Source organism: Mustela lutreola, chromosome 4, assembly GCF_030435805.1.
Source record: "Mustela lutreola isolate mMusLut2 chromosome 4, mMusLut2.pri, whole genome shotgun sequence".
Classification (NCBI taxonomy): Eukaryota; Metazoa; Chordata; class Mammalia; order Carnivora; family Mustelidae; genus Mustela; species Mustela lutreola.
This window is the reverse complement of record NC_081293.1, coordinates 100,540,138-100,684,316: the sequence shown is the minus strand read 5'-3', so window position 1 is coordinate 100,684,316 and position 144,179 is coordinate 100,540,138. Positions and strand designations below refer to the sequence as shown.

The 144,179-nt window shown below is 43.5% G+C and overlaps 1 protein-coding gene across 2 annotated transcripts; it reads right to left on the bottom strand.

Annotated features, from left to right (window-relative positions):
* Window positions 1-29,350: 29,350 nt before the first annotated feature.
* On the bottom strand, window positions 29,351-139,146 carry VOPP1 (VOPP1 WW domain binding protein). Of its 2 annotated transcripts, XM_059170600.1 has the most exons (5): window positions 138,886-139,146; window positions 87,011-87,069; window positions 63,741-63,818; window positions 57,901-58,037; window positions 29,351-31,930 (listed from the first exon to the last, which is right to left on the bottom strand). In XM_059170600.1, exons 1-5 carry the CDS (start codon window positions 138,937-138,939, stop codon window positions 31,740-31,742), a joined length of 519 nt encoding a protein of 172 aa, XP_059026583.1. In that variant the 5' UTR covers window positions 138,940-139,146; the 3' UTR covers window positions 29,351-31,739. The 2 variants fall into 2 exon arrangements, with proteins under 2 accessions (XP_059026583.1, XP_059026584.1); XM_059170601.1 differs by lacking the exons at window positions 87,011-87,069; window positions 138,886-139,146 and adding an exon at window positions 71,587-71,714.
* Window positions 139,147-144,179: the final 5,033 nt, after the last annotated feature.

Here is a 144,179-nt window from a genome sequence, read left to right as displayed (position 1 = left end):
AGAGTTTCAACCTCTATCATTTTCCTGGGACTCTTCCTAAGCTACACTAAGCACTGCCCAGCCACCATAATCATCACAGATTGAGCAGACTTGAAACACCCTTTTACTCAGTTGTCAGCATCACTATCGTGTGTTCAAACAGACTAGTGAAGGATGGGCATCGCCTTCCACACTGCACACCCCAGGCCACTCTGGTTTTCTGAATTTTTCTTATATTGAATTGTTTTTGCTAACATCTTAATTTTGTGATTTTTGTCCCCTGGGGAAAGCCTGTTATTTTTGTCAAATGGGAAAACTCATAAATGAATTTTGAAGAACTTCATAAATGAAGAAGTCAAGTGTTTGCAAAACACCATCGTTTCTCAACCATTTTACCATCACAAATAGCCATTTCTGAAAGAACAGACCTTGAAGGTCAATAAGGTGGCTAGGGTAGGTGGGAAGGGAAAGGACATGGGAGCTGCCATGGGCATGCAGGACAGCTGAAAGCACTCCCCGTCTACCTCCCCTGCTTTGAAAAGTATTCAGCCTTACAGACGAATGCTGATATTCCTGTACTCCCCATCTGGAGAGAAGTCGTAAAACTAAAGTACCTTGGGGAGATGGAGGTACATTTTATTCAGTATCTCATCAACATTTACAGATACTAAGATTGGTCTCTAACGTCAGACTCTCTGGGTTCCTCTCTGGGCTCTGCCACGTTTAGTACTTTACAGTGTTGTTTGGGGGACTGAATAAAATAATCCGAGAAAAGTGGCTAACACAGTACAAATATTCACAAAATCAATGTCACCTTTTCAGTTAAATCAGGAATGATTCTCTAAGGGAAGAAGTTTTTAATAATGCAACTGAGGTAGCACCACCCCAGAAGTAAGCCAGGTGAGGCAGCTTTTACCACCCTTTTCCCATTCCAGCACCACTTCCCTGCTGCATGTGGCGAGCACCAGACCTCTTCTCAGCGAGCTGCCTGCTTCTCCCACTGAGGTTCTGCAGCCTCAGCACACACACACCCCCCACATATGGCGAGCTCTGCCAGAAAGATGTGGTATTTAATTTAGAACTAGCACATTCTGAGTCACTGGTAACGTTCCCAGTGGCCCACTCAAGGGATATAGCAATTGGGATTCTTCACATTCTTTCTTCTAGGCTCTCATATCTTTTAATGGGTTTAATCACTTGAGTGCTTTTCATTTCTAACATACCATAATAGTATCGATCACTTATTGAGCTGGGCACTGTGTGGAGCACTTGGCAAGCATCACTATATGCAGTTATCCCATTCAGGCCTTCCAAAAGTCTGTGCAGAGGCTTCCGAGCCCCATTCTACTAGCTGGGAGGCAACTCAGGATCGGGAGAGCTGCCCAGTGTCACGGAGTTGTAAGGCAGAGAGTCAACCAGACCCAAATTTATGGGAGTAGCATCAGATGTTTCAAGGTCAAGGATAAAAATGGAACTGATTTCCATTCTTGCTGAAGGGTGAAGGCAGTAAAGGAAGATAAGCTAAGTAAGCTTAGTAAGCTCAGTGGACAGAGACAGCAAAGCAGCAGCTGAAAGATGTGCTCAAAATTAAAGCATTAAAATCAATCACATGAGCTCCATATTCTTGTTTTATATCCTACTCAAAGAAGCACGATTCTCACTGGTTCACCCTATTATACACCGGAGGGAACAACAGAATGTAAATGTTACTGCTTTGCCCTTAATTAATGAGTCTAGGCAATGATCATCAGTGGCTATCTGGAGACAAAGCAGACCTTCCATACCTTCTGATAGAGATATACACCACCACCTCTCAAGCAGACCTTCACAACACAACAAAAAAGAATCTGAATCTTTTCAAGTTTCTGTATTTACTAGTTTATAGGAAATACAAGTATCATGGAGATGCTTTTAGCAAATTCCAGACTGTGGATAGAGCTGCAGGATAAACAACCTGGTTTGTTTTACAAAAAGATAAAGAGATGGAAGAGAAAACTGTACATTCAAAGAGGTTTAGAAATCCATTTCATGGTATGACTTTATTTGGATCCTGATACAAATAAATTATTTGTAAGAAACTGCAACACAAGACTAGAGCTAAGGTATTTTGTTATGGCAGCCCAAGTGTATGAAGTCGACAATCTCAGGTATTTTATTTAAAACTACAGAGGTGGGGCACCTGGGTAGCTCAGTGGGTTGAGCCTGTGCCTTCAGCTCAGGTCATGATCCTGGGGTCCTGGGATCGAGCCCCGCATCCGGCTCTCTGCTCAGCGAGGAGCCTATTCCGCCCCACCCCCGCCTGCCTCTCTGCCTACTTATGATCTCTGTCTGTCAAATAAATAAATAAAATCTTTATTAAAAAAAACTACAGAGGTGATGATTAGAAATAAGTTAGACTGACAATAAAAATGCCTAAATAATAAGAGAAGTGAAAGTTGAAATTTTTTTTAAAAATCCAAATATTTCATTGCAGCCTATAAATGGATAATGTCTGTAGCTGGTAAATCAAAACAGCACTGTGACCATAATATTTGGATAGAGAGTTAAGCATTGGAAGAATAAAATATATAAATAATTGAAAATGATTGTCTCTGAAGACTACTCCATGGAAAGAAGGAGCAGTCCCAATGGTGGCTGCTTTCAGCTGAAGGTCAAGAATGAAGACATTATGGGAAAACACACTTCAGTAAATCGGAGAGGCACATGGTGCATGAATGAGAAGGAAATACCTCGCTTCAAAGGCGCATGGAAAATGTTGCAGTCTGCACTCAGCTTAAACAGCCACCATTATGGGGGAAAAGCGAAAATAAATATTGGGACACAAGTAGCAAACTGCACTACAGATGGAAGAATACAATCCCCTTAAATATGAAGAAGTGAGAAAGCAAATGCGTAACTCCGATGTGAGCACCTCTGGTGGTGATGGAGAGAAGAAGGAACAGAATGAGTAATAGCATGCTGCAAGTACAAGAAGGGAAAAGGGGATGAGGGAAAGGAAACCTGGAGGCTGTTCTCAAAAAGGAGAACAGTGGGAGAACACAATAGTTGGTCAGACCACCAGCTACAAATCAGAGGAGTGAATGAAAAAGAAATCCACATTTGGACTTTCTAAATATGAGAAGCTCTGACCCACCAAAGGGTGCCTTCTCAATGCCAGAGACTGGTAAAACCTTGAAAGATTAAAGTCCAAGAGAATCCTCTGTATTTCCTTTTCCTTTGATGTTACAGGTTTTTTGAATACATTTTTATATAGAATAACTATAGGTACATAGCTTGGGATCAATCTTGAGAAAGTGCTGGGAGTCGATTTGTGATGTTTTTTCTTTGGTTAAAGTTCAGCAGCTTACTTCAACATTATATAGAAATACCATGTGATAGCAGCAGCTGGGTGACCTAGTTAAGTGTCTGACTCTTGATTTTGACTCAGGTCATGACCTCGGGGTCATGAGATGGTGCCCCATGTTGGGCTTCATGCTCAGCAGGGAGTCTGCTTGAGATTCAGTCTCTCCCTCTCCCTCTTGCCTGTCCCGTCTCATGTGTGCATTCTCTCCCTCTCTCTCTCAAATCTTTAAAAAAATATATGTCATGTGACAGAGAAAACAAAAGGCAATTCTACTAGGGGGTAGGTGTAGATGGGATTTTATCATTTACCTTTTGCTACATTCCTACATAAGGAAATAGACAATCCAAATAAACATGTATCTTTTAAGGAAGTGGAATGAGTAATTAATCATCTTGCAAAAGAGAAAGCACCAGGCCCAGATGGGTTCACTAGTGAATTCTACCAAATATTTAAGGAAGAAAATAAACTATTTCTCTATAATCTCTTTCAGAAAATAGAAATAGGTAATACTCCCTAACTCTTTTCTTTAGGTCAGTATTGCCCTATTACCAAAACTGAACAAAGACATTTCAGGAAAACTACAAACCAGTATCTCTCATGGACATAGATAAAAAAATATTTAATAAAATATTAGCAAATCAAATCCAACAATGTATAAAAATAATAACTATACACTCTGACCAAGTGGGATTTATCATAAGTACAAAGCTTGGTTCAATATTACTGAGTCAATTAATGTAATTAATCACATCAACCGGCTAAAGAAGAAAAATCACATGAGCATACCAATAGATGCAGAGAAGCATTTGACAACATCCAACATCCAATCATGCTAAAAACTCTCAGCCACTGGGGATAGGGGAGAATTCCCTTAAGTTGATAAAAAAAATATGCACAATAAACCTATATCTTACATAATGTATAATGGTAATAAACTCAAAGCTTTCCTACTAATGTCATCACTGCCCTTCAACATAGTCTTGGAAACACCAACTAATGCAATAAAGGAAAGGAAAAAACGTGTACAAGTTAGGAAAGAAGAAATTAAACCATCTTCCTTCACAGATGATACAATAATCAGTGTTGAAAATCTGAAAAAATCAATAAAAATCAAATAAACCTCCCAGAATTATTATTATTATAAAGTTGTAAGATAAAAGGTTAATATACAAAAGTCATTAGCTTTTGTATATACCAGCAATGAACAAGTCAAATTTGAAATTAAAAACACAGTATCATTTAATTTAGCATCCCCTAAAATTAAAAGCTTAGATATAGATCTAACAAAACATGAAATTTTGGGGAAAAATTATAAAAACCAATACAAATTTAATTAAATGGATAGTTCATATTCATGGATAAGACTGAATATTGTCAAGATGTTAGTTCTTGCCAACTTGGTTGGTAAGAAATTTCAGCAAGTTATTTATAGATATTGACAAAATGATTGTGAAGTTTGTAGGGAGAGTCAAAAGACCCAGAAAAGCCAACACAATATTGAAGGAAAAGAAGAAGGTCAGAGGACTGATACTACCTGACTTCAATTTGCTATGAAGCTACAGTAATGAAGACAGTATACTGGTGAACAATTAGACAAAAGATCAATGAAATAAAATAGCCCAGAAGTAGATCCCCACAAATAAATACATCAACGGATTTTTTACAAAGAAGCAAAGGCAATACAATGGAGCAAAGACTGTGTTTTCAACAAATCATACTGGAACAACTCTACCCACAAAAATAGTGAATCTAGAATCTAGCACTTCCAGCCTTCAAAAACAGTGAATCCAGAATCTAGGTTTTATAGACTTCAAAAATAGTAAATCTAGAATCTAGCCCTTATAACCTTCAAAAAGGTGAACTCAAAATAGATCATAGACCTAAATGCAGAATGCAAAAACCAGAAAAACTATAAGAGTTTTTATAATGACTTTTACATGCAACTCCAAAGGCACAAGACATGAAAGAAAGAATTGAACAGTTAGACTGCAATAAAATTAAAATAAAAAACTACTGCTCCATGAAAGATGCTATCAGGAGAATGAAAAGATAGCACACACTATGAGAAAATATTTATAAAAGACATGTGATAAAGGACTATAATCTAAAATATAGAGAGAACTCTGAAAAACCAACAATAGGAAAATACACAACCCAATTACAAAGTGGGCCAAAGACCCTAAATGGACACCTCACCAAACAAGATAAACAGTTGGCAAATAAGCATATGAAAAGTGATTCTACATCATATGTCATCAGGGAATTACAAATTAAAACAACACTGGGACACCACTGTGCACCTATCAGGATGGCCAAAATCCAGAACAATGGATGCTGATAATGGGAAAGTCTATGTATATGTGGGGGTGGAAATATTGGGAAATATCTGTACCTTCCTCCTAATTTGGTTATGAACCCAAACTGTTTTTAAAAGTATAATCTTGGTTTCACTTACTTGTGGAGCATAAGGAATAACATGGAGGACCCTGGGAGATGGAGAGGAGAAGTGAGTTGGGGGAAATTAGAAGGGGGAGACAAAGATGCAGAGCAAAAGGAAGTCTTAACGAGAATTATAAAATGACACAGCCACTTTGGAAGGCAGTATGGAGATTACTTAAAAACTAAACCTACTTGTACCATATGATCCAGCAACTGTACTCCTTGGTATTTACCCAAAGGAACTGAAAACCTATGTCTACACAAAAGCGTGTATGTGAATATTTATGGAAGCTCCGGATATTTACAGAAGCTCTATTTGTAATTGCCAAAACTTGGAAATAACCAAGATGTCTGCCAGTAGATAAAATGATAAGTAAACGAGTATATTCAGGCAAGGGAACATTATTTAGCACTAAAAAGACATGAGCTGTCAGGCCATGAAAACATATGGAAGAAACTTAAATGCATATTACAAAGTAAAAGAAAGCAATATGTAAAAGCTTCATACTGTATGATTCCAACTGTATGACATTCTGAAAAAGGTAAAAATCTGGAAACAGTAAAATGGTAAGTGACTGCCCAGGGTAGGGACTTGAGAGATGAATGGAGCATGGAACGATTTGTTAGAACAGTGAACTGTTTGATGCTATAATGCCAGACACGTGTCAATATTAATTTGTCCGAACCCACAGAATGTACAAACCATGAATGAACCCTAATGTAAACTATGAACTTGAATGATAATGGTGTGTCAAAGTCAACCGTTATAAAAAAATGGACCACTCTGATGGGGGATGCTGATAATGGGAAAGGCTACGTATATGTGGGGGTGGGAATATTTTAGGGAATATCTGTACCTTCCTCCTAATTTGGTTATGAACCTAAACTGTTTTAAAAAGTATAATCTTGGTTTCACTTACTTGTGGAGCATAAGGAATAACACAGAGGACACTGGGAGATGGAGAGGAGAAGTGAATTGGGGGAAATCGGAGAGGGAGACAAACCACGAGAGACTGTGGACTCTGAGAAACAAACTGAGGGTTTTGGAGGGGCAGAGGGTAGGGGAGGTTGGGTGAGCCTGGTGGTGGGTATTAAGGAGGGCACGTATTGCATGGAGCACTGGGTGTGGTGCATAAACAATGAATTCTGGAACACTGAAAAGAAAAAAAGAGAATAGGAAAAAAAATTTTTTAAAGTATCTTTTTAAAAAGAAGTAGAGGAGATACAGACATATGTATACAGATACATATATGTAATTACTGAAAACTGAAAAGAAGAAAATTGGAATAAGACTATGAAACTACATGCAAAACTGAATGATGTACTATAGAGCAGTACAATTAGAACTCAGTTCTTTTTTTTTTCTCACACTGAAACCATTTGCACCATTGCAGAACAAAATTCACTTATGTGGCTCTCAGACAAAAATCCGTTAGATTGTCACCTATTTTCAACAAGTTAACCTCTATCCTTACAGAGGTATAAAATGTAGTAATCAATAATCAATAATAAATGAAAAAAAGAAACTGCAAGACAATCAGGAACAATGTAAATATTGATTGGATCTTTAAAGATATTAAAGAATGATTGCTGAGTTTAAGATGATAATGCTACATGCTTAAATAATTATAGACAAAATGTCTGATATTTGCTTCAAAATAATCTAGGGAAGGGCCACAAGTAATACAGATGGGTGACACAAGATTAGTCATGAATTTATAATTGCTGATGGTTTGTGATGTGTACCTAAGAGTTCATTATTCTAATCCTTCTTTTGATGTCTTTTTAAAAAAATTTCCTCTAATTGGGATCTGAGATTGGGACCATGGAGATACAATGATTTGGAGAAGGATGGTGGGAAACTAAGTCTCTGACACAGAAGATTAGTGGTTGGACAAGAAGGGATAAGATAAGGCAGAAAAGAAGAGACATGTCTCTTGGAAAGAACTTGAAGAAAAGCAGTGTTCAGAGGAAAGCCTATGGAATGGAATTACAGTCTTTCAACCATGCTTAAGGCCATGCCATTTTTCCAAACTGCTGTTTCTGATCATCTTTAGTTTCAGTTGATTACTTAGAACAAGCATCCAACTATCATCAAAGCTCCAGACCAGAGTACCTAATTTATCAAATACATAAGTGAACTTGCTCATTTATTCATTCAATGGTATGGCCTTCCCCCAAGATCCTTATGGTATTACCAATCTATTGCTGTGTAACAAGTTACCCCAAAGTTTAGTGGGTTAAAATAACAGTAAACATATTTGTGTCCATGGGACAGAAATTAAAAATCAACTGAGCTGTGAAATTCTGGCTCAGGGTTTCTCATGAAGTTGCAATTAGATGTCACCTGGAGGGGGAGGAACTCTTCCAAGATGGCTCGCCCACTTGGCTGTCAGTTTGGTGCTGCTGCTGTCAGGAGGCCTGTTACTCTCTGTATTCATTTCCAGAAGCTTCCACAATCTGGGTGACTTCAAACAATATATTTGTCTTCTCACAGTTCTAGAGGCTAGAAATCAGAAGTCACAGAGTCTTCAGGGCCGTGCTTCCTCTGAAAGATCTAGAGGAGCTGGTCCATGCCTTTCTCCTGGCTTCTGCTGTTGCCATCCATCCTTGGCACTCCTGACCTTAGATACACATCACTACAATTTCTGCTTCTGTTTTCACATGTGTTCTGCCCTGTGTGCAGTTTCTGTGCCTTTTTTTTTTTTTTAACAGAGAGATAACGTGTAGGCGTGTGAGTGGGAGGAAGGGGCAGAGGGAGAGGGAGGAAGAGAGAATCTTTAAAAAAAAATTTTTAATGTTGGGGTGCCTGGGTGACTCACCTGCTTTCAGTTCAGGTCATGATCTTGGGGTCCTGGGACTGAGCCCCACATCAGGCTCTCTGCTCAGCGGGGAGCCTGCTTCCCCCTCTCTTTCTCTGCCTACTTCTCTGCCTACTTGTGTTCTCTTTCTCTGTCAAATAAATAAATAAAATCTTTTAAAAAATTTTTTAAATGTTCTTTCTTTTTTTTTTTTTAAGATTTTTATTTATTTATTGAGAGAGAGGCAGTGAGAGAGAGCATGAATGAGGAAAAGGTCAGAGGGAGAAGCAGACTCCCCATGGAGCTGGGAGCCTGATGCGGGACTCAATCCCAGGACTCCAGGATTATGACCGGGGCCGAAGGCAGTCATCCAACCAACTGAGCCACCCAGGCATCACTCTTTTAAAAATTTGTGATGTAAATTCAGTTTAACATATTCCATTTTATTAGTTTCAGAGTTAGAACTCAGTGATTCATCAATTGCATACAACGTCTGTTGCTCATTATTTTAAGTGCCTTTTTTTTTTTTTTTTTTTTTTTGTGCAGAAACAACTGAATCAGAACATTTATTTTTCAAAAGGGTTTGGACATCTAGGTTCTTTCCATAGTTTGGCTATTGTGGACATTGCTGCTATAAACATTCGGGTGCACATGCCCCTTTGGATCACTACATTTGTATCTTTAGGGTAAATACCCAATAGTGCAATTGCTGGGTCATAGGGCAGTTCTATTTTCAACATTTTGAGGAACCTCCATGCTGTTTTCCAGAGTGGCTGCACCAGCTTGCATTCCCACCAACAGTGTAGGAGGGTTCCCCTTTCTCCGCATCCTCGCCAGCATCTGTCATTTCCTGACTTGTTGATTTTAGCCATTCTGACTGGTGTGAGGTGATATCTCATTGCGGTTTTGATTTGTATTTGGGGGTTTGGGAGAAGGGGGTGGGATTATGGACATTGGGGAGGGTATGTGCTTTGGTGAGTGCTGTGAAGTGTATAAACCTGGTGATTCACAGACCTGTACCCCTGGGGATAAAAATATATGTTTATAAAAAATAAAAAATTAATTAAAAAAAAAAGGGTTTGGGAACTGGGTGCGTGGACACAGCAAACACAGTGTGTCTTTAAGAAGGGGGATAAGAGGGCTTTAAAACATCCGTGGGCTAACTTTTTAACTGAGGTACCAGCTCATTTGGAAAATTCTGGATACAGAAAAAACACTCTTATTCATGATTTCCATTTCCATGGAAATCCGTTTCCATTTCCTATTCATGATTTCCATTTCCATCCAAGTCAATCCACCATGATTTCCATGTCCAGCATGTGGAATAATCTCATATTTTTATTTTTTTTTATTTTTTATAAACATATATTTTTATCCCCAGGGGTACAGGTCTGTGAATCGCCAGGTTTACACACTTCACAGCACTCACCAAAGCACATACCCTCCCCAATGTCCATAACCCCACCCCTCTACTCCCAGCCCCCCCCCCCAGCAACCCTCAGTTTGTTTTGTGAGATTAAGAGTCACTTATGGTTTGTCTCCCTCCCAATCCCATCTTGTTTCATTGATTCTTCTCCTACCCACTTAAGCCCCCATGTTGCATCACCACTTCCTCATATCAGGGAGATCACATCATAGTTGTCTTTCTCTGCTTGACTTATTTCACTAAGCATGATACGCTCTAGTTCCATCCATGTTGTCGCAAATGGCAAGATTTCAATTCTTTTGATGGCTGCATAGTATTCCATTGTGTATATATACCACATCTCCTTTATCCATTCATCTGTTGATGGACATCTAGGTTCTTTCCATAGTTTGGTTATTGTGGACATTGCTGCTATAAACATTCGGGTGCACGTGCCCCTTTGGATCACTACGTTTGTATCTTTAGGGTAAATACCCAATAGTGCAATTGCTGGGTCATAGGGCAGTTCTATTTTCAACATTTTGAGGAACCTCCATGCTGTTTTCAAGAGTGGTTGCACCAGCTTGCATTCCCACCAACAGTGTAGGAGAGTTCCCCTTTCTCCACATCCTCGCCAGCATCTGTCATTTCCTGACTTGTTGATTTTAGCCATTCTGACTGGTGTGAGGTGATATCTCATTGTCGTTTTGATTTGTATTTCCCTGATGCCGAGTGATATGGAGCACTTTTTCATGTGTCTGTTGGCTATCTGGATGTCTTCTTTGCAGAAATGTCTGTTCATGTCCTCTGCCCATTTCTTGATTGGATTATTTGTTCTTTGGGTGTTGAGTTTGCTAAGTTCTTTATAGATTTTGGACACTAGTCCTTTATCTGATATGTCGTTTGCAAATATCTTCTCCCATTCTGTCAGTTGTCTTTTGATTTTGTTAACTGTTTCCATTGCTGTGCAAAAGCTTTTGATCTTGATGAAATCCCAATAGTTCATTTTTGCCCTTGCTTCCCTTGCCTTTGGCGATGTTCCTAGGAAGATGTTGCTACAGCTGAGGTCGAAGAGGTTGCTGCCTGTGTTCTCCTCAAGGATTGTGATGGATTCCTTTCTCACATTGAGGTCCTTCATCCATTTTGAGTCTATTTTCGTGAGTGGTGTAAGGAAATGGTCCAATTTCATTTTTCTGCACGTGGCTGTCCAATTTTTCCAACACCATTTATTGAAGAGGCTGTCTTTTTTCCATTGGACATTCTTTCCTGCTTTGTCGAAGATTAGTTGACCATAGATTTGAGGGTCTATTTCTGGGCTCTCTATTCTGTTCCATTGATCTATGTGTCTGTTTTTGTGCCAGTACCATGATGTCTTGATGATGACAGCTTTGTAATAGAGCTTGAAGTCCGGAATTGTGATGACACCAACTTTGGCTTTCCTTTTCAATATCCCTTTGGCTATTCGAGGTCGTTTCTGGTTCCATATAAATTTTAGAATTATTTGTTCCATTTCTTTGAAAAAGATGGATAGTACTTTGATAGGAATTGCATTAAATGTGTAGATTGCTTTAGGTAGCATAGACATTTTCACAATATTTATTCCTCCAATCCAGGAGCATGGAACATTTTTCCATTTCTTTGTGTCTTCCTCAATTTCTTTCATGAGTACTTTATAGTTTTCTGAGTATAGATTCTGTGCCTCTTTGGTTAGGTTTATTCCTAGGTATCTTATGGTTTGGGGTGCAATTGTAAATGGGATTGACTCATTAATTTCTCTTTCTTCTGTCTTCTGTCTTGTTGTTGGTGTAGAGAAATGCAACTGATTTCTGTGCATTGGTTTTATATCCTGACACTTTACTGAATTCCTGTATAAGTTCTAGCAGTTTTGGAGTGGAGTCTTTTGGGTTTTCCACATATAGTATCATATCATCTGCAAAGAGTGATAATTTGATTTCTTCTTTGCTGATTTGGATGCCTTTAATTTCCTTTTGTTGTCTGATTGCTGAGGCTAGGACTTCTAGTGCTATGTTGAATAGCAGTGGTGATAATGGACATCCCTGCTGTGTTCCTGACCTTAGCGGAAAAGCTTTCAGTTTTTCTCCATTGAGAATGATATTTGCGGTGGGCTTTTCATAGATGGCTTTGATGATATTGAGGTATGTGCTCTCTATCCCTACACTTTGAAGAGTTTTGATCAGGAAGGGATGCTGTACTTTGTCAAATGCTTTTTCAGCATCTATTGAGAGTATCATATGGTTCTTGTTCTTTCTTTTATTGATGTGTTGTATCACATTGACTGATTTGCGGATGTTGAACCAACCTTGCAGCCCTGGAAAAAAGTCCCACTTGGTCATGGTGAATAATCCTTTTAATGTACTGTTGAATCCTATTGGCTAGTATTTTGGTGAGAATTTTCACATCTGTGTTCATGAAGGATATTGGTCTATAGCTCTCTTTTTTTATGGGATCCTTGTCTGATTTGGGGATCAAGGTGCTGCTGGCCTCATAAAATGAGTTAGGAAGTTTTCCTTCCATTTCTATTTTTTGGAACAGTTTCAGGAGAATAGGAATTAGTTCTTCTTTAAATGTTTGGTAGAATTCCCCCGGGAAGCCTTCTGGCCCTGGGCATTTGTTTGTTTGGAGATTTTTAATGACTGTTTCAATCTCCTTACTGGTTATGGGTCTGTTCAGGATTTCTATTTCTTCCTGGTAGTTTGTTGTGGTAGTTTATATGTTTCTAGGAATGCACCCATTTCTTCTAGATTGTCAAATTTGTTGGCGTAGAGTTGCTCATAGTATGTTCTTATAATAGTTTGTATTTCTTTGGTGTTAGTTGTGATCTCTCCTCTTTCATTCATGATTTTATTTATTTGGGTCCTTTCTCTTTTCTTTTTGATAAGTCGGGCCAGGCGTTTATCAATTTTATTAATTCTTTCAAAGAACCAGCTCCTAGTTTCGTTGATTTGTTCTATTGTTTTTTTGTTTTTTTTTTGTTTTTGGTTTCTATTTCATTGATTTCTGCTCTGATCTTTATGATTTCTCTTCTCCTGCTAGGCTTAGGGTTTCTTTCTTGTTCTTTCTCCAGCTACTTTAGGTGTAGGGTTAGGTTGTGTACCTGAGACCTTTCTTGTTTCTTGAGAAAGGCTTGTACCGCTATATATTTTCCTCTCAGGACTGCCTTTGTTGTGTCCCACAGATTTTGAACCATTGTATTTTCATTATCATTTGTTTCCATGATTTTTTTCAATTCTTCTTTAATTTCCCGGTTGACCCATTCATTCTTTAGAAGGATGCTGTTTAGTCTCCATGTATTTGGGTTCTTTCCAAACTTCCTCTTGTGATTGAGTTCTAGCTTCAGAGCATTGTGGTCTGAAAATATGCAGGGAATGATCCCAATCTTTTGATACCAGTTGAGTCCTGATTTAGGACCGAGGATATGATCTATTCTGGAGAATGTTCCATGGGCACTAGAGAAGAATGTGTATTCTGTTGCTTTGGGATGAAATGTTCTGAATATATCTGTGATGTCCATCTGGTCCAGTGTGTCGTTTAAGGCCTTTATTTCCTTGTTGATCTTTTGCTTGGATGATCTGTCCATTTCAGTGAGGGGAGTGTTAAAGTCCCCTACTATTATTGTATTATTGTTGATGTGTTTCTTTGATTTTGTTATTAATTGGTTTATATAGTTGGCTGCTCCCACGTTGGGGGCATAGATATTTAAAATTGTTTGATCTTCTTGTTGGACAGACCCTTTGAGTATGATATAGTGTCCTTCCTCATCTCTTATTATAGTCTTTGGCTTAAAATCTAATTGATCTGATATAAGGATTGCCACTCCTGCTTTCTTCTGATATCCATTAGCGTGGTAAATTTTTTTCCACCCCCTCACTTTAAATCTGGGGGTGTCTTCGGGCTTAAAATGAGTTTCTTGGAGGCAACATATAGATGGGTTTTGTTTTTTTATCCATTCTGATACCCTGTGTCTTTTGATTGGGGCATTTAGCCCATTAACATTCAGGGTAACTATTGAGAGATATGAATTTAGTACCATTTTATTGCCTGTAAGGTGACTGTTACTGTATATTGTCTCTGTTCCTTACTGATCTACCACTTGTAGGCTCTCTCTTTGCTTAGAGGACCCCTTTCAAGATTTCCTGTAAAATCGGTTTGGTGTTTGCCAATTCTTTCAGTTGTTGTTTGTCCTGGAAGCTTTTAATCTCCCCTTCTATTTTCAATGATAGCCTAGCTGGATATAGTATTCTTGGCTGCATGTTTTTCTCGTTTAGTGCTCTGAAAATATCATGCCAGCTCTTTCTGGCCTGCCAGGTCTCTGTGGATAAGTCAGCTGCCAATCTAATATTTTTACCATTGTATGTTACAGACTTCTTTTCCCGGGCTGCTTTCAGGATTTTCTCTTTGTCACTGAGACTTGTAAATTTTACTATTAAGTGACGGGGTGTGGGCCTATTCTTATTGATTTTGAGGGGCGTTCTCTGAACCTCCTGAATTTTGATGCCCGTTCCCTTTGCCATATTGGGGAAATTCTCCCCAATAATCCTCTCCGGTATACCTTCTGCTCCCCTCTCTCTTTCTTCTTCTAGAATCCCAATTATTCTGATGTTGTTTCTTCTTATGGTGTCACTTATCTCTCGAATTCTCCCCTCGTGGTCCAGTAGCTGTTTGCCCCTCTTTTGCTCAGCTTCTTTATTCTCTGTCATTTGGTCTTCTATATCACTAATTCTTTCTTCTGCCTCATTTATCCTAGCAGTGAGAGCCTCCATTTTTTATTGCACCTCATTAATAGCTTTTTTGATTTCAACTTGGTTAGATTTTAGTTCTTTTATTTCTCCAGAAAGGGCTTTTATATCTCCCGAGAGGGTTTCTCTAATATCTTCCATGCCTTTTTCGAGTCTGGCTAGAACCTTGAGAATTGTCATTCTGAACTCTAGATCTGACATATTACCAATGTCTGTATTGATTAGGTCCCTAGCCTTCGGTACTGCCCCTTGTTCTTTTTTTTGTGGTGAATTTTTCCGCCTTGTCATTTTGTCCATATAAGAGTATATGAAGGAGCAAGTAAAATACTAAAAGGATGGCAACAACCCCAGGAAAATATGCTTTAACCAAATCAGAAGAGATCCCAAATTATGAGGGGGGAGAAAGGGGATAAAAGAGGTTCAAAAAGAAAGAAAAAAAAAAGAAACGAGAAAAGAAAAGAATTTAAAAAAAGAAAATGAATAAAGAAAAATATAAAAAAAGAAAAAATATATATATTAGATAAACTAGTTAAAATACGTTAAAAAAGAGAAGGGTAAAAGTTAAAAAAAATTTTAGCAGAAGAAGAGAAAAAAAATGAAAAAAATTTAAATTAACTGCAAGACTAAAAAAATCACAGGGAGAAAGCCATGAGTTCCGTGCTCTGCTTTCTCCTCCTCTGGAATTCTGCTGCTCTCCTTGGTATTGAAACCGCACTCCTTGGTAGGTGAACTTGGTCTCGACTGGATTTCTTGTTGATCTTCTGGGGGAGGGGCCTGGTGTAGTGATTCTCAAGTGTCTTTGCCCCAGGCGGAATGGCACCGCCCTTACCAGGGGCCGGGCTGAGTAATCCACTCGGGTTTGCTTTCAGAAGCTTTTGTTCCCTGAGTGTTTTCTGTAGAGTTCCGGAGGACGGGAATACAAATGGCGGCCTTCTGGTCTCCTGCCCGGAGGAGCCGAGAGCCCAGGGTCCCACTCCTCAGTGTGCCCTCAGAGAACAGCGCCCAGTTACTCCCGCCTGCCTGACCTCTGGCCGCACTCCGAGCTCACCGAGCCTGCGTCCGGTTCAAGGTAACCCTGAGCTGCGAGCTTACTGTCAGCTCTGTCTCTGTAGCCGGTTTCCCCGTTCCAATACCCACAAGCTCTGCGACACTCAGACACCCCCGATCCTTCTGTGACCCTGCGGGACCTGAGGCCACGCTGACCCCGCGTGGGCTTCGCCCCTGTTTAGCCTCTGGAGCGATGTCCCTCAGCGGAACAGACTTTTAAAAGTCCTGATTTTATGTTCCGTTGCTCCGCCGCTTGCTGGGAGCCGGGCCCTCCCCCCGGGGTCTATCTTCCCGTCGCTTTGGATTCACCTCTCTGCCAGTCCTACCTTTCAGAAAGTGGTTGTTTTTCTGTTTCTAGAATTGCCATTCTTCTTCTCTTCGATCTGCCGATGGATTTGCAGGTGTTTGCAATCTTTAGATAAGCTATCTAGCTGATCTCCTGCTAGCTGAAGTAGTCTCAGGCTGCTACTTCTCCGCCAACTTGACTCCTCCCTCCAATCTCATATTTTTAATCTAGGGTTTACCAACTGTGGCTCCTCCAATGGCTCAGAATAAAAAGGGAAATGATCACATAGGATGATTCCAAAGAATTTTTGTTGCTATTGATTCCCTTCCTGTGAGGATGCAAGATGATATAATGTCCGTGGGGTAAGATGATGTGAGGGGAATGACACAGACGCTGTGACGTCAGGGACGTGGCGTTAGGCTCCTGGTGACCTTCTGACCTCCCGTTAGGAGGACCTTCTCTTTAAGTGCCCTTCTTAATGCCCATCACCCAATTACCCCATCATCCTACCCATGCCCATCCAGCATGGGTAGTTTGTTTCCTATAGTTAAGAGTCTCTTATGGTTTGACTCCCTGTTTTCATTTTATTTTGAGAGAGAGAGAGAATCTTAAGCAGGCTCCACACCCAGCAAAGAGCCTGAGACAGGGCTTGATCTCATGACCCTGAGATCATGAACTGAGCCTAAATCAAGAATTGGATGCTTAACTGACTGCGTCCCCTGGAGCCCCAGTCTGTGCTCCTTTTTTTAACTCTTATAAGGACACTGGTCAAATTGGATCATGGGCCTACCCTGCTCCAGTAAGACATCATCTTAGTTAATTACATCTGCAATGACCCTATTTCCAAATAAGGTCATATCTGGGTCTAGAAAGAACATAAACTTGTGGGGGGGGGGGGACACTATCCAAAATGATGCAGTCTCCATGTGGGCCTCTTCATAGACATGGCAAATGGGTCTCCCAGAGCAAGGATCTAAGAGAGCAAAGGCCATTCACTTATGGCCAGACATCAGATATTGCATACCATCACTTCCACTGTGTTGTATTTGGTGTGGAGGGATTAGGCCAGGGAACAAACATCAGGAGAGTAGGATCACTGAGGGCCACCCTGGAGCTGGCTACATGATACACATTTCTTCACTTGAAAAATACACCCATCCCCTCCTCAGGCCTCCTAAACGCTCATCCCATTACAACATTAGCTTCTGTTAGCTTAATGATCTTCTTTTGTTTATCTAAACATTTGTCTGAGGTTTGAACCTAGAAGTTTCTTTTTTTTAATTAATTTATTTATTTTCAGAAAAACAGTATTCATTATTTTTTCACCACACCCAGTGCTCCATGCAATCCGTGCCCTCTATAATACCCACCACCTGGTACCCCAACCTCCCACCCCCCCACCACTTCAAACCCCTCAGATTGTTTTTCAGAGTCCATAGTCTCTCATGATTCACCTCCCCTTCCAATCTACCCCAAATCCCTTCTCCTCTCTAACTCCCCTTGTCCTCCATGATATTTGTTATGCTCCACAAATAAGTGAAACCATATGATAATTGACTCTCTCTGATTGACTTATTTCACTCAGCATAATCTCTTCCTGTCCCGTCCATATTGCTACAAAAGTTGGGTATTCGTCCTTTCTGATGGAGGCATAATACTCCGTAGTGTATATGGACCAAATCTTCCTTATCCATTCGTCCGTTGAAAGGCATCTTTTATTTTATTTATTTATTTGACAGAGAGAAATCACAAGTAGATAGAGAGGCAGGCAGAGAAAGAGAGAAGGAAGCAGGCTCCCTGCTGAGCAGAGAGCCTGATGCGGGACTTGATCCCAGGACCCTGAGATCATGACCTGAGCCGAAGGCAGTGGCTTAGCCCACTGAGCCACCCAGGCGCCCCAAAAGGCATCTTGGTTCTTTCCATAGTTTGGTGACCGTGGCCATTGCTGCTATAAACATTGGGGTACAAATGGCCCTTCTTTTCACTACATCTGTATCCTTGGGGTAAATACCCAGGAGTGCAATTGCAGGGTCATAGGGAAGTTCTATTTTTAATTTCTTGAGGAATCTCCACACTGTTCTCCAAAGAGGCTGCACCAACTTGCATTCCCACCAACAGTGTAAGAGGGTTCCCCTTTCTCCACATCCTCTCCAACACATGTTGTTTCCTGTTTTGTAAATTTTGGCCATTCTAACATGTGTAAGGTGGTATCTCAATGTGGTTTTAATTTGAATCTCCCTGAGGGCTAGTGATGATGAACATTTTTTCATGTGTCTGATAGCCATTTGTATGTCTTGATTGGAGAAGTGTCTGTTCATATCTTCTTCCCATTTTTTGATATGTTTGCCTGTTTCGAGTGTGTTGAGTTTGAGGAGTTCATTATAGATCCTGGATATCAACCTTTTGTCTGTACTGTCATTTGCAAATATCTTCTCCCATTCCGTGGGTTGCCTCTTTGTTTCTTTGACTGTTTCCTTTGCTGTGCAGAAGCTTTTGATTTTGATGAAGTCCCAAAAGTTTATTTTCGCTTTTGTTTCCTTTGCCTTTGGAGATATATCTTGAAAGAAGTTGCTGTGGCTGATATTGAAGAGATTACTGCCTATGTTCTCCTCTAGGAGTCTCATGGATTCCTGTCTCATGTTGAGGTCTTTTACACATTTTGAGTTGATCTTTGTGTACGGTGTAAGAGAATGGTCGAGTTTCATTCTTCTACATATAGCTGTCCAGTTTTCCCAGCACCATTTATTGAAGAGACTGTCTTTTTTCCACTGTATATTTTTTCCTGTTTTGCCGAAGATTAATTGACCATAGAGTTGAGGGTCCATATCTGGGCTCTCTACTCTGTTCCACTGGTCTATGTGTCTGTTTTTATACCAGTACCATGCTGTCTTGGTGATCACAGCTTTGTAATAAAGCTTGAAATCAGGTAACGTGATGCCCCCAGCTTTATTTTTGTTTTTCAACATTTCCTTAGCGATTCGGGGCCTCTTCTGATTCCATACAAATTTTTGGATTATTTGCTCTAGCTCTTTGAAGAATACCAGTGGAATTTTGATCGGAATGGCATTAAAAGTATAGATTGTTCTAGGCAGTATAGACATTTTAACAATGTTTATTCTTCCAATCCAAGAGCATGGAATGATCTTCCACCTTTTTGTGTCTTTTTCAATTTCTTTCATGAGTATTCTGTAATTCCTTGAGTACAGATCCTTTACCAAGAAACAAGAGCCCAGGACCTGACGGATTCCCTGGGGAATTCTACTAAACTTTCAAAGAAGAAATAACACCTATTCTCCTGAAGCTGTTTCAAAAAATTGAAGCAGAAGGAAAACTTCCAGACTCTTTCTATGAAGCCAGCATTACCCTGATCCCCAAACCAGGCAAAGACCCGACCAAAAAGAAGAATTTTAGACCAATATCACTGATGAATATGGATGCTAAGATTCTCAACAAGATCCTAGCCAACAGGATCCAACAGCACATTAAAAAGATTATCCACCATGATCAGGTGGGATTCATCCTTGGGCTACAAGGATGGTTCATCATTTGCAAATCAATCAATGTGATACAACAAGTTAATATGAGAAGAGAGAAGAACCACATGGTCCTCTCAATTGATGCAGAAAAAGCATTTGACAAAATCCAGCATCCATTCCTGATTAAAACGCTTCAAAGTACAGGGATAGAGGAAACATTCCTGAACCTCATCAAATCTATCTATGAAAGACCCACAGCAAATATCATCCTCGATGGGAAAAAGCTTGAAGCCTTCCCATTGAGGTCAGGAACACGACAAGGATACCCACTTTCACCACTCTTGTTCAACATAGTATTAGAAGTCCTAGCAACAGCAATCAGACAACAAAGAGAAATAAAAGGTATCCAAATTGGCAATGAAGAAGTCAAACTCTCTCTCTTCGCAGATGACATGATTCTTTATATGGAAAACCCAAAAGACTCCACCCCCAAACTACTAGAACTCATATAGCAATTCAGCAACGTGGCAGGATACAAAGTCAATGGTGCAGAAATCAGTGGCTTTCTTATACACTAACAATGAAAATACAGAAAGGGAAATTAGAGAATCGATTCCATTTACTATAGCACCAAGAACCATAAGATACCTGGGAATAAACCTAGAAGTTTCTTTTAACACAACTCTTAACAAAAGGTTTTATAGCTACACTCTTGCCTTCCATCTTTATACCATAGTTTTCTGACAGTACCCTGAGTTTTATCTTTGATCAGAAGCTACTTCTTAATTTTAACATTATTTGCCATCTAGAGGTCTGAGAATTTCCAAAAACACCAAGTCCTGACCTCTATACATTTAATAGTCCTCTATTTAGTTTCTTTCTTGGCTCTTACAATTTGCAGGCATACCTTGGAGATAATCCTAAAGCAGCAAAATACACATTCTTATCGAGTGCACATGGAAAATTCTCCAGAATAGATCCCGTACTGGGTCACAAATCAACCCTCAACAAGTACAAAAACACCCAAGATCATATCATGCATATTTTCAGACCACAGTGTTATGAAACTGGAAGTCAGCCACAAGAAAAAGACTGAGAACACTTCAAATACATGGAGGTTAAAGACCATCCTACTCAGGAATGAATGGCTGAAGTAGAAAATTAAAGAAGAAATTTTGAAAAATACATGGAAGAACGTGAAAATGAATAAATGACAGAAGCCTTTGGTATATAGTAAAGGCCGTTTTAAGAGGGAAGTATATAGCAATACAGCCCTACCTCAAGAAGCAAGAAAAGTCTCAAATATACAAACTAACCTTACACCTAAAGGAACTAGGAAAGGAGCCACAAATAAAGCCTAAAGCCAGCGGAAGAAGATAAATAATAAAGATTGGTGCAGAAATAAATGATATAAAAGCAAAAAGAAATCAATAGAACAATTTAACAAAGCTAAGAGCCAGTTCTTCAAAAGAATTAATAAAATTGAAAAACTCCTAGCCAGACTTATCAGAAAGAAAAAAGACCCAAATACATAAAATCATGAATGAAAGAGAAATCATAACCAACAACACAGAAATATAAGAGAATACTATGAAAAATTATATGCCAACAAACTGGGCAACCTGGAAGAAACAGACAAAGTCCTAGAAATCTACAAACTACCAAATCTGAAACAGGAAGAAATAAAGAAAATTTTAACAAACCAATAACCGCAAGGAAATTGATTCAGTCATCAAAAATCTCCCAACACACAAAAGTGTTTGGCCAGATGGATTCCCAGGGAAATTCTACTGGATATTTAAACAAGGGCTAATACCTATTTTTCTGAAACTGTTCCCAAAATAGAGATGAAAGGAAAAGTCCCAAACTCATTCTATGAAGCCAGCACTACTTTGATCGCAAAACCAGACAAAGACTCCACTGAAAATATTACAGACTTTATCTCTGATGAATATGGATGCAAAAATTCTCAATAAAACACTAGCAAATCAAATCCAACAGTATATTAAAAGGATTATTCACCACAATCAAGTGGGATTCATTCCTGGATGCAGGGCTAGTTCAATATTCACAAATCAATGTGATATACAACATTAATACAAGAAAGGATAAGGACCATATGATCCTCTCAGGAGATACAGAAAAAGCATTTGACAAAATACAGTATCCTTTCTTGATAAAAACCCTCAACAATGTAGGGTAGATGGAACATACCTCAGTATTATAAAACCCATATATGAAAGACCCACAGCTAATATCATCTTCAATGGGGAAAAATTAAGAGCCTTTCCTCTAAGGTCAGGAACAAGACAGGGATGTCCACTCTCACCATTAGTATTTAAGATACTACCAGTAGTCTTAGCCTTAGCAATCAGAAAACAAAAAGAAATAAAAGGCATCCAGACTGGCAAGGATGAAATCAAACTTTCACTATTTGTGGACAACAAGATAGTCTATGATGTGGAAAACCCAGAAGACTCCACCAAAAAATTGCTAGAGTACATGAGCTCATCGAAGTTGTTGGATATAAAATCAATGTGCAGAATCTGTTGCATTTCTATACACCAATAAGAAAGCAACAGAAAAAGAAATCAAGGAATCAATCCTATGTGCAACTGCACCAAAAATAATAAGATTACCTAGGAATAAGCCTAACTAAAGAGGTAAAAGCTCTGTACTCTGAACTATAGATCACTTATGAAAGAAATTGAAAAGGACACAAAGAAATGGAAAAGCATTCCATGTTCATGGATTGGAAGAATAAACATTGTAAATTGTTTGTGCTACCTAGAGCACTCAATACACTTAATGCAATCCCTATTAAAATGCCATAAGCATTCATTACAGAGCTAGAAAACATAATCCTAAAATTTGTATGGAACCACAAAAGACCCCAAATAGGCAAAGCAATTCTGAAAAAAAAAAAAAAAAAAAAAAAACTGGAGGCATTTCGATTCCAGATTTCAGGCTATATTACAAAGCTATAGTCATCAAGACAGTAATGGTAATGACACAAAAACAGACACACTGATCAAATGGAACAGAACAGAAAACCTAGAAATGGACCCACAACTATATGGTCAACAAATCTTTGACAAAGCAGGAAAAAATCTCCGATGGAAAAAAGACCGTGTCTTCAGCAAATGGTATTGGGAAAACTGGACAGCAATATGCAGAAGAATGAAATTGGACCACTCCCTTACACCATACACAAAAATAAACTCAAAATAGATGAAAGACCTAAACGTGAGACAGGAATCCAAAAAACTCCTAGAGGAGAATACAGGCAGAAATCTCTTTGACATTAGCCATAGCAACTTCTTATTACACATGTCTCCTGAGGCAAGAGAAACAAAAGCAAAAACGAACTATTGGGACCTCATGAAGAAAAAACCTTCTGCACAGTGAAGGAAACAATGAACAGAACTAAAAGGCAGCCAACAGAATGGGAGGAGAAATTTCCAAATGACTTATCTGATAAAGGGTTAGTATTCAAAATATATAAAGAACTTATCAAACTCAATATCCCAAAACAAATAATCCAGTCAAAAATGGGCAAAAGAGGGGTGCTTGGGTGACTCTGTGGGTTAAGCCTCTGCCTTTGGCTCGGGTCATTATCTCAGGGTCCTGGGATGGAGCCCTGCATCAGGCTCTCTGCTCAGCAGGGAGCCTGCTCCCACCCCCCCCCACCTGCTTCTCTGCCTACTTGTGATCTATCAAATAAATAAATAAAATCTTAAAAAAAAAAAAAAAAAACCCATGATGGTAGAAGAGATTTTTTTTAAAAAATGGGCAAAAGACATGAACAGGCACTCTTCCAAAGAAGACATCCAGATAGTTAACAGTCATATAAAAAGAAGCTTAACATCACTCATCAGCAGTGAAATTCAAATCAAAACCATGATGAGATTATCACCTCACACCTGTCAGAATGGCTAAAATGAACAATACAAAAAATAACAGGTGTTGGCAAGCATGTGGAAAAACGGGGAACCCTCTTGCACTGTTGCAAATGCAAACTGATGCAGCCATGCTGGAGAACAGTTTGGAGGTTCCTCAAAAAGTTAAAAAAAAAAAAAAAAAGAACTACCCTACAACCCAGCAATTGCACTACAGGTATTTACCCAAAGAATACAAAAATATAGATTTGAAGAGGTATATGCACCTTAATGTTTATAGCAGCTTTGTCAACAACAGCCAAACTACGGAGAGAGCCCAGATGTCTATCAACTGATGAGTGGATAAAGATGTGGCATGCCTATACATATAATGGAATATAACTCAGCCATCAAAAATGACATCTTGTCATTTGCAGCACTGCGGATGGAACTAGAGTGTATTATGTTAAGGGAAGTAAGTCTAGTCAGAGAAAAACAAATACCATATGATTTCTACCATATGTGGAATTTAAGAAACAAAATAGGTGAACATATGGGAAGGGGGAAAAGGAAAAAGAGAGGCAAACAAACCATGAGAGACTCTTAATAATAGAGAACGAACTGAGGGCTGGTGGAGGGAGGTGGCTGGGGGATGGGCTAGATGGGTGGTGGGTATAAAAGGGGGCACTTGTGATGAGCACTGGGTGTTGTAGCTAAGTGATGAATGCAGATACCAATATCGCACTGTATGTTCACTAAAATTTAAGTTTAAAAAAATAAACAGAATGGAACAAAAACCTTAAAGTTAGCCCAGTGTGGATGAAGCATAAGTAAACTGTGTGGCAGCCATATGGTAGGTTACTATTTAATCTTGACAGGGAAGGGGTGGGGAAATATTTTAATGCCATGAAAAAAAATGTTGGAGTAAAACAGGGCACAAAAGATTCCTATTTTATTCCCGTGTGTGTCCTTAAAGCAAGAGAGCTAGAAAGCCTGGAGAGATACCCAACTGTTAGCTTGGGACAGTTGCCAGGGATGTTCCTTTTCCTTAATGCTTCGTGTTCAGTCTACATTACATTTTCTGTAGTGAGCACATATTACTTTCATAATTAGTTTAAAAAACTAAATCCATGGGTTTGGTTTCTTTGAATGAAAAATATTAGCGGGGATTTTCTCGAGATGTATGAAGCATGACCCTGTGTGGGGACCCCTTGGGTCCTTCCTTGCCTCCACCCAGTTTCACCCCCGCCCCTGCACCCTTGCAGTGGCCCTGGGAGGCATGGGCCCTGAGCTCAGCTGGTTGGGGCCGGCCTGCCGTCAGCTCCCCTTGTGCCTCTCCCTTTTGGAGCGGTGCTGGGGGGACCCCAAGTGCTCTGCTTGGTCCTCACCCCACCTGTGTGCCTCTGTGGCTCTATTTTCCAGAGGGCGAAACGGAGACATCCGGAGCTTCCAGGATCCCAGCGGTGGGGTGACACACTGGATTCGCAGTACCCAGGGACTGGCCCTGCCTCCCGCCCCACAGTCACACTGCAGTTCTGCCTGGGCCCGGATCTCTCTAGGACAGGGTGCACACCAAGAACACCTGTCCCATTGTGTCCTGTCTCCTAGAGTGGAAAGCCAGTGCCTTTACCCCTGCCATAAGGTGACGAGGCCAAGCTTTCTGAGGAAGGATGACTCAAGCAAGAGCAGAAGGCACAAAAATAGAGATGATCTCCAAGGTCGGTCCGGCCAGTGTGTCCTTGGCAGGTTCTGGGGCTAACACAGTGGGCAGTGGTCTGGGCTAGAAGTGGATAAAGCGAGCCTGAGCTATAAGGAAGTCCAGAACTGGGAAACACCTTCAGGGCACTAGACCAACAGACTATCTTTGCTAGGCCTCCATGTCTCTGTGAGGGATAGGGGTCACCTAGAAGGGTTCCTGGCTTTGCTTCTTCCAGGGGAGCACAAGGAGGGTGGAGAAACCATAGTACTTAGGCAATTGCTCACACAGAGAGCTTTTTTGCACTGGGCCTGTCCTGGATGGTAGAGCAAAGGACAGCATGGAGGACAGCCAGCCTGGCCCCAGGAGATCAGAGCCCTCACCACCCATCGGACTCTGTTGATCCTGTCCCCACCCCCACCTTCTGTACCTGTATTCTAGGGCTAGCCATAGACGTCAGGTGCAAGAGGTCCTGGACAACTTTCAGGCCAACCTTGTCATATTTGAGAGAAACTTGTCCAAGGGCATTCAAGCGGCCAGCAGATTTTTAGGGATGAGCCCTCTGATGAGAGGACACGATTTCTGCAATTTCATCTTGATCTCTTTGTGCATCCACACTGTCACACTGGGAAGTTCTGCCAGACAATGACAAGCACAAAGTGATGGAATGATTGCCTTGTCCTCCCTTTAGGTGCTGATTAACAACCTGCTCCTTCCAGAGACATCGGGTTTCCTTGGAGAACTTGGTGAGAACCAAAGGAGTGATGGACTCGTGTCGGGCACACATTCGGGGCAGGAGACCAGTCCTCGCATCATTTACCAGACCAGGAACATACGGGGTTCCCACTAAACCTGTCTCCTGGGTACTCCTTAGCAGCACCTGATGCTGTTTTAGGACCGGCTCTCCAGCATCTTTGGACACTGGAATGAAACACTGAGCTACAATGGAGGGCCACCACCTCTTGCACTGCCTACAGAGTGCCAAGAAGCAATTCAACCTTTTACCCCCACCCCCCCAAGACTGGCTTGTCACTGTTGTCACAGGGATCTATCATACCGGATATCTAGAGAATTGGGTCAGTTCACTAACAGTTGCGAACTATGTCACAGGAGGTTGAATTTCACCTTCAACCTTTTCATAATTAACTCAATTTTTATCCTTACTGGATTATGTGGTAAATAACCAGCAAGGACATAAGAGCTGAACATTTTCTTACGCACCCTTGCCCCACACTGTCCAATAAAGCAGTTACTGCACACGGGAGATGGTGCTAGTGAGCGTCACATTCATACAGGATTTGGAAGACAGCATGGAAAAAAAAAGAATGTTAGCATTTCTTTTTAATAAATTTTCTATTACACATTGAGATGATGAAAATAAATTTCACTTTTTTTCATCTTTAGTGAAAAGCTATTGGAAACTTAATATATAACATATTTGGCTCACAGTATGTTTTTGATGGATGGTGCTGGTCTAGAAGAGCTATCTGAAAGCATTCCTCCTTGCAGAGTTTAAAGCAAAGTGCAAAATTCCTTTCTTCCACAAAACATGAAGAATTGTTTGTAAGGGCTTGTGTCCGGGCACGTTCCAAAGGTACATGCCTGGTATCATTCTCCTGCTCCTGCACAGTGAGTACCAGGTCTGTGGCAAATGACTCCAGGGCCTCGGGACTGTTTGCAATTTCCAGAGTCCAGAGAGACAAAAGCAGCTCCTGCTAGCATTCCTGTGACTATTGAAAAGATATGGAGTGATGCCCCGCCTCCCTCTTCATACTCTTGGGACCAGCACAAGCACTCCCTCCCTCTGCCTTCTTCAAGGGTGGCAGCAGGGAGAGAAGCGTGTTGATAATCATAATCAATCCCCCATAGCATTTTAGGAGGGCTCTGTGCCCAGGAATGAAGCAGGATCCCTCTTGGATAGTGCGAGACAGCCAGTCCAAAACAGGAACATTACAATAACAAGTCCTGGGGGGATGGGAGACAGCAAAAAAATACCCAAAGTAATAGAAACATACAAGAATATTGCTTGTAATTCATGGCTTATTCTGGGGGTGCTCACCAATCGCATCTTAAATAAATGGCGAGGGAAAAACGCCCAGTGCCGGGCAGCACACACCATGTATTTTCTACCTTTGTGTAATCAGGGTCCGAAAGGTGGCAAATACAAGGGGATGTATTCAAAGATTCTCTCCCATACGCCCTGGGTCTCATCTGCTGACAGATGGGCAAAGGATTAGGTGGGAGTTCATTTTCCCTCCCTGTGCTTTAATTTCTCTTGCTAAAGGAACTGAGGAATGAGGGAGAACAGAGGATTTTCAGTATTTGATGACTCTCCATAGTGTGTCTGGTACAAGCCCGGTAGAAGCAACAGGTAGTGTAGTTCTCTCTTATAGTTGAGGAAACAGACCTGAGATCATTTGAGTGATGGAAACTTAAGCCGTTTGTCTGAAGACACAAGCTAACAGTAGACGCAGGGCAGGAGCAAGGCTGCCCGTCTTCGGAGCCCACAGTCCAGCCGTGATACACAGTGGGTAGTTACGCCCACGCGGTTTGCCCTCATCTCTACTTTGTGCTGTCATCATTGGCACTGAAAGAGTATTAGCAATTGAGAACTTGAAACTGTTAAGGATCACTTCAGCTGAAAGATGCTTGGCCAGTTGGGTGGAAAGGTCGGTACAGTGCAAGTCAGGAGAAGGCTCAGCTGACCTTTCCTCCGGGGCCACAGGAAGCCTGCCCGCCTGTGGTCATGATTTCTCACAGGTCCTTGGGTTTCTGCTTTGCACGGATCTCTCTATAACCTTGCAACCAGGGCTGCGGGAACAGGATGGCAGCCCAGATTATGAATGTTTTCATTGACTGATACATTAGAAAATACTTGTTCTAATTGACTAATGCATTAGAAAATGCTTACCTCACTTTAAAAAATTAAATGATTCCACTAACCCATCTCCCAACGCCTTAGGACACAGAGCGTCTCCACTGTGAGAAACAGACTGCGGGACTAGCTGCTCCCCTTACCTGGGGTCCTGGGGCACAGAACACGGACCCCCAGCAGAGCTGCTCTCCAGAACGCCCACAGGTCAACACCTTGGCAAGGGGCCCTTGCCCATGCCTGCTCTCTGCACCTGTGAGCCTCACTGTGGACTTTTTGGAAAGCTCTCACCTCCCCAGCAACCGTCTCTGAACATTTCAGCTTCAGTCTTCTCTCCCAATCAATCCTAGCTGGCATCTTCTAGTTAAGAATTACTCCGAATTTCTGTCTTGTATGTTTTTTTGCTGTGAGAGCCATTACAGATTTCTTGAAGTTCAATGACATTTGGAAGGAACAGAGACCGTCTGCCATCTTAAGTTAGGACCTCTGACTTGTAAATAAGGCTGCTTCCAGTTTGCTGGAGGGAGTTGATAACCCGGTGGGGGTGTCCTGAAAATTAGCCCCGACTTCACCAGAGGAAGCTCCTTGACCTCTTCTGGCTTATGCCCTGTCCTGTTTTAAGATCCAGTGTTTCTTTATAAACATTATCTCACTTGGGGATTCATCTAAAATGCCGACTGTAGCAGCTTTACCCTCCAACAGATCTGTGAGAGAAATGCAGTTTCTGACCCAGCAGAGCTGTATTTATTTTTTCTTTCTGCTCTCCTTCCTTCTCTTTTCCTTTTCTCTTTCTCTTTCTCTTCCTTTCCTCTTTTTTTTCTTTTCTCTTCCCCCCTCCCCTCCCCTCTCCTCTCTCCTTGCCTTCCTTCCTTCCTTTCTATTAAGCAGGCTCTATGCCCAGGGTGGAGCCCAACGCAGGGCTTGGACTCACAACCCTAAGATCAAGACCTGAGCCGGGACCAAGAGTCAGATGGACGCTCAGCTGACTGAGCCACCCAGGTGCACAAAAGCTGCATTTCTTAAAATCAAGGCTCACCTACTCATGGAAAACAGATCCAGGCCCCCTGGATAACTAATTTCAGTATTACCTGTGCGTTTATCTAATTTATCCTTCTTTCTACTTGCTTCAGATTATTTTTTCCTTAGCCAGACTTTTAAAATGTATTGGTGAACCAAACGTCCCTTGCATTCTTTGATGGCCTCTAATTGCTGGTGCTCCTAAGGTTAAGGGCACCACGGGGCCTCCTCCACCCCACCCCCACCGGGGGTTGGGGATGACCCATGTATGACCCATGATCCACTGTACGTCCTCCCTCATTAGAAACTTCGTTTCCACCCTCTTTCCCCCTTCCCAGGAAAACAGTCAAAGCATGTGCCCAAATTTATTTTTTATTTTGCATACATAGGAAATGGGACTCTATCAAAAGAGAACAAAAAAGAGAAATGAGCCAAATGTTGCAGAGGAAAAACATGCACAGATCTGCTCCCAGCTTACTCCTAATCACTGATTCTATAAGACTTCGACACACCAGGAGCTGGACCTACTCCGGGAGGGGGACACAGTCCACTGTCAGCACAGACGGAACGAGAAGGGCCAGGAGATGCCACCACGAGTGGAATTTCTACGCACAGTAGCAGTGTTCGCTGTAGCAGGGTTCTCACCCAGGTTCAAGGGAAAACAAAATTTATCTTCACAAACATGGAATACAAAATTCTTGAGCACTACCTAAATCATTCAGTCTCTGAGATCATTTGTTATTAAAAAGAGAAATGAAATTTAGTCATGGATATTTGGGTGCTTATTCAACTGCACCCGGATCCAATTCCAGGGGTGGCCCTTACTGTGCTTCTTCATTAAGACAACAACAACAACAAAAAAAGGGAGAAATTTAAGTCAAAAATGCAAGATGAATGACCCGGAAGAAGAGGAACCTTCTGGACCCATGTAGTTGTCCTTGTTGTAAACAGCAAACGTTGTGCTTTGTTGTCTCCTTTGGATCAAGGACTAGATGAGCGGAGGTACTGCTGTCAGGGACAGGAGTTCGGAGGTCACACGAGGCTGGCCGAAGACACCAGCAGCAGCATCTGTGTTTAAAACCTGTGTTTCCAAGGGCCCGTGTTCGGCTCCCAGCATTTCCTGTGGAGTTCCCTGGGAGGCTTGCAGGTTCTCCATCTTCGCAGGGAGGTCATTCTGGGCAAGGTGCCGCAGTCCTATCCTGATCTCTCACCCAGGAGGAAAGGGACGCCCAGACTCCTGGTCTGGCGGAATGAAAACACTCAGCATCCATGCAGGTGACATGTTCAGAAGCTCAAGTCCAATGAGTAACAATTTCTCAAGAGGCTGGTCCAATTAGTTATTACAAAAATAACCCCCCGCCGCCCGCCGGCCCTATCCCACTACTACACACACAGGGACCCTCCCATCTGGACTACGCTGCTTTGCCTTCCTACACACCACCGGCTGGATCTCTGGGGGTTCACCTGCACGGCCAGCACTGCTTACTGCAGAAGCCGCACCTTCCTTTCAGCCGGGTGACCCCTCACTAGAGCCCAGCGTTGAGACACGCTTCACTGCCAGGGTTTGCATTTCCAACCACATCTTCTATTCTCATTTTGATTAAGCTGTCAGTGAAATCTACTCAGTACTTTTTAAAGAGATCTTCCTGCAGTCCTGGGATTCTGCATTCCTCTTTTTTTCAGCAAGCTTTTCCTCTTTAGAGAACACCCCCCCCACATACACACACATCTGCTGACATCAAACTGCAGGCCTGGCCTGCTGCCCCAGGGGCCACCACTCTCCAAGGGGATGGTGTGACTTCCCAGCCGGTGGTGCCTCTCCACTTGGAAAGTGTCCATCACAACCACCACCAGGGCTGCCGAAGGAAGGGTGTGGAGACCTCTGGTCAGACAGCTGCTGACATTCAGAGAAGACGCTCTGAGTCTGACCTTAAAGGACAGGACTCTACACGAGCTTCCACAGACTCACTAGAAAGCCTGGGGTGGGGTTGGGTGGGGAGATTGGCAGGGAGGTGAACTATTTTATTTTTGCCCAGTCAGACAGAGTTCATAAAATGCAATGTCCCAGTTTGACGCAGGAATCCATTTCCCATAAATTGCAGTAACTTTCCTTCGTGATTTTCGGGTAACTGTAGACATTCAAACTTGACCTCATCTGGATCCGCATCTCCTTGAGGTACACAGTCCCCTCCCAGCCCTGGCTACGCAGAAGGGAAGCCACTGTCACCTCTAGGAAGTGAGTAGAGACAGGAAGTGCTAGGAGTCTTCTCCCACAGCAGAGCTTCACAGCTTCCTGAAGAGGAAGACTGACAGGACGAGGGGCTCCGAGAGTGGAGCCTGGGAGGCCTCACTTCCGTGAGCTGCCTGCTGTGTTCTTGGGCCAGGAGTGGTCTCCTCCTTGTACTCACCTGCACACACGGGCCCTGCCTTGCCTCCTTCTCCTTAGTCTCTCTCCTGAGGATCTAGGGTGTCAACCCTTGAGGACTGTCCACACTCTGCCAGAGCTCAGATTACATCAGAAACAGAAGCAACAGAGGAGACACAGGATAAATTCAAATATTGGTCCTCCACAGAAAACTTGAAAGGGAGCTGTGCTTGCTTTGAAGATATCAAAGAGGAATTTGCCCTTAGTGGCTCAGAAGACAATTCCCGGAAGCGAACATTGATGGGGACTGAGAGGTGCGGTGAGAGCGCCCCTCCCCTTTCCTCCTGAGGTCGCACAGCAGGGGCCGGGCAGTGCCCGCTACTTAGCCTTCACCACCTGTTCATACGGGGGCGGGGGCGTGTTGCAGTAAGAAGGGGGCGGAGGGTAGGCCATGCTTCCCTGGGGTGAGTTGGGCTGAACCTGGAAAGCCATCGGTACAGTATTTCCGGTGGGATTCATCCCCGGTCCTCCAGGGTCGGTGTAATACGGCAGCCCCGGCTGCTGCGCTCCTGAAAAGAGAGATTAGCAGATATGAACACGGCAGAGAATACGCAGAGCCCACCACACCAGAGCAGTGTCCGGCCGGGGGTCTGTGGAGACCAGCACTCTGGTCCTTCACTCACCCGGCAAGCATGCAAGCCCAAACATCTGAACACAGTGGGGCACCTGGGATATGGTAACAAGCTAGAGCCACACGTGAGTCCCTGGCCTCGTGGGGCCTGTGCTCTACTGGGGTGTAGAGGGCCGAGAGGGCACACACAAACTCACCAGCAGGGCCAAGTGACAGGACGGACATTGACAGGATCAGGCATGGTATGTGGCTGGTCACTAACTCAAAGCCTGAATGATAAACCCAGGAGGCTCTGCAAAGAGCTGGGGAAGTGTATGCTAAAAAATTACCAATGGAGAGAGCCGTTTCCACTCTCAAGGGAGGAAAATCGAGGCCATAGTAAAGTAAGCCGATTCGTAGCTCCCTCCTGGAAGAGCTGGAACGGGACCCTGGTTTCCTGACTCTTCCAGAATGATCACTGGCAGCTGCACACGCCCTCTGAGAACACAGTTTGCCAGGGTGGCCAAGTTCACAGACAGGGAGACAATGGGAGCAAACACCAGAAGGGCGGGTTTAGGCATCCGCGGAATCTGTTTTCCTTCGGCACTGCTGGAGGAGATGGTCATCTGCTTTACTCCGACAGTGAGGCTATCAGATGCAGGCTGACTCCCCTGCTTCAAGCTGGGGTGTAGGATGTGGGAGGGGGGCGTCCAGAAAACAAAGAAGGTGACAAGACTAGTGTAACTCTCATTTTAATGGGTAGGAATATGTGAGCTGCTACTTTAGAGCCTAGTTTTTAGATCTGCTAACTCTGATCATGTTGATAACACTACAGAATATGGGATGCATAAACAAAGAATTAAGAAAAACAAAACAAAACAAAACTGTGAGCTTTCGGTGTGTCCCAGGCTAAGCTAATTTTGTGGGTAGACTTGGGTCTATTTTTTGAGTTAGGCCTCATGTAATTCAGAAAGATACCTAGAGTGTCAGAGAAGTCATCCCTGTACATATATTGGTTAGGGCCTTTTTTTTTTTTAAATTTCCAAGTTTCTCTTTCTGCAGTTTAACTGAATAAAGGTCAGATTACTAGGAAGACGCTCAACAATCTGTGTAAGGTGTCACAAACCTGGCATACGGCAGATTTTGGAAATCTACAAATGTGCAAAAGGAGAGAATGTAAGACAGAAACCGAAGGCCAGAAAGGTATTCCAGGGTGTCAGCATGAGAGCAATCGGGCACAAATTGCACCTTTACCAACCGCCGCCTCATCTCGCACCTGTACGGCCCAGCAGACAACACCTGCTCCCATCTGTGCATCCCTCCGTGACCTTGGATGCATTTGCTCACAAGCCCATGACTGGCCATGACCATGAGTTTCCCAAGGGCAGAGATTATGATTTATTTATCTCTGGATCCCTGTATATTTTATATAAGCAAAAAATTAATTAAAGATTTTTTTTTAAAAAACAGGCAATTGTAATAGTTTGTAAAAGACATCATCAAAGTCCTTGACTATGAAAGAAGGAGAGATTATGATGTTCAGGAAGAATAACCGAAAGGCCCCAGGGACCAATTTAATGTGAAACGCTTGAGGACAGAGAAGAGGTATGACTAGAAAAGACCCTGGTTTAGGGTCTTGATAAAAGGGCCCAACCAAAAAAGAGGGGATACAAGGAAAGAGAGGGTGCAGGGTAAGGGCAGGGCCAATGAAAGCTCCACGCTGGGCCTGCTGGAGCTGAGGCAGCTTCAGGACTGTCCTGTCAAAGTGGGGACAAAAACATGGGTGGGTTAAAACCACACAGGAGGTGTGCAGGGAGGCAGAAGGATGGCTGAGGAGAGAACTGCAGGGCAGACCAACATTCAAGACCGGAAAAGAACCCCAAGCACGTGAGGTGGCGGAGAAGAAAGCAAAGGAGCCCGGGGAGAAATAATGAAACAGTGAAATAGGGGTTGGGCCATGCCGGCAAAGGGAAAGGGGAATTTTTAAGGAAGTGACTGGTCCTCTACAATGTCAAATAGAGGGCAAAATAAGAACAGCAAATTTCCATTGGATATGGCATCTGGGATTTCTCCTCAGGAGCTGCAGTACAGTGGGAGGTACCAAGGGCAGTGGCGACACTCTCAGGGCAAGGAGGGAGAAGCCCAGATGAGGGGAGAGGTAGCAGTTGAAGGGTCTGCAGGAAGGAGAAAGATGTGTCCCGATTGCGTACAGGGAAGAGGGGCACATATATAGGAAAGAAAACGGACTTCTAGGGAAGAAGATAAGCTCAATGAGGGCAGGGACCTCATACGTCCGCTTCAACATCTGCACCCCACTGCCTAGCCGGGAGCCTGGTGTACAAGAGGACACCAATTCCTTCTGCTGAATGTGTGGAGGAGCACGGGGAACCCACAGTCGTGTTGGAAGGAGGACCAAGGTGCTTGTAGCAAACAACCTCTTTATGGAGCAAGTCGGGGTGGGAGGTTATCTGAGCAGATTCCAAATGCTCCAAGAAGAGATGGCCATGGACAGTAGCAAAATAGTGACAAGGAGTGACAGAGCCCACTGGTATGGGATTCAGTGTGACAGGGTTTATGAATAAGAGGAGAAGCCAGACACCAAAGGGATGCCAGCACCATCTCTTTACCCTGTGGGGGTAGAACATGGGGGAAGAGAGCCAAGCCCTTCAGGACTGAAGGTTCATGGCAGAGGGTCCAGTGAGAGAAAGAAAACATGTAGAGGATTCTATGAAGAAGCTGGAGTTACAGGAAGACTGTTTCTACAGTAGACAAATCGAAAAGAATCTGGAGGAGTGAGTAAAACAATGGTGGCCACACAATCGCTTCTGTTTCCTTGTATTAAGTAAGTGTCTATAATGGCAATTTGTATGTCATTTGTATTCCATGGGTATACACATGTATTATATGGGTATGGTGTGGGGATAATAAGGGGATGGGAATGTGATCAGAACTGTGTGTGTGTGTATATATATATATATGTATATATATATATATATACTTAAGATTTACTTATTTGAGAAACAGCAAGCACAAGCAGGAGGGGCAGAGAGAGGAAGAGAGACTCTCAAGCAGACTTCCCATTGAACATGGAGCCCAACATGGGGTCCGATCTCACGACCCTGAGATCACAACCTGAGCCAAAACCAAGAGTCGGACACCTAACTGGCTATGCCACCCAGGCACCCCTAGAATCGTACGCATATCCTTGAAGATGCTGAGGCTCAGAAGAATGAATGAAGCAACTTGCCAAGGGCACACGGCTGATATCTGGAAGCACCAGGATTTGAACATAGGAGTGTAGTGGAAAGCCCAGGCTCTTTCCACTAGGACAGGTGTTTCTCATAATTGGGTGATGAGCTGGAAGAAGAAGTTCAGGCTAGAAAGGGACAGGAAAACCAGGAAGATTGATGACACAATGGGCCTGAGCTCCAACCAAAAATGAAGGGCTTGCCGAAGAACTGTCAACACAGACTTCCCATCTCGGCTGCGCTCTTATCCAAGGGGCACACCGTCTTGTCTCCAGAAGTCATTTCATTCTTTAAGGCCATCATCTCTTTTCTCTTTGAGCATCTAAGCATGATCTGAGAAGGAACTCTAGATTCAGCAAAGGTGAGTAGGAACTTCTTAAAGAAGTCAGCTGACAATAGCTCCTCCAGTGAAGCTCTTTCCCACCTAAGCTGAAGGATGTTCTGGCAGCCAAGCTTTCTTAACAATGAACTTGCTACCACTCAACTAATCTGACTGGCCTGCAACTTGGCAATGGATGAGCTGGGGCAGTCTTTTCTTGAGATGCACAAGGATCTGGCTGGTAGCAGAGAATGGAGTGGAAATGCAGGGAGAGGCGGAGACAGCCTGAAGAAGACTGTGTGGCCCGGAAGAGATGGAAAGGTTTCCAGCCCTAGGGTGTCCCCATTTCCAAGAGCTTCCATGTGTCTTTATAATGAGCCCCCACTTGGAGTTAGCTCTATGCATTTCGGTGCTCTTTTCACTCTACCTACTGCCTGTGTTTTCAGTTTAATCAGACCCCATATCCCGCCTTCCCACATCCATGTCCTCTAGCCAGGCTGCTCAAGGTGTGCGCAGGTCTCCTAAACACACTGCGGGAGACACACGCTCATCCTTTCCACCCATGACTCAGACTTTCTGTATTTATTCTCCCTCGTGGTTGGGGTCCCTCTCTTCACCAGCCCACTCACGGGACTGCACGCTAATTCTCTCATGAGGGATAACAGACTGTCTGTAACCAGGTTCTTAGTGGCTTCAGTCTCGGTTCTTACTGCCCTGCCTTATGCTCTGCCTCCCAACAAGAACCTAGTTGCTTGTATCCAGCTCACCTCTCCCTTAGCCCTCACCAGAGAGCATTTCCGGGGTGTTCCACACGCAGACCACTCCTCCGTCTCCACACCACCTCCTCCTTGTCCTCCTTGTCTAGGTAATTCCCATTTATCTCTCAAGTTTCAGATCAGAATCGCCAACTCCAGGAAGCTACATCTCACTGCCCACCACTCCCTTCCTGGCTGGATTAGGTACCCTGTCATCCTGGCATCCAGAACAGTGTAATTTCCTGAGCTTTCTGCACATGGAAATAGGATCATTCATCTTGGAACCCTCCAAGTACAGAACAGCATGTAGCATGTGATATTCCATAAATACAGGAGATGAATGACTGAAGAGGGACGAATGGTGATGTTGCTTTGGATTTCGCCTCTGCTATACTGTGCTGGGCACATTTGGCAGTTTCCTGAGGCACATCTATTTCTGATACAACAGGAAGAACAGGCTGCCCCAGCCCAGCAAGCCTGCGTCAACCCTGCCCATCACTCCTGAGAGCAGAGGCATTCGAAGATGACCTCAACTCCCTATCACAGATGACAGCAGGGTGGGCTGTGGTCTTTGTATCAGAGATGAGCCTCAGGCTGTGACTAAGATCCATGCATCATGGCCACTCACACCAGATGATAATGAGATGCACTGGCAAGTGTGTCCAATTCAACTGGCATTTTTATGTTAAGAGTCACAACTCATGGATATTGCTGGGAATTAGGAGGATAGGGTTGAAATACTGAGGATGGAGAGGCACTTGGAATATTAAAGAAACAGAACAGATAGGAGGGGGATAAATTATGTATTTGCCAGGAACACGAGCCCTTAGGTGAATACACTTGGCAAACACAGGGATGGAACATGCTGGAAAGACTGGTGTGGGTGGAAGGGCAGCGGAAACAGAGGATGGACCCTCGAAGAACACCTGTCCAGGTGGAGGCACCAGCTCACAGAGACATTTGCTAGATCTCTGCTCATCTGACTAAAAGAGTGAGTCTTGATAAGACCCTGGCCTGGATGACCAGCTGGCCTCCCACAGAGAAGAGAAACCAAGGAGACAGACTCAGTTCTCACTCGTGCAGGGAAGTGGCAGATGGAACACTTCATCACCCATGGGAAAGCCAGAGGCAAGAACAGGTCTGTGTCCACAGGGCTGAGAGAGATCCTTTCAAAACCGTCCCCCAGAATGTATATATGATTCTGTGGCACAAAATTCCAGAATCCAAAGCATATTAAAATCGAGATTTCAACTCCATAATCACAAATAGGCATGATGATAATGATTTTAAAGGTTACAAACCAAGCCAGTGTGAATGATTCTAATGAAGAAAACTGAAAAGTAAACTTAATACCAGAATGGAACCAGGTAAAATAAAGCCCAATGGAGCCAAGGGCTGACACAAAATGGTACGAAAAAGAACCTGTTAAAAATGTATGCACGCGGGCGCCTGGGTGGTTCAGTGGGTTAAAGCCTCTGCCTTCCGCTCAGGTCATGATCCCAGCGTCCTAGGATAGAGCCCCGCATCGGGCTCTCTGCTCAGCAGGGAGCCTGCTTCCTCCTCTCTCTCTGCCTGCCTCTCTGCCTATTTGTGATCTCTGTCTGTCAAATAAATAAATAAAATCTTTTAAAAAAAATGTATGCACAGAGGATAAAGAAGATTCAGAAATAAAACAAAAGGCCAAGCAAAAAACATTCAAACTTACTCTCTTGTCAAAGAGAATGGTTTCAAATGGAAATGGAGATTAAAATGAGGGAAAATAAAACTCTAAGATAAGTAAGCACAGGCTGGGTTTGGGGAGAGCCATCAGATGGCCTGACTCTGACAAAGCGAGAAAATGAGCAAGAAAGCCGGGGGTCAAGTCCTGCCTCAGTCCTGTGAGATGCGCACCATTCATTCTTGTGTTGTATATGTAAAAGCTGAAGGCCAAGAATTCTCCACAATTTGCCCAGGAGGGTCTTCTTCCAGGAGACATTACTGGATCTCTAAGAAACATGGGAGTCCATCGTAGCTAGGAGCCAGCTGGGCTGTGCAGTGTGCCTGATGGAAGGAAGGAGCTTGAGAGCCCACAGGCCGCCAAGCCATGGAGTGAAACCAGGGGCCTCCCTCTTTGTGACTTTTTATCATGAGAGGTAACTCTTAAAAATTGGGGTATTAGTTGCTACCAAAAATACCAGAGCTAATTCTTGCAGAGAACATTTTTGTCATCAGTAGACAAGTCTCCCCGCCTTCATTACTTGCCCCCTTCTTTCTTCTTCTATTGTATCTATTCATTTTACTAAATTGCTCATTGTCTCAGCTACAAAAATATTTTCCAGTTCATTCTCCAGGATTTTTAGATATATAATGATATATTGTTTACAATGAGAAACAGTTTTATTTCTCCTTCCTAATGGTTAAATATTATCTTTCATGTTAGTACTTTAGCCAGAAGTTCTAGAACAATGTTAAATGTTGATGATACTGAATATTCTCATTTTTTAATGGGGATACTTTGACTGTTGCACTGGAGATGATGTTGGCAGCAGGTCCAGAGTACAAATTTACTTCATCCTTATTGAACATTTCCATTCAAAAGGCACAGCTGGTAATTATACTAGGATATATCATCAAGGACTTGATCCTTGCCTTCTGGAACCCTCAAGGAACATACACGCTAAGTCTTTATTATATTAAGAAAAAGCCTTACATTACTGGTTACATTACTAATTTACAATACATTAATGGTTTTGAAGCAGTTTGGGGAAGGGATTTATACTGAATTTTATCAAGTTTTATCAACAGCCTTTTCAGCGTCTACTGAGATCATTTTTTGTTTTGTTTTGCATTTTTTGTTGTGGTAAAATACACATAACCTAAAATTTACCACCTTGACCATTTTTAAGTTAATAATACGGTGGTATTAATTATACTCCCAATGTTGTGCAATCATCGCCATGACAGGTCCCCATAATTCTTTTCATCTTGCAAAAGTGATACTCTTTATCCATTAAACAGTAACTCCCCATTATCCCCTTTCCCTAGCCCTGGGCCACCACCAGTATACTTTCCCTCTTTATGATTCTGACTACTCTAAGTGACTCATATAAGTAGAATCATACAATATTTGTCTTTTTGTGACTGACTTATTTCACTTAAGATAATATCTTCAGAGGTCACTCATGTTGTAGCACATCGTAATTCTTTCCTTTCTGAATTAATATCAGATTAATAATAAAATATTGTGTATGATTGTGTACGTGTGTGTACATGCCACATTTTGCTTATCCATTCATCTGTCAATGGACACTTGTGTTACTTCTATGTTTCAGTAATTGTGAATAACGCTGCTGTGAACTTGGGTGTACATCTCTGAAACTGCTTTCAATTCTTCTGGGTATATTGCCAGATCATGTATGATGGTAATTATATTTTTAGTTTTTAAGGAATTGACACACTGTTTCCATAGTGGCTGCACTATTTCACATTCCCACCAGTGCAGAAGGGTTCCAATTTCTCCACATTCTTGCCAACAGTTGTTTTCTGCTTTTTGACAGTGCCTATCTTAGCGGGTATAAGGTGGTTATCTTGTAATCTTGATTTGCATTTCCCTAATGGTTAGTGATGTTGAGCAGGTATTCATGTACTTGTTGGCCATTCATGTATCTTCTTTGGAGAAATGTCTATTCAAATCCATTGCCTATTTTTGAATGTTTTGTTTTTGTTTTGTTTTAGTTCTCCATATGTTTGAAATATTGCTTATCAAATATGATTTGCAAATATTTTCTATTTAGGTATAGCCTTTTTACTCAATAGATCGTGCCTTTTGATACATAAAATATTTAAGTCTTTATGAAGCCAAACTTGCCTATTTTTTTTCTTTTATTATTCAGGCCTTTGGTGTCATATCCAAGAAATTATTACCAAATCCACTGCTGTGATACTTCTGTCCTTGTTTTCTTCTTCTTCTTCTTCTTCTTCTTTTTTTTTTTTTTTAGAAGATTTTATTTATTCATTTGAGAGAGACAGAGAAAGCACACAAGGAGGAAGAGAGGCAGAGGGAGAGGGAGAAGCAAGCTCACCGCTGAGCCAACTGGGAGCCTGATGTGGAGCTCCATCCCAGACCCAGAAAACACGAGCTGAGCTGAAGGCATACGCCCTACCATCTGAGCCACCCAGGTGCCCCATCCTTGTTTTCTTCTAAGAGTTTTCTTGTTTTACGTCTTACATTTAGGTCCTTGACCCATTTATTTTTTTAAGATTTTCTTTTCTTTTCTTTTTTTTTTAAAGTAGGCTCCACAGCTTGCATGGAGCCCAACATAGGGCTTGAACTCATGACCCTGAGATCAAGACCTGAGCTGAGATCAAGAGTTAGATGTCTGACTGAGCCACCCAGGCGTCCCTTAACAATTTTATTTTCAAGTAATCTCTACATCCAATGTGGTGCTTGAACTTACAACCCTGAGAACAAGAGTCACACGTTCTACCAACTGAGCCAGCCAGCAATCCCAAGTCCTTAATCCATTTTAAGTTAGTTTTCATATACAGTGTTAGGTAAGGGCCCAGTATCATTCTTTCGCATAGGGATTTCCAGTTTCCCCAGCATAATTTGTTGACCAGACTGTCCTTTGCCCACTGAATGGCCTTGGCACTCCAGCTAAAAGTAATTTGATCAGATATGCATGGGTTTATAATGGGGCTCTCTATTCTATTCCATTGGTTTGCTTATCTGTCTTTATGGCAATACCACACTGTTTTGATTAAGGTAGCTATTTAGTAAGTTCTGAAATCAGGAAGTGTGAATCCTCCGATTTTTATCTACTTTCTCAAGTTGGTTGGCTAATCAGTGTGCTTGGAGATTCCATATGAATTTCAGGATGGGTTTTTCTATTTCTGTAAAAAACACCATTGGGATCTTGATAGGGTTTGTGTAGACTCTGTAGAATGCTTTGGGTAGTATTGACATTGACATTTTAACAGTATTAAGTCTTCCAATCCATGAATATGAGATCAATTTCCATTTATTTACATCTTTTAAAATTTCTTTTATTTTAATATTTTATTTATTTATTTGACAGAGAGAGAGAGAGAGAGATCACAAGTAGGCAGAGAGGTAGGCATAGAGGGGGAAGCAGGCTCCCTGCTGAGCAACAACCTGATGCAGGGCTCCATCCCAGGACCCTGACATCATGACCAGAGCCGAAGGCAATGTCTTAACCCACTGAGCCACCCAGGCACCCCTATTTACATCTTTTAAAATCTCTTACAGCAATGTTTATAGTTTCCATCATACAAGTCTTTCACCTCCTTGATTAAATCACTATTTTATATTGTACTGCTAGGGTAAATGGAATTGTTTTTTAAACTTGTCAGACTGTTCATCACTCATGCATAGAAATTTAACTGGTTTTTGTGTTGACTTGTTTCCTGATACATTGCTGAATTAATTTATTATATCTAAAATGTGGTGTGTTTTTTTGGTCAAATCTTTAGAATTTTCTACATATAAGATCTTATCATCTGTAGTTTCCTTCCTTCCTTCCTTCTTTTTCCTCTCCTCTCCTTTCCTCTCCCTCCCCTCCCGCCTCTACCTCACTTTCTTTCATCTTTGTCTGATTTTGGCATCAGGGTAATGCTGGACCATAGAATGTATTTGGAAGCTTTCTGACGTTTCCTACTTTTTGGAATAGTTGAACAATAGATATTAACTCTTCTTTAAATGTTTGGTAGAATTCACCTGTGAGTTCATCTGGTCCTGAACTTTTGTCTGTTGGGAGTTTTTTGATTACCAACTCAAATTCATTACTAGTAATTGGTCTGTTCAGATTTTCTATTTCTTTGTGATTTAGTTTTGAAAGATGATATGTTTCTAGGAATTTATTCATTTCTTCCAGATTGTCCAATTTGTTGGCATATGATTTTTGTAGTATTCCCTTATAATCTTTTGTTTTTCTGTAATGTCAGGTTTTATTTCTCTTTTGTTTCTGATTTTATTTATTTGGGTCCTTTCTCTTTTTTTCTTGATGAATCTGGCTAAGGGTTTACCAATTTTATATTTTCAAAGAACCAGCTCTTGGTTTCATTATTTTGATGAGGTAGTTTTTCTATTATTTTGATGAGGTAGTTAGTTACCCCCTATTCCTAGTTCGTTGAGAGAGAGAGAGAGAGAGAGAGAGTGAGTGTTATCATAAAAGGGTGCTGAATTTCATCAAATGCTTTTTCTATATCAACTGAGATGCTCATGTGGTTTCTCTTCTTCATTCTTTGATGTGGTTTATTACCCTGACTGATTTATATTTGTTGAAAAATCTTTGCAATCCAGGAATAAATACCATTTAGTCATTGTGTATAATCCTTTAAAAATACTCGTGAATTCTGTTTGCTAATATTTTGTTGAGGGTTTTTTCATCAATGTTCACTGAGGGCAATGGACCCCTATAATTGTCTTGTAGTGTCATTGCCTGACTTTGCTGTCAGGGTTATTGATGTTGGCCTCATAGAATGACTTATGAAGAGTCACTTCCTCTCCAATTTTGGGGAAAGTAAGAGAAATGAAATCACCAGGTTCAGGGCTTTACTTTGTTGGGTTTTTTTTTTCTTTTTTTAAATATTTTATTTCTTTGACAGAGAGCACACAAGCTGGAGGAGCAGCAGGCAGATGAAGAGGGAGAAGCAGGCTCCTCATTGAACAGGAAGCCTGATGCAGGACTCAATCCCAGGACCCTGAGATTATGACACCTGAGCCAAAGGGACACTTAACCAACTGAACCACCCAGGTGTCCCTACAATAACACTTTCTTCAAAAGATTTATTTATCTAAGAAAGAGAAAGAAAGAGTACCCGTGTGTAAGCAGGAGGAGGGGCACAGGGCAAAGGGGAAAGAGAATCCTCAAGCAGACTCCCCACTGAGCACAGAGCCCAACATGGAGCTCAACCTCAGGACCCTGAATCATGATCTAAGCTGAAGTTGGATGCTTAACCAACTGAGCCGCCTGGGTGTCCCTATAATAATACTTTTTATATTGCCAAGGCATCTCCCTTACTGAGATGTTTGTTTCTCCATATGACTTCAAGTTACTGTCTAGTGTCTTTTCATCTCATCTTGCCAGATTCCCTTGAGCATTTCTGGCGTGTCAAGTCTACTGGTTGCAAAGTTCTTCAGCATTTGTTTATCTGGGAATGTCTCAGTTTCTTCCTCACTTCCGAAGGCAAATTTTGCATAGATATAGTATTCTTGGTTGACAGATTTTTTCATTTTAGCACTTTGAATATACCAGCCCACTGTCTTTCTGGCCTCCAATAGTTTCTGAAGAGAAATCTGCTTGTGTTCTTACTGAGGATCCCTGCTGTTTTTAAGATAATCTCTTGGTCTCTTGCTTTTAAAGATCAACTAAAATGTGGCTCTTGGAGTTCCTCTTGGTTGGAATTGAGCTTTTTGGATGTTTATATTCATGTCTTTCATCAAATTTTGTATGTTTTCAACCATTATTTCCTCAAATATTCTCTGTGTCCCTTTTCTCCCTCTTCTCCTTCTGACACTTCCACGATGCAAATGTTGGTCTGCTTGATGCTGCCCCTTAGGCTCTGTTCACTTTCCTTCAGTCTTTTTTGTGTTCCTCAGACTTGATCAGTTCTCTTATCTTGTCTTTAGTTTGCTGATTCTTTCTTCTGCTTCTTCAGCTCTGCCTTTGAATCCATGTGGTGAATTTTTCATTTCACTTATTGTACTTTTTAGTTCCAGGATTTCTTTTGGAATCTTTTTAGATTATCTCTTTAATGATATTTCCATTTGTTAATACACCATTTTTAAAAATATTCTCTACATATTCCTGTAGTTCTGTATCTGTCTAGCAGATGTGGCATTATGTCTTTTTCATGAACAGTCTGTTGATTTAATTTTTTCTCTGAATGGGCCATATTTTCTTACTTCTTTATATGACTTGTGATTTTTTTTTGTTGTTGAACTCTGGACATTTGAATCTAATAATGTGATAACTCTAGAAGTCACATTCTCCTCTTTCCCTAGAGTTTGCTGTTTTTTGCTACTTTTTTAAAAAAAATTAATTGTTGTAGGTTGTCTCTGTGCTGATAATCAGCCTGAGATATAAACTTATAGTCTTTTCCCTGGGATGTGCAATCATGTTCTAATTTTTTGTATATGCACTTGTTTTTTGAACATCCTATTCTTTAATGTCTGGCTCTAAAAGGAGAAAAAGTGGAAAATGAAGGGACAGGAAGAAGGGCACTGGCCATTTAAATTCCCCAGAGGTCACTTCTGCCGGAGGAGAAAGGGCTTGCAATCGAAGCAGCAGTGGCTGGCTGCCTCTTTAACCAGTAGTAACAAATAGCTATCAGAGTGCAGAGCCTCCGTATTTGGAGGGCAGGGTCCTTTTTGCCCACCCTATTCTGCATGCTATGCACAAGCTCCTCAAGGAATATGTGCTCAGCTGCCTATCAAGTGGCCTCTGTTGAGGATGGGTAGCTGCTCGTGTGCTAAGAGCTGAAATTGACCAAATTAACTGCTATTTGCTCTCCAAGTATTCCCTGAAAGTTATAAGCTTTCAATAGACTTAAAAATTGACCCTTGAGGGGCGCCTGGCTGGCTCAGTGGGTTAAAGCCTCCGCCTTCGGCTCAGGTTGTGATCCCAGGGTCCTGGGATCAAGCCTCGCATCGGGCTCTCTGCTCAGCGGGGAGCCTGCTTCCTCCTCTCTCTTTGCCTACTTGTGATCTCTGTCTGTCAAATAAATAAATAAAATCTTTAAAAAAAATTGACCCTTGAACCACACTACAGTGAGGCGCACTTGCCACCTATACAGTTAAAATCCACATATAACTTTTGATTCTCGCAACTTAACTAGTAATAATAGCCAACTGCCAACTGGAAACCTTACTGATAACATAGCTAATAAATACATGTTTTGTATGATATATGTATTACATATGGTATTCTTACAATAAACTAAGCTACAGAAAATGTTATTAAGAATACTGTAAGGTGGGGCACCTGGGTGGCTCAGTGGGTTAAGCCGCTGCCTTCAGCTCGGGTCATGATCTCAGGGTCCTGGGATCGAGTCCCACATCGGGCTCTCTGCTCTGCAGGGAGCCTGCTCCCTCCTCTCTCTCTCTGTCTGCCTCTCTGCCTACTTGTGATCTCTGTCAAATGAATAAATAAAATCTTAAAAAAAAAAAAAAGAATACTGTAAGAAAGAGAAAATACATTTACAGAACTGTACTATATTAATTGAAAACAAAAACAAAAACAAAACAACCCTGCACAGTTCAAACATGTATTGTTCAAGGGTCTTCTTGTGAGTTACATCAGGACAGTTTCTGTCAGTGCAATTTTTGCCTAGGTGAGGAGAGAAATTCCTGGTGTTTCCTATCCTACTTTTTCCAAGAATTCTCTGCCAATCATTGCTTTTTGATCTAACTTAGAATGTTAATAGCTTGCCTAACATTGGACTATCCTTGCTCTCTTACAGAAGATCAATGCTTGGTTATGGTGGTTTACTTCTTTGACAGACTGTGTAATTCAGTGTTCTAGGACTTTCATATTTATGCTCATTAAACACAATTCAGTATAAGGTAATTCTGTTGTTTTCAAGTTATACCAGCTTCATAAAATAAATTATGTAGATTTCTATATTTTTTCCCATAATTTTTTATACCTAGTAGTAATTCATACACTGTTAAAATGCACTGGTTCTTAAAAGTTCTGAAGATACCATATGAATTTAGAGCCATTCTAGAAGTTAATTCTTTGAAAAGTTCTTCAAACTCTTGCTTGGTCCACTGAAATTTTCAATGTTCTGATGCATCTTTGATAATGTATACTTTTCTATCTTTTGCCCAGCTTTCCATTTCATGAATACTTCCTTATAATGTTTAATCTTCTCTGTACCTTTGATTTTATTTTTCCCTTTTTTACTGACTAGATACATCAAGGGTAGGACTTGCAATGACATTTACTTTTATTGCTTTTGTACTAACATCTAAATTTGCAAATCTATTCTTCTGCTTTATGTAATTAATTTATATTTTTATTATTTGCTTCTTATGCTTTCTGTGAGTTTATTAGTTTTGGAACCTCTTTTAAGGAGAGGTCATTTGCTTTCATATTTTAAACTTTCAAGAAAGAATAAAGCTATGAGAACACCTCTAGAAGTCAATTTCTTACATTTTTTATATTAACATTCATGCTGATTCCCACATTCACTTGTGTCTTCAACAAATACTAAATCCCTGCTACTTGCCACACCATTCCTGGCACTTAACACACAGCAATGGCAAAAACGAAATCTCAGTCTTTATGATGCTTACAGCTAAGAGGACAATAAGCAAGATAAAGAACAAATATAGCACATTAATTGATATTTAAGTGTTAAAAATGAAAATAAGCAGGGGTGTTAGAAAAAAGCAAACGAGGGAGGAGGAAAGGGAATGCAATTTTCCACTGTGTACACACGGAGGGTCTCACGAGAAGGTGAAAGACATAAAAGAAATGAAGAAATCAGGGCACCTGCAAATAAATAAATTAAAAAAAAAAAAAAAAAAAAAAAAGGGACGCCTGGGTGGCTCAGTTGGTTAAGCGGCTGTCTTCGGCTCAGGTCATGATCCCAGCATCCTGGGATCAAGTCCCACATCGGGCTCCTTGCTCAGTAGGGAGCCTGCTTCGCTCTCTGTCTCTGCCTGCCACTTTGTCTGCGTGTGCTTGCTCTTGCTCTCTCTCTGACAAATAAATAAATTAAAAAAAAAAAAAAGACTCCTTTCTTAAAAAAAAAAAAAAAGGGCGCCTGGGTGGCTCAGTGGGTTAAGCCGCTGCCTTCGGCTCAGGTCATGATCTCAGGGTCCTGGGATCGAGTCCCGCATCGGGCTCTCTGCTCAGCAGGGAGCCTGCTTCCGTCTCTCTCTCTCTGCCTGCCTCTCCGACTACTTGTGATTTCTGTCAAATAAATAAATAAAATCTTTAAAAAAAAAAAAAAAAAAAAAAAAAAGAAATCAGGGCACCTGGGTGGCTCAGTCGGTTAAGCCTCTGCCTTCAGCTGGGGTTGTGATCCTGGATCAAGCCCTGCATCTGGCTCCCTGCTCAGCGGGGAGCCTGCTCCTCCCCCTCCTCCTTGCTTGTGCTCTCTGTCGCTATCTCTGTCTCTCAAATAAATAAATAAAGTCTTTAAAAAAAAAAAAAGAAATGAAGAAATCCACCATGAGTGTATGGGGCAAGGTAATGGAGAAGCGCACCATGTGTATATGGCAGGGAGGGTTTAGATGGAGAACGAGCCTTTCAGGCAAAAGGAATGACAGTGCAAAGAACACCAACAAAGCAGCCTGGAAGGTCTGAGGAAAGCAGGAGGCCCGTGTGCAGTGGGAGTGGAATGAGCCGGGAGGACCGCAGCAGGAGCGGTGAGTGGGAGCAGGAGAGCAGCAGGAAGGGGAGATGTACGAGGCAGGCAGGGGCCTTGCTGGCCAATGTAAGGACTTCTGACTGTGAGCAGGGTATGTGGCCTTCCACTTAGGGAGTGCCGGCCTTGCTCTAGGGTCTGCTTTGTTGGAAACAGACCAAAGCCAGGGAAGTGGGAAGCGGGAAGCAAGACGACTAGTTAGGAGGCTCCGGTGAGAAGGTGTATCAGAGGTGGGCAGTAGTAGGGGTGAGGGTGGGAGAAAATGTCAAGACTGCTTTAGGCCAGAGCAGCTGGAAGAACAGAGCTGCCATTTGCTCAGCTGGGAAGACTGGGTGGGCAGGCTCGGGGCGAGGTGGGGTAAGTCCCAGACCCTTAGGATCCTCCCTCACTCCTATCCTTCACTGGATCAACAGATGATTTAGGGAGGATTCTTTTATTTCCAAGTGGGAGCAGATTATTTATTTGCTCATTTACAGATTCCTTGAAACTGCAAGTTCAGAACCACTACTAGTAGCAATTACTGCCACTTATGGAGTGTTGCCTCGGGCCTGGGGCTCCACACTGTGTATGGACCATCATCTCATATGCAATGACCCTAAGAAAGTCTCTTAGGACCTCAGCCTCATAGCTCAGGAGCTTGGAGCTTAGGAAAATGGAGTCACATTCCCAAGATCTGCTAGAGAGGCATGAAGTTAGAAATGAAGCTGAGATCACCCTAGCCCAGACCCTGAGGTATCTGACTTTTGCCTTTTTAGACTGATTTAGATTTAGATTTTCTTGGTAGTGCACAACTTGATAAATTCTTTTAAATGTGCCAGTAATTTTTATACTTCGGTCAGATTCAGAGTAGTGCACAGGCACTCCTACAGTTCACAGCATTCTTTCCTCTCATTTCTAAGTTTTCATTTTATACACTTGAATTTACTTAATACAAGATTCAAGTCATATCTTCACAATAGATAATTATTTTTACCAGCATTAAAAAGACTTTTTTTTTTAATATGTGTATATATTTAGGAAATCATGGGTTATTTATTGAAGGGTAAATAAAAGGCTGGTAATACTAATAAGCTGAAAAAAAGAGAACCAGGGCAGAAATGACTTTGTATATTTCTGCCTGCATTTATTATCCATCACAAAAAGAAGGGCCTTTTTCTACTGCTTCTTTGGGAGGACTGTGGAGGGAGAGTTAAAAAGAACATCTGTAGTAGGAACCTAATACTTTCATGCAGACCTGCCAGGGTTTATAGAGATGAAATATAGCTGAGACACATGTGAACACTGGGGCCCCAATGTCCCCCAAGAAAAGGCAGCCACAAGTTTTGTGAGCCAGGTAGAGCCAAGTAAGTAGGAAACAAAACCCTTCCACCAAAAGTTTTCACTTTTTCTTTCCTGGCTGAATAAATCAGAAGTTGAGTGAGGACAAGTTTTACTCACTACTGATGGATTTTTTTTTACAACAGAAGCCAAACGAATTGTTCTGAGAATACACTGGTATTCCAAGAAGCAAACCTAGAGCACAAGGCAGAAAGAGTGGCAGTGATCACATCCCAACAGAGATTAAGGTCTGAATTCTACTCCAGTTCTGAGGCCCTCAAAGGTTCACAGGCTTTACTGTTTAGCTTATAGGAGATTTAGTTATTACTACTAATGCCCACTCCCCATTGTTTTGCTTCTTATCAAACATCTAGTTTCCTCTGTGTGCGTGCTGTTCCAGATCACCTGGGGTCTTGTTAAAATGCAGCTGTCCACAGAGCATCTCTGGGGTGCAGCAAGAGGGTCTGCACTTCTAACAAGCTCCCAGGGATGCACTTAATGGTTTCCAGCTCAAATTTCGAGGTGCAAGAACCAGACACTTTACAAGTGTCATCTTCATAACATTACCTCCCTCCTCTCTTAGAAGAGAAACCTGAGTGTAAAGAGGTTAGGTCCCTCTGTTCACTGGAACTCTTCTACAAGTCCTGCCAACTCAGAGCCCAGATGGACCACACACCTGCCCCATTGCCACCGACCTCCCTGCTGTCACCCTGGCCCAGACTACCACTGCCTCCTACTGAGATGGCGACAGCCAGCTCCACCTGTGATTCTCACTGCACCTTCTCCCAGTAGCTATCAGATCACCTTGGATCATTCTCTGCTGAACTCATGCACTCCTATTACTTTTCTGTTACATCCTTCAGCAGTCTCTCTCTAAAGCAGTATATCATTGGATTTTTAACACAACTTGATGAGATTTTAACACATTTAGAGTCACTGTAATATATATTGTAGGTAGTCTTCGACTGTCTTATTTTGCTTTTATGTTTCCTCAATGTTTCTCACCTAGTCTGCTTTCTTGCCTTAAAAAATGTTTATTACTATTTTTGATGCTGATTTAGAATGCAGACATGTTACTTTTTTTAGGGGGGGAGGCAAAGGGAGATGGAGAGAGAGAATCTCTTTTTTTTTTTTTTAAAGATTTTATTTATTTATTTGTCAAAGAGAGAGGGAGAGAGAGCAAGCACAGGCAGACAGAATGGCAGGCAGAGACAGAGGGAAAAGCAGGCTCCCTGCCAAGCAAGGAGCCCGATGTGGGACTCGATCCCAGGACGCCAGGATCATGACCTGAGCTGAAGGCAGCTGCTTAACCAACTGAGGCACCCAGGCATCCCCGGAGAGAGAGAATCTTAAGCAGGCTCCACACCCAGAGCAGAGCCCAACATGGGGCATGACCTCACAACCCCAAGATCATGACCTGAGCCAAAATCAAGAGTCGGACGCTTGATTGATTGAGCCACCCAGGTGCCCCAAAATGTTACTTTTAATTACAAGAGCAGATACTATAAAGATGCGTAATACACTGTCAAACTGGATACTGGAGTTTCTTTTGTGGAAAATTAGCATTACGGACTTCCTTCCAGCCCTCTACCAGTCTTTAACTGAAGCTGTGGACAAACATGTTCTTTCCTCTTTCCAGCCCATCACGTGCTTCTACAGTTTGTAGAAGCCTCATGAAGAAAAATGCCTTGGGCAGAGGTGCCCAAAGATGACAAAGATAATGTCAGAGCTGGCTTTCTTTCACTGAAGCTCTGGTGACAGAGAGGAGGCCAATTTGGGGGTATGGAGCAGAATACATGGGTGGGAAGGTGGGCTTGAACCTGATGACCAGTAGGATACTGTGACTTGTCACTTTCTATATTTTTCTGTCATGTGCCTATGATAAACCAAAAGGAACTAATAAAATATTCCTGGTTGGTTACATGCCCACTGCTAAGCTCGCCTTGTTTTCAGTAACAATAATTACCTTCATGGGTCTCAAAGGAGCAGCCAACCTAGTTTTCTACTAGACAGTTTTCCTTCACAGAAACGTAAGGGTTAAAGTATCTTTTCCTTCAAATTTTGATTTAAATTCTAGTTAGTTAACATGTAGTGTAACATTGGTTTCAGGAGTAGAATTCAGTGATTCATCACTTACGTATAACTCTCAGTCCCATTACAACAAACACCTTCCTAAGTACCTATCACCATGTAGCCCAACCCCCACCCCCTCCCTCCAGTCAGCGCAAGTCTTTTATGGTTTGCTTCTCCCTCTCTCTTTTTTTCCCCCTTTGCATATATACATCTATTTTGTTTCTTAAATTTTACAACTGAGTGAAATCATATGGTATTTGTCTTTCTGTGACTTCTTTCACTTACCGTAATACACTCTAACTTCATTCATGTTGCAAATGGCAAGACGGTATTCCTTTGACGGTTCAGTAATATTCCGCTGTCTATTTATACCACATCTTTTTCATCCATTCATCAGCTGATGGACATCTGGCCTCTCTCCATAGTTTGCCTATTGTTGATAATGCTGCTATAAACATTGGGGTGCATGTGCCCTTTCATATCAGTATTTCTGTATCCTTTGGGTAAATACCTAGTAGTGGAATTGTTGGGTTATAGGGTAGCTCTACTTATAACTTTTTAGAACCTCCATTCTGTTTTCCAGAATGGCTACATGAGTTTGCACTCCCACCAACAGTGTAGGAGAATTCCCCTTCCTCCACATCCTTGCCAACATCTGTTGTTTCCTGAGTTAATTTTAGCCACAGGTGTACATCGTGATATTGATTTGTATTTCATAAGTGTTAAATATTAATACACAACAAACAGCAGACAGAAAACATTTTAAATTATCTCCCCAAGACATTAAAAGTCTTCTAAAAAAGATGAAATGTATTAGAGGACACTGAAAAAGTAAAAGGCAGATCAAGTAGAAAATGCATGTTGTGTTTTTGCTGAAGTTCCACATGCAACCCAAATATATAGGATAAGAGAAAAAAATTTCAAATTTTTTAATTTTTAACTTCAGGATCTACAGCCTCTACATTTTTCTGTTAGATCAGCGGTCAGGGGTTACTACTGCTGTCACTCTGCTTCGCTGTCCTTTCTGAAGAGCCCAGAGCCAGGGACCATCTGTTTAATCTCCACTGTATGCACTGAGGTTAAGCAAGCACTTAACGCACAGTGCGTGTGCTTAAAACACACTGACAAGTGACAGAAGGAGACTGTGTGTGTACGAGACAGCATTTGGGGACCTCTCTGCAACAAGGAGCCCAAATCTGTCCTTACTTCCACTCTGAAAGGACTAATAATAGCCCTTTCAAATACACTTAGGGAGAAAAGTTCATGATGACAGGCTTGGGAGGCAGTCTGGACAGATGAAGCAACAGACTTGAAAGGTAACCTAAGGACCTTTGATGCACATGAAGTGGGTGGGAACAGTCTGTCTGACCAGCTTTGCCCTTAGGAACCACATAAGGAACACATTTCAGACTTGTGTCATCTTCCCTCAAGTATGAGTGGTTTTTAAGAATGTGCACTGGGCAGGAAAGGGGATCAAACTCACAACTCTTTTCTCTGTCATTGGCAGAGCAGAGAATAATAAGCTGAAGACTTAAATGTGCTAGAAGTTTCTGTCCCCGATGATCAAAGATTATAGATGGGAACACTGTTGTAATTAAAGGAACTATTGTTACTGCCTACCAACAGGGCAGGCTAAAAAAAATGCCTTTCCTTTTGAATTGCACTCTGTGTGAAATGTTACCTATTTCTAGTAGCTAAGGATATTAAATGTTTTTAGGTGAAGAAAAAACCCTCGCATTTTCAAATGGAAGGAAAAAATTATAACTCCCACTTTTATATGGTATGACATCTAGATACATCTATTTTATATGAACTAAGTAGTGCAAATCATACAAAATAGCAATTGAGTTGTCCTAGAAAAGGAAAGGGTGGCATCAAAGTTAGAAAGAATTACCAGAATAAGAATGACAGAAAGAGAAGACACACAAGCAGAAAATCAGACAGACAGACACATGGAACTTTCTGGAAAAATATTTCTGGTTAGCAAGAAGGAACTCCCTGATGTGAGGCTATAATTCTTGGGCTTCAGTAGATGAAACAGCCCTTGAAACCAGACCTCCTCACTCGCCTGAATTATCTGGTCAACCAGGCACCTTCTGCCCTCAGGGAGGAAGTGGTAAGGAGTATTCTGGTAGCTATGGAAGTGTATTAGGACACTGGCATTTGTGACTTTTAAATAAATAACTTAAATATTTCCAGTTACTTTCTTTCATCCAAACCGTAAGTTCTGATAGAATTTCCTCCTGAAGGGGGTGCTCCAGAGCAGCACAGCGGAGCGGCAGGGAGGAAACTCTCAGGGAAGCACAGGCTTTCCGGGCCCAGAGCAGCTGCTCACCCTGGGCGGCTCTTCACCCAGTTTCTTCAGTAAACACATAATGTAACCCTCAGAGCTACAGGGGTTAGGGACGGCAACAGGCTGTCTGGTCTCTGTCTCCACATTCCTGAAGCACCATCAGCCTGAAGTAGAATTATCCTTACCCCACCTGCCCCAGAACTTGAGCAGCTCTGTTTGCGTTTCGGCTCCGATGTGAAGGGTGATTAAACTATCAGACACACCCCCCAACCCCCTCTTTCTACAAGTTCTTCAAGGGAAGCAGTGAGGACACCTTGGTCCTACCTCTGCTCCTGTGTGAACACAGCGGCTGCTGCCAGTTAGCTCGCACTTTCTGAATGAAAGAAGGAAGTCTATCCTTCCTCTCTACCCAGGAGGGCATACCCACATGCTGCCAGCAGCATGATGTGGAAAGATTTTGTGGGGGGAGGGCCTACAGCATTTAGGGAGCTCTGACTTTCTCCAATGACATTTTGGCTACCTCCGTATTTAAAGACTAAACTGAAACAAGGACTGTTTTTCTACATATGATTCCATTTTGCAGCTGAAGTGCCTAGGCTCAAAAAAGACAGTGGCCCACTGTGATCCATAGACCTCAGGCCTCCTAAACCCCATCCAGCTGCCTCTTTTTGTTCCCCAAACATCAACACCCCCCACCTAGCTTGAGGCCCAAATGAGCCTTGGGCTTCAGCCTCTGCTTCTGTCGGAGCCCACCTCCAAACTTCAGCTGCACACCTGGTTTGTCAGCCTCTCTCCCCAGGTCTTGCTCCACGAGCCCCCTAAAACCACGATGCTGTCACAGCCTTCCCCTTGCCCCAGTTAGGAGCGATCTCTGCAATGCGTAGATCTGCTTTTCCTCACTCAGCCACGCTGTGCTGGGATGCTGGTCCCGGCTGGAACGCCACTATGTGCCACTCTGCATACCAGGACATGGGCCTCGACTCTCCCCCCATCCTGTGCACAAGTATGGGTTCTCTATTTGCTTCTTCTTCCTCACAAATAAGCAAAGCTCGCCAGAATCTACTTCCCCTCCCCCAGGCAAAAGAGAACAGGAATCCCCCCAGCAGATCCATGAACCCTGTCTTGTGTCTCATGAACATGCTGCGTTCCTGAGCAAGGAGCGGTCTATTCCTAGGCGTAACATTTATCCTGGAAGCCTACTGTTTAATGTTAGTGCACTGAGTTTCTCTTGCTAGACGGCTGAGCTCGGCACGGCCTTCCTCTCCCACCGCACACCCCCAGGGGCACAGTGCCCCGAGCATTACAGGATCTCAAGAAACTGCCTCGGAGGAGATGAAACCCACCGACAGCGTGAGATGGGATGTACCTGAAATCGCTAAAAAGCCAACAGGCCCCATTTTTTTTATGACTAGTTCTAAAGAATCAAATCAAAGCACTTACACTGCTTCCAAGCTCAGCACTGTGAGCAAATGGCACAGACCTTGATCTGGTCGTGAAATTATGGAAACTGCGCACGCCCGCGGCACAAAGCCAGCCTGCCCTCATGTGATACTACGGTGTATTTTGGGACTGATGGCTGAATCGGGCTACAGGCCCATATGAGGTGAACAAACAGAAGAAAGACGACGAGGACTCCCTGCCGGGCAGAGGGGGCAGGTGTGAGAGGCTCTGGCACGGCAGCTCCCATGGAAATGCATCAGGAGGGGGCCTGGAGGGCATGGAGTGGCTCCCACTACTCTGAATGCCTCTGACCACAGGGGAATGGGCTCAACCAAACTCCCTGAGATGCTGGAGAGGCTCTGCTTCATCCCCACCAAGAGCCGCTCCCTGGTGTTTCTGGGCTTTCTTTGCCGTCTACAAAGGGACATTTTTTTACTGGGGACTCTCCTGCCTCAGATTCCTACATTTACGCTGCCTTCAGTAGTGTCCTCAGTGGATGTCATGGTCCCGGGACGGACAAGAGGTGTTTAGAGCTCTGGGCGTGTTAAAGGCTGGAGGGGAAGGAAGACCCCAGGAGCCTCTCTGCCCACCTCCTGGGCCCTCACTCCTTCCCTGCTCACCCCCACTTAAACAGGCATTCCCATCTCCCCGTGTGGCAGCAGCCTCCCACATACACGGCTTCTCCCTGCATCCTTAAGTTCTCCTCCACAGCCCTCACTACGGGTGGGGGGGCCAAAGTAGACAAAAGGGATTAAAACTCACCCCAATCAGTGCTATTAAAGCACCTGGCAAAGCACCCAGGAGAGAAGGGCAATGAAGTCTGGGACAAGTTCACCAAGGGGGCATTTTCCAGGCAGACAGAGAACGCAGGTGGTTCACACAGGCCACTGAGCAGAATTAAGGCCATGGGTGGAAGCATGAGGCTGTAAAGGTTTCTGAGTCCTTGGCTAAGGAATGCGGACTTGCGGGGAACAAAGCGAGCTGGCGGAGAACCTTAAAGCATAAGAATAACATGACCTGTGTGCTTTTTAATTTTTTTATAAAGACCTTTCCAGTGGCACTGCGGTAGACAAAGAGCTGGAAGACACCAGTGACTGTGAAACTTTCAGCAGCCATTGCTCAGGGGTAAGAGTCTGAGATAAGACCGGGGAGGGTCTGATACCTGTTTATTGGGTGTGGTTGATAAGGGGGCTGTGGACCAGCGGGGTTGCACTGAGATGCAGGAAAGAGGCAGAATGAGGAAAGATGGTACATGGGGGACACACAGCGACCTCATTTGGAAATACCGAGACACCACAGACATTCAAGGGGTCTTATGCGGCCAGCACTGGAACTCCTCCTGCTCTCAGCATTCACCCTGACCGTAAAGGGATGACAGACCTGACAGCACCATGGCAAAGGACATGTGGCGTCTTGCATCTGTGGCCATGTGGGACATGGACTGCTTTTCCCTGTACTATGAATTGACATAGTGCTAACAGGGGGGAAAAAAACCAGAGGAAATTTTTAAGTCTTTGACCCATTTCTCTGATCTACTGTTTCTTTCTTAGAAAAGAAAAAACAAAAATCAAAGGACTGACTCAGGTTAATCCAGATGAAATCTAATTTTGCACCCTCCCCAAATTTATCTGAAAATTTGCACCTCACCCTATGCTAGAGAGTAAATTTGAAGCTATTCAAATATCCCCAAATAGGAAAGATTAAAAATCCACCTGCACGTGAAAAGTCATGCTACCCCGACTGAAAATTTAAAGTATAGCAACTTCTGAACTGTTACGGGAAATCCATATTCAGATCTTTTAGTAACATTTAAAAAAATAATAAAGACAATTCTTTAAAAAAAAAAAAAAGCTGGTGAGTATCTGGTGTAAAAAAACAAATCAACAGATGTCCATCCTCACTCCCTTTGCATCGTGAGAACAACAGAGAAAAAACTTTTTATACTAAATTCCCCTAGTTCTTTTTGGTTTTAGACAACTTTTTAAAATCATGCCTGATATACAAAAAGCTAAACCACTGTTAACATCTACAACCTGGTGAGTCTGGAGATAAACATACACTGTGAAGTCATCACTGCAATATAAGTCATAAATCTACACATTACCTCTCAATTTATGATTATGAGGGTAAGAACACTGAAGGTAAGATCTACCCTCCCCACAACATTTTAGGTTACCAGGGCTGTCAACTATAAGCCCCACAATGTACAGTGCATCTCTAGACGTAAAAACCACGGCAGGAACTGCTCCTAGAGTTCTGTCCACTCGCGGTATGCACCGGAGATGCCCGCCGCCTGGCCTCACATACAGTGGCCAAAAGACAGGAAGTCTAACGGGCAATGCCGAGCCCATCCTCTACCCCCTCCTCCTCAGAAGGCTCCCTCAAAGGGGAGGGAAACATGACACATCATGTCAAAAATAGGGAACCAGCGTGTGTCCCCAGGGAAGCTTGAGTTCACCCAACACAGTACCTGAGGGTTTTAGATAGTTAAAGCAATTTTGTAAAAATGAAGAGACCACTAATTTTTTTTGACTCTATGGCATCACTTTGGGTAACGCTGCCTAATGAGGCCAAATGGAACTGGTACAGCAGCACTATTTTCTGTAGTAGCACTATTCTGAGGCATTCCAAATACTAGTAGATTGCATAAATTATTGTTGAATGAATGAATAAACAACCAAGCAAGAGAAACAAATGATCAGCAATGACAGAATATCTAAGCAAATCACCACTTAGTGGCAAAATCAGTATCTAGTCCCAGTGCATAAGGAATGGCAAGGACACTCTTGTTTGTACACAGAAACTGAGACATGAAATAGTTTTTAAGGGAAAACAGCCAACAGGGTGCATATAGGAACCACACATGTACACATAAAAGGTGCGCCACGATTTGGGTGAGAACGCGAGGTGACAGAGGTACAATCCAACAGACACCGCAGCTTCATCAGCGCAGACACACAGTGAGGCTGATCAGCAGAACTGAAATGAATACACGGGGCCTGAATTTTTGCTTCCAGCCCACGTGGTAGCAGGGACCCTTCCGGACGCTTGCAGGGGACACAAACAGAACAGAAAGGAGAGATGAGGACAGAGGGCTGGGCTGACCTGGTGCAGGGTTCGGGGGCTGCCGGGTGTAGGACACGTTGAACGCAGGCTCCTCGATCAGCGGCGGCGGGTACATGCGTCTCCGGATGAAGAAGCCGGCTCCGCAGCAGAAGAGCACGCCCATCATCAGCAGGAACCTAAGGGAGAGCACAGCAGGGAGGGGCTGCTCGCGGCCCACCATGACTTGGCCCAGGCTCCAGGCCCTAGGACTCGGGGAGCCGGGAACAGGGACTCGAGAGTGAAGGGATCCTTGGGGCCCAGCATCTGGCTCCTCAGGCCGGCCTTCCCCTGACGTTTCCACCAGGACCTTCTTTAGTGGGTGGCACCTGGGAGGGCTCCTGGGATGCCCTTGAGCAGAGCTCGCTCACACGGAGAGGCTAAGTGAGCTTTCCATCTCAAAATGCTACAGCTGGTTAGCTGCCCTCAAAGACTTGATCGATCACTTTCTGTCCATGGCTCTGACCCCAGCTCAGTCCTTTCAGTCAAAACTGGAGATGGCTCCTAAATCTTGTCTGAATGCAAGCCACGGCTGATCCAGCTCTCCTCGCTGTCCATGTCCCCCACTTTCCCTTCTTCATGGGGAAAGCAACAAGGATAAGCACATTTGTCCTTCCTAGCAGTTTTCTCTCTATTATTACATGAATAGTCAAATTTTAAATGGTGGCCTTCCTAGAGCACACCTTAATTACAGAAAACCTACAGGACCAGAGAAAATGCAGTCAATAAAACAGCTGCAGATGAGAAATCTCTTAAGTCTGGCTGACATTATCTTACTGTGACCTTAAAGTCTGACTGGTTTAATGGCAGGACCTTTGTCCAACTCAGATCTAAGAATTCTCAGGGTCTGTCACATTGCTGGCATTTGAGAACTGACAAATGGATAAATAGCTTCTTCCCACCTCACATTTATTTGCACTGTACCTTGTCTTTCTAGAAATAGGGGAAGTCATTCTGAGAAGAGCCAAGCTGTCTGTCCTGCACAGACACAGCTGGGAAACTCTTGCCTCTCTCTTACCTGACAGTATTATGGGACGCAGGGAACCTTCCAGAACCTCACCCAATATACCCACACTATGTGGGCAGCTTATCACCCTATGAAATATGAACACACAGCAGAGCCAGCTACATCATGGTTAAAGGCACCTGACCACACAGAAATGAAATTGAAGAAAATAGCAGACGATAAAGAATTTAAGATTCTTAATACGATGTTAAGAGCAAGTCCATCAGTCAGTCAGTCAGGAGTTACTGGACAACCTTGGAATGTGGAGTAGGAAGAGAGATCAGAGGCACCAGACAAGAAATGATTCAGGAAAGGGCTGAAATTGTGGCTTTCTGACCTGTCTCCTAATTCATTACACCTTCAACAATTTTTAAGCAGCTGCTCTGCTCTTGTGCGTTAGAGAGAGTAAGGTGAGGTCCCTCCCCTCCCATTAAACCAGAATTCTGGTAGAGGAGGGAAGAGCAAACAGCACACTTACAAATTCAGTGATTTATAGCTCTGGTCAGTGCTAAAAAAGAAAAGTGCCGGTGCAGACATGGGGCGGGGGTGTGCGTGTGCACATGGTAAAATACACATAATGTAAAACGGACCACTGTCCCCATTTTTAAGTGTACAAGTCAGTGAAACAAGAGGTTTTAAACAAGGGTATGTGTTAGAGTGAGGCAATCAGAAAAACGTGCTTCCCTTCAACATTTGGGCTGAGTTCTGAAGGACGGAAAGCAAGCGGCAAGCTGGAGAGGAGGGAAGACATGTTCTGTGTGGAGAGAACAGCTCCTGTGCTCCAGTAGGAAGCTGGGTAAGCAAGAGGCCCCAGAGGATGGCTGCGGGCCCCCGTCCTGGGGAGCTTCTAGGAAGCTCAAGAACCCCCACCGTGCCGGGGCCTGGCATCTCAGCGCTGGGGTGCTGGAATCACAGAGGGAACTGTTTCAGCTCTTAAAGCTAATTTCCCTGGGGTGGACTCAGTTATAATCTTACATTCACGAGTAGGTCCAACTGTAAGTATCTGAGCAGAAATAGAAAGCAGAGAGAGAGGCCGATTATATGTAAGGATTTGCCTTTTCAAGTAACACTACAACTCACTTCCAACAGATCGGGCTCCCCGGATTGGAAAATACACAAGACGCCTGAGCTATGGGTCTCTTCCCTGAGATAAGCTGAAACATGGTTTACACTGTCAAACGGAATTCTTATTCTCTCAGCCGAATAAGAAAGGTAGTGCTCCTCCTACTTCAGACTGCTGGCAAGTACAAGGCAGGGACAGAACAAAGTCACATGGCAGGAAACAATGGCCGGCTTCGGTATCAATCATCAACATCATTTCTCCTGAAATATTAGTCTGAAAGAACTCATTTTAAGAGAGAAACTGATAAGGAACAGGGAAATGGGCATATAGGAACAAGGAAAGAGAGAAAGCAGGACCTCAGTTAGGGAAAAGGAGTGGTACAGTTAGAAGGGCCGTTCTCTGAAGTACTCAGGACTGATTGCTGAGCAGGTTTGGGGAGCTTTCCATGGATTAAGAGAGGAAGTTCCTGCCTTTTCTATTATCAAAAGTAAACTGGTTTGTTCAGTCCCATTTGTTTTTCCCAATCCCTTTCTGCCCTCCCCCAGCACTTGGTTCTCTCCCAGGACAACTCTGCAGGAGTGGGAGCCCCCCAGCAGCAGGGCTCATGGGCAGAACCCTGTCTGGTTTTCCTCCTTCCCAGTGAGCTTCCCAGCTGAAGCAAGGGTGCTCTCGGTCTAGTTGTTCTAATCCGAATGATCTCATTCAAACAGTGTTGGTTAAAGATTACTTGAGATTTCAGAACTGGCATGGAGGTTTGAAAGCATTTTCCTCTAAAACCTTCGTCCTATGGTAAGTAGACAGACTTCTTCAAAAACAAGGTGGGACCCAGGTTGGAGAGCAGCCCTTGCTTCCCTCCATGTCCAGCTCTGTACTCCCATCCTGTCCCTCTCCCCCAAACACCTGCGCCCCACATGAGTTTCTGCCACTCTCTCACCACATCGGCTCTTCTTATGTCTCTGTCCCATCAGTGTGCTGGTCCCTCTGCACAGAACACCGTTGCTGAGACCTGGTCAGAAGATTTGTCAGCTTTTCCCCATTTTTCTGGCATCAGACACTCTGATTTAAACACTGGTTTAAGACTCCCCACGTCCATGGGTGCCTGGAGGGCTCAGGTGGTTAAGCATCTGCCTTTGGCTCAGGTCGTGATCTTGAGGTCCTGGGATGGAGCCCTGCATCAGTCTCCCTGCTCAGCAGGAAGTCTGCTTCTCCCTCTGCCTCTGCTCCCTGCTGCCATGCTCTTTCTCTCTCTAATAAATAAAAAATCTGGGGCACCTGGGTGGCTCAGTGGGTTAAGCCTCTGCCTTCGGCTCAGGTCATGATCTCAGGGTCCTGTGATCTCTCTCTGTCAAATAAATAAGTAAAACCTTAAAAAAAAAAAAAAAGTAAAAATAAAAATAAATCTGTTAAAAAAATAATAAAACTCTCCACATATAATTACCTATTTAGACATGTCTCTTTTAGGAGCCTGACTAAGTGCCTCTCCAGGGGGCCCTGGTGCATACCAGACCCTTAATGTTTACCCCGAGAAGAAATGCATTGAGCGGGAAGAACCCAGGCATCCTCTGACTTCAGCTGGGGCACCTCAAAATTATACCTCAAGGTCTTTTCTGGCTATATCCCCACTTTAGGACATGTGGTGAGAATCTCAACACTAATAACTTGGCCACATCTGTCATCTGTCACTCCTTGTTTGATGACACTCACAAGATGTCTCTTTGTCCGGATCCCAATAGCTTACCGCATGCTGTCTTACTAATGTGCCCCAACTCTGACAAGGGGCTCTGGCCAGGGGCTCGATGGCACCTGACTGCTGGTTCAGGTAAAGCTTCCTGGGAAAGCCAACAGAATATGCTCTAGTTTCCAGGACTTCATATTTTTCCTGGACTCTCGATATTTTAATTCTTTTTTTTTTTTTTTCAAGAGAGTGAGCACAGGGGCGGGGACAGGGGGATGTGAGGCAGGGAGAGAGAGGATCCTAAGCAGGCTCCATGTCCAGCACAGAGCCCAACACAGGGCTCTATCTCATGACCCTGAGATCATGACCTGAGCTAAAATCAAGAGTCAGATGCTTAATTGAATGAGCCACCCAGGTGCCCCCTGGACTCTGTTTTGTTTTAAGACTTTTATTTATTTATTTGACAGAGAGAGAGAGAGTCCAAGTAAGCAGAGCAGCAGGCAGAGGGAGAGAGAGAAGGAGGCTCTCCGCTGAGCAGGGAGTCCTTTGCAGGACTCAATCCCAGGAACCTGAGATCATGACTGAGTGAAAGGCAGAGGCTTAACCCACTGAGTCACCCAGGCATCCCTGGACTCTCAATTAAAAAAAAAAAAAATCACATAATACCTAAACTTTGACAAGTTTTTTTCATTTTTAGGAACACTTGGTGCTTTAGGCAAGCTGGCTATTTCAGGATTCTTGTCCCAGGCAGTCTGGTCTTGTAGTACTACACAAGGCCCCATGGAGGAAAAACTCTGAGGGCCAGTAATGTGTGAAGCCAGGCCAAGCTCTGGAAGACCCCCCACTCACTGGTCCTCCTGTCCCTGCCGTGGTACTGATCCACTCCACGTTAAAGTGCACCCCAAAATGCTTGCAGTTAGAAAATTTTAGGCCAAAAAACATTTACCTTCATTTATAGAGTTTTAGGTAACAACATGGCACCTGATTCAGGAGAGCTTGCCAGAAGTGGTGACTTCGAGACAGGGAATGCCCAAGCCAGCCCTGAGGGAGGCCAGGGTAGGCTCAGATAGGACAGATGAGCTGAGCCCCCAAATGACTGATGCCTCATTAAGGAGGTGGTGACAGTGACAGGAGACTAGCCCCTCCTATCAAAGACAACGTGACATGTGGAATCCCCACTCACAGGTGTTTTCCCTAATCAAAAATCAGTAAAAGTTGTCAGAAGGGAACGAGAAAACCTCAAAAAATGTCAAATGGCTACTTTAGTATGCTCAGTAGAAGCCTTAAAGTCTCTGGAAGCCAGTGATGTCAGATCCAAAAGTCATCTAGAAGCTTTGGGAGTTTGCCTGGAGGGTAGCCCCACCGCAGGGAACAGAGGAGGGTGATTGCAGGAAATGCCCCACTGGCTTCTCGCAAATCCTCTCCCACCCAGGCCCTGCCGTCCCTGGGATCTGAAGCAGTATCTCATCTAGAGTGTCCAGTAAATTTTCAGATATACCCCCAGACGGGCGTACCCCAAGGACAGCAATGCAAGGGTTCTCCCACTATTACTGGAAACCACACCTCTGGCCTTCGGGGATGCTCTGTCAGCAGTACACTCTCATTCCCTCTGGGTAGAATTCTTCAGACTTCACACAGCTCCCGATTTCCCTCAGCAGAGCTGGAAGGCAGGCAGCAGGCTGTCCCTCCCGAAAGTTAGCTTCAGCTGACACAGCGTGAATGGGAACAGCTTTAAGGCAGCAGGGACTTCAGAGTGAGATTTGCTATTCTCAGTCTTTCAATCACCCTCAGCTCCATCTCAGAAACCAGGAGCTGCTGAAGGGACAACACTGTCATCCCGCCCACCCACCCTCCAACAGATGGGCTCCTCTTTCCCAGCCACAGCCTGTGAAAATGGGAACGAGCTTCCTGCAAACTGGGAGCAGAAGTGCTCATCATGAAGCCGGTCTGAACATACCTGTTTTCTTGACCGAGGCTGTCCCCACGACCGAGACCCCAGGGGAAGGTGATGTGGTAATACTGAGTGTGGCCACAGCTCTGGGGGGCAGGAGGCGGGAGGGAGAGCAAAGCATTGGAGACCAGGAAGAGTTGAGACCTACCAAAAATACCAGAGCCTCTGGATGGAGAGGGCCCGCACGCAGCACCTGGAGCCACAGCAGTCCTCGTACGGGCGGCATCTGCAGGAGAGAGAGGCAGAGGCTGCTCACTGTCAGGCTGGGAAGGCAAACAGAACCAGCATGAGATCCAGGCCGATTTCAGGGCCAAGGACGGAACCGACTGCTGTCAGTCTGGATGCCCAGACATAAAAGTACTGAGATAGACGCAACCGGCATCCTTCAAAGTGCCATATTGCCTCCACATCCCCATGTGCTGGACCACCTTCTGGTGAGGCGTTACCAAAGACCCACAGGAAACCCACCCACTCTGCAGCTGGAAGGAAACTCAACCACAGTCCTGCATTCATGCTCTGTAAGTCCCACTCAGAGCCCGACCCCCGCCATGATGAGGGGCAGGAGAGGGGCATCCCGCACTGGCAAGTCCCATGAGTTATGAAGTCAGACGGCACAGAGGGTTAGTCCTGGTCTCACCACCTGATGGCTGCGGGACTTCTGACAAGTTACTCAACCTCTGTGAGCCTCAGTTTCCCATAACGGAGTTTTTGCAGTTTCCCAGTAAAATGGGGGGGGGGGAGGCAGGACCCCTTTATTTATTTTTTTTAAAAGATTTTATTTATTTGACAGACAGAGATCACAAGTAGACAGAGAGGCAGGCAGAGAGAGAGAGGAGGAAGCAGGCTCCCCGCTGAGCAGAGAGCCCAATGCGGGGCTCTATCCCAGGACCCTGAGATCATAACCCGAGCCGAAGGCAGAGGCTTAACCCACTGAGCCACCCAGGCGCCCTGGCAGGACCTCTTTAAATGACCGCTGTAAGTTCTACAGCCATCATCCTTCTCCAATCTACTCACAGGGCTGTCCTTGCTCTTGCTGAGGCTGTCCCCTCCCCGGTGCCTGAGGCGGGGGGCCTCAGGACTCAGTGTGGACTCTAAAGAGTCAAGTTAGCTTCCTTTACTGTTCCATTCCCCCAATCATTTTTGTGGAAAAGAGAGACTACCATGAAAGCTGAAGCCCCTTGGTTCGCATTTTGGAATTTACAGAGCAACTTTCACCCCAGTGACGTGAGTTCAAGTGGTCGTGGGTGGGGGAAAAGTCGCTTTACATGGTCATAGAGCTGTGATCTACATTCCTATCAGTTTTCTTCTCTTAAAAGAAAATTGCTGGGAAGCAACACGGCACTTTGAACGATGCTGGAATTTGATTCCGGATCCTAGACACTGAATTTGTAGGTAAGTCCAGTACAAATTGACTTGTTAAATGAAGAAAAATGTGTAGAAAATAGCTCCCTAGGAAATATAAGTGAAGACTAGTTAAGATGGTGAGTTAGGAGTTAAGTGAAAGTAAGCCTGCACTCCAGTGCTGTTTGTCCTTAGCTGGCTCCCAGAGCTTGCGTCTATCTTTTTAGCTCCCCAGCCCCGACTGCTGCTAAATCCTCCATCATTTCAAGGACCAACTGAGCTGAGTGACTCCTGCTGAACCACCACCACCAGCAGAACCAGAACCTCGCACACACACATTCTCGACAGGACACAGATGTTTTCCCACCCAGTTCTCCCACAGCCCACAGACATGGAATTGTATGTACCAGGTAGAACTCGTTACGACTGCCACGAGATGCTCCCATAAGTTGGTGACAGAAGGTGATCTGTTTAACCTGCTTTAATCAACCAACAAATAGGAAAGCACCGAAGTGTCTGCTTAAATAATGCTGCTGGTTGAACAAAGAAAAAAAGAGACAAACGAAAAACAGACTCTGACCTATGGAGAACAAACTGGTGGTCATCAGAGGGGAGACAGGCAAAGGGAAGGGGGACGGGTGATGGAGATTTCAAGTACACTTATCACGATGAGCACTGATAATGTGAAGAATTGTTGAATTGCCATATTGCACACGTGGAACTAATATAACACTATATATGAATTATACTTGAATTAAACAATTTAAAAAATGCTGCTGGTTCTTACAACCTATGCATCCATCAAAAAGCCACCAAGGCGCTACTAGAAACGTGTTTCTGTGCTGGACCCTGAGGGGTGGAGCAATGAGAAGCCAGACAGAAGTCCCTGTCACGGAGGAGCTTCCTTTCTAGGAGAGAAAGACAAACAAGCAAGAAGAAAAATACGAACTGTGTTAGATGGCAGCAAGTTCTACTTTGGTGAAAAATAAAGTAGCAGCTGGCAGGCTGAAAGCAAGGGAGAGGGGGTGGCAGGTAAGACTAATTCCAACAGGGTGTTCCGGGATGACTCACTGAGAAGGGGACACCTGAGCAGACACCACGCAGAAATCCAGCCTGGCAACGACCTGGGCTGGCACGAGCCCTCAGTGCTGGTGGAGGAGTGCTGGCTCCAGTCCTAGCCACACAGACACTGTGGGTGCACGTGGAAAAGAACAGTTAAGCACAGAACATGAGAGAAAATGAAATGCCTGGTTCGGGGGCTACAGGGGGGGTGGGCAGGGGATCCAGGCCAGGGCTGGACCAGCAAGGACCCAGTACCACTCAAGCAACACACTCTGCCCACGTGATGCACAGCACTATCCCCAGCAACTCCTTGGTGCCCTCCTCCTCAAGAATCTCAATGGTCTTGGGTAACCAGTATGTGTGTCTGTGTGTGTGTGTGTCGTGCATGCACACATACCACAAGGTGGTATGTAATCTAAGACTCTCCCGCTGGCTTTAAGAAGTAGCTGCTGTGTGTTAAGAGGCCACGTGCTGGAGATGGGGGGTGGTCTCCAGGAGCCGGGTGCAACCACCAACCGGCCAGCAAGGGAACTGGGACTTCCGCCTGCCAACCACAGGAGCAGAATTCTGCCAACAACCTGCACGAACTTGCAGGAGAACCCCGAGCCACAGATGAGGACACAGCCCGGCCAACTCCTGACTTCAGCTTTGTGAGAACCAGAGCAAAGGACCTACTAGTGGCTGCTGTGCCCAGACTTATGATCTACAGGAATTATAATAAATGTACATAATTTCAGTCTGCTAACTTTGCAGTAATTTATTACAAAGCAATAGAACATGAATCCAAATTAGAACAAAGGTTACAGGTAAGGAGCACTTCTTACATCCTAGACACTAGGGCAAGTGTCTTTACCACTGTCTTTTTCTCCTAGAAGGAAAGCTCCTCCATGGCAGGGGATTCTGTCTGGCTTTACCAGCTCTACCACTCTCTCATTGAACACGCAGAGCACCCACACACAAGGGAAGTGTTATTAGCTTCAGCTTTGAAAGAAGCTCAGGAAACAAAGCATCCAGGATATTATGCCTCCTTTCAGTCCAGGGCACAATCTGCTAAAGCTAAGAATGGACCTGGCCGGCATTTCGAGAAAGTGTTGGCACAGACATTGCCTCTTGAGTAATACTGAGTGTTCCATTACCAAAGGGTGACTTTGTCCCCACTTGGTTTGCCTCCTCTACAAGCTGCTATGGACCAAGCCATCCCAGCGATGGTGTGTGGTAACTATACTCAGTGACACCAATTTCATGACCATTTAGCTCCTGTGAATGAACCAACTGGAAGGGACAAAGAGAAGCGGGCAGTGAAGGGATGCCTGAGAACTAGCAAAAGAGGCTGAGAAAATGTAGAAGGTGAAGGTGAGGTTTACTGTGGTGAGCCAATCCCAGAGGGCAAATTCAGCCCTGAGGAAGTGGGAGGGAGAGGAAGGATATTCAGCAAGACCAAGGAAACTGAGACCATATGAGCCAAGCACTGAAGCCTCAGGCAAATGGCAGCAGGTCCTGGGGACAGAGCTTACAGGCAGAAACTCAGCAACCAATTTTCAATAATGCCTGTGGGGGTTCTAGCTTTAATTTGGAACTGTATATTCACCACAAAGATTCCCCAAAAAGCCTATACCACCCTATGTCAATAACTCTCTACAATTACTCGCTTAATCATAAAAGATAGAAATAATACAGTAAGATATGATATCAGGTAAAAGTATGATGTTCACTTGGAAAGGATTACCAATGCTCCCACAATATTATACATCAGAACCGTGTTTTTCAACTACTGTGACCCACTAGTGGGTCGTGAAATCACATAAGTTGTGATATCTGTTTTATAAAGGTAAAGATTGATTTTAAAAAATCAGAGGGCGTCACATATAATAACTGTTCTGTGAAACTTCTCCTTCGCTCACATATACACCATACAGATATGTGTGTACTTGGTCGCAAACCAAGAAAAGGGTATTTCTTCAATGCTTCTGTTGTGTAAGCTCCAAGAGTGGACAAGCTCAGGTTTCTGTTGTATCTAAATGAGCTTCTTTCATCCTCCTGAGGGCAGTGTTCAGGTCCAACCAGAAGCTTACATCCTGCTGTCAATGGTGCTGGGCTAAGGTCTGTTTCAGGTCCCCCGTGACTTCTGCCTGGGTGCCACACTGGTCAAATGGCTGTTGCGTTTTTATACCAATTCTACTGAAAGATGCCTTGCGGTGATCAAATTCTAGAAGATGCAACTCTCATGAAAGACCTCTCAAGTGGGGACGCCCCCGCCCACGTGCCTACTTACGAGCACCCCCCTGAAGGGGGGCAGGAGGTGGCTGTGGGAGGTAGAGAACAGAGATGGCACATATTTGCAGCGTAGGAGGAATGAGACTGTTAATCTCTCCATTGCTCCACTGCCTTTGCCACCACAGTGTTTCCCATGTCCCTCCCTCTGGGCTCTGCCTCTAACTCTAACTAGAGCTGCCTCGAGGAACGGTTCAGAGCTGAAGCCGTACTCAGGGAGTCCATCCAATTCTGGTAAACGTAAACTTGGTATAAAAAAGGAAAGCAGGTAAAGGGATAAACATCTGGTGAATGGATCATCTTCCAGGAGCTGAATTTGATAAAAATGCTTCTCCTTCCCAGCTATACTTACAAGCAAGCATTTGGTACGTTGAACCCTAAGCCCCTTCAGCATCCTATTTCCCAGGTTAGAAAAAAAACACTTAAGACATGAACTTCTATAAGCCTCTTGTCTCAAACCCTAAACACACACACACTCCCCTCGGCCTGAGAATCAAGACAGAAGTGTAAGGACTTCGAGTTCCTAATTCAAATTACTCTCTGTTGGCAAGAGTCAACATCTAAGTGCTCTAGCTCTTACTTTTCAGGATCCCAATTTGGAATGCTAGCAGTAAATATTTGTTGTCAACTGATTATCTGCTTTCTTTTCTCAAAACAGAGCAAGCTTTATGCTCCCTTGTTTCGCGGCAGACCCATTCACTCCAGGCCTACTTGTGGCTCATCTGTGGTCCTGGACTGGCTCCAAGTGTCGACGCTGATGGGTGCCAGCCTCTTGAAGGAGCATGTAATTACCCGTGGGGTGACACTTTTACCCACTTTCTTCCTGCTACTTTTTTCCCAGGGAACCTGCTGGCAAATTGGAGGCCTCAAGAACACACCTGTTGGTGTTCCAAACAGCTGTGATTGTAAGAGGAAAGTTAAGTGTCACACCGAGCTGAACTAAAAGTGGGAAACATTAGCAGGCAGTCCAGCATACTAAGTAAGCCATCATCTGACACATCAGGGCCAGTGCTCCTAGGGCCCAAGCCCAAAATGGCACTGATGTTCCCAAAGACCGCTGAAGACTAACAAGGCCCACTACCTTCACTGCGCGGGATGCAGAATAAATCAGATGGAATTTTCCTTCTTGTTCTACCCTGTGTGTCACCTTTCAGACTCGCAGTAGAAAGGAACAAACATTGCTTAAGTACATCCACCCCTCAACATAACTAATTGTAAGTCCAGGACACCAAAACACACACAACTGCTTCAAAGATGCGAAAACAGCATGTACTTCAGCAGCACCGGGTTGCTGGAAGTGCTTCCTGTGAGCCAGGTCCCCTCCACTGTATCCTAGGATCCACACATAATTTCTGAGGAGGTCAGAGAGGGGGTTGTGAGTTTGTAAGTAAGCACGTTACAGAGAGAGAATGAGACTGCTCAGCCTCTCGTGTCCAGTGATAGGAGCTGAGATCCTGAGGATACAGAATGTAAAAGGAAGTCTAAGACTGGACTTAGAAATGTGTCACAACAGTGATTAAATGCGACTGTAACAGGATGGAGCCCTCGGGAGTTTCAGGAGTCTGAGAAGTCAGCACACATCACACCTGGCACCGTCCAGGAGGGAAGGCGGTCTGGCCGCTGGACATGCATTTCCTTAGCTGTTGAGTCTGAGTCTCAAGAGCAGAATCTCATGGAGCAGGGAACACCCCATGTTAATGAAGTCACGGAATCTTTGTAGTAAAGAAAAATGGCCAAATGTTGATACGTTAACTCTTTCATGTGGCGTAAAATGGTCATTGATATTTAAACTGATTCATAGAAGATCATCTTGGCACCTGGCCAAACAACTAAAATATGAGTTAAGTATTCAGAGTGGAGGTCTATAGCTGGAGTGTGTGGGGTCTGTCAATTTTTTTAGAGTTCAACAGAGAACACGGCATGGTTAACAAATGACAACTTTAGAGTTTTAAGTAACTTGCGGTGCCTGAGTGGGTTAAAGCCTCTGCCTTCAGCTCAAGTCATGATCCCGGGTCCTGGGATTGAGCCCCGCACTGGGCTCTCTGCTCAGCGAAGAGCCTGCTTCCTCCTCTCTCTGCCTGCCTCTCTACCTACTTGTGATCTCTGTCAAATAAATTAAAAAAAAAAAAACTTTATAGAGTTTTAAAAGTAACTTCCCATCAACATCGTGTCATTTAAAATTCCAATCTATTCCATTACCTGCTGGATTAAGTCTCAGCAAACTACTCCCTTCCCTTTAAGTTCTGCCAGTACAACATATTTTTCTTGTTCGATCCTAAGTTTCTTAGTCTGACAGGTGGTCTGGTCTCCCGAATTACATACTTTATGTACCTTGATATCTAGACTTGTTTCTTATCTTGCTTTTATCACCCTCTCTTTGCTCCCACAGAGCAAAGCACATGGCAGATGCGTGAAGACGACTTACCAAGTCAGAATCAGGAAATACACTCAGCAACATCAGAAATCCCCAATAATCTGCGAGAAACTAGACTCCTTGGAAAAACTAAACACAGTCTTACAAGATTTGGAGAGAACTCCAAGAAGTAAGTAAAACTCTGGGGGCACAGAGCAGAGGTCAACTCAATCCTCAGTATACCCGATGCCCCTGGGGTATCTCCTTGGCCCACCTCCTTATAAGAGCTTGAAGAGCTCCGTGCCTTAGTCGCAAGGAGGACGGTGGCCTCTAACCACAGCCCGTGATGGACTTCCACTTCCTCACACAGCGCTGTCCGCTCCCTCCGGCAGGATCTCCTGGGTACCAGCCTTCCACCCGGACAGACATTCCTCCTCATTCGGAATCCACGACCGGCTCTCACTGGGCCTATCCCGCTTCCCGCGCCCTCACAGAATGAGGAGCCCTGTCAGTGTCTGAAAGAATCCCCGTGGTTTCCAGTCTTCTGTCCGCCCGGAAAGTATGGGAAGTATTCAGTACAGTTTTCAGACAGTCTCCGTTCCCCACCCTCTGGAAGAACGTCCGTTCCCTCTCGCGTTTACACTGCCTGCAGCCTCAGACGGTGCTAACGTTCTGGGCAACCACGGAACACAGCAGAGAGAGGACGACCCATCAGCTAAAGCTCCAGACTTTTCTCAGTCCGGAAGCTGTGTCTTCCCACCCTGCGCTGCAGGCTAGGCGGTCTAAATGCTGATCTAAGAGTGATCTGCAGTTCAATGCCTGAAACCCGGCCCAGCATTCCTGCCAGTCCGGAGCTTCTGGAACCTCATTCTGTCGCTCCAAGCATTCACGAGTCCTTCCAGTTTTCTGTCATTTAAATGAAGACTCCGAGACAAGTCTTCTTGGGACCCAGGAATGATGGACATACCCAGCCCCCTGGGCTCCTCCCGTCGGCACGACCGGGCAGCAGACGACGTGACGCGCTGCGTCCGGTAACGCCACAGCAAGGTCAGGTGGAGGCGGCGGCTCGGTCCTGAGCATGAAGCGGGCCCTTTCCACACCTCAGCGCTGAAATCTAGAACAGAGGTCTTCCCAAAGTCCAACGGGCTGCCCGGAAGATGAAAATTGAAGAGAAAAAAAGAAACCTACGCTGCTACGTAAGCGATTCCTGGCCAAGCTGCACGGAATGGTAGGGGGTGGGCGGGGGTGTGCGCTAAAGCGGAGCACCACGCAGAAGCCGGAGCACGAGCCCAGCGCAGGCGCAGTACCAACCCCAGATGCTGGCCAATCAGATCAGCTCACTGTCTGTACAGAGAGAGAGCGGTTTTATGGGGCGCCTGGGTGGCTCAATCGTAAAGCATCTGCCTTAGTTCACGATCCCAGGGTCCTGGGATGGAGCCCTACATCGGGCTCCCTGCTTAGTGGGGAGCCTGTTTCTTCCTCTCCACTCCCCCTGCTTGTGCTCTCTCGCTGTGCCTCTCTCTGTCGAATAAATAAAATGTTTAAAAAAAAAAAAAAGGCAGTATTGGAATTACATACGCATTTAGAAAGGAAAGAAGAAAGAAAGGATCCAAGACCACCTCTCCCTACCCCCTATGAGTATGACTGCTGCAGCGGGCCTTCCACGCTATCACTGGAATCAGTGGTAATGTACGGGGGATGGAGCAAGTGGTGAACTCCATTGGAGACCTTCCTTCCATGTTGGTATTTTATTAATCATACTTTTATAAGTACAGTTCCTGCACCAGTTACGAACCCACTAACTGGCCTGTTTATTTAGATGAGAATTCCCTGTCTCATTGTTGAGCTATTGTGTGAGAGGCTATTAAACGTCCCCATGAACCTCAGGCCCACTGTCAAGTCACACATCTCCCAGTCCTATGGTCTCTTTGAACAAATTAGCCCAACCTCACAGGACATTAGAGGGGCAAACCCTAATTAGTTGTAAACGATCACAAAATATTCCTTTAAAAATCTCTTCTAGATGATTCTCCTGAAGCCTCCACTTTGCCATCTGCCCTTTTAAAATCTCAGCTTGCTTCCTAAGCAGACAGAAAACATCACAAACTTAGAAAAATTAGAACTGGTTATACTTAGGGTGGCATTGGGATTTACCTAGGGAATTTTTACCTTTACTTTTACTTTGGGAGAAAATCCTATCCATGCTTACCATAAATTCTAAAATTAACAGATTAAATGCGTTACAAAGGGCTCCTTCCCTGGCCCTCCAGCCCTTGAATCACTGCTGCCTCAGAGCAGGTGCACCCAGAGTTGAGCTGAGATGATGAGGTATAATGGACCAAGACGCTTTAGCTACTTCTGACCTGTGCTGACTCCCAAGTTTGGAGACCCTAACCTTGAGTTTCTGGGATAGAAGTTTCTCCTCTCAGCAAATTGCTCATATCACTTAAAATCAGTTCTATTCAAGTCTATCCTGAAAAACAAAGGGTTTATTCCCTGTACCACTGGGTTAGCTCTCAGATCGAGAAACTAAAACTCCAGCCAGAATAATGAGTTAATATGGAAACTGAAAAACAGAAGTTCTCCTATAATCTTACAGAATTTAAATCTGATAATTTTCATCTTATTGAAACACACAGGCATGGAAAATAAAAATGAAATGATATCATTTGCCAATAAAATCTTGAAAATAGACAGATTCTAGTACCCATTAGCTCAGAAAGCAGGAAAGTGAGAGTCAGGCTGACACCTGGCTTCTTTTCTCCTCTTTACTTTCACTTGAGCTGGCTAACTGTTATTCACACGCTCAGAGCTCTTAACTCTCTACTCCATCTCCGGACTTCCTCCTGAGCTGCAAAAACAAAGCCTCCACTGCCCACGCTTCCAGGATGTTCTGCAAGAACTTCAAACTCAACATGCACAGAGCTGACATCTTCTTCTAAATGCCTCCCTAAACCTGCTCTCTTCATGGTCTCTCTCACTGTCTGCCCAACTAGAAATCTCTTGAGTAATGTGGTCCCTTTTCCCCACATCTGCTGGGAAATATTATTTAAGTCCACCACTGTGTTCTTTTGCTCCTTCTTCACAGAGTCAGACCTTCCATATTTTGCCCCAACTGCAGCAACAAACTCCTCACTTTAGTCTCTACCTCTCACCCCTGAACTGTCCTGCCAGCTTTCTGGAAGGCCAATGGATGCACCATGCAGAAGGAAGTCTCAACCACTCAGACCCTTCTCAACAAGCCTCACCTTCTTTTTTTTTTTTTTTTAAGATTTTATTTACTTATTTGATAGACATCACAAGTAGGCAAAAAGGCAGGCAGATCAAGAGAGGGGAAAGCAGGCTCCCCGCGAGCAGAGAGCCCGATGCGGGACTCGATCCCACGACCCTGAGATCATGACGTGAGCCTAAGACAGAGGCTTTAATCCCCGAGCCTCACCTTCTTTATCCATCTTACCTCCCGACACTTGCCAGGCACCCTAAACCCTAGGCTTGCAGTTCCCCAAATATCTGATGCATCTTCCTACTTCCATATCTTACACCTTCACTAGAGCCTCTGAAATTGCTCCTCACCCTTCAAAGGTCAGTCCTGTGAAGTCTTCGCTAATGCCTTCCCTTCATTCTACCCCACACACTGTGATCCCCCCTTTGCTGGATCTCCATTTATACAGCTCTATCACATGCAGCATTACTGTTAGCTACTAATAGCATCTGTCCTTCACGCTCGACCTTGAGCTTGAGAGCAATCCTATCTCATTCCTTTAGGTACTGCCCAGGTGACTATCATGGTTCCTGGCACACTGTAAGTGTTTTGCCTTACGCGGAAGTGACAATGCGATAGAAAGGAGACTCCCTCAAATGGAATAGCACAGTAACTAACACGAACTCAGGGTACAAAGGGTACTCTGATTACAACATTGCACCCAGTGCTGGTGAGGATGGTTGGAAACAGGTGTCTCCTATACTCTTGGCTGACTATATCATGGCAACATACGGGAGGTTAGTCCCACAGTGTTTATTAAAATATAAAATAAGCATAAACTTTGCTAACACGATTCTATTTGTGCAAAATCATCCCACGACAAAAGTAAGTTCTAGCACATAAAGATACAGTATTTTAAAAGATGTTCATTGAGCAGTGGGGCACACAAAAATCCCTTCTCCAAACTCCTGGGACCAGATACGTGGAGAACTCAGAACCGTCTGCATTCATGAATGATAAGATAGGCAATACCATGAATTATATAATGCAGCCGAGCAGAATCCGCATTGAAATACACAAAACATCTGTTAAAATAATCAAACAAGGAGGCCGTTAGACAGAGGTGGCGTTAGAGCCTATGTAAGCAAACCAAAATCTAAGCCAGAGTTAATTCCTGTAAATGCCTCAAGGTTAAAAACAACCACTCACAAACAGTGAGCTAGGGTTTCTCAAATAATGCAACCACTTAAACCACAGCCAATTAAATAATTTCCTTGCTTTGCTTCTCTATAAAATCCTTGCCGCCAGCACATGTTGGTGCAGTGCTCCTAACTACTTCCATTATGAGACTGCCCAATTTGAATCGATGTTTACTCAAATAAACTCTCAAGAATTCTAATACCTCAGTTAATCTTTTAACACATCTTATTAAATGGAATTTTAAAAAGAACAGCCTTATGTCTATTCAAATCCATTTTTACCACCAAATGAATTATTTAAAAATTTGTTTACATGGAACATTCTCTAGGATATCTCACATGTTAGGCCACAAAATAAATCTCCACAAATGGAAGAACACTGAAATCATATACTGCATTTCTTCTGACAACAACAGTATGAACTAGAAATCAATTACAAGGAATAATAATGGGAAAAAAAACACAAACACATGGAAAATAAATAGCATAGTATTAAATAACAAGTGGGTTGATGAAGAAAACAAAGAGGAAATAAAAAATACATGGAGACAGTTAAAAATGAAAATACAATGGTCCATAATCTCTAGGATTCAGTGAAAGCAATTCTGAGAGGAATTTATAGTGAGACAGGCCTCCCTCAAGAAATAAGGAAAAATCTCAAATAAATAATCTAGTCTTACATCTAAAGACACTAGGAAAGAAAAAAAAAGAACAAAGCCCAAAGTCAGTAGAAGGAAGGAAATAATAAAGATTGGAGAATAAATAAATGAACTAGAAACTAAAAAGAACAGAAAAGATCAATGAAACAAAAAAAAACCTGGTTCTTTGAAAAGATAAACAAAATCGACAAACCTTTAGCAAGACTCCTGGAAAAAAAAAAAAAAAAGTGGGGAGAGGATCCAAATAAATAAGACCAGAAATGGAAGAGAAGTAACAACTGACACAACAGAAATGCAAGGCTTATAAAAAAGACTACTATTGAAAAATCATATGCAAAGTAGACAATCTAGAAGAAAGGGTAAATTCCTAGAAACATACAATCTTCCAAAACTGACATTTCAAAGAAACAGAAAATATGAACAGATCAATACTGGCAATGAAATTGAATCAATAATCAAAAAACTCCAACAAACCAAAGTCCAGCAGCAGATGGAGTCACAGGTAAATTCTATGAAACACTGTATTCTCCTAAGGCTAGTCCAAAAAAATAAGAGGAAGGAAAGCTTCTAAATATATTCTATGAGGTCAGCCATTACCCTGACACCAAAACCAGACAAGGGCTCTGCAAAATAAGAAAACTACAGGCCAGTATTCCTGATGAACACAGATGTAAAACTCTCAACAAAATATTAGCAAACCACACTCAATACATGATCAAGTGGGATTTATTCCAGGGATGCAAGGATGATACAACACTTGCGAATGAAGCTATGTGACATGCCACATTAACAAAATGAAGGATAAAAATCACATGATCATCTCAATACATGTAGAAAAAGCATTTGACAAAATTCAAGATTTGTTCATGATAAAAACTCTCAACAAAGTAGGTTTAGAGGGAACATATCTCAACATAAGGGTCATAGATGAAAAATCCACAGCTAACATCAGACACCATGGTAAAAAACTGAGAGCTTTTCCTCTAAGGTCAGGAAGAAGACAATGATGTCCACTCTCACCACTTTTATTTCACATGGTACTGGAAGACCTACCCACAGCAATCATACAGGAAAAAGGAATAAAAGGCATCCAAACTGATAAGGAATAAGTAAAGAAGTTATATGTAGACATACAGAAAACTCTAATGCCGCCCCCCAAAAAACTATTAGAAGTAATAAATAAATTCAATAAAGTTGAAGGATACAAAATTAATACACAGATATGTTGCATTTCTGTATGCTGATAATGAAGCAGCAGAAAGAGAAATGAAGAAAAAAGGTTCCATTCACAATTGCACCAAAAAGAATAAAATATCTAGGGATAAACTTAACCAAGAAAGTCCAAGACCTGTGCTCTGAAAACTTTAACACTGATGAAATAAATTAAAGACAACACAAAAAAATGAAAAGTACATATAATGCTCATGAATTCGAAGAGTTAATAGTGAATGTCTATACTACACAAAGCAACCTATAGATTCAATGCAATCCCTATCAAAATACCAATAATTTTTCACAGAATTAGAATATATAATCCTAAAATTTGTGTGGAACCAACAAAGACATGAAAGAGACACAAAAAAATTGCCAAAATAATCTTGAGGAAAAAAAGAACAAAGTTGGGGGTATCATAATCCCAGATTTCCACATATACTACAAAGCTATAATAATCAAATAATGATCAAAAGAGTATGGTATTGGCACAGAAACAAACTAGAGAGCACAGGAATAAACCCACGTTTATATGGTCAATTAATCTATAAGGGGACAAGAATATACATGGGCAAAAAGACCGTTTCTTTAGTGAACGGTGTTGAGAAAACTGGACAGCTACATCCAAAAGAAGGAAACTGGACCACTTTCTTATATCGTACTGATAAATAAACTCAAAATGGATTAAAGACCTAAGTGTGAGATATGAAGGCATAAAACTCCCATAAGAAAACATAAGAAATAATCTCTTTGATGTTGGCCTTAGCAACATTTTTCCAGGCATGTTTCTCCTGTCAAGGGAAAGAAAAGCAAAACTAAACTATTGGTATTACACCAAAATAAAAGCTTTTGTACAGCCAGGGAAACCATCAACAAAATGCAAAGGCAACTTACTGAATGGAAAAGTTATATGTAAATGATATATCCAATAAGGGGCTAAACCCAAACTACACACAGAATTTCTATAGCACACCACCAAAAAAAAGAAAAGAAAAAAAATCTGATTATAAAATGGGCAGAAGGCTTGAATAGATATTTTTACCAAGAAGTCAAACAAATGGCCAACAGACACACAAAAAGATGCTCTACATCACTCATCACCAGGGAAAAGCAAATCAAAACCACAAGGAGATATCACCTTGCACCTGTCGGAATGGATAAAATCATAAACACAGGAAATAACAAGTGTTGACAAGGACAGGAGAAAAAAGAACTCTCATGCACTGCTGACGGAAATGTAACGTGGTGCAGCCACTGTGGAAAATAGCACGGAGGTTCTGCGAAAACTTAAATCTGGAATTACCATATGCATATGATCCAATGATTCCACTACGGGTTATTTACCAAAGAAAACAAAAACACTAATTTGAAAAGATACATGCACCTCTCTTTTTACTGCAGCATTATTTAGAACCATCAGCATGGACGGACCTAGAAGGTATGCTAAGTGAAATAAGTCAGAGAAAGACGAATACCACATGATTTCATCATATGTAGGATCTAAAAAACAAAACAAACAAACAAAAACAAGAAGCAGAATCAGATCCATAAATACCGAGAACAAACTGATGGTTTTGAGAGGGGAGAGGGATTTGGGATGGGAAAACTGGGTAGAGGGGATGGTATTGCAGTTAAACAATGAATAAGTCACAGGGAAGACAGGCACAGCATGGGGCTACAGTCAGTGGCCTGGAATGGCACTGTATGGTGACAGATGGGAGAACCATGTTACACTTGTGGTGAGCACAGCAGTTAACATAGTCGTCAAACCACTATTCTGTAGACATAAAACTAATCTAACACTGTTTGTCAACTCTACTTCAATAAAGAACTTATTTATGAGTACTGCTTTAAATTTTAGAAAATTAGGAATGAAATTTGGACTTTAATGGTAAAAACAAAACAGGACGGACGGACACTACCTGAAAGTATAATGATCACAGGGAAATGTGTGAATTATGGTACATCCCCCACCCTGGGAATACTCTGTATTATGGAAAATATTGAGGTTGCTCTGTACACCAATTTAGAAGACCAGGTACAATACGGACACTCAAAAATCGAGTTGCACAATATATACAAAAACATGACATTTTCAGGTTGTCTTCGTTCATTTGGGTTGCTATAACAAAATACTACTGACTGGGTGGCTAATAAACAACATAAGTTTGTTTCTCACAGTTTTGGAGGCTGGGAAGTCCAAGATCAATTATCATGATCAAGTTCTCTGAGCGGGGGGCCTCTTTCTGGTTCACAGCTGGTATGTTCTTGTCCTCCCTTGCATGGTGGGAAGAACAAGGAATCTCTTTAGAGCCTCTTTTATAAAAATATTCACAAGGGCTCAGTCCCCATGACCTAACCACTTTCCAAAGGCCATCAAGTTTGGGGGTTAGGATTCAACATATGAACTTGGAGGGGGAAGGGGAGAACACAAACATTAAGATCTTAAGGGTGGATAACCAGGGAAATATTTCTCCCTGCGCTGAGGACAAGGAAATGCCTCTACCTTACACCAAAAATCTTCCTTGATAAGGCCAACAACAGGAAGAGAGAAAGAAGAAAAATTCTCCCTTAGCATATCTGTCCCTAGACTAGACCAGACACCTTCTCTCCCAAGCGGCTAAGCAAAGGCTATGCTCAGCTGCTCCACCGTGGCAGAACAGCAAGGGTCTGGTAAAGGGGTGCACAGGGCAATGCACAGGGAGGGAAGAGCGCTGCTCCCTACCCCCACCACCCCTTCCCACTCTGCACATCCCTCAAGTTCCCAGTGCTGCAGGGAAGAGAGCAGGGCACATGGAGTCCAGCTGACCTGGCAGAGAGGGAGCTTTCCAAAAGACTTGGGGTCTGATAACAGAACAGGGAGGGGCGGTACACACCAGCACCTCCTAATCAGCAGAGGTGGCCGTGTGTTTCGGAGCCACTGGAACTGATTGTGGTGCCTCCAACTCTAGCAGGTAGGTAAGGTGGCCCAGCCTGGCCTGGCTCTGGCTCTACAAAGCCTGTTTTCTGGGCTGTTGGTCTGACGTCGGCAAGAAACACTCCATCCACTCACACCATTAATTATTCACAACAGAGAAATGCACCCAGAGAGACACAATAAACAAGGGTAATGTGAGTGCTTTAAAAGAAGCTGCCATACCCCAGTGCAAGACTCAGGAATAGGGCCTGAAAATGGCCCGGCCAAAATCAAGAGCAAGGAAAGAGCAGTATTGGAAGGAACGAACTCTGCCCAAGCTGCGCGGAGCTGGGCACACGTCGCTGCCTGTTAAGCCATGGACCGTGAACTCCTGGACGGCAGGTCCTGGCTCCCTCATCTTCCCTTCCCACCGTCCCTCCCCTCACTCCCTCCTCCTTTAGTGGTGGTGTGGAAACAGCACGTACTCAATAGATGTTAGAAGATTTAACGCGTGACCGTGATGGCCACTCTCCCGTTATCGATCATGTAGTCAGTCTTCCTTTTCGTATTTGGCCAAAACACTTTCCATCCATATGCTCCCTTCCATTCTCTTCTTCGAAGAGGCCTGGTGCGGACTCCCTCCAGGCTCAGTGGGGCTGACTTGTGAGAAACTTCCCCACACTCTCTCCTTCAGTGGTACTTAGATCTGAACCCAAAGCTAAAATAAGTAATCAATGGAACATCTAGAATTCAAATGCTCTGCATCTCTGTTCTAGCCATTTGGCAGTCACAGATGCGACCAAATGCAAAAGGCCCTTGAGAAAGCTACAGGCCTGGGTGAATGCCCTACTCTCTCCTCATGCCAGTTATTTTATTTGTAAAACTAGGTAGGAACAGTTTTAAGATTTCCTTAGTAGTCTAAGAAAATATAGATAAATCAAGGACCATCTTTGGGGTCAAACCTTTCTCACCTACCAGCTCTCCAGAGGACTACTAGGTTATCTCACTTCAAAACCACAGGTCTAGTTAAGAAGACACAACCCACTTCTAACCTAACCTCGATTTTCTGGAAAGAATAACTAGATTCATTTCTATTCACATAGAACAGGAAATGTGCACATAAATCACAAGTTTTCTCGGGCTTATTTAAAATCCAATGAAAAAAGTCATTGTCCGAATTAACACCCATGTACCTGACTATCAAAAAGCTTCAGCTCAGCACCAAGGAAGATGCCTTATGAACCCCAAAATCTGAAACAGTGAGCAGCCAGGGCTCCTAGATCCATCCCACTGGCTGACCGCATGATTAACATCTTCTTCCTACTGCCATGTCAATACTGAGACCTGCAGAAGATGACTCATTCCTTTGAAAGAAAATATTACGTGGTTGTTTTGTATTTGGCAAGAAGGGCAGACCCTAAATGAGCTGAAATCCAGCCCACGTCTGCAGGCTTGCTTCTGCCACAATTCATAAGTGCATTCGGTCATTCATCTTTTACTCCCAATGCTCGACGTTATTGTGCACAGACAGCGGGAGGGTGTCCCAGAATGAGCAGGATGAGACCTTGCAGCCTACCTAGCATAGGAAACTGGGACCCAGAAAGGTTAGCAGATTTGCCCCTGATCACAGAGCAACCTAATGGCAGAGCAGGACTAGAGAAAGTCTTGACTTCCAGTCCCTAAAACGTCTTCCATCACTGAAGAGTGGCAGTGACTCACTCCTGTCTTCTCCGAGAGTGAGGCCACCGTTCGCTGTGGTTCCTAAATGCACTGAATGCCTTCTGTGTCAGGCCCTGTGTCAGGCCCTGTGTCAGCACAGAGACAAAAAAGCCTGCTAGACAGACCTCTGTCCTCAACAGACTCCTGGTCTCAGGAGGAGACAACGGATGGTTTACTCTGGCAACAGTGAGTCTGATGATGGCACGTGGTACCAAAGGACCAGAGAGGGACACACGCCCCTCAGCTGAAAAAGAGATAAAGGTAGAGAGGCCACTATCAGAAGCTTTCTGGAGGCGGTCACACATATGAGCTTAGAAAGGGCACCACACGGCGTAAGCACTCATGTCAGCTGTTGTCATTTTTAGTCTTTGAATTATCAGTAATTCCCTCACAATTCCCCTGACGTTGTGGAGGGCCCTGTGTTGGCTGCGGTCTGGGAAAACTCAGGGACACACTCTGTTCTGTCTTGGTCTGAGGGAGACATGGAAACATGGGTGCATCCTGGGGACCCCTGTAGGGCGAGCTGGGGCTAGGAGGTCCTGCCAACCCTCCATATGAGGCTGTCCCACTGCTGTCAACTTTGGAGAAGGCCTCGAAGTCCCTGGCCCCACCCTTGGAAACTTACCTGTCTGTGTCCCCACCACAGACTCAGCACTGGAACGTGTTCCACTTGCTTCTGCCTCCCAAGCTGTCTCCCACCTCCGCCCTCGGAGATACACATCCGTTCACGGATGGCGGCTGCCAGCGGGAGAGCCTCTGGGACAAGCCTCAAGCTGCAAATCTTAGCAGAAAGGATGCCACTTCTCGTAGAGAGGGGTGACACTGCTCCTCGTCTGCAGCAGCCCCCCCACCATCCCCTGCCCACGAAGGGGTGAGTTACAGCCCAGGCGCTACCCACTCAGGCACCAAGGGCCCCCTGTGCCAACCTCCAGGTACTGGAGCCAGATGGGGAAGGTCACCAAAAGCATGCCCCACAGTGAGCCAAACTCACCCAGTCCTCCTGTCCCTCTGGGGTGGCAATCCTGGGATATAAAGTTAGGGGTCCCACCTGGTCATCTATGCACACAGATCCCGAGCCCCTCTGAGACATAATGCCACCACACATTAGTGACACACATGTTAGGGACACGCACAGCAGTGTCTACCCTGACCACAGCTGAGTACAGCAGCCACTTTCTAGTGGGACTGATCTGCCGAGCTGCTGCACGGATGAGGGCCGGTGAGCCCAGCCCACCTCCCCTGCACTGCCTGGCTGCCCCCCGAACCCCCGCACACTCAGGAGCACTGGGCGCACTACCTGAGCCGGGACAGCAGCCCCCTGTCTCCTGTCAAGGCACAAGGCGCTTAGCACTTTCTGCAGCCAACAACAGGCGGTACACAGTGAGCTGGCTTTGCCTGCAGTGCTTTCTGGCCTCCACACAAACAGGGAGGAGAGAGTGCTCCATCAGATCCCAGTGGCCCTGTGTCTGCCATGGCCCCAGGACAGGCTCCTTGGCAGGGCCCTTCTCTTATCTTCTCCTCTCTGGCCTCCCGCAGCTTGCACGCTGTTGTAGGCCCTGCAGACAAAGGGGGTTGTTGAATGAGCAAGTCCTTGATAGAAGAACGATTTAAGAGGAGAATGAAAGTGAAGGAACGGGATTTGGTGAGGCCACATGACCACCCAGCTATTTTTAAATCCTACTGTTGCTAGGAGGAGATACTAGGAAGCTCCGAACCAAAGTCAAAAAAGCATGTTTTAATGAAAGGCTTTTGAAAGGGCAGCCTGTAGATAAGAAAGGTAGCAGAATAAAGGGTAGGGGAAAAGGAAAAAAAAATTTTGAAACATGTGTTGTTCCTCTGTTTGGATTTCAAAGGGACTTTTTCTTTAAAAACAAGGAGAATATTTTGTTTGTACACATACGTATGCAGGCTTCCAGCTCAACAGAGGTCAAAAAAAAAAAAAAGAAAAGAAAAGAAACCAATGAAAGAAATTTAAAAAATTGACTGAAGGGAGAAGGCAGTGGGAGAAAGATAATTTAGCATAAAGAAATCCAAACAGGCAATGGTAATTTTGTACATCTAGGTAGCTATAGAGGAAGCCTAATTATCTTAAAAAATTAGCCTCTATTAGCTTGGTAACTTTAATGCTGGAATAAAATTCAGGAACATGCAGAGAAGCAAGAAAAGTAGGAGTACCATATGGGATTTCTGGTGAGAGACATGAAATCAGATTTCAAATGTACGAGTAAAATCTCTAAAACAAGTTTGCAAACTAGATGTTCTCTCCCTAATGCATTCCATGAAAAATTATAGGCACAAAACAGAGGAATCATTTGGAATATATTTTCTGCAGGGGAAAAAAATCCTGTCACAGAATAGGAAGACGTCATTTGGAGTCAACGCCTCTTTAAGAAATTCCCTATTTTGAAGGCTCCTATGCAGCAATGAAAGGCAGAACACACCAGAAGTGTATTTTGAAGGTGAGATCTGTTAACTCCTGGGATTTAAATTTAATGTTAAAGGTGCTTCGAAAACAACTGCTCAGTCACATGTTATTATACTGGAGCTCCCGGGAGCACAGGCACCTTCCCCGACCCACACCACTGTCTCCCGGCAACAGCGGCGTCGGCAGACACTCCCCGAGCGTCTGGGGACTGAACAAACGAGGCGCGGCCGTCGCAGCCCCTCGAGCTTCCTGTGCGCTAAACCTGTGTTGTGAGGCAGGCCTGGTTCTCCAGCATGGAGACCGGACAGCACTGGCATGGATGCTGGATCTCGACATCCAGGCTACAAGTGAGCGTGAGCTCAAGCCAGATACAAGTTCACCTTGACCTGCACCACCGTCTCCCTGGAGAACCCAAGAGAGCTGGCTCTGGGGAGCAACAGGGCTGTTGCCTGTGTCCTCCGCAGTCCCAAGTGCTTCTGGTTGGGACTGTGATCTTCCTGGGCCTGTCATCTGGCTGGCAGCACACTGGTCCTTGAGTAGCAGAAGCTTGGACAGAGTAGAATTCATCTACACCACGTCCCCTCAATCCTTGTGTCCTTCAGCAGCCCCACTGGATGGAAAGCAGCGGGGAGAGCCTCCATGGGGAAGCTCGTCGCAGGCGCAGGACAGTGACAAGCGCAGCTTGTGGAGGAACTGACCCTGTGTGCACACCGAGGAGAGGCACGCGGCCTTGGGGGTATGTGTGTTTACACACGATTTCAGTGCTGAGCACACCACACGCCCAGGTCAACACAACACTCACATTCCATGGGGGAGCTAACAGGGAATCGGGTCCAAAGGCTGGTGAAGAGTGGCGTGCGTGGCCTGGCTGCAGCATGTGGAACTGGACAGAGGCCATGATTCACCATGTGTGGATGGACGATACACCGATGAACTGTTCCCTTCGAAACGGGGACTTCTGTTACGTGGGTTTCCCCGCAATTAAAAAAGAAAGTCATAGTGTGTGTGGTTGGGGCTTTCAAACGGCTGTGGGTTAAATGAAATTAACTCATGTCAGGGGCTATAGTAAATTCTCAATGTTACTATTATTACCTTTTATATGAGCTTCAGCACTGGAGTAATAGAGTGAGTTTCCTTTCTAATTTTTAGAACCCCCTCCACCACTGGTAAAGAGACGAGAGAAGAAACAAAATCAGCAGACAAACCACACTAAAGACAGGACAGGGCTTATCTCTGTGTTCTCCGTTGATACAAAAACCTTTTCCAAATATGGAGGGAGTAAGTAAATAAATAAAGGAACAAAAAACAAGTAAACCCAAGAACAGCAATGACCTCCACCTCCCAAATTCTCAAAGACCAAGAAATGGGAGCACCAGGTGGCTCAGTGGGTTCCTGACTACCTCTCGATGTCGACTCATGTCATGATCTCAGGGTCCTGAGCCTGAGCCTGCTTCAGGCTTCATGCTCAGCAGAGAGTTGCTTGGGAGTCTCCCTCTCTCCCCCTCTGTTCTCCTGGTCCCCCCCCCCCCGCTCACATGCTCACCTGAACGCATTCTCTTTCTCTCTCTCTCTCTCCCAAATAAATAAATAAATATTTTAAAAAACCACCAGGAAATGATTCATCAGCTCATCTACAAGACAATTTGACAAAGGTCTGTTTTCAGGGGCGCCTGGGTGGTCTGACCGGTTAAGTGTCCAACTCTGGATTTGGGTCCGGGTCCTACGATCGAGCCTCATGTCGGGCTCTGTGCTACTTAGGGTTTTCCCTCTTTCCCTCCCTCTCCCTCTCTCCTCCTTTCCAATGCCTCCTGGTGGCACAAACTCTCTCTAAAAAAAGAACTAAAGTTTACCAAGGAATATCCATTATCCCAAGAACCAAAATATTTTATCTCCATGCTCTCTCATAGCCATGTTTATTCAAGCTGACAACTCTGTAATTAAAGCCCCTATGCTGCTGCTTTATTTCCCAAGTGGGTTTTGTCATTTTGCCGCTGCAGAGGCCTTCTGCCAGGACTCCTGCAATGTGGGGCATTAAGGACCTTGCTTGCTGGTATGTCCCATTCCCAGGCAGGCAACATTTCTCCTCCTATACTGGTCTCTTTCAGATCAGAAATTCCACAAGAATGGCAGGTAATAAAAATGTACCTCTTCGCCAATTAAGAAATAACATTCTTTGCTACTATTATGTATTTCCTGTCCTATCTCCTTATATGCTAAAATATACAGTGTTTCTGCTCTAATACGATTATATACACTACTGAATGATCGCATGTTTTACAAAATTAACTACCAAAAATAACCGTTTCAGAAAAATCTGATTTCGGTCATTCCTCTCAAAACCTATGGAACTACAAAACACAATAAAAATAATAATTGATAACCTGGAGAGTTAATCTGACCCCTAGGCAGGTGGTGCAGCACAGCCAGTGGCTAACTCAGCCAACATTTAAAAAACACACACACTCATAAAACAATAGGGGTAAAACACAATAATGCTTTAATTAGAGCAACACTGCAGGGGCCCAGGCACAGGAAGAATCACAAGCTGCCAAGAGCCATGAAAGGCTGACTGCCCCTGACTAGGGAGGGGCCCAGGGCCAGGTGGTCTTTCTGATCACGGCCAACACACACACACACACACACACACACACACACACACACACACATACACTCACAGTAACTGACCTAAGGACTTTGCCCTATGCAGCTCAAGTTCAGAATCATACTCCCCCTATACTTATTCCCTTTGCCTAGGAAAATTTGTATAAATCAGTTTTACTCCAGTTCTGCTCAGACATCTTGCCCTCTTTGACCAATTATGTCTTGAATGGACCTGTCTCCCAAAACAAAGAACCTGGCATTTCGTGCTGTCCTCAGAGGAAGCGGTCTGAGCCAGCTGAGTGTTCTTATAAAGGTCGCCTGCACGTTCATGAGGAGAGGCAGGTGAAACCAAGGGCAAAGGCCTCTGCAAACTCAGTTTTCCCCATCCCATAACCAGTCCTATGTCCTATGAAAGAAATAATGCCCAGAGAAAGACATGACCACAGAATCAAACCCACAGAGAAATGCAAATACTTACATATAATATGTTGGATAGAGTCCTTCAAAATACCAGCAATGTTTTTTGGCCTCTGTGCACTGAAAATAGAAGAAAAACTTTATCAGTGAAAGTTGTCTGCATATTGTTAAGAAGATCTGACAAAAAAACACAAGGATGGATGAATTAATATACCTTGAAGTGTGAAAAGCAGAGGGTTAGGGGAAACAAAGGATTAGAGGGAGATCCACCCCCATGATGACTTTCTTTTAAAAAAAAGACTTTATTTATTTATTTGAGAGAGAAAGAGAGCACAAGCAGTGGGAGGGACAGAGGGAGAAGGAGAAGTAGGCTCCCCACTGAGTAGGGAGACTGATGTGGGACTCCATCCCAGGACGCTGAGACCATGACCAGAGCCGAAGGCAGTCTTTTAACCAAATGAGCCACCCAGGCGTCCCCACAATGATTTTTTAATTTTGCTAATTTTACATCTATTTCCCTATAATTTTTCTAGCCTTTATATCCCTAAATATATGGGCATAATCAATTCATTAAAAAAGTAAACTGAAGACAATCCATTTTTAAAAATTCATATGGTACCATACTTCAAATATCTAAAATAAGCTAAAAATAAACTATTACAGATATCCCCATTTCCCCCCAACCGTCATTTTTGAAAGGTATTTCCCAGTTTTAACATTTCTAGATCTTCATATTCCAATGTATTCCAAAGGACACATTCAAATCATTGATCTCCTGGTGGGGCTCTACAGCTGCCGGACTTTGTAAATCAGGATTCACTTGCCAGCAATAGTGGCGCCCCCTGCCCTCGTTCCCGGGGTGGAGCAACCGAGGAGAAGGACACGGAAGGATAACAGGTAATAGGAGCCTCCCCAGTGCTTTCCAAGGAAGTCTGACACTTGACATAATGGAGGGCAGAGCAGGTGTAATGTGACCTTGCTGGACTACCTTACACACCTCCAGCAACCGAGAGAACGTGGGCCAAGCCTTGAGTGAGAGCTCCAAGCAGAAACACTCTCATGGACCTGAACACAATTTGTCTATAATTCTTCAGCTTGTGCTATCCATTTTTTCTTTAATTCATGACGTCCCACATTCATGGTCCAGTTCACTGGACCCTATGTATAAACAATAGGGTCAAAATATTCATAGTGCAAAGCTACCAGCATGAAAACAAGGAGAGGCATCATGAAAACACATCTTCTTTGGGCAAGGCAGGGACTAACTGTCTCACTCCGCCCTCTCTCCCCCAGGGTAGCCTTCCTCTGCCTTTCCTGGCCCTAGCAGATATATGGCAATGCCCTCTTGCAACGGTCTTCCCGACAGCTCTAAGGAAGTTTCAGAAGCAGACCCCAGCTCTCGAGAAGAGTGCCAAGGGAAAGGTGAAAGCAAATGCTATGTGTTACACTGGCTAAATCAGATGGGTTAGGCAAAGAGCGGGAAACACTGCATTTGTTAAAATGTGCTTCAGGACCCTCAGAAGTACACTCGGGCAGCCTGAAGTGACCCAGTTTCATTAATGGAAAATGAGTTTAATTTAGACTACGTTAGTTCCTGCCCAGTTCAAGAAATGAAGTTCAGACAGCCGAAGCAATCAATTTATTTTGGCAAGGAAGAGCAATTTCAGGTCTCTGCCCTAAATTACAATCCATTCCACTAGAGTCCTCTATTATAAGCTGAGAAACCAGGTCGTTCTTCCAGGTAGCATATTAAATGTTTCTTCTTCATTCTCTGTCACTACTGGAGATAGGCACACATTCTCTGCCCTAGACATTCAACTCTCCCCAAACTGTCCTATGACTACAGGACAGCAGAAAAGAGAAGCCGACCAAGACACGGGGGCCTGCTCCCAGATCTGCCATGAACAGGCTGACCGACTCTGGGAAAGGCAGTGCTCTCTGAGCCCAGAACCCAGCTGCCTGCGTGGTGGTGGTCTGTGACATACACAGAGGCGTGTATGCGATCTGTGGGAATCCATGGGAGCAGGTATGAGCTTCAGAACTACAAGAGGATCTATTAAAGCTCTGAATCATTACAGACAGCATAACTCCCAGACACTCTCGTGGGGAGCCTGCTTCTCTCTCTCTGCCGTCCCGACCCTCGCTTGTGCTCTCTCGCACCCACTCTCTCTCTCAAACACATCTGAACAAAATCTTAAAAAAAAAAAAAAAAGGAAAATTTTATAGCCACACTTCCTGAACAGAAGAGAAAATACCTTTACCATTGAAACATAGTTTCATTTTACCCTTACTTGAAATTAGTTAGAAATGTGCAAATGTCCAGGCAACTTCCCATTATTTTTGGTACCTGGACTTTTACAACAGCCTTCTTGTAAGGAATGTTAACACTGTAATAAGACATCCATATACTTCACCAAAGGTAAAATGGGGTATTATTCCATTTTATAGCTAGATAACAGGAAAAACACAGAGTCACATATTTCATTAGCCAACTGAGAACACTGAACGAGGGCTATGAAGTCCTGGGAATTTTCATGTTGAGCCTTTCCTTCACTAAATGCTTGTGAACTGAACCCCGGGTGTCAAAGTCAGCTTGCACGCCAACCAAGAGCACGACGGTAAGACTGAAGATTAGGTTCCCTAGGACAGGAGGTGGACAGGAAGATCCCTGCTACAAACCACCGGGGGCTGAGAGCCAGGTTCTGCCAAGTGGAAGTCTACCGCCAAGCCCTATCAATCCCAATCCCCAAATCTAGCAAAAGCACCAGGATTCAGGGCAAAGCCAGAGAGCCGGAGCTTTGGCCATATGGTCAAAATGGGAGTTTGTGAGGGATGAGTAAGGGGGGGTTTCCGGAGCATTCCCAAACTCTCAGAAGGGACCTCATGAGCAAGCAGAGGGGTGGTAGGGGGACAGGCAAAAGAAAGGTACTGTGCTAGGGTCCACTGGAAAAAACACCCAAGTCAAGGGGGATGGACGGATCCGTCCCACAGAAGAGAGATGAATCAAAACCTAGAGAGCTGGGTTCTCATGCTGAGAACGTACCAGCCATGGTGCCAGTCAGTCTGGACCTCAGACTTTTTATTTTGAAAACAGGACAGACTCCCTTCTGTGCTGAATTTGTAAGATGGCTTTATGAAGTAACTGCAATTGAATGCCTCGAGTGCCTGGCCAGACCAGAGTAGAGTTCACTGAGTCTCAGGCCCAGCCAGCAATTCTATCTCTAAATGTCTCTAAATGTGTCCTGAATCAAGCTTTCTTAATTCCCTGCAACAGATGACTTCCAAGACTCATTTTCCTGTGATCGCAGACCATCAAAGAGAAGCAGTGCTTCGGAGCCCCTTGAGAGGCGACTTCTATGTATTTAGTACCTTACATTTGCAAGGAAAGTTTTCCAAAATCACCCTAAAATAAATAAGCCCTTCTCTAAAAAAAAATTTTAAGTATATAAACTAAGAAAAAAAATTTTAGGGTTATGTCCACCCCAAAAATAGGCCTACCCATTCTACCATAGTTACTGACATGATACTATCATGGGTTTTTGAGGATTGACCATCTACTGAAACAGAAAATATATCTGTTAGGGAAGTCCATGTCAGCTGCTCTGTTACTGACCGGGCAGTCCCACAGCCAGCGTGCTCTAGGAGTCTGGGCAAACAGTAGGCCCTCGATGCACTCACAGTGTAATATTCCTTCCACGGGGACAATGAAAGTAGTATTAAGCATAATCCTGTACTTCTCAAAGAGATCATAAGGAATAGCAACAATTTACAAACTATTAACAAAGCAGCAGAATATGCAGGATTGTGAGGAAACACATATTTCAAGGAGTAACTCAAATGAGGGTAATCTAAGATTTAGCCTGGAAAGGCTCATGAGACATCTGTAGTCAGGGAAGAATCCCAGTGATCTATTATTCAAGGACTCGGATATTTATAAATGTAGCTGAGCTCTCCTAAATATAGTCATCCACACTCAGCCAGGATCTAAATAAGCCCAAGGAACAAATCCTTGCTAATCCCCAACAGTAATCCTCACACTGACATAAATTATCCTACATCCATCTGTGCTGCATACGGGAGGCCCCAGAAGTCACTGTTTAATAAAATGGCGCATCCTTTCCTAACCAAGGTAAAAGACGGGTTCACCACAATAAGGAAACGGGCGACTCTGAGGGAAACGAAGCTGCCTATGACTTTGGGGCACATGCGAGTGAAGAGTTAAGGGACTAAAGGATTCGAAACACTGGGTTTTATCAAAATTCCACCCTTTCTCTTCTGTTCAAAGGGGGGTGGAGCAGGATCTCTACATGAATAGCAAACTGGGGACCTGGGGCTTCACTAACGGAACGAATCCCACTGGCACCTAGAAAGCAAGGGGTTTTCTTTCTTTCTTTCCTTTTTTTTTTTTTTTTTTAAGCTTATTTCACTAAGTGTGTCCTGGGCAAATAAGTCCAGGACTCGCTTCAAAATGGTAGGAAGGCCCTGGGAGGATTAACTTGATGACTCTCTTTGTCAAAGGGCAAGGATGTCCTGCTGCGCTTCGGTGCTGCCTTCCCATTCTTCAAGGCTGAACTCGACACATGCCCCAGGATCGTGGCTGCATTCAGCTGCAGCCCAATTAGAGCGGACGCTGACACGCCCCACAGACTGAACAAAGGGAGCCTCCTGGGTGCTGGAGGGGTTTCTGCTCAGGACCAGGGACAGAGGCAGAGGGCAGGGAGAGTCCTTGCTGAAGTCCAGGCAAGGACTTGTGGAGGCAGCAACGGGTAATTACAACAAGGTCTCTACATTTCAAATAATAAACAGGAGTAAACACGCTGGAGGAAAACAGGAGAAAAAATTCCTGTAATGGAATTTTACTCAACTTCCCAAGTGCTAATTACTGAATCCTCTGGCGTACGGACATTCTCTTTTTCAGAACGTCTCATCTCCAAGGAACCTTGATTTTTTTTTTTTTAAAGAAATAAGAGTATGAGTTTTCTCATGAGCATCATTTATTAAAGGAAAGAAAGCTGAGAAACTTTTTAAACAACAGAAATTAAAGATCCTCTAGTGTCTTATAGAAGAAACCAAACAGACATTCCTATATTGCCAGCAAATAATCTTTAAAGATGCAGCACTGTCTATTAATATCTTAACGATTCTAGGGGCATGTAGACTACAAGACACAAATCAGGCCCAGCTGCATATCCCTGGAAAAATTTTGTGGACTCTCATAACTTATTCTGAATAAAGCCTTTTTGTTAGCTTTATCTGCTAGCAGAAGAATGGTAGGGGAGCTTAATTAAGCCTGTAACCTTAATGCAAGTAAGTAAAAATCCTCATCTCCAGGAAATGAAAATTAATCAATAACCAAAATTAAAAGGCAGATAATAGCAGAAAATATAAGAGCTTATATAATTCAATAAGAAGAAGATAAAAAATCCCAATAGCAAAAAAAAAAAAAAAAAAAAAACCACAGATACAATTCTTCAAAGAAGAAAACCAAACAGTCAATAAAGCTATTTTAAGAGATAAAATTCACTAGTAACAAACTAAATGTAATTTATAAATGTAAATTATAGTGGTATGGTTTTAGCTTTTTTAAATTGTTAAAAAAAAAAAAAAAACCAACTGGTATCAACTGTTGATGAGGGCATAAGGCAAAAAAACATACCACATAATAGCGTTGGGAATATTATGTCACAGGAAGACAATTTTTCAATATGTATCCAGAAACCTTGAAATGTTCTCCCCAGAGCAATCTACACATTCAAGGCAATCCCCATCAAAACACCATCGACATTTTTCAGAGCTGGAACAAAAAAATCCTAAAATGTGTATAGAACCACAAAAGGCCCCAAATCGCCAGGGGAATGCTGAAAAAGAAAACCAAAGTTGGCAGCATCACAATGCCTAACCTCAAGCTACATTAACAAGCTGTGATCACCACGACAGCATGGTACTGGCACAAAAACAGATACGCAGATCAATGGAACAGACAGAGAGCCCAGAAATGGACCCTCAACTTTAGGTCAACTAATCTTTTACAAAGCAAGAAAGAATATCCAGCGGAAAAAGACAGTCACTTCAATAAATGGTGCTGGGAAAATTGGACAGTCACATGCAGAAGAATGGAACTTGACCATTCTCTTATACCATACACAAAGATAAACTCAAAATGGATGAAAGAACTCAACATGAGACAGGAATCCATCAAAATCCTAGAGAAGAACACAGGCAGTAGTAACTTCTTTGACCTCGGCCACAGCAACTTCTTGCAAGACACATCCTTAAAGGCAAGGGAAACAAAAGCAAAAATGAACTATTGGGACTTCGTCAAGATAAAAAGCTTCTGCACAGCAAAGGAAATAGTCCACAAAACTGAAAGGCAACCTATGGAATAGGAGAAGATATTTGCAAATGACATATCAGATAAATGGCTGGTATCCAAGATCTATAAAGAACTTCTCAAACTCAACACCCAAAAAACAAAGAATCTAGTCAAGAAGTGGGCAGAAGACATGCACACAGACCTATCTCCAAACAAGACTTACAAATGGCGAACAGACACATGAAAAAATGTTCCACATCACTTGTCATCAGGAAAATACAAATCGAAACCAAAATGAGATACCACTTTATACCAGTTAGAACAGTTAAAATTAACAAGACAGGAAACAACAGATGTTGGTGAGGATGCGAAGAACAGGGAACCCTCTTACACCGTTGATGGGAATGGAAGCTGGTGCAGCCATTGTGGAAAACAGTGTGGAGATTCCTCAAAAAGTTAAAAAATAGAGTTACCCTACGGCCCAGCAATTGCACTACTGAGTATTTACCTCAAAGATACAGATGTAGTGAAAAGAAGGGGCACACACACCCACCCCAATGTTCACAGCAGCAGTGTCCACAAGAGCCAAACTGTGGAAGGAGCCGAGATGCTCTTCAAGAAATGAATGGATAAAGACGTAAAGAAAATTACTGAGTGTTCAGAAAGGATGAATACCTACCATTTACGTCAACAGGGATGGAATGAGAGGGTATTATTCTGAGTGAAGTAAGTCAATCAGAGAAAGACAATTATCATATAGTTTCTTTCATATATGGAATATAAGAAATAGAGCAGAGGATCATAGGGGAAGGGAGAGAAAACTGAATGGGAAGAAATCAGAGAGGGAGACAAACCATGAGAGACTCTTAGCTAGGGGAAACAAACTGAAGGTTGCTGGAGGGGAGGTGAATGGGAGTATGGGGTAGCTGGGTGATGGGCATTGAGGAGGGCATGTGACGTGATGGGCACTGGGTGTTCTATGCAACTGAAGAATCACTGAACACTACATCTGAAACTAATGATGCACTATATTGGGCTAAATGAATTTAAATAATAAAAAAAAAACCTTGAAATGCACCAAACTTAAGGTTTGGTTAACAAAATTATAATACATCCAAAAGATACCTTAGTAGGCATATACCATCAGATTCTAGAAAAATATATAATTGTATGAGAGCACTTTGCTCAGAAAAATAAAGCCAATAAAATAGCATAATTGGAGTAGCATATAGTTGTTTTACACCACAGCAGAGAGGAAGTAATATGTAAAGATACATGCCAAAGTAAAGACAGTAAATTATGTTCTTGGTGGCATGAGAGAGGGTTTTTTTCATTACTCAATTTGGTAATCAAATTTCCAAGCTTCCTCTATGTAACTTTTGTATGGAACATTTTGTTTCTAAATTTGTTAAATTTTACTTTAAAAAGCAGATCACTTGGGCACCTGGCTGGCTCAGTCAATTAAGTGTCTCCCTCTAGCTCAGGTCAGGATCCCAGAGTCCTGGGATGGAGCCCCACATTGGACTCCTTGCTCAGTGGGGAGCCTACTTCTCCCTCTCTCCCCTGCTCATACTCTCTCTCTCTCTCTCGCTATCTCTCTCACTCTCTTCCAAATAAATAAAATCTTAAATAATAAATAAATAAATAGTAGATCACTTACAGACCAAAAACAAGTGGAGAGTGGACATAAAGAGACACTTAAAATGAGGAAACATAATTGGTTAACAAAAGCAAACATTATCCTACTACTAATTAAATAAAAAGTAATAGATGAACAAGGTTTGTGGAAAATAATATACAAGGTGTAAAGAAGGGGCACCTGCACCCCAATGTTCACAGCAGCAATGTCCACAATAGACAAACTGTGGAAGGAGCTGAGATGCACAGACCTATCTCCAAGAATGGTGTATGAAATAAACACTCATACAGTCAGCAATTAAAACTGTATTTATAAAAATGTTTAACATCATGAAAAATGCACATTTCATGCAGTCATTTTAAAACACACTACATACATTTAATTTGAACAATGTAAAAACAAACAGTATTTGTGGGAAAAATGGGACAATACAAGCCTAAATTTATAGTGTTATTTGGGGACAGTGTGATTTCTTTTGGGTTACTTTGCAAAAATCTCTTTACTTGAACCTTAAACTCTTCTAACAATAATCAGAAGCTTTTGCAGCATGATGCAAAGGGCATGTGAGTCCTAAGCTGGTTTAAAATATGGGATCCACTAAAAGACTCAAAACAGGCACACAGGCATTCCTAGTCATGCCATTTCAACACAAGAGTTCTAAAAACCATGCTTTTCAAAAAACCGTTATCAACAAAGTATAATCATGAGACAGTCATGAGATCCAAGTTCTACCTCAATATGAGGTTTGATTTATATACCATTATGTTGGAAAACTTACACTCATGTTTCTCCATTACTCTCACATGACTACCATACTCACAACACTTTTGATACCCCATGTGTGGGTGTTTTCCCCACTCCTCCAAGTAACTCTGCGACACCAGCTGGACGTCCTCCAGTTTAAGTCAGCTCTGACACTATGTACCAGGAGACAACATTAGCTCACACAGGCTAAGGGCTCAGTCCTACAGGAGTGCCCGTTCTCTCCCTCCCACCTTGTCACCTGGGCTTCTGATCTACTGGCAATGGACCAGAGGTTCCCACAACCCCCTTCTTAGGTTCCATTTGCTGTAATGCCCCATAGAACATTTCACTCACCAAATCGCTGATTTATTATAAAAAGATATAATTCTGGAACAGCCAGATGGAAGAGATGCACAGGGCAAGATAAGAAGAGGTGTGAAAGGTTTCCCATGCCCTCTCTGAACACATCACTGTCTCCAAATCTCCACGAATTCACCAACCCAGAAGGTCTCTGAACCCAGTCCTTTGGGTTTTTATGGAATCTTCATCACATAGGAATTAGTGATTAAATCATCAATCACTGGTGAATCATTCAACCCCCAGCCCCTTTTCCCTCCTGGGAGGAATCAGGGGAAGGTCTGAAAATTCCAACCCTCTCACCATAGGGTTGGTTCCCAATCAACCAGCTCCCCCAACCTCAGATGCTTTTCCAAAAGTCAAGTCAATAATATAACAACAGATGACTTCACTAGGATGAAAACCAAATATGTATTTCTTAGTATAAATCACAGTATCACAAACCACAAAAGTCACCCATTTTCAATGCAGTTTGATGAGTTTTTAGAAATCTTTCTACCTTGTGCCTTCAACACCATACTCCAGTTCTAGAACATTTCCATCACCCCAGGATGTTCTCTCTTTTCCTTCTGCAGTCAATTCTAGCTCCCATCCCAGCACCAGGCCGCACCGATCAGTCCTTTAGCTTTGTCTTGCCTTTTCTACAAGGTCCAATTACATGAAATCATAAACCTGTAGCCCTTTATGTCAAGATTCTGTCCAGCTAGTTGTGAACTAGATCAGCAGTTCACTCATTCTTAGGGCTGAAAACTATTCCATTGCATGATACGCCCCATTTTGTTTATCCATTCATCTTGCTTGTTTCCTTGTTCAGGCTATTGTGAACAAGGTGCTATGAATTTTTGCATGCAGATCTTTCTGTGGACATATGTCTTTATTTCTTGGGTTCACCCCCCAGGAGTAGAAGTGCCAGGCTATAGGGTGACTCCGTGTTCAGCTTCTTGAGGAACCCCCACACTATCTTCCTGGGCAGCTGAGCGGGCTTCCATTCCTACCTGCGGTGTGAGAACTCTAGTTCCTCCACATCCTCACCAACAGTTGCTGTTATCTGTCTTTGTAATCTCAACTGTCTGATATGTTACCAGTATCCTGCTGTGGTTCTGGCTGGCATTTCCCTAATAACTAACAAGGCAGAGCAACTTTTCACTCTAGCTGCCATTTATGCAACGCCTATTCTCCTCCAGGTACTCATCATATAAAATCTCACTGAACAGCATAACAACCCTGAGAGTTAGGCAGCTATGTAGGTACTTATAGCCAAGTAAATGAAGGTCTCAGACAGGTGACTTAAGGACACACAGGAGATGAGCAGGTCACCTGTGTGACACAGGTCACACAAGAGATGAGCAGAACAAAGTCTGCAGGTTTCTAACATCTGTGCACGTTTTTCTGGCAGTGTACAGATGCCACAATTTTCTGTGTCACAATAATTCATCATCCTAGGCTTTGTTATGTCTGTCACATCTCTCACAGGGAGCCAGAGTGAGATTTATTTCAGGCATGGTTTCATTGCCTAGAGGAAGACTAAAATGACGACTGAAACCGCATGAAGGACCCCACTTCCATCCTCCCAAAATAAACTTCCAGACTTATTAGAAATTACACGTTAGAACCCCCTCAAGTCTCAGCACTATCATTTACTGCATCCCCAAGAGCAGAATAAAGGACACAAGCACTAAGCAACACTGTCCAAACTGGGCCAACCGGCCACGAACAATCACAAACCCAAGGAGCCCTAAGCCTATCCAGGGGGCAAACCAACCACTTTCCCGCTCAGCTGCTAGAAATACTCAGAGGTGCTACTTTATAGCCCAGAACAGCACAAAGTGAACACACAAGCTGCAGCCAAAAAAGTCTATGTGACAAATTTTCCAAATGCCACAAAACATCATTCATTCAAAACCTGATGACTGGGAGATTTATTTAGAATAGTCTGAAAGCAGTGATAACAGATGGAAATAGTAGAGCTACTGTTATTTGCTGGCAATGAATGAATATAATCAACCTTAGTTACGGGAACAGTGCAGAGATGAAACCTTTGGATGCTCTCCCTCAGGGCCTAGTCCAGGAGGGCCACCCCTTTGAGGACGAGAGCTATGTTATGAGAAGGTCAACAGACCGGTTTGGCAACAACCCGATCTCCAGTGTGGGTGCCCTGCTTGGGTGCCACATGGCACAGGAAGTGACTGAGAAAGCCTAGTCAGGCGTCCCCAACCACACCACACAGTGTCCCCCAAATGGGTAACAGACATAAACTGAAAACACCACTCTCCTCCAGTTGGGCCTAAATCCTTGCCAGCAGACCCAAAACTTAACCACCAGACTAATGAAAAAATATCAGCTTCTTCTCTTCTGTTGCCAGAAACCCCTGGAAAGATTGATAAGCACAGCAGCTTCAAGAACAAAATGCCAAAAGGTAAATACAGGCTCCTAACTTGGGCTGTGTTCTAGTCTCTCTGCAGGACTTCTACTTTAGAAGGAAAGCATGTTGGATTCTCTGAGAGCATCCAAACTGCTCCAAGTCTGGATTCTAAGTAAGGAGCCCAAGAGCCAAAAAAGAGCTGCGATTTGGCTAAACACGGTGAGAAGCTGAACCGTGGGTCGCCCACATTCAAACATTCAAAAGGCAGTACAACATACGTCTCATCTCCTGCCAAGCATCCGCAGCCCATTCTTTGCCCCCAGAAAGCCCCACACCGTTCCCTGGGTCTTGTTACCAGTGCAGCCCCACATCTACCCCCAGCACCCACTGCAATTTTACCCAACAGCGACTCACCCTTCAGCTCTCAAATGCCATGTGAATTTCTTCCTAAGCCTGAATGTAGGAGAACCCTGGGGGCACCCCCAATATGGCCTGACCCACCATTTACACACTCTGGACTTGTCCTCTGCAGGCACACCGAGTTCAGTAACCAGTTGTTCACTGGGGCTCACCTCCCCCTTATTCTCCGAAACACAAAGGCAGGCACATTTCAGCGAAACCCATGTTTGGTTCCCTAAGGCAGCCACACTGCTTTGTCTGCACAGGGTACTTAATACCGGTGCTTAAAGAATGAAAGACAATTCGCCCCCGACACAGCCCCTGGGTGGGGGGGTGGTCTGGGGTACCTGCCTTGCGTACCTCTAACTTGCCACTACACTCGATTCATGTGTCGAGATCTTTGACCTCACCCTCTTGATCCTCTGTTTTTAGGTGCCGGTAACCCTCCCAGAATTTTCTTCCTTACCTTTCTCCTGCTGAGTACTAGGTGGGGTTGGGGTGGGGACGAGTGAAAAGAGGAAGGAGAATGGCAGAACTCTGGTCTAAAAGGAAAACAACTCTTTAAGTGTTGCAGACAGCAATGGAATTCCATCCCAAACACGACATTTCTGGAAGAATCCCAGCAGAATTTTTATAGCTCTATCTCCTAACTCTGTCAGCTATCATTTCTAATAGCTGTCACTGTGTCCTGGGTTTTTTTTTTTTTTTTTAATCTATGATGGAAATAATTTTGTGTGGGGTTTTTCAGGGGATCAGCGGGGGGATGGAGAAAGAACAGGAACATGACGCAGTAGCATAGCGAGAAAAGCAGATGCAAAGCAGATGGCAGAACTCATTCTACAGACGTGTAGTAGACAGACGTTCTTTGGGTTTTCTAGGTCGGATATCTGAATTCCACTGGTCTGGCTTGGCTTCATTTCTCCTGTGTAATTCTCTAACCCCTGGTCTTGGCACGTGCACGTCCTATGATGGTCACCAGCAGTGTGTGCCCGTTCTCACTCCCCAGGGTGAGCAGCTGTGTCCAAGACCCGGGGCTGCCCTGGGTTTACCCTGGTGGAAGGCATCTCTGTCTCCAGCCTTCGGAGCCCAAAGTTCAATATTTCCAAGGACTGAGTTTCTGCTCTTGAGCTCACTCTGCAGTTACCCCGTTTCTGACCCAAGGACCCCCACGTTTCTCCAGGGTAGATCTCGTGCAGGTGTCTGCTGTGCAGGGCTCCGTTACAAGCCAGGGACCTTTTTCCAGCTGTCACCTGGCATCTGGACCACATGCCCGGAGGACCGTGAGAATCAGACATGCATAATAACACTCACGGGACTACACCTCGCTCTGTCGAAGACAACCCAAGAGAACCGGGCACAGCACATCAAGTCCTCGCTCCGCAGTCTCCAGCCCAAACTCATTACAGCTCCCGTCATTTTTCCTCCGTGAAGTCACAAACCGCTGTCTTCTGTCCAGTTTTACCCTGTACAGGGCTCCATCACACACACACACAGAAGTGGTGGGGCTCCTACAGCACAGCTTCTGTCAGAAGCTCCAAAATGCCTCACCGGCAGACTGAACTCTAGACTCACAGTGAAGGTCCTGCCTCCACCTGGCCAAGCCCCCTGATTCCCAGCGCATCTGCCTCTGCTCCAACCTCAGCCGCCTTCCACCTCCCCCCACCCCACATCCACCAAAGTTCCTGAGGGCACATCTAGACTTCTCCACCTGCAGTGCTCTCTCCCTGGCGTTTCCATCATGGGGGCTCAGATGAAAACTTCCTGAACTTCCAGAAAAGGAGATGTTACTTACTCTCCTTGGGACTATGACTGAAATTTAGTAAAACAATAAGCACTTAGGCATTCAAGGATTTTCATGTGCATTATCTTCTCATTTGGTCCTAAAATGTATGAATGGGCAGGCTGCTGAGCCAGGAGGCATGCCCTATACATGGTGCCCTGTCCCATGATCTGATCAGAAAGGGACTGTCCCTTTGTGGCTACCGTCCCAGAGCCAGCGTGAGGCCGTCTCCAAGAGCCTGCACTCTCTCCCTGGTGAGGGTGCACTGTGTCACACCTTTGCCTGCCCACTTGCACAGTGTGTGGCCTCTTCTCCCGCAGACCAGGAGCCTCGGAAGTTCGGGGGCCCTGCCTTGTTCACCTGTCAGCTCCAGATTCTGGCCTAGGGTAGGGGGTCAGGAAATGCTTGCCTCTTCCTCTTCCTGCTCACAAGTTTTAATTTGCTTTGACCAAATAGACGGTAGTTTGGAAACTGGTCCTGCCTGCTTTCCAACGAAGACCCAGCCAGGCAAGATTTCATGTAACAAGGACAGAGAACTTAGAAAGCACCTCATGCGGGTGGAGAGCTGAGGGAAACAAAGATGAAAAAAATGCCATACTGTCTCTCCATGTTTTTATGAAGGTAAAAAGGAAAAGAGCGATGGAAATCAGAGTAAAACGGATGGAAAAACAAAGCACAGGTGAATGAGTAACAGGGGCAGGGCATGGGCCACAGGGAAAGGGTGCCCATGCCCACCCAGATTATCACAGGCACCAGCTTCCCTCTCAGCGGGACAGGAAACTCACCCAAACTACCCAGAATGTTAACAGAAAGTGAACAGAATGAAACTCAGACAGTGTGAATCCACAGCTCTTGCAGCAGAACTGGGGGAAGGAAGAAGGAGGGGCCTGCCAGGCAGCAGAACCAGATTTAAAGTTATGTCTAAGAAATCTGGAAGGTTCGGCAGAAACTCCAGTCAGAAGCTTCTGGAGGGAAGAGGTTGGCAGTGGACTGAATGCACATGGTTAATAAAGGCTTCTTCAACTGACCCTAATTATCGAAGCGGCAAGCCTAGAAGATCCCCTCCTCCCGACCGAGTGGGACCTCCATGGAGGGGAAGGCTGCTCGTGGTTGGCTCTGATACTGTCTGCTCTGCTCTGACGGCTTCTGCTGGTTTCCTCAGGCCAAACCCACAGAGCTCAGCTATGGCATGAAAGACGGAGCCAAATGTCTCACTGAATTCTCTCCTCTCAGTCAGATGGGCCTTAGCTCACATATAATACCCAGGGCTGTTTTTACCAAGCGAAAATCTATGTGAACCAAACCCAGTCAGAAGAGCTACTAAACCTTTTTTTTTTTTTTTAAGGATTTATTATTTGAGAAAGAGAGAGAGAGAGCACGCACAAACAAGCAAGGGAAGGGGCAGAGGGAGAGAAACCCTCAGGCAGACTCCCCACTGAGTGTGAGCCCCCCAACGCAGGACTCAATCCCAGGACCCTGACTGAGATCATGACCCGAGCCAAAATCAGGAGGTGCTTCACCGACTGGGGCACCAAGGTGTCCACAGCTTTCACACTTTTGAGCAAGTAGAGGCACGTAAGTCGGACAAAGTAACGCCACATTTGAGTTTCTAGGAAGATAACATACAACACGCCCTATGATGCTCTCCTTTCTGAAGCTCAAACTTTGAGTCAGGCTTCCATCTAACCATCAGCACGCATGAGAGTATCCTGTGTTCGGTTCAGCCCTGCACCGGCTACTGGGACAGGCACAGAGCAAAGGAGCAGTTAGCAGCTGGCGCACAGCTACTTGCCATCGATCAGGTCACACAAATGAAGCCAATTACAGACCGATCACAAATAAAATGCCAGTAATATCCTCATTCACTGAAATATAGACAATAATATCTACCTCACTGATGGTATTATAAGGATTCAATGAGGATACAATGTTTGTAAAAGCACCAAAAATGGGCCTGCCCCAACTTGCCCAAGCCATTAAGAAACAGTCATCTCCCAATAGCTGCCACATCTTCCCACTTCTAACTATCCCAAAGCCTTTAAAGGAAAATCCAATTCTCAACCCATCTGCAAAAGTTCACTCTGCTAAAATCCACTTGGTAAGTACTAGTACATGTCGAAGGCAGTACCAGCCGGGGTGGAGGCCTGCATACATCCGAGCAGTGATCTGCCCACACCCAACACTGCTCTCCACAACTGCTCCCCACAAGCTCGTGAGGAGGCTGTGAGGGTCCCCCTGGGGAAACCTCAGCTCACAGTAAGCAAGGAGGCTCCACAGCCGGACCCAGGCATCAGCTCCGGCCTCGGCCATGCCCCGAGGCCTTCTGCCTCCTCTGGCCCTCAGCTGCCTCAGCTCTCCCGGGCTTCAGGACACTTCTCTCTTCAGCTGCTAACAGTCGGAGACTTTTACTGCTCATCTAGAGATTCTGTCTCCAGGACCTGCTCACTGGAAAAGTGTTTCTAGAACATGAACCACTGAAAAGTCTGGGACTACAAAACCAGAACGGGTAGGTGCTATTCACCAATGCCATCTCTTACGCAGTCGGCACTTTGGACAGCTACCTGTTTCCTGCTTGGAATTATCTTCTCTAACCAAGCTACACTGGTCCTTCCACCTGTCCCCAAGCCCAAAAACTTAGTCGTGATCCATCCAGCCTCCAGAGTAATACAAAGATGCAAGGAATAAGTTCAACACCATGAAATGGACAATATACTTGGGTCTCTTCCTTTCTTTCCTTTTGTATTTTTTTAAAGAGAGGGAGAGCACACACTTGGGGGAGGGGGTTAGGGGGAAGGAGATGGGAAAGGGAGAGAGAGAATCTTAAGCAGGCTCCACACCTAGCACGGAGTCGGACACAGGGCCCAATCTCACAACCCTAAGAACACAACCTGTACCAAAATCAAGAGTTGGATGCTCAAATGACTTAGCCACCCAGGTGCCCCTATATTGGTCTTTTTCTTTTTAAGATTTTATTTATTTATCTGACAGAAAGAGACACACAGAGAGAGGGAACACAGTAGGAGGGCTAGGAGAGGGAAAGCAGACTCCCCGCTGAGCAGGAAGCCCAATACAGGACTTGATCCCAGAATGTTGGGATCATGACCTGAGCCGAAGGCAGATGCCTAACAACTGAGCCACCCAGGTGCCCCCATTTTAGTCCTTTTCTAATTAAAGCTCAAGTATTTTCTCAAAATCTGAGTATGAGCTTTTCTACCAGGTTGCACTCAAACCACATACAATTAATCATACTACCATTAGAATCCACACAACTCCACAGCCAGCCAAAAACCACTGTAAACTATGACCTTTCATGGTTTAATGGCATATATAATAATCCATTCATGCAAACCTGCAGAAAAGCATGAGATAGATACTTGTCCAGAAGTTTCACAGAGCACTGTGTGTAACAGCAAAAAGCTAGAAACTACCTACACATCCTTCAAGAGAGAGCAGATTAAATGAGTCATCATCATTCACATAAAGGAGCACTCTGTAATTCTCAGGGGAATGCGGTGGGTTCAGACACATTGATAGAGAAATATCTCTAAGTAATATCTCTTAAGAAGAAAAGAAGAAACAAGATGCAGAACACTGTGTCTAGTATGATCTGTGTACTTTTAACAAAGTATCTGAGTATATAAATTAGAAAATAAAAATTCAGAGGGCTGATAGTAGACTGATAGTAGCTGATAGGAGACGGATAGTAGCTCCCTGTGCAGAGAAAGTCTCGGGTTGGGGAGGTAATAGGGAGAAGAGAAGCCCTCAGCTTCTGCCTAATACCTTTTTCAACCATATACACACACTTTGTCTACAAAATTAAAACCATCAGATCAACTATCTATAAAAATAAAGAGCAAGATCAACATAGATGAAATCCCCAGATAATTTAAGAATGCCATTTCATATGGAATTCACCTGTTTAAAACAAAGCTTCAGACAAACTGAATTCAGTTTCTCCCTATTCCTCTCTCTCCATCCATCCTTAAAACAAAACTAATGAGCTGTGAAATGGCCAAAAGGAAGACAAACAAAGGCTCTGAGTGATTCACAACTGGATAATCGGCTCCTTCATGGGTGAGAACCACTGCTCCTAGCAAACCCTGCCATTTTCTCCCACAACAAACTGTGAGGTCTTGAGGGACAGAGGTCTCAGCATCTTGCCTTCCGGCCACGGTCCTGGGACAGCAACAGCCAAAGGCAGGCTTGATAAATGGTTGCAGAACCAACTATATGGGCAAATGGATAAGGATAAATGGAAAAGCATGATTATACACATACATACATACATCTCACAAAAGCGTGGGTGCGTGCGCACGCGCGCGCACACACACACACACATAGTCCCCCATGCGATGGAAAAGCTACTGAAAAGAACACTAATGAATTAACACATGTACATCCCAATCTAGAAACATCATACTTCAAAACTCTATCTCCAGGGCGCCTGGGTGGCTCAGTGGTTAAGCCGCTGCCTTCGGCTCAGGTCATGATCTCAGGGTCCTGGGATCGAGTCCCGCATCGGACTCTCTGCTCAGCAGGGAGCCTGCTTCCTCCTCTCTCTCTGCCTGCCTCTCTGCCTACTTGTGATTTCTCTCTGTCAAATAAATAAATAAAATCTTTAAAAAAAAAAAAAAAAACTCTATCTCCAAACTGGTGATTTAAATTTAGGATCCAGGGGCACCTGGGTGGCTCAGTGGGTTAAGCCTCTGCCTTCGGCTCAGGTCATGATCCCAGGGTCCTGGGATCGAGCCCCACATCGGGCTTTCTGCTCTGCAGGGAGCCTGCTTCCTCCTCTGTCTCTGCCTGCCTCTCTGCCTACTTGTGATCTCTGTCAGATAAATAAAGAAAAAATCTTTAAAAAAAATAATAAATAAATAAAAAATAAATTTAGGATCCATTCTCTTACAGAAATAATGGTACAAATGTTGGCTACATTCCCTGGCCAGCTAACAAACGTCTATCAAGCTCATAAAATAAATGGATTGTGATGAGCACTGGGTATTACGTGCAACTAATGAATCGCTGAACACACACACACACACAAACACACACACACACACACACACACACACAATAATAAACAAACTCTCTAATTGTCTGCTGAGCAGATCCTGTGTCTCTCGTCTCCCTCAGCCCACCTCGGAGCAGATGTAAAATGACCCTGTGTCAGGATGAGGCCTGGCCAGACGGTGCTGAGGAGCAGACATCAACCTCACTCTGCTTCTGTCGCTTATCAGTCTCAAGAATTAGCTTTATTCCTTGTTCTACCAGTTGCCCAGCCTGATGCCTATCTGAAGCAGACAGTAAGAAATTTAAACATATAGAATATTTAAGGAAGACTGACTGAAGGCTACTGATCCCTTCAGACACAGAAAAGGCTGTTTTGCACCTGATCTATGCCTCCAGTAAGGCAACAAAATCAACAAATTTACCCTTGAATTCCCCACCAAGATACGCTCGGAGAGACAGAAGCCATTGTTACACTACTGTGTGTTATATATTTTTATGTGTGACTTAGAGCTCAAAAAGGGTCTGAGGAGGCTTACAGAAATAAATACTTGTTAAAGATACAAGAGGAAAACACACCACCAAAACAAAGTACCAAATAGGTAAATAAATAAATAATAAATTGGATGGCATCAAGACCTAAAACTGTTAGTCTGGGAAATACAACCAAGAGAGTAAAAAGGCAAGATAAAATGGGAGAAAATATATGCCAATCATAGAGCTGATAAGGAATTTGTATAAAGAAATCTTAAAACTCAATAATAAAAAGACAACCCAAAGGAATAACTCCTAATGGTTACAGGGTACTTGGGGGGGTTGGGGGTGGGGGATGATGAAAATGTTCTTAAGCTGAGTGTAGTGATTCTTGCCCAACTCTGTCATAATATTAAAAACCACTGAATTGTATTTTAAATTGGTGAATTGCATGTACGTGAATTATACGTCAATAAAGATATTATATTTTAGTGGGCCAAGGATTTGAAGAGACATTTCTCAAAGAAGACATAAAAATGGCCAATAAGCACATGAAAAGATGCTCACCATCATTAGTCATTAGGGAGAAGCAAGTGAAAACCAGTGAGATAGCACTCCTCGCTCACCAGAATGGCTATGCTAAAAAGGACAGACAATAACAAGTACTGGCAAGGAGATGAGAAATTAGAACCCTCATACACTGCTGATGAGAATATAAGAGTAGATCTGCCCTTTTAAAAAAACGGTCTGGGTGTTCCTCGAAGGCTAAGCAGACTTATCATATGACTCAGCAATTTCACTCCTAGGTATAATATACTTAGGAGAAATTAGAACATACCCAAATGTTTGGAGCAGCATTATTCCTAACAGCCAAAAGTGGAATCAACTCAAATGCACTGGAATGAAGTCAGATACCTGCTGTAACAGGGAAGAAGCCAATCACAAGAGACCACATGTTGCAGGACTCAATGTCTCCAACATGACCAGAAGGAGTAAATTTACAGAGACAGAAAGCAGATCAGTGGTTGCTTGGGGCTGGGTGAGGGCAGGATTGGGAGTGACTGCTGATGAGTACAGGTTTCCTTTAGGACATGAACAATATTCTGAATTTAGATCATGATGATGACTGCGTAACAATATGAATACTAAAATATATTGAACTGTACATTTTATTTATTTTTAAAATATTTATGAGCAAGAGAAAACCCACAAGTAGAGGGTGGGGCAGAGGGAGAAGGAGGCTCCCCGATGAGCAGGGGACCCAATGCGGGACTCGATCCCAAGACCCCGAGATCATGACCCAAGTGGGAGGCAAACACTTAACCGACTGAGCCACCCAGGTGCCCTGAACTGTACATTTTAAATGTACAAAGTGTATGGTACGTGAGTTACATCTCAATAAAGCTGTTTTTAAAAATACAAGAAAAATTTGCATGTATGAATTTGTGTGATTTGTAAAATACATTTTTAGAAAGATGACAGCTGAGTGAAAGGGAACATGGGGAGGAAATTATGATCACACGGGAATAAAATAAATATACCAAATGGCATGGTATTGTCAGTTTGGGGCAGTAAAGGAGGAGGAGATGGCCGCTCTCGGCTCTCAGAGACCAACACACAGAGACAGAAACATGATCAACCACAATTTTGCAGGGGCCATCAGGTGGGAAAAAAAAATTCAGAGAAGAGAGAGTCTTTCTCGAGAGAACAGTCTTTCTGATACTGCAATGTGATGAAAATCTTCCTTTGGGTCTTCCCAGGGAGAACAGATGTGACTGGCCCAGGAGACTGGAGGGTTCCAGGAGAATCTCCCCAGAAGGTACCTGGGACTGACAAATATAATCTGATATTTAAACCGGAAATTTGGGGTGAGCTCTATAGAGCTCGTGGACACATTGGGAACTCTGTCAAGCAAACAAAATAAACTAAGCTAATGAAAACATGAAGCCAGCTTGAACTCAAGGGAAAACAAAAAGGTTGTGCAATAAAAGAAGTGAAATATTAGTATTCTACGTGGCAACAGTCAGCAACATTTAAACAGTCATAATAATGAGGATACTGAGTATGGATTTAACTGAATACCATATATATATATATACACCCACACAGTATTGTGTGTGTATTTATCCAACCAAACACACTGAGAGGAGAGAGGAAGAGAGATGGAACAATGTCTAACATCACTGAATCAAAAGCTAGATGTACGTGTATTGTTTTAAAATTTGAAAGCAAATATTAAAAGAACCAGATAAAAAAGGTTGAAAAGAGCTGCCTCTGAGAAGCACACCATAATAGTAGAAATATGAAGGAGTTATTTTTTAAAATCTGGCCCTATTAACATTCCAATTTATATGACTTTTCTTAAAAATAAAAAAATAATTTAGAAAAATAGAAATAACTTCTTGCACTCAAAAAACAGATAATCACATCAAAAAATGGGCAGAAGACATGAACAGACACTCCAAAGAAGACAACAAATGGCTAACAGACACATGAAAAAATGTTCATCATCATTAGCCATCAGGGAGGCTCAAATCAAAACCACATTGAGATACCACCTTACACCAGTTAGAATGGCCAAAATTAACAAGACAAGAAACAACAAATGTTGGAGAGGATGTGGAGAAAGGGGAACACTCTTACACTGTTGGTGGGAATGCAAGTTGGTGCAGCCACTTTGGAAAACAGTGTGGAGATTCCTTAAGAAATTAAAAATAGAGCTTCCCTATGACCCTGCTATTGCACTACTGGGTATTTACCCCCAAGATACAGATGTAGTGAAACAAAGGGCCATCTGTACCTCAATGCTCATAGCAGCAATGGCCACAATTGCCAAACTGTGGAAAGAGCTGAGGTGCCCTTCAACAGACGAATGGATAAAGAAGATGTGGTCCATATATGCAATGGAGTATTATGCCTCCTTCAGAAGGGATGAATACTCAACTTTTGTATCAACATGGACGGGACTGGAGGAGATTATGCTGAGTGAAATAAGTCAGACAGAGTCAATTATCATATGGTTTCACTTACTTGTGGAGCATAAAGAATAACATGGAAGATATTAGGAGAAGGAAAGGAAAAGTGAATTGGGGAAATCATAGGGGGAAATGAACCATGAGAGACTGTGGACTCTGAGAAACAAACTGAGGTGGGGGTTTGGGTGAGCCTGGTGGTGGGTATTAAGGAGGGCAGGTATTGCATGGAGCACCAGGTGTGGTACATAAACAATGAATCTTGGAACACTGAAAAAATAAATTAAAAAAGAAAAGAAACAACTTGTTGCTTACAGCAAAAACCACTTAAAGTCAACATTACCCATGATCCCTACTTCTATCAAAGAAGAAGGTACCAGGTGAGACCAGGTTGGGAGAGAAACATTCGCATCAGGAGGGGCATCCTTCTGGACCATTCCAGCCGCCGGTGTTGGCGAAGTGGAAGAACCCGCAGTTCCCAGACAGTGTCCAACAACCCTCAACACAAAGGAGCACACAAACAGCACGGGTCAGGCCTGGGCACAGTCAAAGCTGCACCAGCTGGGGAGGGAGAAGTGTGTTCTTTCCTGTCCCATCCCCATCCCTTCCAGCTGGTGTGCATAACTGAATCCACCCAGAGATAAACACAGGTATGATTACACTCTGGGATGACTGCAGCTGGGCGTCCTAGCTTGTGAGGCCGACTGGTTACATGTCCCACAGAGCTCAGGGATGGATAAAGTGTGCCCAGGAACCACCTGCTCCTATTCTGCTGCAAAGGCTCCTGAGAAGCCACCATTTATATCCGGTTTGGGTGCTGTGCCTTCTAAGCCACTAGACCTATCATCTGGCAGGGGATTAAGGCTCCCTGTGTCCAAAAAATTAACTCGCAAATGAATATGCAATTATCCCCAGGGCGTTCACTAAACTGGAATTGTCTTAGAAAGTGAACACCTAATGAAAAGGGAAGCAGGAAGTTTTGGCAATTCAAAACTGAATTACGCTTAAATTCAGTACGGGGTCCTGGATTGGATCCTGGAACAGAAAAATTGGGGAAAATGGTGAAATTCAAACAAAGCCTGAAGTTCAATTAATAGTATGTCAACATATGTCTCTTATTTTGCAAACATACCATGGCACTGCAAGATGTTAAATTAGTGGAAACTGGGTAAGAGAACACACGGGAACTCTATATTAGCTTTGCAAGTTTTCCATGAATCCAAAATTATTCCCAAATTAAAAATATGTTGATTTGTGGGTACATATTGTACCCAAAACAAACATACAACAACAAAAACCTGAATTAGAGTCCCTGGCTTTGAAATACAGAGGGTAAAGGCAGGAGCTGGGAGAAGAGGCTGCAGCGGGAGCGAAGGGCCAGGTCAGCCAGGGCTGTGCAGGCCACTGTGGTAAGGATCACACTGTTCTTCTAGTGGCTGATGGAAAGCCTGAAAGCTGCTGTTGGGCACTCTCCTCAGCAGCCTTCAGTACAGATGAATGAACCAGCAGGAGCAGAGATGACTCAGCGAGTGAGCAGGGAAGCGAGGGAAGAGTCGGCTCTCTGAACCCACCCCTGTGCCAACGGACCACTATGGCAGGCCAGGCAATCAGTCATCCCTCTGACCTGGATTTTAGCAGCCCCAGGTCAGCTGCAAGGCTGTGGGAGGCGCCGACCCAGCTCTAGGAATGCGTAGCGGGTGGGGTATTACTCCACAGCAGTCCAGTCCATTAGGCACACCTAATGCCTCCCAGCATCCAGGCCAGACCCGGTCACATCTCTGTGGAGCAGGAGCAAGGAGACCTCTGAGGTATTTCTAACGCTGATGCCACACAAGACACTGACACCAGGCAGGGCATTTGTCTAATTTTACAGGGAAATTCTGTTCTTCTCTGACATTTAGGAATTCCTTAATATAGGAATCTGTAATTTAAACTTAAGTCTCTATAGACCAATAAATCTTGCCCGCTTCTTGGGAGTTACAGAATCCTGCAAATGGGAGAGACAGCAGGGAAATAGCTCTACAGAGATCTCTGTATACAGAGAACTGAATGTGCCAATCATTCAAGGCCTTAATGGAAGCTGAGTTGAGGATGGCCATCTCCACTAGCCACCCACGGTTGTGTTTTGTTTGGACCACAATAGTTTTAAGATAAGAATACTTCACAGAAAAATCTAGATTTCCAACCCGTGAAAAATCCAAAAACCTGTCCACAATCAGCTAGCCCTGAGCAGTGCCTGCCTCTCTGTCACACCTTTCCCACGATGAGCCCTTGCTAGCTATCTACACTTTCTCCCTCTCGCTACCTACTTGGGTCCCCCCAAAATTGGGTACCCCAATAATGGGTCCGTGATTAAAGGAGCGAGACTGATACAAAGCGAAAGTCAAGCAAAGCTTTATTTCACACCAAGCATCAGGAATCAAACCGGCCATCAAACTGACTGGTTGGGCCGCCCCTACAGAAGAGGAAGACCCCTCCCTGCTTTCAGACTAACTTTTATAGAGCAAAGGCCATGTGGTTGGGCGTGGCCACACACTGGTGGCTAATGAGATTGTAACACACATAGGAAACTCGAGAGTGATGCTAGGTGACCAAATGAATTACAATTTACCCTAGTAGACATTTGATTTAGCCTATCACACCTTGGTTAGGATTGGCGCCAAAAGGCTCCCCAAGGGCGGGGCCCATACTCCTCGGTAGCTAGGAGACAGTACGCTCCCCCACTGATTGAATACCTCCTCTAGCCTGACCCACCCTTGTATTTGAACTTTGTTACATGGGCCTGGTTTCCCGGACTTGCTTTTAAATAAGTTCCCCTGAGTCAGGCAAGGCCAATTTAAGTTTTATAACAAAATGGCAGTTCAACCAGGGTAGGGCCGCTTTGGCTGAATAGGCCCTTACACTACTAGACGGAGCTAGTCGGCCGTGCAAGGCCAGTTACCTCCCGGGCCCTGTGGCTTCTGCACACACCATCTCTCCCTTCCGCACAAGCACACCAGAAGTTTCACAGTCCCTGCTTCATGTCCTTGTCAATACTTCTCCTACCTCTTTGCCACCATGCCCCCTGGCAATACCAAGAGCATGGACACAAGATTCTGAGAACGAAAACAAGAGAGCGGAGATGTGGTCTTCAATCACACTCCTCGGGGGAGTTCAAGGTCTTGAGCTTTACCTCAAATACTCACACCTGTGGCATTCCCGTCCGTGATGCAGCTGCATTAGGTTCCCTGAATCATGTTTTCAGGTATTTATAAATTAAAGGACTACCTTTCCTCCCCTGCTAAAAGCGTGACATTCTAAGGAGGCTCCTGGCAGATGTGCGGGGTTGATGCTGTGTTCTTCCTTTCTCCTAGCACACAGCAGTGCCCCAGTTTGAGAAGGTCAGATGCCAACTGACCAGACCTTGAAGGCTCAAGTTCTCCATCCCTCAGAACTTTCCAATACCTAGGAGGGTGCCTACCAAGTCTCTGGCTCATTTTCTCACAGTACAGACTAAAATGGGTATTTGTCATCCCTCACAGTGACCTACATCAGTTCCGTTAGCAGCAAACCCAGTATTTTGCATTTGGATATCACACACGCTCCCAAACATACTGGCTTCTCTGCGCTGGCTGGCCAATATACATAGTGTGGGCGATCAAGTCTGCTATTGGTAATTATAAAATTCTCTTTTATGTGTGCTCTCGCTAATGGACTTTAATTATCTTTACTTTTATCAGCCTTGTGCTGGAATCTACCATATTCCTCTTGGCCCAAGACTGCATAGAGAAATGTGGGAAACATACTCCGTAATTACCCACACCCTTACCATGATAGACTTCTAAACTATGAAGCTTTGATAATCTATGATAATATATGAAAGACGAGGAAAAGATGGCACACATTATGGGTTCTCTAATAGGTACCTCACGATAATGAAATCCCAGCATCTCCTAATACCTAACAAAATCTGTGTCTTTGTTTTATCACCATTTGTGTCTAGGAACAACCTCATAGTGGGAGAGGCCACCTGGAGCAACAGCGGTTGGGACAGACCCACATGTGAGGCATGACAGCTAGGAAGTGAAGGGACAAGGCGAAGGTCACATGAGGTCCTGCCTGGCAGGGAGAATACCATATCCGAGAGATGTGCCAGTACCTAATGTCCAGCCACGTGGAGACCGGATGCTCGCAACAGACCTAAAGGTCTAATGAGGAAGATAGGATCAGTTCATTGTAAACAATTCCCAAGTACTAGAAATACCCAGGCTGCTAAGTAAAGGCCCATTTTTACAGAGTCACAGGACAAGGTTAGCAAGTGGCCCGAGTCCCTTAATCATTTGTTCTTCACTTAGGGCGGGTGACCCTTATGGTCAGGCACACACAGTCCTTTCAGAACAGTAGACTGATGACAGATGCATATGGCCCATGCCTTAATTTCTACTAAAATACCCAAAACTGTGGCTCATCCAGACAAAAGCAGAGGAAGGAAATGACCCTCAAACATCACTTTTGCAACTGAGACTGAAGCAGATGCCATGTTCTTAGAGGTATTTTCCCTTTCTCCCATTCTCAGAAACAGGGTCTGCTCCATATTCTCCATTTTCCCGAGAGCGATAATCAGAAGGGCCGCACTGGCTGACACCTTGCACATGGCTGTTAGCTTACCCTGGGAGCAAAAACACAAGAAGGAAGCATCTGCTGATGTGAACTGCTTTCTCTCTTTCCTTTACCCCAAACACTACACTCCAAACAGAGCACATCCATGTCCAGCAGTATGAAGAACACATTACGGGCTTTCCAGAAAAGAGAGTGCGGAAGTTTTCTATTTAAAAAAAAATCTCTCTTTTAAAAAAAAATAATCCTATGTATTAAAAAGCCTGCACTCCTCTCCTTCCTGAAGGAGACAAAAAAAAAAAAAAAAAGCTATGGTGCTCCCAAATGAGAAAAAAGCTCATTTTTACCCTATTCCCATCTTGTTCACTGCAGAGACTGACTGCCCTGACCAGGAATACCATCCTGGACCGCCCATCAGGACCAGACAACTCTCAAGAACACAGGGGCCTGAGAGCCACATGGCCAGGGTCAAGGAGCTTGAACAAATGAGTAGCAGGTATTACTTCCCAGAAAATGCCCTTGCTTGGGAGAGGACACAGCATTTCATTTGCTACAGTAACCCAAAGATTTCTGGCAGAACTCCGTTTCCTAGCATTGTGTGTGTCAGTCATCAAAACCAAAGGCCCAACATCAGCTGAGAGACAGCCAATCTACTGGGCACGACGGGAACCTGGGCAAGCAGGTAGACCTGCCAGCCTCTCTCTGAGACAGAAAATCTGCCAACACCCAGCAAATGCAAGGAAGTGCTAAGATATTTTATTTTATTTATTTATTTGACAGAGAGAGAGCACAAGTAGGCAGAGTGGCAGACAGAGGGAGAGGGAGAAGCAGGCTCCCCGCCCAGCAGGGAGCCCGATGCAGGACTTGATTCCCCAACCCCAGGATCATGACCTGAGCCAAAGGTAGATGCTTAACCAACTGAGCCACCCAGGCGCTCCAGAAGTGCTAAGATTTTAAACTCTGTATCTCATAGGGATATCTCATATTTTTTGTCCAAATAAGCTAAGACATAATATTGGACCCTGTGGTCATGTACACTGCTGGAAGTATAAATTTGGTTTAAAATAAGATTTCCGAAAGTCAGTGTAGCGAGACAGATCAGACAAATCTTTAAATCTGTCAACAGACTGTGGTCTGATTATTCCATTTCTAGAAATCTATCCTTTAAAAGAAATCCCAAATGCACAGAGATGTTTATCTAAGGATTCTTAAAGCATAGGAAAATAGGCAACAAGCTAACTAGCCACCATCAGAACCAATGAGTCAGTCCATAGCCTTGTCATAAAAGACTACACGACCACAAAAATGTCTACGAGTATTTGTTAATGGAACGGCAGTGCTCATGAGAGAAAAATGCAAAACGGCATATAGGTTAGGACTCCTGCATGAAAAATGCAAAGAAAACAGTCAGACAGAAAACATTATGCAATGCTAATAGTTGATCTCTAAGAATGGTGAATGATGAGTACCTTGTTCTTGTTTCTTTGTATATTTCTTTCTTTTTCAATTATTTCACAATTAAAATGCATCATTTTAACTTTCATAATGAATAAAGCAATGTTTCAACCATGAATTTTGAAAATCAGAGCCTGCGTTGGCTTGTGGGATCAGGACGAGCTTAGAGAAGGTTGTATTTGAAATGACAACTGACGGACAGAGGGAGAGGGCATTCCCAGAGGAGGGAACAGCACAAGCAAAAGCAAGTGGGTAGGTTCTAGGAGGAAAACACAGCACTCTGGCTTGGCTGGCAAATTACTAACAGAAACTGCACATGCCCTTCTCCTCCCCCAGAGCCGACTTCACTCCTCAATCAGAGCCGTGTTCCTTCTTTTCAGCAAGGCACTCCTTGATGAACAGTAGCTGTGGCTACCATCCAGATCAGCAGGAGTCTGCAGGACAGAACAACCAGCCGCCATGCTTGCTGTAGTCTAACCACTTCTAGAGTCGATGTAAGTTTTTGTTACATCAAGTAATGCCCTAGACCATTAGGATATGAAACTTTAGAAATCAGTGTTTGCAGTACGACCTGTGTGGGTGAAAATTTCCTACTGTTTAGTGCCAACTCCGATTTTGAGCACTCCTCAAGGCATATCCCAAAGGTCCATTTTCCCATCCAAGTGGATGTCTAAATGCACAAAAGAGAGAGACAAAGGAGGTCTTACTCCATTCTCTTAAGTGAAACACTGAGCTGTGAGGGAGTCAGCTAGGCAGAGAAAGAGGGTGTTTCTCTTCGCACAGAGCAGGAAGTGGAGAGGCGGAGGGACAGTGTGAGGAGACAGATTAGGGACCAGTGAGATGAGAAGAAAGGAAGTAGTGGGACCCATTATTGTCAAGGTCTTTGCCCTCTACTGGTTCTTAGTACACACTTTATGGGGAAGGCAGTCCTTTAAAGAGCTAGATAAGATGGACCAATATAAGCACCTTTTGGACTTAGAAACACCAGTAAGAGAAGGAATACAAGTTAGCTGATGCCCCCTCCCAGGCAGCTTAAAGTGACTTAAAAAGCTGTTCTCTCCACACTGACTCTGGGGATGGGGTTAGCAAAGATTTTCTCATCACCATCTGAAATTAAATGGCTGTCCTATCCACCATTTATTAGAGATCTATTACTTGGCAGACCTCTCCTTTAAAAGAAATTCCAAATGCACAGAGATGTTTATCTAAGGATTCTTAAAGCATAGGAAAATAGGCAACAAGTTAACTAGCCACCATCAGAACCGATGAGTCAGTCCATAGCCTTGTCATAAAAGATTACACGATCACTTACACAGGATCTCTAAGCTCATATACCCTGCGACACAAGCATGATTTCCCTCCGCAGTGTTACAAATGAAGTCCAGGAAAGCTGTGACATCCCCAAGAAGAAAATGCTGGAATCAGTTTAAAACAGATCTGTCTGGCTCCAAAGTTGCCCTCTTCCTACCACATTATACCCAAAAGAGGGAGATCTCAGGTCATGTAGACCAACATCCCTCCTAAAGCAGGTGTCTAATCTACCAGATCAATGACAGGATATTCACTCACTGAAGAAAGCAAGAATGCAGCCAAGGGAGCCCTATTCTCCCAGGAGACCTCCCAGTGCCTGAGCCACTCAACTCTGCCAAATCCAGAAAGGTGACAGAACACCGTGGAGACAAGACACAGGATTTCCTAGACTCTCCCCTTGAACCCAAAGGAGAAATTATTCACACTGCTTGTTGCAGACTTAAGCAGCGGCTCACACACTTTAGAAGACATGCAACCAAGATCTGTGCCTTGCACTATTCTAACCCAAGTCAGGGTGTAGCATTTTGTCTGGGTCTTAATGCTGTTGCCATAGCAAAATGACAAATGCTTGACAGCATAATCACAGCTGCCAATCTTCCTAAAATAAAGTGAACTTGGAAGCATTCAGGGAGCAACAGTATAGACATAGAAGTCAATTATATCTCAAAATCTCATTCCTAATATTTGTGTCCCCTACCAAGATCCACTGTTAGAAAGGGTTTGCAGTTCATCTGCTAGGCTGCCTATTTTTAAATTTGGATTCAAGAACCCGTTTTTCAAAAAGGAGGGTTTTGGGGGACCATTTTAAGTGAAATTCCTAACAATTAGTTCAACCACTTTGTAGAACTACATGGGGATGTATTTTCATTTCTCCTTTTGCACCACCTGAGAGGAGCAGTCAGGGTGTGCTGATGGAATTTTCACAAATACAGATCTCTGTAAGGGGCCTGCTTCCAGAGTGAGGAATGTAAAACACTAGCCAGGGACACACGGGACGTTGACCTATGATACAGATCCTAAGACAGGGTTCCTAGGTTGGCTGTAAGCTCCATTTCAACTACTACAAAACAAATAATATTTGGATTATAGATCTAGGCCTAACATCTTTGGTTTTGGTTTAAATATTTCCCTTAAAGAAACCAATGAAACAAAGTAGGGACAGAAGTAGATTACTTCCCTCAATCCTACATGAGTCTCTAGTCCCCTGTTCTCCACTTTCCCACCCCTGACCCCACACACTCATGGTCCTGTGTACACGCGTACCTGTGCGCCCATACCTTCATTCACACTCTTCCTGGGCCCAGCAGCCAGTCATCAGTTCCATCCAGACCCTGAAGCCTCACAGCAGGGCTATTCCTGGGTCTGTCCTGTTTAGCATCAGAGGCTGGACACTGTACCAGTCAGGGAACGCCATTCAGAAAGACTATACTGTGACAGACACTGTACAGATGCATCTTGGCTACCCTGGCTGCTACTCACCCTTTGAGTAATTTATAAATCATTTATAATCTTGGGTCTCTTTCCCTCCCATCTTCTGCCATTTCCAAATTGCACAAGCTTATCCAGAAATGTGATTGACAGTAAAGAGGAGAGGCAGAGAGAACTACCCACACAAAGGTACTCGTCCTTACCCATTTCCTGCTGGTAAGACAGGCTCCAAAACCTGTAAAGTGATCAGTTAATTCTCAGAAGATACAACATATACAATCATGAATGCCTGCTACCTCACTACTGGACACAGCACCTGGTTAGGGCAAGAGCAGGGAGTCCTGAGGGCGGGGGCCAGGCCAGCTCAACCACATACCATCTAAGGAACTACCAGGGCACTGCAGGGCACCATGAATTAAGACTGATGGGAATTTTAGGTCCATTAATGTTCTCAGTGGGGGGAAGTGACAGGTTGCATTAAAGTTTCAAAAGATCACACAGGTAGAAGGAGGAGATTATAAGACAGAATAGCCTGGAATGAGGCAGGTAGAGAGAAAACAGAGGCCTGGGAGAGGAGTATTCTAAAAACTGAAAGGACAAAGAATCAGTAGGGCAGAGGATGCATTGAGGTGGGGCTGGAATGGCCCTAGGTTTTGGGAGTAGCGGCCTGGGTGAGAGGTATGGCCACTGAGATAGAAACAGGGCATCTGGGGAAAGGATGAGCTGCTTCAGATACAGGATCAGAGAGACCTTGGCTACCCTGGCAGAGACTGCTACTGGACCAACAGAGGCTGGAGGCCAGCAGGGAATTCCTGGGTGAGAGACACAGACTTTGGAGACATCAGCATAAACACGATCACTGAAGATCTAGTCATGGATGAGATTCCCCAGGACTTTCCAGAGAATGAGGAGAGTAGAAAGGCCTCAACCCAACGCAGGAGATACCAACATCCAAAGTACAAAGGAGAGGTCTGGGAAGATAATGGAAAAGAGAGACCCATCGAGGAGGAGCCGCCCTGCTCTGTGCCGGAAAAGAGAAAAGCAGGTGCAAGGTTATCTTCCTAAAGAGATGCTGCTTCCAAGTTAAACCATGACATTAAGACACACTTCTAAGCCAAAAGACAAATCCATCTGAAACTGAAGTTCCATGGAGAAATATGCATTTTAAAAGTCTCTTAAAAAACTATCCATCTGTCTGCAGATTTTGGAGAAGTACTAGAAAAGAAAAAAGAAGGAAAGCTGCACATGGGAACGGGGAAGGGAAGGCAGGAGGGAACAGGGAAAGTAGGGGGCTGTGTTGACACGCCCAGCTGCCATGATGGCTCCACGTCCCGCCCATCAGTCCATCAGTCCGTGGCTCCCTCCCTTCTCCCCAGCCGCGACCCCAGCCCTTGAAGGCTAGTACTGCATAGACATTGTAACGGTCACTGACCTTTAGTGCCTCAGTGTCCTCGCACATAAAAACTGGAAAAAGCAACTCCTACTACCTCCTTTTACTGCACGCATGATCTCTGATGAATCACTTAGCTTCCTGTCTTTGGCTTATGCATCTGCAAAGTGGAGTAAGGAGACTCATAGGGTTACTGCCGGAACACGGGTAAGGTGTACAATCAGAACAATGCCTGGCACAGCACTCCTGCCACGTAAGGTCCAGCTCTAACAGGTGGTTCCAGATGGCCCTTTTTCTACGTTTCAAAGGACCAAAAGCTCTTTAGGTACAGGCTTCTCCTAGTCTCCACGCCCTTTACCTCATTATTAATTATAGTAGCAGTGGTGAATTATTTTCATGTGAGAAGCTGTTCTTAGCCTTGGCTAAGAATAGAATTCCTTATGAAAAGTTTTGGGTTTTTTTTAAGATTTGATTTATTTATTTGACAGAGAGAGATCACAAGTAAGCAGAGAGGCAGGCAGAGAGAGAGAGGAGGAAGCAGGCTCCCCACTGAGCAGAGAACCCAATGTGGGGCTCAATCCCAGGCCCTGAGATCATGATGTGAGCGGAAGGCAGAGGCTTTAACCCACTGAGTCACCCAGGTGCCCCCTTATGAAAAGTTTTAAAAAAAGTTTTAAAAAGAAAGCCAAACTCCATTCACATAATTTGTTACAAAGACCTTTCAAGAAGTATAATTCTCAGGAAATAAAGAATACTCACACAAGAATTCTTCCAATGAGGTCTTACTAATGAAAATAAAATAGAGCAAATAAATATACATTTTAAAATACTGAAAACAGTTCATGAACCAAAACTAAAACTGACTCTTTATTTTCTATTCTATGTGTTCTAATTTCCTGGTGGATTTTTCCTGCCTCGTAATTTGTACATGGCAAAGAGACAATGGATTTGTGTTCCAGGAGCCTCTCATTTGCCTGCAGGGACCAAGCATGCACACTTCTGAAGTAGAACACATTTGCTGAGCACCACTGCATTCACCAAGCACCTCCGCAGGCTGTGTCTGGAGTCATGAGGTGCCAGACAGTCTGCCAAGCCTCTTCTGAGTCCCCATCATGGCACAGAGCGTCAGGTGAACAGGAGGCACCCCCGACTACAACCCAGGGAAAGATGATCATTTGCACAGGTCTCAAAGGCCACGAAGACAACCCAAGGGGGCATGCTACTTTTTCAGCCACCTTTCAGTTCTTAAGTTTATTATCTGCTTTTGGATACCATGAAATCTACAAAATTACCACCTTGTAGATTTCCAGTTCCTATTTATAAGAAAGACACATCACTTAGAAAAACAAGACTGAATTTCAGTCTCTAACAACTCAAAAGCCCAAAACATGAGCCATCCACCAGGAACCTTTTCCAGGCCAGGCCACAATGAACCTGCATGGAAGAAAATTCTATCATGATATAAACTTAAAAACGTAAGGCAGAGGTGCAAGACATTATTTCAGAACAAAGACTCTGATGTCAAACTGATGGGGGAAGAAGACTGGCTTTAGCTAGAAAATCTTGGCCAAGCTTCTTAATCTCTTGTGTTTCATTTGGCTCCTTTGAAAAATGGACATAACAAAGCACTGAACTTATAGGTTGTCGAGATGAAATGTCAAGTACTTAAAACAGTGCTTGGAGGACGTTAGCAAGATGGTAGATCAGCAGGGCCCAGCTCATATTCCCCAGCACAAACAACCACTTGGCAACAAGTCTCTTTGTGGGAATTTTGGGATCCAAGTAGGAAGCTGCAAAACCCAATGAAGCTAAGACCAAGAAGCGTCACTTGGAGAAGGCAAGCCCATGCCCCAATGGTATGCAGTGAACCCAGCTACAGACTGAAAGCAGACTAGTCCCTGTGGACTTGGCTCCAACCCAGCCTAACCATGGTCCTGAAACCAGCTACAGCTACCAAAGGACCCCAGAGGAGCCACATCCACCCATGGCCCTTTTATCACACCTACCAACCGCAGACCTGATTGACCTGAGTGGTCCTGTGACCTGACCCCAAGCCCCACTAGAAGGAGTTCTAGAGTCACTCCTGCTGGCCCAGGGACCCAGAAACAGCCATCTTTTCCCCTGGCAGCAGGTCCACTGGCCTCACATGTAGCTGTGGAATCTGTGGCAGCCCTGTGACTCAGTTCCAGGACTATGCAGTCTGCAAGCAATGCCATAAACTCAGGGAACTGGAGGAGATATGCCTGTACGGGCCCCCAAGGACAGGTCTTCCAACCTCAGTCCCAAATGTAGATCCCGAAGAACCCTGAGACCCTACTCTAACCCTCTTCTACCCTGGTCCAGAAGGCAGTGCTGCCACCCAGAAACCTGGTACAAATATACTCAGGATATAGGTGGAACCACAGCCATCTGCAAGCTCCCTGGTGAGGTTCACCAACTGCAGACCTGAAGATGGCCCTACAACCAGCCTCTAAACCTACCAACTACAGTCTCAGAGTCAGTCCTGTCTACCCAGAATAGAGGCAGGATCCATACCTATCCACGCCCCTGGTTTGCCAGTGTTGGACCCAACTGCAGACCCAGTAACAGAGAGATTGCCCTCCTCAACTGCAATCCTGAGGGCAGTCTCATCAATCCAGGGACACAGCAGGAGAAGGTCTTTACCTGGTAAAACCAGCTGTAAAGACAGGAAGAAGTGTTTATTGCTTCAAATACACAGACATCAGCTCAAGGTTACATAGAGCATGAAGAATCAGTCAAACCAGCAACACAACAGGAAACTAATAAAGCCCTAGGAACCAACACATCAGAAATGGATATATATAAATATCATGACAAAGAATTCAAAACAATCATCTTAAGGTAGCGCAGTGAGGTTCAAGAAAATAAAAGTAGCTCAACAAAATCAGGGGAAAAAATGCATGAACAAAATGAAAATTTCAACAAAAAGGAAAGCAAATCAAATAGAAATTCTCCAACTGAAGAATACAATGAATGAGAAAAGAAATACAATAGAGACCCCAACACTACTCTATCAAGCAGAAGAAAGAATCTGTGAACTCAAAGACAAGTCATTTGAAATGATTCAGTCAGAGAAGAAAAAAGTGAAAAAGACTGAAGAAAACCTATAGGATTTATAGGACGAGGACAAGTGAATCAATATATGCATTATAAGGATCTGGAGAAGGAAAATAGGACAAACAAAAAGAGAAGAAGGTTTGTTTAAAGGAAAAAATGGGTGAAAATTTCCCAGATTTTCTCAGGTTCTTCAAGCGCAAAAGTTCCCAGATAGGATCCGCTCAAAGATTACACCAAGACATATTATAATTAAATGATCAAAAGCCAAAGATAAAGAGACAATTTTTAAGGCAGCAAGAGAAAAAAAAATGTCACATACAAAGGAACCCCTATAAGGCTATATGCAAGTTTCTCAGCAGAAATTGTGCAAGCCAGAAGAGAGTGGGATGATAATTCAAAGTGCTGAAGAAAAAAACCTGCCAATTAAAAATAACATACCCAGCAAAGCTGTCCTCCAGAAATGAAGGTGAGATAAAGACTTTCTCAGACAAACAAAAGCTAAGGGAGATTACCACCACTAGACCTACCTTGCAAGAAATGCTAAATGAAGCTCTTCAAGCTGAAATGAAAGAATACTAATCTGTAACCAAAAAAACACACAAAACACAAAACTTACTAGTAAAGGTGCATGTATAAACAAACTTAGAATACTCCAATACCATAACGCTAGTAATTTTTAACTAGTATAAAAAGTTAAACGCAAAAATATTAAAAATGACTATGGTTACAATAGTGCAGTAATGGCCAAACAACACACACACACACACACACACAAAATTGTGACATCAATGACACAAAATGTGTTTGGGCAGGGAGCAGAAGTGTAGTTTTTGTAGCAACTGCAGGTACATTTATGGCTTAGACTTTAAGGTGTTTCATGTGAGCCTCCTGACAACCACAATGCAAAATCCTACACTAGATACACAAAAAATTAAGAGAAATGATTCAGAATGACTCAGAACACACCCCCAAAAATCATCAAATCACAAAGGAAGACCACAGAAAGGAGGAAAGGAACAAAAACTACAACAAAGGCAGGAAATGATGAACCAAATGACAAGAGAAAGTCCTTACCTATCAATAACAACTTTAGATGTAAATGGATTAAATTATCCTATCAAAAAATAGAGTGGCTGAACAGATTTTGAAAAAAAAAAAAAAAAAAAAAAAAGACCCAACTATATGCTACATACAAAAGATTCACTTAAGCTTTGAAGATACACACATGCTCAAGGAAAGGGATGGAAAAAGATATTCCATGCAAATGGTAACCAAAAGAGAGCAGGGGTGGCTATATCAGACAAAAGACTTATATCAGACAAAAGAAACTTTAAATCATAAACTATCAAAAGAGACAAAGAAGGCCATCATATAAAGATAAAATTCAACATATAACAGCTATAAATATATATGCACCCAATATCAAAGTATGTAAATAAATAAAGCTAACACTGACAGATCTAAAGAAGAAAACAGATAGCAATATAATACTCAGAGACTCCACTCTTTGTAACAGGCATATACAGTACTGCCTACCAACAGCAGAAGAACAGACATTCTTCTCAAGTGCAAATGGAATATCCTGCAAGATAGATTCATGTTATTTCACAAAACAAGTCTCAACAAATTCAAGCAGATAAAAATCATTTCAAGATTAGATTTATTTTTTAGAAAATTTTATTTATTTATTTGACACACACACAGAGAATACAAGTAGGCACAGCAGGAGGTAGAGGGAAAGGGAGAAGCAGGCTCCCCATAGAGCAGTGAGCGTGATGTGGGGTTCAATCCCAGGACCCTGGCGAAGGCAGACACTTAACCAACTGAGCCAGTCAAATGCCCCAAAGTTAGATTTAAATATAATATCTAAAACTATAAAATTCCTAGAAGAAAATATTGGTCTTGGCAATTTTTTTTTTTTTTTTTAGTATGACAGACACCAAGAGCACAGCTGACAAAAGCAAAAAGAAACAAGTGGGACATTATCTTACTTTAAAAACTTCTACACAGCAAAGGAAGCAACCAATAAAATGAAAAGGGAATCTATGGAACAGAAAAAATATTTGCAAACCATATTATCTAATAAGGAGTTAATATGTAAAATATAAAGGAACTCATGTAATTCAATAGCAAAGAAACAAATTACCTAATTAAAAAGTGGGCAAAGTATCTGAACTGATATTTTTCCAAAGAAGACATACTAAGGACCAATAGGTACATGAAAAAAATCCTCAAAAAAATCCTCAAAAAAAAAAAAAATCCTCAATGTCACCAATCTGGACAGGACATCGAAATCACAATGAGATATCACCTCACACCTATCAGGACGGCTTACTATCAAAAACACGAGATAAGAACTGTTGACAAGGGTGTGAAGAAAAGGGAACTGTTGTACACCATTCATGAGAATATAAATTGATGCACCTATTATGGATAACACATGGGAGGTGCCTCAAAAATTAAAAATAGAACTACCACCTCATCCAGCAACCTCACTTCTGGGTATACACCCAAAAGAAATAAAATCACTATCTTGAAGAGATATCTGAACTCTCATGTTCATTGCATTACTCACAACAGCTAAGGAAACAACCTAAGTGTCAATGGGTGAATGGATTTTTTTAAAAAGCTTTTATTCATAAAAAATACAGTATTATTCATCCTTTAAAAAGAAAAAAAAAAGCAGTCATTTTCACAATATGAATGCACCTAGAGAATATTATATTAAGTGAAACAAGCCAGACACATAAAAACAAATACTACATTATTTCAATTATATGTGGAATCAAAAAAAGTCAAACTCACAAAAGCAGAGAATAGACTAATAGTTGCCAAGGATTGGGAGAAGAGGAAAATGGGGAAATATTGTTCAAAGTGTACAAAAATTCAGTTATGCATGATTCATAAGGTCTGGACAGCTAATGTGCAGCGTGGTAACTAGTTAATAAAACTGTGCTGTAGACTTGAGATTTGCTGAGAGAGTTTATCTTAAGTGTTCCCACAATACATACACAAAAGATAATTATATGAGGTGATGGATGTGTTAATTAGCTTGATTGTGGTTATCTTTTTATAATGTATACATACATCAAAACATCACATTTTATACCTTAAATGTGTAAAACATTTGGCAAGTATACCTCAGGCAAGTTAGGGGGGAAAAAAAAAAAGAGTAAAGGAAAATTCGAAATTACCAAAATTTTTAAAACCAGCGTTTGGCATGTAGTAAGCCAACTATTATGTTACTGCTAGTTATCACATCACCATTTTTTTTCAGTAGTTTTTAGTTTAGTTTAGTTTAGTAGTTCCAAGTTTTTATTTAAACTCCAGTTAGGCAATATATAGTGTAATATCAGTTTCAATGGTAGAATTTTAATGATTTATCACTTACATATAACACTCAGTACTCATCAAAAGTGCTCTCCTTAATGTGTATAACCCATTTAACCCATCCCCCCATCCACCTCCCCTCCAGCAACCCATCATTTGTTCTCAAGAGTAGAGTCTGTTTCATGATTTCCCTCTTTCTCTTTTCCCCCTACGTTCATCTGTTTCATTTCTTAAATTCCACATGAGTGAAATCATATGGTATTTTTCTTTTTCTGACTGACCTATTTCACTTAGCATAATACACTCTAGCCCCATCAATGTCTTTGCAAATGGCAAGATTTTATTTTTTGTAATTAATATTCCATTGTGTGTGTGTACACATACACACACACACACAGACATATCTTTCTTATCAGTTAATGGACATTTGGGCTCTTTCCATAACTTAGAGTATGCTGCTATAAACACTGGGGTACATGTGCCCTTCAAATCAGATTTTTGCACCCTCTAGATAAAACCTAGTAGAGCAACTACTGGGTAATAGGGTAGCTCTATTTTTAACTTTTTGAGGAACCTCCATACTGTTTTCCAGAATGGCTGCACCAGTTTGGATTCCCACCAACAGTGTAAGAAGGTTCCCCTTTCTCCACATCCACACCAATGTCTGTTCTTTCCTGTGTTGTTAATTTAGCCATTCTGACATGTATGAGGTGATATCTCATTGTAGTTTTGATCTGTACTTCCCTGAGGATGAGTGATAGTAACATCTTTTTATGTGTCTGTTAGCTATCTGCGTGTCTTCTTTGAAAAAATGTCTATTCATATCTTCTGCCCCCCATATCTTGACTAGACTATTTGTTTTTTGGGCATCATCAGCATCTTTTATAAATAGAAAGGTTGGAAAAATAAAATAATAGAGAGTCTAAAAAACACTCAAATGCAAGATGTTTCCAAAAAGTACCTTAAAAATTTCAACAAAGGAATGAATCCCATCTGAGCACGATGGATAATCCTTTTAATGTACTATTAATGGATCCTATTAGCTGGGATCTTGTTGAGAATCTTGGCATCTATATTCATCAGGGATATGGTTTGTAATTTTCCTTTTTGATGGGGTCTTTGCCTGGTTTGGGAACCAGGGTAATGCTGGCCTCACAGAGCTGGTTTGGAAGTTTTCCTTCTGTTTCTATTTTTTGAAACAACTTCAAAAGAATAGGCATTATTTCTTCTTTAAATGTTTAGTAGAATTCCCATGGGAAGCCATCTGGCCCTGGACTTTCATTTTTTGGGAGGTTTTTGATGACTGCTTCAATTTCGTTATGGTATTTGGTCTATTCAGATTATCTACTTCTTCCTGTTTCAGTCTTGGTAGTTTGTAAGTTTCCAGGAAGGCACCCATTTCTTCTAGCTTAATTTGTTGGCATACAGTTGCTGATAATAATTTCTAATATTGTTTCTATTTCTTTGGTGTTAGGCATGATCTCTCCCCTTCCATTCATGGTTTTATTAATTTGGGTCCTTTCTCTTTTCTTTTGGGTAAGTCTGGCCAGTGGTTTATCAATCTTATTAACTCTTAAATTAAGAATTCAGAATCCTATCCCTTTTGACTGGAGAATTTAGTCTATTTACATTAAAAGTAATTATTGATAGGTATATACTTACTGCCAATTTATTACTTGTTTTACAGTTGTTTTTGTAGTTCTTCTGTAATTCCTTTCTTCTCTTGCTCTCTTCCTCTTGGGTTTGATAGCTTTCTTTAGTGATATGCCTGGATTCTTTTTTTTTTTTTTTTTTTTTTTTTGTATATCTATTATAGGTTTTTGATTTGTGGTTACTGTTAGGGTGATATTTAACATCCAGTACATATAGCAATTTATATTAGATTGATGGTGGTCAATTAAATTTGAACCCATTCTAAAAGCATTAAATCTTTGCCCCACCCACATTTTATGTATGTCATACTTCACATACTTTTATTTTGCGAATCCTTGACTGATTTTCGTAGTTCTAATTGATTCTATTGCTTTTGTGTCCTAACCTCCACACTGGTTTTACAAGTGATCAATCTGCTCCTTTTTTTATGTTTTTATGTACCTGTGAAATTTTTTTCCTTTTGCAATTTTCTTACCCCTGATTATGGCCTTTCCTATACACATAAAGCATTCCTTTTAAAATTTCTTATAAGATTGGTTTAGTGGTAATGAACTCTTTTAGTTTTTGTTTGTCTGGTAAATTCTCTCTCTTCTATTCTGAATGACAGTTTTGCTAGACAGAATATTCTAGGTTACAGGTTTTTTTTTTCCTTTCAGCACTTTGAATATAGCATGCCACTTGCTTCAGGCTTGCAAAGTTTCTGCTGAAAAACCAGCTAATAGCTTTAGAAAGTTTCCCTTGTATGCATCTGTCTTCCTTTTTCTTGGTGCTTTTAAAATTCTTTATCACTACTTTTTGCCATTTTAATTACAATGTCTTGGCATGGCCCTCCTTGGGTTGATTTTGTTGAGGGCTCTCTGTGCCTCCTGAATCTGGATGTCTGTTTCCTTTTCTAGATTAGGGAAGTTTTCAGCTATTATTTCCTCAAATAAATTTTCTTCCCCAATTTCTCTCTTCTCTTTCTGGGATTGCTATAATGCCAATATTGTTAAGTTTGATGATATTGCTGAGTTCCCTTAACCTAGTCTCATTCTTTATTATCCTTTTTTTTCTTTCTGTTGTTCAACTAGATTCCTTTCCACTACTCTGTCTTCCAGCTTGATGTCTGTTCTTCTGCTTCCTCTGGTCTATGATTTCCTCTCTCTAGTGTGTTTTTAAATTCAATTATTCAGTTCTTCATCTCTAATTGATTCTTTAAAAATAGAAGTAGAAAACATAAAAAGAGCCAATCAGAGATGAAATTTCTATCAGGAATATTGCTTTATCTCCATTTTATTTAGTTCTCTTGTTGTGATTTTGCCCTGTTCTTTCATTTGAGTCATATTCCTCTCCTTTTTTTGTCTAACCCTCTGTGTTTGTTTCAATGTATTAGGAAAGTCATTTATGTCTCTTGATCTTAAAAGCACTGGCCTTACAGAGAATAGGTCCTATAATGCTCAATAGTGCAATGTTCCCGCTTCACCAGAATCTGGCACTTCAAGGAGTATCTCCTGCATGTGCTGCATGCACCTTACTCCTGTGGTTGAGCCATGTTTGCCTTCAGTTCACTCAGTTACAATGGCTCTCTTTACCTATTGTAGGCGGTGTCTGGTCACTGCATCATTAAGGGGTCAGTCTGGGGCCACACTGGGCTTGTAGTTCTGTCAGACCAGATGCCTTTCCTCAGCCCATTTGCCAGGGCTGCAGTCACACTTAACTGCAGTGTGTCTCCCTGAGTTGTTCTCCTGAAAGGCTTTCACTGGTGGGCAGGGCCTGCAGTCAGACCAGGTGTCTACCCCAGTCCATCTCTTGGGGTTGCAGTGAGTTGCTGTGGTTGCAGTGAGTTGCAGAGTTGCTGTAGTCACAGCGATCTCTCTTTGTGCTGCTCCCTGTGAAGTTTTTGTTGGTGGGTGGGACTGGCAGTCAGACTGAATGTCTGACCCCAGCCCACTGCTGGGGCTGCAGTGGGACTGTTGTGTATGGTTATCTTCTCCTCTTGATCTTAAAAGCACTGGCCTTATGACTTCCCTGAGAGGAGTCACTTTGGAGTGCTGTTGGGCACTGCTGGGGCTGACTAAAGAATGAGAAGCCTCTGGAGCTGCTTTAGATAGGCTCCTGCCTAGTGGGGCTGGTTGGACAGGGAAGTCTGCAGGAGAATGTGGGAGTGCAGGTCACATGGTATTAGTTAGTAAGATGTATGCTGGTCTTCTTGCAGGATGAGACATGGAGCTGCTTTGGAGGGACTTCTGCCAAGTGGGGCTAGTTGGATGGGACAAGTCCATAGGAGAACATGGGGGCAGGGCATGTAGTATTAGCAAGGCCTATGTAGCTGCTTACTGGTACTGCTTGAAGGAGGAGATCTGACGAGCTGCTTTGATGGGACTTCTGTCAGGTAGGGTGGGTTGGACGGGGCAAATTCAAAGGAGAGCACAAGGTAGGACACATGGTGTTAACAAGCTATATGGAGAGTGTTCAAGCTGGTTCTTGCAGGTGTCTGGGTATTTAGTCCAGGCAGGGGGCGGTTGTGAGAAATGGCTTCTGCCAACTCTTTTATTCTTGGAGAAAAGTCTCACTGACTATAAAAACTCACAAAGTTAAGCCCCTCTGCTTTCAAAGTCAAATCTTATGGGGAGTCATCTTCACAGTGCAGGTCCCCTGTGTCTGGGGTACCTGGTGTGGGGTGTATTTCTGTTCCTTCTCCATGCTCCAGGCTCCATGGTACTCCTCCAATTAATGGTTCATCTCACTGGATAGTTTGGATCCTGATTGACCAGGACCATGCCCTTCCTACCATTTCTCAATGTGGCTTCTCTAAGATTCATTGTGGAGTGTCTGTTCTTCCAGTCTTCGGTTCATTTTCTGGGTTAGTTACACCAGTGTGGCTATTACTAGGTGTATCTGTTGTATGAGGTGAACTTAGGATCCTCCTACTCTGCCATCTTCCCAGACTCCTTGCCAACCCCTTTAGTCTCACAGGAGTAGGATGACTCCTGTCCAGAAGGCAGTCTCCAAGGGCAGTCATTCCCCACAGAGACGATCATGAGGCAAGCCTGAGAAGCCACCACAGTGATGGCCCCAAACACCCAACTCAGGGGACCAGTGTGAAGACCAGTTCCTTTCCTGCAAGGAAGTGGAAAAAGCATCAAGTGCATCAGGTAACCTGTGGTCTCAATTCCATGATGACAGAAACCTTTTCTCTATCTATGATTTGCCCTCCTGTGCAACTCAGGAAAATTGGAAATAAACATCAACTTCCACAAGGCTGAGTACCACATATTTTCACACCTCCTACCAAGAACTCAAAGCATGAAACAGACTTACTAATAAATCTTCACTTCAACCCAGCGCAGCGAGTTGTGGCACACACTTACTCACTCACTCCACTGACCATCTATCTCAGCAGGGCTTTGGACTGCACAGGTTAGTTTCCCACAGAATAATCTTGTAGGCAATGTGTTAATGGACTGTAAAAAAACTTCACTAACAGTGATTTAGCCACAATATTTATGTTAAGCAGTAGTTTTTTCAACCTTGTATTATGCAAAATAATGCCTCTTCTTCCCTTCAAAGATGTCCACCAACTAATGTCTGAAACCTGTATGTCACCTTACATGGCCAAAAGACTTTCCAAATGTGATTAAGTTGAGGATCTTGAGATGGAGAGATTACCCTGGCTAATTTGGGTAGGCACCATCTATTCTATTCACAAGAGCCTTTATAAGGGACACAAGGAGGCAGAAGTGAGCGAAATTTGAACATACTATTCTTTGAAGATGAAAGAAGGGACCAGCAATCATGGAATGGGTGCAGCCTTTAGAAACTAAAAAGGCAAGGAAACAGAGTATGCAGTAGAGCCTCCAGTAGGAATGCAGCCCAGCAGTCCTGCTGACACCCTAATTTTAGTGAGTCCAATGTAAGACATCTGATCTCCAGAACCTCAAGATAGTAAGTGTGTGTTGTTTTAAGCCATTGAGTTTGAGCTAATGTTACAGCAGTAACAGAAAACTAATACAGACCTCATAGCAAGTTTTTTTCCTTAGCACAATATCCTCACTCTTTTCCCAATGGCTCAATTTATGGGGATCTGCCCCATATCCTCCACTTTCTTCATTTTCCAATCCATGAACCCCCTTCTAATTTTATACCTTCCAGATTGACCCTAAATTAGCCATCTTAACAATAACCTCTAAGAATTCTCATGCTCCTGACATACTACCATGGTCCCAGCACCAATCCCAACTCTAGTAGCTACCTTCTCATTCCTCTGCTCCCTTGTCATTCAAAGGCAAGTCAGGACACTTGGCTGTATCCACAGGACTATTAGAAATGTTCATTTAAATCTCAGCCAGCAATGTTCTGCAACGAAGAGGCATACACCATCTAAGTGGCCCTTCCCACAATACCTCTCTCAGACCTTTGCCATTACTTAAAGTTCAGATGCTTTCCAACTCGGCTTCTTGGATTACTTTAACAACAATAACAACAAGTATCTCACCCAGTTGCCCCACTAAACCTAAAATATTTCTACACCTTTCCCCTTGCTCACCTCCTTATTTCCCGACTCAAACCACATTCTCTTTCCTGAGGTAAACCTCTACATCCAGGCTCCTGCTCTCATTCCACACCCCCTCTTCCCATATCTGCTAAACTTTTCGGAACCAAGGTCCCCTAAAAGCTCAAGGTCTAACAGGTTCACAGACCACAAATGGGCAATTAAAATACCTCTGCTAGGAGGTCCTGAAAGTGGTTTGCCCAGCTCTGGCACTTAACTCATACCCGAGGGGACAATTAGCATGGTCTTCCTAGACATCACCTAATCATCTTCAACTATGGTGGGAGTTCAAATGGAAAAGTAAGAGGGAAGGGAAACAACCAGAGATCATGTGGTGCCTTCGGGGACCCGTAGCAAACAGTTTAGTCTGGCTGGGCTGACTACAGACTGTCGTCTCATCATCAGAAGCACTGTGCACCTGTTAAAAAATAAAGATGCCTGGGGCCTGCCTAGAGACAATGTTCACAATCTGTTTATCCAGCCTACACAGAGTTGTCTCAAGTGGGGGATTTTCCCATGGACTCCCTCAACACTAAGGCACTTCTCTTTCTATAGGTGAATCACCTGAGTCGATGAGAGCTTAAGTAATTTACTCAAAGATTACCAGCCCATATACAAAGAGTTGAGATTCTACAACACATGGTCGTGTCATCATCTATTATGGTCTGAATGTTCACGTTCCCTCAAAATCCATATGTTGAAACCCTAATGCCTGATGTGCTGGTTTGGGGCCCCTAGGAGGTGTTTAAAGGCCCTCGTGAATGGGATTAGTGCTCCTCTAAAAGGGATCCCACAGAGACCCCTTGCCCTTTCCACCAAGTGAGGACACAGCTAGAAGGTGCTTCACTACAAGTCAGGAAGAGGGCCCTCACTAAGATTCAGCCATGCTGAAGCCTTGATCTTGGACTTCTCAGCCTCTGGAGCCATAAGAAATAAACTTCTGTTGTTTATACCAGTAGGTGGTATTTTGTTATAGCCTCCCAAATGGACTGAGACATCCAAGCAGATGCTGACAATTTTAACAAGATGACATGAAGAATGTAACGTGAAATATAATTAGAATAAATATATAGTCCTCAATTTCAGTTTTTAAAATTATAATAAATTATAATAAACATCTCCACAACTTTTGTGAGGATTTGTGGGTTACCCGGAGCCCATATTTAAAAGATTGAAGTGTCACTGAAAATTCAATGTGAATCTCTTGGCTTATCTTATCTGCATATGACAAGGTCCACACTAGGTCTGTGATAGAGCCAGTCAGTCACACCTATAGAACAGTGTGTCCTTATTGCTCAAATAAGTCACAGTGGGGAAGAGATAAGAGGCAAGCTAAAGGCTTCATGACAAAATATACTCACTACTGAACTCTCTCCTAAAGCAGTGCACCAACAACCCAGCCCACTTAAGTATGCGACATCTTTGATGACAAGATCACAGGAGAGTACAACAGATACCACAGGAACAGACAGCAATGACCTTGTAGATCTCACAGAGATGCAGTAGCTCATGAAGCCTATGGAAGGGACAAAAGAATCTGGTAGCTAAATCACTAACAATGACCAAAGGAGAAGGATATGAAATAAAAAAGATCAGGAGAAGCTAGAGGTGGGAATTGGGGGGGAAGGGTTGATTACTAGAATATAGAATTCTGAGGGAAAAAAAGACAAAAAACTTTATGATCATGCCTCTAATTTCCAATGTCGAGTGAAGACTATCCTATTATTCATCATAGATTTTTGTCAGAAAAATTAATCTCTCTCCCACCCCCAAAATGGATTCATAATTACAAAAATACTTAGATAAAATTAACTCATTTTTATAACTTGAGCTTTGCTTTTTCTCCCACTATTAACAACAAAATTTTGGCCCTTGTTTTAAACGGATGGATTAGTTTTGACTTTTTCTAGGACCAATCAGTGAGAATTACTTGAGTCTAACAAAGTGACAGAGTTTTCAAAAGGCAGCTGTGAGGATGGTGAGAGGATTCAAAACCACGTCCTTGGAGAAATGACAGAAGGGAATGAACCTTGAGAAGAACACAGTGGGGACTATAATAGCTGTGGTCAAACACTGAGGGGTTGACACTGTGATTCTATTTCTTCTACAAGGCCCAAGAATGTAGAACTAGAACCAGGTAAAAACAACACAGTCATTTCTCCTCAATATAACAGAAAACTTAAACTACTGAGATTGTCCAAAAAACTGATGCATTGTTTTGAGAGATTTTAAGTTTCCGTCACTGCAGGTGTTCAAACAGATTAGAGCTAAATCCTAGTACAGATGCTCACAACTAAACAATGACCTTCCCCTCTCCTACTGTAGATCCACTCAGCTCCTTCACCCATGATCATTACCCACTAATCTGTTTACTCATTCAAATATTTACGGAGTCCTGTTCTGTGGCAGGTCCTGTTCTAGGAGCTGGGGATATTTCGGTTAACAAAATGGAACAAACTTTTGCCCTTATAATGTAAATCCCATCATATTTTAGAGGTAATAGATACAGAGAAGGGAAGGAATTGGTCTGAGCAGGGAGGCTGGGATTTATACAGGGTGTCACTAAGGGTGACATGGGAGAGGCCTCATCAAGAAGAGATGACAAACACGAGTTCTAGGAAAATGAGCTGTCATCCTATGGCTAGATAATCACGTGACCACGAGCCTAATCCATGCACTTCTGGAGTCACGTCCCCCCAGCTGGCCTTTATAACCGTGCACAAAAGAAAGCAAGGGCCAGTTAGAGCCCCAAGTCTGGCTCTCCTCACATACCTGGGCCAGGCTTTCCCTACTTCAGAGCAAGTGCTAGCCACTGGGTTCATTTATCAGTGCCAGCTCTCATCCTCAGCACCCCGCCTCCCTTGTGCCTCTAGAGGAAACAAACTCCCCACAGTCTTCTTTTGCATTCAAATTGCACATTGCTCAGATTCCAAAAGCTCTACAAAGTGGGAGGGCTGAAAAGGTTAATGTCAGAGAACTGGGACCCAAGGGCTGCCACAACTGCTGGCATTCCAGGGCACAAGAGACATATGGCAAGGAACAAACGAACAAACAAAAAAACCTTAAACACGACTTGGTTCTAATCTCTAGCCTCCCAGGTTCTAATCTCTAGCCTCTAACGTCATAGGACGTTAGAAAAATACTCAGTAATCCTCTTATTTTCCTTAGTTTCAAAAGACAGTGTTCACTTTTCAACCCTCTTTCTAGGAGAAGACCTCTCCCTTTTTTTAGCCTAAGAAGGGGTTGTTCTTCTGTGGCAACGACTTTGAAACACACGGAGCAGTCTCCCTTAAAGGCTTCCAGTTTGGGGTACCAGGGGAGAAACAGAAAAATACTGATGCCAGTCCCTCCAGTCGGTAACCCAGCAGAGTTCATTCCCCCAGTGAACAGATCCAACAGAACACCCGGCACTTGCACTGGGCAGAGTTGTATTAAATAGTACACTGCATGTTTCTAGGCTCATTTCGGAGCCCTTGGAACAAACACGACAAAGTATATTATAAAAGTGTCAACAACCTGACCTCCAGAAAGTGACTGCAATAACAATATCTAGAAAATGAGGCACTCTGATTAAAAAGCCCCTGAGAGGCCCATACCCCTAGAGCCTAATTACTCCCCAGGTTCAACTAAAGCACAATCAGACTTAAATTTTTTTTTTCCTCTGGCTTCTAAGGTGCCACTGCAGCTCCATGAAGACCGCTGGGAATGACTTTCCCAGGGCTACCAGGAGACAGTCTAGCACTTTCAGTCTTTCTGGAGGCACTGTCCTCGGGGCCTCACAGGAGCCAGTGAGCAGAAGAGAAGCAGAGAACTTTGGAATTTTATTACCCAAAAAAGGCCCTGGGATTCCCTGATTCTGTGACCACATTCGTGACCTGGGTGCCTGGGACCTAAGCAGCTGGCAGAGTGACAGTGGGGGGAGGAGGGGGTTAGGGAGATATAATGAGCGGCCTCATCTGCTTTTCCTGCAATTCATAGGAAACTCTGAGATACCAGAAAGGAAAGGTCACTTCACTAATGAGCTCCTAAGAAGCCTCCCTGGGGAAGAGGCGGTGCTCTCAACAGCCTGTTGTTCCTACTTTAAAGCCCTCTCTAGGCTTTAGGGTGAGCCAATAACCAAATTTCCTGAGACAGTCCTGTGGACTGATGTCTGCTGCGCGGGCCCAGTTACTAAGAGCTTCTGATTTCATTCTCCCAAGCGTCACAGTTTGGACGCTAGATTACATGGGTCCCCTAAGGAAGTGTGACTGAACTCTAGAGCATATTTTGCTGGTTCACCTGCTTCATGGAACACAGATCTCTCCAAGCCCACCCCTGGCTTCAGGACACCCTATGTGCAAATCCTTGCCACGTCTCTGTGGTGTCCAGCAGTGGGAGAACCAGTAGCGCAGCACAGGGAGGCGGAGGCCAGCTGCCTGGGTTTCTATCTCAAGTCCCTCACATTTCACAGCAGCTGAGACTGTGGACAAGTTCTTCATAACATCTTCCCTTTGAAATAAAATGGCAAAAGAAGTCATTGCTAAGTTAATATTTGTAATCAGTTAATACTTGTAAAGTGCTTACTTAGACCAGCACCTGAAACAGGGTAAGTACTCTATAAATAATGTGCGATAAGTAAAAAATAAATATGTAGCCTTTATGTCTAACAGGTATGTGAATTTCTATAAAGGGATGAGGGGAGGGGGAGCCCTTTTCAAAACAGTTTCCGGTTGCCCTCCCTACTTAAGGATTTCTTGCTGCCTGGTCCCAGGTGGTGCTGGCTAGGAACAGAGTGCTGCAGGGCTGGAATGGAATGACTACTGCTAGGAGGATGCCCTTTTTCCCCCAGCAGCATATAATCAATTACAGTTAAACCCATTCAAGCAGAACAAAGAAATAGAGGCAACGCTCCTGGGCTCCTGGGTTGCCGTTGGCTGTCAGAAGTCCCCAAATATTTCCATCGGTAGGTATTTTTATGTGCTTAACGTGCAGAGAACTCTTTGCCTCCTCACATATCTGGTAAATGTGATTGCACACTTATGTATGTGATTCAGGACTTCGAGCATCAAAGGTGCTCTGACAACAGCCAATTTTAGATGAAATTCAGAGCAACCAATTTAAGATGAAAACATCTCAGTACCTATCTCATGCATAAAATTCCATGTGATGAACTATATTTAAAAAAATCTTACTTCCTCAGAGAGACACCTCTCCCCCAGAGACAAATCAGGTGCTTAGGATAATCATCTCATGAAAGTGGGCTACACCACACCGTTGTACTGAAAGCAGAAATTACCCATCATCTAGATATTTGACTTTGAGAACATCAGCTTAGTCATTTCGTTTTCACTGTTGTCACAGTTCTGCCTTTCATATCATCTCAACCTTTCAGACATGACTTGAACACTCTATTAAGATGAGAAATTCCTTTGGAAAGGAAGCTTCTTTGGAAAGCACTGGGTCCCTGAAGCAGTCTCAGCTACATAACAGGACACAGCACCACACACACTAAAGCCCAGGGAAAGGCAGGACAATGGAACGCTAGATAATTTTATCAAAAGCTGATTTGAAAAGGTGGCTGGGAGGCGGGCACTGCATGCATTAAGTACAGATTGGTGTTTAGGGAAACAGCCCTTTCAGATTCACTTCCCCCATGTTCTGTCTGGTGAGTCACAGAGATGTGATACCTAAGGTTTTAAAATTCTCAACAAATGCAAAGAATGCATGTGAGGAGGCACCATACAAAAATACTAAATAAGAAACCAAAGAACAATAACATGGGCCTGGGTGGCTCCGTCAGTTAACCACCAGCCTTCACTCAGCTCAGTTCATGATCCCAGGGTCCTGGGATTCAGTTCCCCCATAGGGCTCCCTGCTCAAAGGGAAGTCGGCTTCTCCCTCTCCCTTTGCCCCTACCCCTGCTAGGGCACTTGCTCTCTCTCTCTCTCTCTCAAATAAATAAATAATCTTAAGGAAAAAACAAAAAGTCTGCCTGGAGCAAGAAACTTTTCAAAACATCAACCTTACTTTCGAGTGCTAAGAAGTCGTTCCCATCCAATATTTCCTAATAATCATCTTTTAATCAACTAAGAAAACCAAGTAATTTCCAGCACAGATACCCAACTATTAAAGTTTTACAGGCCTCTAAAATAGAAAACACAGAAAGGAGTATAAGTATTCATCACCCATTCACTCTGATTTCATTAATTTAATGCAAATTTCCTTCAAAGTAACGAAGACGAGCAGGGAATTGGACAAACCCTAAGTCAGACTCCACACCCCAGGATCCTACTAGCTCACCTTTTAAAAAACCCGCTTTAGAAAAAAGGGGGAGCCCCCCCATTGGGGGGCGCAACTTCCCAGCCCCAGGGCAGGACGGGGTGGGTTGGAGCGGCGGCGGGAGTGTTGATTTCACCGGGCGCTGCCGCTGCCAGTGGCTTCAACAAGTTCCCTCTCTAGGCTTCCAGAAAATCACGCCCAACACCCAAACTCTCCGCGGAATTTTTCTCTCCAAACTGGAGACCATGCGCTTCATTTTCACGCTTAGGAATGCCTTCTCCCGCTCAGCGCGGCGACTTCCCTGCTATTCCGTGACATTTTCCCACAACTACGAGTCCGCGCGTTCGCACCTCCGCGCTCCCCCCACTCCAACCTCGAACCGCACGCGGCCTGGACACTGCGCCTGCGCCGCTCCCGGGACCACCGCCCCCTCCCCCGCCGCGCGGAACCCCCTCCTTCCCGCCCTCCTCGAGGGAACTTGGGGTACAACGCGTAAAGGTCACTCCTGAGTCCTCCAGACCGCCGCGACGAGCGAGGGAAAAAAGCCAGCCCGGAGCGCGGGAGAAGGGGTGTGGGGAAGCGTAGGCGGTCTTGGGTGGGGAACAGGAGGGGAGGCCGGGGGGAGCCCGGGGGTGGGGGACGGATGGGACCTTGTCACCAGGATCCCCACACATTCAGCAGCCGGACTTATGCAGGTCCGCGAGCCTGTGGCTCTCCGCCGCTCGACCTCTCGGGTTCTCCCGGATGGTCTTTCGGGGGCGTCCCGGCACTGCACCCCGCTCGGCCCCCGGCATTGTTCGCGCTCCGCTAGCGCGTCTGAGAGGCGCCCGGGGAAGCGCGGCCCGGCCTCGGCCCCTACCTCCACGAGCAGCCCGAGCAGCAGCGCCGCCACCCTCCGGGGCAGGCGGCTCATGGCTCCGCGTCCTCTCCGGGTGTGCCCTGCTATCAAGTGGCGGGCGCGAGTCGGCAGCGGCACGTCGCCCGTGGGCCGGGCGAGAGGGCGGGGGGCGGGGCGGGGATTCGGACCCCGGGCCAGCCGGAGCTGGGGGCGCGCGGCGGCCGGCAGTTGCAAAGCCGAGACGCGCCGCGCCGCCCTGGCTGCTCTCCGCCCAACGCTCCGCCCCCCGGCTCGCGCGCGCTCCCGGCACGCCCGCTTGGGCACGCGCCCGCGGGCACCGCGGTCCCAGCCCGGGCTGGAAACGCGGCTGCTGGGCGCCCGGGTGTGCGACGCCTGGAGGCGCCCGCCCGCAGCCGGGATAGGGCTTGCGGGGCCAGGCGGGTGGGAGAGGAGCTGTCAGGTGTCTCCTCCCTCGATCGAGACCGTCCTGTCACGCTCGAACAGACCCAGGGAGGTTTTTAACAGAAGCCAAGTCTTCGCGTGCTGAAGCTTGTTTCGGAGGGAGGTGGCTGTAGAGGAACCTGTCGCTGCGTCTGGCATCCAGGGCTTCTCTGTTCTTCGCTCTCCCTCCTCTTCCTACCGAGAGTGCACTCTGCCCACTTGTGACAGAAAGGACAGCCCAAGGGAGAGGGAGCCCGACTGTGAATAGAAGGCTCCTTACACCTCACTTCTCATTAAGATGTCGGTGCTTTCTCGGTCTGCATCCTTCTCCCCTGCTCCTGCCTGGCTCCGCCGCAATCGGTCCCACGTTACCGTCTGCCCTCCCCCTGCTGAGTGTGGATGTCCTTCAACTCTGCTGAACCACCTTGCCACGTCCACTACCTGGCACCCACCATTTTTTTTCTTTTTCACAAAGTGGCTCAGATCCCAGCTCATCAGTAATGCAACAAGCATTATTGAACTTGTAAGATGTACCAGACCCTGAGCAGGAGGGCCAGTGTGTAGAGGTGGGCTCCTTGAAAACTTACGCCTGAAGTTTAAAGGGATAGTCACTTAGTTGACTATGACACATACAGGGTGCTGAGTGGAGACACCAAGGGGTCAAGGGTAATAAAGGGCGTAAATAATGTGGTTGAAGTTGGCTGTTATTCCCAAGCCATGAAAATAGGAGATAATGTTATCCAATCAAAAGCATATGCGGGCAGAAACATAATATTGACAGGGGCTTGCATCATCGGGGCTTGGTACAACCTGAATGTGTGAATACACAGTGACCTGTGGGATTGACTGCCTTCGTGGGCTGCAGACTGAGCCACCACAGCCCCAGATACTACGGCGGAATTTCCTGATGAAAACCTTGCTGAACTACACCACCGAAAGAAGACTATGAAAAGAAGGTCAACTCCAGAACCGTGTATGGGATCAAGATAACAGTTTGTCTTTGACCACTACCTTTTGAAAGGGCCACAGTGTTCCTCCCCCCTGCCCCAGTATTTTTATTAGGGATTCCTGCCACCATATTAACATATAAAACAATCTGGATGTTGACATAGAAATGCATATTTTTACTATACAATGATAAGGCTCCAATCAGAGGTAACATGGCCCCCATTTCTCTAGTATTTCAATGAAATCACCTTTTGATTTCTTCCCAGAGTTGTCTTTATAAATATTAGGCAAACCACAAAATATATTCCAAATATATAACATTTTACAGTATGTTCCAAGCACAGACAGAAACACATGATACTTTACCTACATTTTTTTCCAAGATCCAACTTGCATTAGCACTAAAGACAAAATTGTGTGTGTGTATGTATTTGCCATATATATGTGTATATAAAACCACAAATGTACACACGGTTGTTTTCATGGAATTTGAAACCTTTGAGACTGGGTTTTATCCCATGATATCCGAGAGGGAACAGGAATAATAACATGTCACAAACTCCTCAAACTGGGGAAAAATAAACACAGCTATGTATTAAGAGCATATCAGTTGTGTGTATACGAATACACACATATATACAGATTCATATATAAACACAGCTATAGCAATAATACGATATATACACATACTCACATACTTGCTTTGAATTCTGTATCTCACTATATTATATACTCTCCATCTTTGGAAGCACCCTTCTCCTCTTTTGATCCAGCCAGCTGGAGACTCTCTCCTAACAAAACTGAAGTGGGTATTTCTAAAATGCTGATTCTATTCTGAATGCCACAAAAAGGTATTTCAGGATCCCAGTTTTATGTTTGGTGGCTATTGCTTAAATTCAGTAGACCCTATTCTTTTAATTCCTTCACCTAAAAACATTTCTATTCAGTAATGATGTTTCTGCCTTAAAGAGATGTTAGCTGGAAATGTTAAAATATATTGATTACTCCCCAATATACATCTACATGGTTGGATTATGAGTAGTATTTATCCCGTCAGTATTTTTCAGTGTTTGATGATGGGCAATATATTACATACTTCCATAATTTAAAAAAAAAAATTACTTTAAACTTAACAGTTCACAGAATAATACATGTTGACTTTATTTTGTAAAATTGAGTCAGAGGAAGGTAATGGATTTTCACTGTAATTGTCCTCTGTAATTTATATAAAATACTTTATTTTCCTATATCCTTGCTTCTTTTCTGAGAATTTGCAGGTTTAGTTTATTTTTCTTTTTCATATAAAATATTGGCCATTGATTTTAGTTGTATAAAGGACTCCCAATGATAAGAAAAGGTATATTGTTATGTATTTATATTCTAGCATATATTGTACTAAATAAAAATGCTAATGGCAGGACTTTTAGTGAACACAATTTTAATCATTTTTTCTATTTGTGTTAACTTTCCCAAAGTAGATTTTTCATTTTTATTGCATACTATCTACATTAAAGCTGATGTGTTTATCTCCACCTATTTTTTATTTTTAATTTATTTATTTGACAGAGATCACAAGTAGGCAGACAGGCAGGCAGAGAGACAGAGGAGGAAGCAGGCTCCCCACTGAGCAAAGAGTCCGATATGGGGCTCGATCCCAGGACCCTGGGATCATGACCTGAACCGAAAGCAGAGGCTTAACCCACTGAGCCACCCAGGTGCCCCTATAACCAAGTTTTAATAACTCAAGTGTGTACATTTGATGGAATATTTTAATTTTTGAGCCAATAGCTATTAATACTAAGACATTAAATACTAAAACATTTTCACTTGAAATAAATAAATAAATGAAATAAAGTAAAATAAGCACCGCTGAACTGTACCTGTTAGAACCAGAACTTGCAAGAAAAACAGGCAAGGTTACTGTGGGCTTCATTGTCATGATAAGGGCACCATCAGACAAGCCCACCAAGGGTCTTTGGACTCTCCTAACTTTGATTTACTGTTTACCATTAGGGTGTTTTACTACTTTTTTAAGGGCAGAAATTAACTTATAGAAAACTAAGCTGCGGGGCGCCTGGGTGGCTCAGTGGATTGAGCATCTGCCTTCAGCTAGGGTCGTGATCAAGCCCCGTATCGGGCTCTCTGCTCAGCGGGGAGCCTGCTTCCCTTCCTCTCTCTCTGCCTGCCTCTCTGCCAGCTTGTGACCTCTCTCTGTCAAGTAAATAAATAAAAATCTTTATAAAAAAAGGGAAAAAAAGAAAACTAAGCTGCAAGCTTTGTTATACAGCAGAGATGCAAAAAAAATTTTTTTCTCCAATGGCAATGTAAATCCTATAAAAATGCAAACGACCTTTGTTAGGGTGAGAACCTCAGCCAAGGATTTACAATTTAGCAACCCAAGCCAATTTAACACTCTCAACCCACGAGTCTCGACCTCCCCACTGCTTCGTTGGCTGTATACACACCAGTTGCCTGCATTCTCCTTCAAAGAATCTTCATATCCGACCAGTTCCTTCATACGATTTTTTTAAATAATTTTTAAAAATTTTTTATAAACATATAATGTATTATTAGCCCCAGGGGTACAGGTCTGTGAATCGCCAGGTTTACACCTCACAGCACTCACCATAGCACATACCTTCCCCAATGTCCATAATCCAACCACCCTCTCCCTACCCCCTTCCCCCCGCCCCCACAACCCTCAGTTTGTTTTGGACATTAAGAGTCTCTTATGGTTTGTCTCCCTCCTGATCTCATCTTGTTTCATTTTCTACCTTCCTACCCCCCAAACCCCCCGCACTGCCTCTCAAGTTCCTCATATCAGGGATATCATATGATAATTGTCTTTCTCTGATTGACTAATAAAAAATAGCATGGTTTTAATTTTAATTTTTTGAGGAACCTCCATACTGTTTTCTTTCCACAGTGGCTGTAACAATTTGCACCCAGACTTATTGTTTTACATCCTCACCAACACTTGCTATTTCCTGTGGGTTTGTTTTTTGGTTTTTTGTGTTTTGTTTTGTTTTGTTTTTTAGCCTTCTAACAGGTGTGAGGTGATATCTCATTGTAGTTTTCATTTGCATCTCCTTTAAATTAAAGCAACATCATTTGTTAAATACTAAGGACAAGGGAAGAAATTTGCAGTAATTGGACATATATTATGCTATACTTACCCATTGAATATAATATAGAATTTAATGTTTTCACAGGTATGGAAAGCGGATAACATTATGGCTTTTTCACAGATTAGATACTACCATTCAGAGACAAAAAGTAACCTTCCCAAACCTGTCAGCTAGTATAAGGAGTTACTAGCCCTGAACTTGATCTGGCTCCAAAGCCTATACATCCTTTTTACACTAAAGGAAAAGTTCCTTTAAGAGCAACATTTCCATGGATAGATTTGATGAAGTTCAGGAAAGTTCCCTCTATCGCCATACTTTGAAGCATTTTAATCAGGAACAGATGCTGGATTTTGTCAAATGCTTTTTCTGCATCAATTGAGAGGACCATGTGGTTCTTATCTCTTCTCTTATTGATTTGTTCTATCACATTGATTGATTTGCGAATGTTGAACCATCCTTGTAACCCTGGGATGAATCCCATCTGGTCATGGTGGATAATCTTTTTAATGTGCTGTTGGATCCTGTTTGCTAGGATCTTGTTGAGAATCTTGGCATTCATATTCATCAGTGATATTGGTCTGAAATTCTTTTTTTTTTTTTTTTTTTTGGTGTGGTTTTTGCCTGATTTGGAAATCAGGGTAATGCTGGCTTCATAAAAACAGTCTGGAAGTTTTCCTTCTGCTTCAATTTTTTGAAACAGCTTCAGGAGAATAGGTGGTGTTTCTTCTTTCAAAGTTTCATAGAATTCCCCAGGGAATCCATCAGGTCCTGGGTTCTTGTTTTTTGGGAGGTTTTTGA

Coding starts and splice junctions, on each gene's coding strand:
- VOPP1 (XM_059170600.1), bottom strand. CDS start 138,939: ATGAGCCGCCTGCCCCGGAGGGTGGCGGCGCTGCTGCTCGGGCTGCTC. Junction 63,819..87,010: donor CTCTATCCAACATATTATAT/GTAAGTATTTGC, acceptor TCTCTCCTGCAG/ATGCCGCCCGTACGAGGACT. Junction 31,931..57,900: donor GCCCCCGAACCCTGCACCAG/GTCAGCCCAGCC, acceptor CTCTCTTTTCAG/GAGCGCAGCAGCCGGGGCTG.